Raw genomic sequence first — 123,424 nt, 5'->3', positions numbered from 1 at the left:
GACGTTATTAATTCGGTCATAGATAGCATGCAGAGGAAGTAGTACATGGGCTTGTGGAGGGCTGGTTTTAGGACAATGACTAGTAAAACCATACAGTTCCCAGCAATAATAACTCCATAGCAGGTGCAAACTAGTCCTGAGAACCACATGTGATAAACCTCCAGCCCCGGGACGCCTTGCAACACAAAGAAAGAAGGCCGAAAGTATGTCAAATTGCCCATCGTTCAGATAATTGCAGCAACTACTTTGGCCACCAGCTTCACTGAAGCACCTTTCAATCAAAGCGAAAAGAGAGATGGAAATGTTCTCAGAGCTGCAGGAAATTCCTCTCTCTCCGTCTCCTGTAACACTGTGCAGGTCTGACTCTCTGCTAATCTATGGGCCGTTCCTCCACCAAGCCCCTCCCCCCGGCAGGAAACAGGCGGGCAGCCCTGGTCTGCCAGTGGTTGGAGTGGGCTGTCAGGATTCAAGGTGCAATTTTGCAAAACAACTGAAAACAACTGAAAGTGAAGAGGATCTATGAAAGTCAGGACTGAGCTGTGGAGTACTTGATGCCCTCTGAGCTTGTTTTTTTGACATGGAAAAATGCCTAACCACTCAACCCACTAAACACAGCCAGCAGGATAACACTGCCATATGTACAGAATATCTAAGAACAGGTTCAGGGCATCGCCCTAGCATACAAACCAACTGAAATATTTTAAATAAACCAATATTTATGGACCCAACAGTCCATGAAGAAAAAAGAGAAGTCATCTACAACTTACGGTGTAAGGGCTGCAACAGCCACTAAGGAGAACAGACAGGCAAAAGTCTAGCGGAACACAAACATGAATACAAAACAACAGTCAGAAGACACAATAAAAACTCCTTAATCTCACAACACACGTAGAGACTCAACCACAGCTTCAGCTGAGTAACTGTAAGCATGCTAGACAAGCTAAATCAAGAGATGCTGGGGAATTCCTTGAAGGTTGGCATTCAGACAAATCAGTCATCAATGGACACATACAGATAAACCATATTTACATGCCATTCAAAAGAGATAATAAAAATACTAAGCAAAAGACAATTCTCTCTAGTAGCCAACACCCAGAGAAGTAGAAATAAACACCAGACAAACAAGCAGAAAACAATAATCAAGGAACTATGAAGGATGAATTATTGGCAACATTAGCAGAGCAAACTACTGTATATAAACAAGAAGCAAACTCCAACCTCATGAGCGCTGAGGATGTTACCTAGATGGATAATGAAATATTTGCACGTCAGCTCAGAGAACACCAAGCACTTCTCAGAGATTGAAAATGTTGGCTACGGATTTTGGGACCGAACCAGCCACCCAGCAAACAGCCATCCTAGTAAGCATGATGTGTGAATTGTTGCATCTGAAGGCCATTGAGCTTGGAAAACTCACCAAGCAGAAACAGCCTTGTCAATTACGGGTGTCCTACATCCTCCAGAGCACCCTTTGTGCAGCACAAGTGCAGCACCTTCTAGGAGAATGGAGTCTTTGTAGACTTGACCAGCCCGAGCCAGATCCTTGCCTGGAATCTAAGCTCAGCCCTTCTCTGCTCTTCTGGTTCTTTGGTTTTGAAGCCTGGCCCTCTTGGAGAAGCTCCAGGCTGCTTTGGGGGCTCCCAGAAGGCAGAGCAGACCACGAGCTGAAGAAGCTTCTTGGATGAGAAATGAAACATCTTCATGGAAAAACAAAGTCCAGCTGCCTCTGGAAAAAGCACCTGTGGGACAACCTGGATGAGGGACACTCTCCAGAGACTTTAGCAGACTATCTAAGTAGATCACCAGAGACAAGAGGGCAGTGTGTGTGTGTGTGTGTGTGTGTGTGTGTGTGTGTGTGTGTGTGAAGATCTTGCCCTGCAGCACTGCTGGCCCTGAAGACAATCTAGTGAGGGCCGGAGCCTCTGCAGATCTACCAAGCCCATCAGCAGGAAGAGGAAGTTGTGGGCATGTCCATGTGGATCCTCTCCTCAGGCACCAGGTTGAGCCAACATTTAAGTTTAAGTTTACTTTATTGCCATTGCACCTCGTAGAACAAAATTAAACGCCATCTTCAGTGTACATCAGATATAAGAAAACTGAAGGAGGATCGAACGTCGCGACAATATGGACAATACGGAGACCGCTGCCAATACTTTTGCCGCTGGGTGGTCCAATCAGACCCAAACCGTCCCGTAGAGATGGTGAACAAGAAGAATGCTTCTTGCTGATCTCAGGGACACTGCAAAGTCCCTGATCGATCCAAGAGAAGTTCTTCAAGCTGGCGACAAAAAGTCCAGCCCCAGGCTGATGAAGTTGGGATGGCTCCAGAATGGAAGGGAAGCGGAAAGAGAAAGTGTGTCCGTCTGGTGAGGAAACTTTACTGTTTTGGAAAAGACTGCCCCCCTCAAAAATTTTAAAGTTAAATTAAATCTGAAAGCAGAAGAAAATAAGCGGCAAAATTAACTTATATTGGATTGCTTTGGATAGTGTGTTTCTTTTTCTTTGTAATTTTACTTTGTGGATTGAAGTGCTCGGAACTTTTTTTAAAAAAGATAACGGATCAGTTTTTCTTCTTCTATTTCTTTATTTTTATTTTTAATCTATGGATTAAAGTCTTCTTTATTTCAACAAGGACTTTTATTACTTGCTATTAATTCTATTTAAGAACTCTTTCTTTTAAGTTTGAAATAACATTAGAGAGTGGGAAGCAATACTGCCACTTGGAGGCTGGAGACTTGAGAAACAATGCGCTTTCGCTTTTCCTTTTGATTTCACTGACCTTGTAATTCGAGGTCAGTGATCTATAAACTTGTTTATAGAAAGTGATAAGAAGCAAGGGCACGGATTGTTTTTACAGGTGCACTTTGAGAGTCTTACTGGCAGTGGGAGAGAAAAAGAAATAGAACCTTCTTTTTTGAAGATCATAAATGAACTTGTGTTTAAGCTAATTTAATATAAGAAGCCTTGAAAGCCAAAGTGGCAGGATCTCTACCAGCTTGCCAAAATGGCACAATATTCAAAAGAAACAATAACTTTGCAAAACATCTTGATCGGAATTCAAAATTGAAGGGGAAAATGATTATAAAGACAACTGATTACTTTACCAGTGGAGTGAACGTGGTTGAAAGTGGGAAAAGGCGAGTATGGAAAAGGGAATTAGATCGCCAGGAACTATACCCAGGATTTCAAGGCATGGAAGAAGAAAAAATGAAAAACGATGGATTTAAGGAGAGAGAACGTCTCAGAAGCAAGATTGACAACCAAAGATAAGACGATTAAAATAGAAGCTGGAGGGCATTGAGATTACTTAAGTGATGCTACAAGCAACAAGCTGCAGAGAGAAGTCCACAAAAATTTTATTAAGGAAATAAATAGATCAATTCCACAAATGACAAAAGAAATAAGACTGTATTATTACTGGAAGGATACAGGCTGATATATGAAAATTGATAATAAAAAATTAGTTAATTTTAGTAATTAGTGATTAGTAATTTAGTAATTTCTAGAGTGCTATGTTAAATAAATAATTGATAAGGATAATAAGGTACATACAAGTGTTGGTTTGATGAGAGGAAATTTGATATAATTAGCGAATGAATTTTTGTTAATAAATAATATCTATAACAATAACAATGAAATGACAAGGGATATAGTGAACAATATATATATATATATATATATATATATATGTATGTATGTATGTATGTATGTATGTATGTATGTACTGGTTTAATAAAAGGAATTGGGATATAAATTGTAAACAGCAATTTGGAAAGGAGTATTAGAAACCTTGTTATCAAACATTATTAATTTTTACTTAGAACATGCTATAAAGGAGTAATGTTATTAGATGATATTAGAAATAATGAAATGCTACAATGTGGTTGTGTTTTTTAATTTTGAACTATTTCATGCAAAAGGATGTTAAAACAACCACAGTCAAATGAGAATTGTGGGATGTTGATAGTAAGATATATAAAGATTTATGATTTAAAATATGTTATGTGATTTGAATTATAAGTAATGACTGTGGAAGAGATGCATGAAAGTTATTTGTAGGCAATTGACACACTTCTACAATATGATTAGTGATTAGTAATTTAGCAATCTTTAGAGTGATATGTTACATAAATAGTTGATAATGATAAAAAGGTACACTCATGTTGGTTTGAAGAGAGGAAACCTGATATAATTAGCAAATGAATTTCTATTAATAAATAACAAGATAATAACAATGAAATGACAAGGGATATACCTAACAATATATATATATATATATATATACTGGCTCAATCAAAGGAATTGGGATACACATAGTAAACAGCGACTTGGAAAAGAGGATTAGAAATTTTGTTATCATAATTAATTCTTACTCAGAACATGTTATAAAGGTGTAATTGTCAAGCCGGCCTCCCTCAGCATCCGAGAATGAAACCACTTAACTCCATTTTGCCGAATTAAGATTACTTTTACTGGTTATGAAAACGTAGCAGCTAAGCAAAGCAAGATCTGAGGCAAAAGCGCGCGGAATCATAGATATCAATATGTGTCCAACCCCCTTTCCCCCCTGGAAGCCCTCATCCCACTGTCCAATCTGCAAATCCCTCAGGTGTCATGTGAGTTCCATCTTCAAGGAGCATCATCAGGTTGGTGTGCAGGACAGTTGGCCTTGACCCACACCAAGCACCAGTCTCCAGCCTTGCGCAGTAGACGGTGAGAACAAAACTCCCTTGTTTACAATCTCTCCTGTCCTAACCTTCCCCTCCATCCCTGTTTCAATGGCAGCCGAAAGCAAACAGTGAAGCAGAGGCTGACAGTAATGTTATTGGATGATATTAGAAATAATTGATGAAATGTCATTATGTGGTTGTGTTTTTTAATTTTGGACTATTTCATGCAAAAGGATGTTAAAACAACCACAGTCAAATGAGAATTGTGGGATCTTGATAGTAAGATATATAAAGATTTTTGATTTAAAATATACAATGTGATATGAACTATAAGTAATGACTGTGGAAGAGATGCACGAAAGTTATTTGTAACCAATCGACACACTTCTACGATATGTAACGAAAGATGATTTGTGTGTGTGTGTTGTGTTTGCCTGTTTAATCAAAAAAAAAATCTTTAAAAAAAAAGATATAAGAAAACTGTAAAAGATAAAACACATTCTACACAACTGAATGGAAAACCCCTGATGGTGCATTAATATTGCACAATACAGTAGAATTCAACCTAGTTACTGCTCTGATTTGGTGTCAGTCCTGGAGATGTTACTACAAAAAAATAAAAGCCTTGGCAAATCCCGTTTCACTTCCTTTGGCTCCACTGAAGTTAAAAGTAAAGAAACTAGTGGAAGAGGAGATGTGGTCTTCTCTTGTGTTATGTTCTCAGGGAAACCCAAGATCCCCCTCAGTTTAGCCTCGTAACATTCAGGCCAAATGATAAATGGGCAGAAGAGGCTGGGAGGTGAGTCAAGGCTCCGGTTGTTGTGTTACAAACAATTGGAAGTTGCTAAAGTTGAGTTCCACGTGTGATGAAGGATAGTTTTTGGCCTTGGCAGTTCTGATCACACTCTACGTTCCACGTGGAGAACTTGCGACATTACTTCAAAGAACTAGAAACATCCATCCAAGAAAACCCCCAGGGGCCTCCCCCTCCCGCTGCCATCCAAGGAGCCGTGAGCTCTCTTCCTCGCGGGCAGGAGAGGCTGGGCGTCCAGAGGGTGGACTGAGCCATAGCCCTGGGCTCCCCATGCCCACAAGGGTCGCCCGCGAAGAGCCGGTCAGAGATGAGAATCAAATTACGCATAGTCCTTGTCCTACAACCATAAGCAGCCGTTACAGTAGCAGGTTGTGATGATCGCCTCACTTAACGAACCCTCATGCCTTCTCTCCCTAACGCAGTCATTAAATGAAGCATGGGATGCCTTGGGGTGGGAAGATCCAGAGCAGGCCCAGAATTAACCGGGAGTCGGAAGAAATTTCGGGATGGGGGAGATGGGATGACTGCAAGGGGTCCTTTGACCTGGGAGGGGGGAGTGCTGGGAGGGATGCTGGACAGAGGAGGAAGGGTGAAAGGCTTGGGGAGAAGCCTCTCTCTCTCTCTCTCTCTCTCTCTCTCTCTCTCTCTCCCTCCCTCCCTCCCTCCCTCCCTCTCTCTCTCCCTCTCTCCCTCTCCAGGGAACCAGCCCCCCTTCTCTTCCCCAATGCCTGGGCACTGGATCTTGAAGGGCTTTTAGCTGTTACTGCTAAATGTTGGGTCAGCTGTAATAAAGCCCCTCACTTGTACCTGTATACAGCTGAACCAGACTGTGCTGTTTCTCTGTGTCATATATGTGCGCATAGGCATAATTTTCTATTTTCTATCTATTTATTTCTTTATTTTGTCGTGTTTATGTACTGTGTATTGGAGGTGATGACCCTTTGAAAGCTTGGAGGTCTTCTCTAATCCATCCCTCTGCTGAAGCAGGAGACCCTCGACCATTTCAGACCAATGCTTGTCCGGTCTCTTCTTAAAAGCCCCCAGTGACGGAGCAGCACCCACAACTTCCGAAGACAACTTCCGTTCCACTGGTTGTGGGAAGCTGGCCAAAAGTTGCCTGGTGTGATGGGAAGAGATGCTTCTGCCTCTTGCTTGCCAGTCCTCTTGGGGTCTGGGTGAAATGCTCGCAGGGTCAACAGGGCTATTCTTACCTTGCTAATGATCTTGGGTTCTGCTTAGCAATGATAAAAAGTAAATGCAATTGCAAATACAATTTGAAAGTAAGAAAAGGGGACGTTGCCTCCATCATATTATGAAGTCTACCTAACTGTTACTCTTCAAACAAGGATCCCTTTTCTGGAGGACAGAGGGGTATCACAGAGGGATGGGAAGCTTTGAGCAAATTGGGAGATGATCCCAGAGCAACGCTGAAGGGCCAGTTTGCATGAAACACACAATTGAATCCCACTTGCTTCCTGCAAACTATACGTGGAGGTCAGGGATCTCCAAACTTGGCAACTTTCAGTCTTGTGGACTTAAATTCCCAGAATTCCTAGGCCAGCGTGGTCTTAAAGAAGCCAAGTTTGGTGACCCCTGGTGTACGTGAATACAAGAAGTGAGGGTGGCTTTTTTGTGCTGTAGTGCCAATGTGTATCAGGGTGGTGGTAGAGAGCTACCTTGCCTAGTGGCTGTTTCACTTTTGCACTCATGAAGATTTGTGCCGCGCGTGCCCTTCTGACACAAGCGAGTGACAGGTGAGGAAATTTGATTTTTCTGGGGGAGGGGAGCAGCAAACTTCACAAAACAAGAAATCAGAGTCTGACAGCCTAGATTTCCCTTAATGCGAAGGCCAAATTCTTTCCACCGTCCAGTTGTAAAATGCCAGTTTTTGCTGCAAAACTCAAAAAGGAGAAATACATTTTTTTTGCATTTAGCAGCCAGAATGCTCAACAGCAAAGCTTTATTTCCTGAAATACACATGCACAGGGCACTCTTTATAATCATAATGTAAGATTATGACTTCAATGTCTAGAAGAAGATTATATTCAGTTCAGAGAATTTGACTGCTACTTTAGTACACTGCAGTTCAAAACTGACATCCTCTCTGGTTCCACCACAAAACCGCGTTCGACTAAACCGCGCTCGACGAAACTGCGTAGCTGACGTCATCAACAGGGCGACAACAGCGCGGAGACAGAAGCCCGCTGTAAACGCTAAACCTAAAATTAACACCTAACCCTAACCCTAAACCTAAACCTAAACCTAAACCTAAACCTAACCCTAACCCTAACCCTAACCCTTAACCTAACTCTAAAGCTAACCCTAAACCTAACCCTTACCTTAAGTTGAATCGGCTTGCTTTCAAAGCGCTATTTAAAGCGCCCTTCTTTCTCCGCGCTCGCTCTTGTCGCCCTGTTGATGATGTCAGCGACGCGGTTTAATCGGGCGCGGCTTAGTCGAGCGCGGTTTTGTCGTGCCACGGTCCTCCCCAATAGGGGAATTACGATTTACGATTTATTAGGATTTGTATGCCGCCCACTCTCGAGAGACTCAGGGCGGCTTACAGATTAAAACGGGGAGGGGGGACATATAAAAATTAAAAAGAACAGACATTAAAATTGCACTACATTCATATAGCTTAGAATGGGGCTGGATAAATCGTTGGGGGGGGGGCATTTATGGAAGCGACAAAAGAATCATCTCTGCAGGTTCCAACCAAAGCGTGGAGCACATCTGGAGAATGAGACAGTGCTTGAGACGGTGCCAATCTACATTTCAATACCAAACAGAGGAGAGTTAATCGAGTGTGCGTGTCATTGCCCACTATGGTTGATTTCACACACTAACAAAATGGTGCCTAGGGTCATCCGATGCAGATTAGAGCCAGACATGAGAAAAGAGACGTGGTTTTTGGAAATGCTGAAGAACATGAAACACGACGGCAGAGGAAGGTAGGATAACTGAGGAAGGAAAAATTATCGAAAAGATATCAATATGCTACATTCAGAGTAACAGAATAACAGAGTTGGAAGGGACCTTGGAGATCGTCTAGTCCATCCCCCTGCTGAAACAGGAGAACCTATCCCATTTCAGACAAATGGCTGTCTAGTCTCTTCTAAAAGACCTCCGGTGATGGAGCACCCACAATTTCTGTAGGGAAGCTGTTCCCCTGGTGAATTGTTCTCACTGCCAGGAAATTTCTCCTTAGTTCTAAGTTGCTTCTCTCTTTGATTAGTTTCCACCCATTGCTTCTTCTCCTGCCCTCAAGTGCTCTGGAGAATAGGTTGGCCCCCTCTTCTCTGCGGCAGCCCCTCAAATATTGGAAGACTGCTATCATCTCTCCCCCAGCAGTATTCCAATATTTGAAGGGCTGCCACAAAGAAGAGGGAATTAAAAGGCCTCTGATTTTGTCAATCGTCTCAAGCTGGGGAATATATTTAAAAATGGGGCTCCTAGAATATCTCACTGTCCTTGTGCGAAACCTATTCAAAGGTCAGGAAGGTCACAGTGGTGGCACTAAAACCCTTGGAAGGCTGGTGAGCCAGCAAGGTCCTTCTAGTCCTTGCTTGGCCATCTAACCAGGAAAGGATTGGCCTGCAGGAGACACAGAAAGCGAGTGTGACATTCTGTGCAGAGAGGAAGTCCCCCATCTTCCCTTGGGCTACATCTTCCAGAGGTTCCTGAGCATTTGGCGGAGCCGTCCCGAGATCTCCTTGGTCTTCATGCTATAAATTATGGGATTCATAAATGGTGGAAAGAGGATGTAGATGTTGCCCATGAGGACGTAGACAAAGGGAGGCGCATTCTGTCCAAAGCGGTGTATGATAGACAGTCCGAGTGCAGGAACGCAGAAGACCAGGACAGCACAGAGGTGGGAGCCACAGGTGCTCAGGGCCTTGAGGGGGCTGCGGCCGCTGGACACCATGCCCAGGACTGCCTTCAGGATCAGGCTGTAGGACAGGAGGATGAAGAGGAGGTCTGAGCCCATGCTGAGGAAGATCAGGATCAGGACATACCAGTTGTTGAAAGTGGTGTCACTGCAAGCCCAGCGAATCAGATCCTGGTGCAGACAGTAGGAGTGGGACAGCGTAGCATCTGGGCAGTAGGGGAACGTTGCAAGGAAATAAAAGGCGGGCAGTAAGGGAAGGCTGCTCCTCAGGAAGAGGGCGAGTCCAATTTGCTTGACTCTGGGGGTGGTCAGCAGCTCGGAGTACCTCAGAGGGTACCTGATAGCCACGAAGCGGTCCACCGCCATGGCAAAGAGCACGGCTGACTCCATGAGGGAAAAGGAGTGGAGGAAGAAGGCTTGGGCAATGCAGGCCTGGCTGCCAATCTGCCTCAGGCGGAACCAGAGGACACCCAGCACGGTGGGCATGGTGATGACACAGAGGCCCAAGTCGGTGGCAGCCAGCAAGGCCAAGAACTGATACATGGGCTGATGCAAGCTTGGCTCTACCCAGATGACGTAGAGAATGGAGCAGTTGCCCAGCATGGCAACCACGTAGACACAGAAAATGGTGATGCCAATCCAGCCGTAAGCTGTCTCCAGACCAGGAAAGCCGCCCAGGGCAAACGCTGCCATGCTGACGTTGGAGAGGGTAGCTGATGCCATGGCGAGTCACAGCAAGGGCCTGCCGGTGCCCTAGTGCCCTTCCTTCTCTGTGCCCCAGGAGGTCCAAGCTTTGCCTTCCCTCACCTACCTGTCCTTGAGAGCTTCCAGCCTCACATTTGCATGCTCCGTGTTCAGCCTTCAGGGTGGGAGGAAAGCAGCCGCTCTGCAAAAGGCTGGGTGATCCCACAACCTTCTTGAGATGGTCCTTCACAGAGGAACTGAGGGAATTCTGAAGCTCCTGGGTACCATGCTGATGATCTCCCCCGATTCCTCCTTGGGCCAGGAGATCGACCCAGAAGCAGCGCCTCTCCCTGATTTCTAACTGGTGGTGGTGGTGGTGGGTTGTCTATTTCAGCGCATCAAGGCGAGTCTTCTTCAGGAGAGCCCTGTCTTCTTCTCCAGACCAGGCAACCAAGAGGCCCTGCAAGAGAGGCTGGAAGGGAGAATTCTTCTCCTCTGAATGAGAGTTATTCCTAGTGATGGCTGTAATAACCTGAGTTGCTGAAAGTCCTTATGAAGGGAGGCCTCTGGGATTCTTCAGCCAAGAGTAGAGGGGAATCCATGGAGACTGAGAGCTGAGACTTGGGGGTTACCACAAACGCCTCCCAGCCCTGGACCTCGGCTCAGGCGCCTCCTGCAGCCTCCCAGGTGAAGGGAGGGCCAGGAAAGAGTGCTGCAATCCCATCATGGGAGCACACAATGGATCACTGTATCAGCCAGAGGAATCTACTGCTGGCCCCACTAAGCTGTTGCTGGAGCACCTCCCTCCCTCCTTCCTTGGTCATATATACCCCAGGGGTGTCAGTTGCAACTTTGAACAATTGTGAAGTGGCCTTAAAGATGGGAGAAGCCCTGCCATTTTCTTGTGCGGCCCCTGCCCCGTCCTTGGGATGACCTTCCCCCAGAGGACCACCCTGTGCCCATCTCACGGGCTGTCCATTAACAATGAGAACTTAGTTGTTCTCCTTCCCTTGGCATAGGAAGGGTGGGGTGGGGCTGAGTCCCTGTGCTTTAATGTGTGTGTGTGCGTGAGAGATGACATGGAGGTGGTCTTCTGGTCATCTCTATTATTCTTTTATTTACGACGTGCTCTACGTCTTCTGATCTCAGGGATGCAGTCAACACTTTGGTCAATTTTAGAGTCTAGAAAGATGAATTCCTTTACTCTTTTTTTAAAAAAAATATTTTATTTTTGAATAAACACAAACAGACAAAACACAACAAACACCACAAATTATTACAAATTATAAAGAGTGTGAGTGAGCTTTCGTGCATCCCTTCCACAGTCTTCACCTACAATTCATATCAAGTTATATGTTTTAAATCAAATATATTTATATATATTACTATCATCATACCTCAATCTTCAAATGACTATAAAATTGTTTTTACGTCCCTTTATATAAAATATTCCAAAATTTAAAGCAAAACCACATGATGGCATTCCGTTATCCTCAATATCATCCAGCAACATTACATCTTTATGACACTTCTAAATAAAAATTAATTATGTTTAATAGCAAAGTTTCTAGACCTCCTTTCTTAATCACTGTTTACAATTTATATCCAATTTCCCTTTTATCATGTCAATACAAATATTACATTATTATCATTATCAATCATTTATTTAACAACATCCATCATTTTCATTTTTTATTTTTCTGTCTTAGTTTAACTAAATTTGACTTACTCTTTTTTTTAATATTATAAGCTTTTATACATAACAGAGTTTCTAAACTTCCTTTCATGATCACCATTTAGAATTTATACCAGATTTCCTCTTATCAAACCAATACATATGTGTACATTGTTATCACCAATTATTTATCTAACTATATCCATTATCACTTCATTTTTAACATAATGCTCTAATTTTAACTAAATTTGACTAATATTTTGTTATTAGTTTTCATATCTCAACCTGTGTCTTTCCAGTAATAGTGCAATCTTATGTCTTTTGCCATTTGTGGAATTAGTCTTCTGATTATTTCCTGAATCCAATTTGTGTGGACTTCTCTTCGCAACTTGTTGCTTTTTGCATAGCTTATAAAATCTTGAGACCCTCCGTCCGCTTCTTTAATCAGCTTATCTTTGGTTATCAGTAGTGCTTTTGTCAAAGTTTCTCTCCTTGGATCCATCAATTCTTCTCTTTTTCTTCTTCTAAACCTTGAAATCTGGAGTAAAGCACCTTTCCATCCATCTTCCCTTTCCTTGTTCCACTCTTTCCATCTCCAACCACACTCAGTTCACTGTCAGTATCCACAATTATCTTGCCTCTTTGTTCATTTTCCCCTTGGGCTTTTAGGACTGTAACCTCCACTTTTTCCATTTGCTGGATATCTTCAATTTTTCCATAAAATTTTACTGCATTATAATCTATATTTTCCAATCTCTTCTCAATTCTCCCTGTTGTTTCTAATAATTTTTGAATTTCAAACATAATCTGTTGTAATGTTCTGGTTTCTTTTTGTTGTGCCATACTTCCAACTAGTAAACACTGCCACTCTAGTTTCAAAATAAGATTCTGTTTTCACTTCACTCCAGCTGCCATAGAAACATACAGAGAGCACCTGCGTAAACAACCCATGCTCTTCTCCTTATCTCTTCTGTAAACAAGCTGAAGCCTTTGAAGTGCAAAGTCAAAATGATCAAAGAGAAAAAAGAGAAAGCAATATTCCCAGGACTCAGCCTCCAACCTCCAAGTGGCAGTGTAACTTCTTTTCCCTCTGATGTTACTACCCTCTTTATATTCCTTTTATATCTTCTTTATATTCCAGGCTTAAAAGAAACAAAATTCTTAAATGGAGCAAAAAAAATGAGAAAAAAACCCTCCAAACCAATTGTCAGGCCTGCATTTATATTCCTTTTAGAATTTTGGCCTGCCACACTTTCTCTTATTTCATTATGCTGTTTCTTTAAGTATAGTCAATGGGAGGGGGGATTAGAAGGAGTAGGATTTTGGAATGTATTGTTTTTCATTCTTTGCTAGAAGCCAAGGTCATCCTGTGTCTCTACACTTTCACACCTGACCGGAAGAAGCTGGGCATGGATGCCAGTGTGGAAGAAGGAGATTGGACCATGTGATGGACTGTGGTGTGGGGACAAGATAATGAGCTTTTAACTAGGTGGGATTCTGATGTAACTTCCAGAGTTGGAATCCCCACAGCTATGTGCCAACATGCCTGTTTTATTAAATTGGAACTTTAAGCATAGTTTTGCCTTCGACTCTGATTTAATTCTACATAGTATTTGGAACGCTGACACCAATATTATAAAAATAAAGAAAAAGATTTAATCCATAGGTAAAAAAAGAAATAGAAGAAGAAAAACCAATACTTTCACTTTAAAAAGTAGGGAATACTTGCAAAACTTCCATCCATAAAAAAAAGATAACACACTGTCCAATATAGCTTAATTTCTCCGCTTATTTTTCTTTTCTTTGCAAGCTTAATTTAGCTCTGATTTTTTTTGCGCAGTCTCTTTTATAACAATAAAATTTCCTCACCAGATGGACCCATTTTCTCTTTCCTCTTTCCTCCCGTTGCAGAACTTCAGCAGCTTTTGGCTGCGCTTCTGTCGCCGGCAAGAAGAGATTCTCTTGGATCAATCAGGGACTTTGCGATGTCCTTGAGATCAGCAAGACGTACTCTCCCCTGTCACCATCTCTTCGGGACAGTTTAGGTCCAAAAGGACCGTCCAGCGGCAAAACTATCAACTGTGATCTTGGAGCTCCAAGATCACACATTGTATCGTTGCGACGTCAGCTCCTGTCTCCGAATTCTTTTACTGTTTTCATTTTGATTGTTGGGCCTGATTTTTCTGTGTGTGTGTGTGGGGGGGAGGAAGCAGCAAACTTCACAACCCCCCCCAAAAAAAAAATCACAGCCAAACATTTTATTATTGATTCAAAGGAGGTGTGGTGAAGTAGTGGCTTGAACATACTAGAGGAGATCTTTGCTCCGGGGGTTCGAGTCCCAGCACCACGGGACGGGATGAGCCCCCAGTACTTGTCTCAGCTTCAGCCAACCTAGCAGTTTGAAAGTATGTTACAGCAAATAGATAAATAAGTACCACTTTGGTGGGAAAATAATAGTGCTTCATGCAGTACGGTGGGTCCAGCCAATGCTGAACCTTCCCCAAGTAGGTGGAGGGAAAAACCCCAGATGAGGCTGCCAAATGCCCTTAGCCGTTCTGAATCCTAGTTTGTCCCCTCTGGTGCCCAGTGGGTAGAGCAGAAGCAGGAACCGAACAGACTACCAGGCAGCCAAAAAACTACTCTCTAGTAACACATTAGTCTCTCCTGACTAATGTATCATTGCCGTATGCTAAATAAATAAATATTGGTTCGAATTGTCCTGGGTAAAATGAATCCAGAGTTGGGATGGAGAATAACAGGACAACGCAGTTTTCAATTAGGTGCTAACAAGAAGGTGTAGATGATACCAAACTTAAAATCGTCAACTGTTTCAGTAAAATGGGGGAGCACCCACCGCCAAAGAAGATTTGCATGCCCTCTTTTAGTCTATCGTCCCTTCCTTTAGAGTTACTCATTTTCATTGGAGACAGAGGAATTTAGGATGGGGAGCAATGATGAGGCCTCCGGGGAACACAAAGCACACACAGAATCTCTGTCAACCTACACAAGCTTTATTATTCACAATTTCTTCAGCATCACACGAGGACATGGGCATACAGAGACATATTCACTTGCCCTGCCACACGCAGGCCCAGGGATTGTCCAAGAATTGGGGAAGAGAAGAGCATCTTCTGTAGATGACAGTTATGCCCATGGATTGGGGTCTTCAACAGCTGGTCCTCTTCTCCTTTGCCCAAAACATCCCGTACATATTCCTTCTCACGTCAGCTTTTCAGCTGAAAATTGCCGTGTCTATTGTGACTCACTGAATGGCAGTTAACGGTTAACTTCCTTATCACTGGTTGTTGTTTGGTGATTCTTGTCTGATCTCGATGGACGTTTCCTCCGTGACCTTCTCCGAGGCACTTCTGACCTTTGGGAGTTAGGACCAGGCCTGGTCCAGAGGCTTCCTGGGTTTTGCTGTGTTGGATCTGTCCAGTTCCTTCTGAGAGAGCCTTTCACAACCTCCGCACAAGCAGGACTTGAGCACAAATGCCCGTATCCACTCTGCATCTTCCCTCAACTTCTATTCCTCTCTTTCTCCCAGCATCTTATTTCTGGCATAAGCAATCAAGGTGAAGGGAGAAAATTAAGTTCTAAATCTGGTGATTATACATTTTGGCAGCCTTGGCAGCCAAAGCAGTTGGGCTAACTATTACCTGCATGCTTTAGTCAACCTCTAGTTAAGAGCCATTAGTTCACCTTGTAGCTGAGGTGGTCTACAAACACTGGATCCCCAACCGAGCAGCTAAGAGGAGAAGAGGAGGAGGAGATTCCGGGAGCTGGTTCAGAGAGTTCTAGGTTTGACCATGGCCTTGTTTGGGAGGAGCACTGGAATCACCTGTTCCCGAATCTCCTTGGTCCTCACTCCGTAGACAATGGGATTCAACATGGGAGGAACAAGAAGGTAAAGGTTGGCCAGCAGGATGTGAACATGGGGAGCCACGTTGTGGCCAAAGCGGTGAGTAAGAAAGGAGAAGAGTGCTGGGATGTATAGGATTGTGATGACACAGAGGTGGGAGCCACACGTGCCAAAAGCTTTCAGCCTGGCCTCCTTGGAGGAAAGGCGCAGCACTGCACGGACAATGAAGAAGTAGGAGAGGCCAATGCCTAGAAGGTCCCCCCCAATGACCACCAAGGCCGCACTCAGCCCATAAACACTGTTGATCCTGGTGTCTCCACAGGCCAGCCTCACCACAGCCATGTGCTCACAGTAGGTGTGGTGGATGACGTTTGTCCGGCAGAAGGTCAGCCTCTTGATCAGGAAAGGACATGGCCACATCAGCAGGGTCGCCCTGACAACAGCTGCTACCTCCATCTTGGCAGCCAGGGAGCCGGTGAAGAAAGAATTGTACCTGAGAGGGAAGCAGATGGCCACGTAGCGATCCACGGCCATGGCCAGCAGCACCGCTGACTCCATCATACACAAAGCATGGATGAAGAACATCTGGGCCAAACACGTGTTAAACTGGATCTCCCCAGCCTGGAACCAGAAGATGGAAAGCATCTTGGGCAATGTAGAGGTCGTGGCTGCTAAGTCAATAGCGGACAGCATGCAGAGGAAGTAGTACATGGGCCTGTGGAGGGCTGCTTCTGATACTACGACTAGTAAAATGATAGAATTCCCAGCAATAATGATCACATAGCCCGTGCAAACCGTCAGAGAGAACCACGGGTGGTATTCCTCCAGCCCTGGGATGCCTTGCAACACAAAGGTGAAGGACCAGGAGTATGTCAGGTTGCCCATCATTCAGATCATGCAAGATGCACCAATCCCTTTGAGCACCAGCTTCACTGAAGATCATAGCACCTGTCAATCACAACAGAGGAAGACAAAAGATAGAGGCTAGACCGGAGACATTTTTATTGGGTATCCTTCCAGGGAAATATAAGAAAGAAGATACCTATTTAATGATACGTTTAACTACAGCGGGAGGAGAGGAGAGGAAGAGGAGGGAAGGAAGATAGAGGTAAGGAGAGGAAGATGGAAGGGAGAAGGGGAGAAGGTAGGAAGCGGAGGAGGAAGAGAGGAGTAGGGGAGAGGTAAGGGAAGAAGGAAGGGAAAGGAGGAAGGAAGGAAGTAGAGAAGGGAGGGAGGGAGAAAAGAAAGGGAAAAGGAAGGTGGTGTTACAACAGGTGGAAAGGATGGTAAAGAAAGCAATCCAAAAGGAATCTTGTAACCCTGTAAATAGAACAACAAATGCATAAGAATGACGAATGTAAAAAAGAATAACTATGTGAATGTGTACCTATAAATGTATATAAAGAGCAAAACATAGAAAACTTTTCTAGGGGAAAAAAATGGCAACAGAGGAAGAGGCAGAGGATGAAGTTGGTCATTGGGACCAGAGGTTTCGTCTTCCAAGCTTTCAGATGTTCAGACTTCTATTGGAGCCTTGGGGAACGTCCCTCTCTCCAGGGTGTGTGCACTGAGCTATGGGTGGAATTCACGGGGTGCCTGGCTGTTTGTGGCTTTCGGTTGAGAAAGTCGGCTGTTGGACGAGGAAACTCAGAGCTGCAGGAAGGCCAGAATCTTCGTAGCTCAGGACTGAAATGAGGGCGGCTCTCTGGGCTGGGTTCTTTTCTTGCAGACGTTTCATGATCAAACTAGGTAACATCATCCAGTGCTAGGAAGACGTGGGGTTTGCAGAGAGGTGGAGGAGGAGAAGGAGGAGAAGAGTGAGGTCCTTGATGCTCTCTGAACTCAGTTGTTTTCTCAAAGACCTTTCATGACCCACACGAACTCACATCATCAGTTGTAATCTACCACTGAACACAACCAACGTCTTCAAGAAAACAAGCCCATAGACCTCACTCTTCTCCTCCTTCTCCTCCTCCACCTCTCTGCAAACCCCACGCCTTCCTAGCACTGGATGATGTTACCTAGTTTGATCATGAAACGTCTGCAAGAAAACAGCCAAGCCCAGAGAGCACCAAGGACCTTCTCATTCTCAGTCTCCTAAGATACGATGCAAATCTTGTTCTAGGCTGAACTACGGGCTGGTCCCGTAAATAAATCCTCTCCAGCAGAAGCTTGGAAGAGCTTCAAAAGAAATGGGCAGCTCCGGTCTCACAGGGACAGCCATGTGCTTTGGGGGTGGGGGGATTAAAGGGGCAACTTCACAAGTGAAAAATAGAGTAAGGGGGTCGGAAGGGACCTTGGAGGTCTCCTAGTCCAACCCCTGCTCAAGCAGGAAGCCCTATGCCATTCCAGACAAATGGTTGTCCAAAATCCTCTTAAATATCCCCCTGCGGTGATGGAACAGCTTCAGATGTTGTAGCTGGCTTATTGTTCTCACTGTCAGGAAGTTTCTCCTCAATTCCTTCTTTCCTTGGTTAGTTTCCATCCGTTGCTTCTTGTCCGGCCTTCAGGGGCTTTGGAGAAGAGGTGGAGCCCTTCCTCTTCTTTGTGGCAGCCCCTCAACTATTGGAACGCATCTCCCCCAGTCCTTCTTTCCATTAAACCAGACACGCCCAATTCCTGCAACCACTCTCACATGCGTTAGCCTCCAGTCCCTTGAAGAAGCAGACAAATGTGGGCTACCAATTTAGGAAGTGAGCCAGGAAGCCAACTATGCTAGCAAAGAGGATGCTTGGACTTCTGCACCTCTTGGGCTTGAACACTCACCAGGCAGAGGCAGCTTTGTGGGGTCCTTTCGAGTGGGGTGCCAGGCATCCTCCGGGGCCCCTCTTGTGTAGCACAAGTGTTGCGCCTTCCATGAGAAATAGCTATTTATTGTCTTGAACAGAGCAAGCAAAACCCTTGCCTGGAACTCAAGCTCTGCCCTTCTCTGGTTCCTTGTTGCTTTTTTACGTCTTCCCCTCTGGGGGGAATTGAAGAGCCCTCCCTGCAGCCTTGCCGGCCCTGAAGTCGGCCCAGGGAGGGCAGGAGCCTCTGCAGACTGGCACGGAGGGAGCAGTTGGGCACACGGGTGGACTGGAAGCCATGTTGACCCAGACTTTGTCTGTTAGTCCCTGGAGGTGTCATTGCAAAACACTGAGAAAGTGGTCTTCCTTTGGCTCCAATGGATTTTAAAGGAAATGAAACGGTGGAAGAGAAAATATGACCTTGGTTGGGACAAGGGAAACATCCCCCTCCCCTCTGGGTTACCTTCTCAGGTTTTGGAAACCCAAGAGAATGGAATGGAATATGAAATAAGAATAGAGTAGAACAAAGAATAGGAATAGGAATAGAAGAGAAGAGAAGAGAAATAGAACAGAACAGAATAGAGAATAGAGAATAGAGAATAGAGAATAGAGAATAGAGAATAGAGAATAGAGAACAGAGAATAGAGAATAGAGAATAGAGAATAGAATAGAATAACAAATAGTACAGAAATTTTTTGAGAATCTGTACAGCAAGGAAAATATATTACAAGACAGTATCGAACAATACTTAAATACAAGGAATCTACATGAAATTGAAGAAGAGAGAAGAGAAATGCTAAACAAAAAAATCACAGTGATAGAATTAAAGGAAGCATTGAAGAGACAGAAAAATAATAAAAGACCAGGCCCAGACGGTATACCTGTAGAATTTTATAAAGCCATGCAAGAGCAGGCAGAAACAGTGATTTTAGATTTATTTAATGAAGCACTTATAGAAGCAAAGTTACCAAAATCATGGAGGGAATTGATACCCAAAGACGATTCGGACCACCAACAAATACAAAATTACAGACCAATTTCTTTACTAAACGCAGATTATAAAATCTTTACATCAATAATGGCAGAGTGAATTAAAAAATATTAAATGAAATTATCCACACAGGTCAAAATGGCTTCTTACCAAACATCAATTAAAAAACAATATGAGGATAATTATAAATACACTAGAATATTATGAGGAGAATCTGGGAAAACAAGTTGCACTGGTCTTTTTAGACACCCAAAAGGCCTTTGATAACTTGAATTGGCATTTCATAATCACACAGTTAAAAATGAGGAGATTTGGAGAACAAATTATAAAAATTATTAAAATGATAGAATCAATTTATTCGGCCCAGACAGCAAAAATAATAATAAATAGTGACACTACAGAAGAAGTTAAGATATGGAAAGGAGTGAGACAGGGTTGTCGATTATCACCTTTATACTATCACTGGAAGTTCTACTAACAGAAATTAAAAACAATCAAGAAATAAAGAGGTTAAAAATAAAAAAAGGAATATAAAACACAGCCATTTGCGGACAATATGGTATTCATATTAGAGGATCCATTAAAATCAGAAATTAAATTAATCCAAAAAATTGAGGCATGCGGTAAGGTAGCGGGACTTAAAATTAATAAGAACAAAACAAAGATCATTACGAAAAATTTTACTAAAAAATATGAGCAAGAATTAGAGGAAAATCGCTTCTCAATTACTTCTTTCTTATATTCAGCTTTTGATTTAGTTGCCTTTAAAAGGCCTCCTTTATTTACTTCCTTTATCATTGGTTCTTCACTTTTCTGGATGTCATCATTCAAGCTGTGTTTTTCTTCCTCCACAGTCTGTTTTACTTGTAGGAGTCCTCGACCACACTCTACTCTTGGTAGATATAATTGGTCAACATCACTTTTAGGGTGCAAAGCATGATTCATTGTCATAAGCTTCCTTGTTTTTCTGTCCACTGGACTCCATCTGGGTCCAGTCAATTATTCCTGCAGAGTATCGAATCACAGGTATAGCCCAGGTATTTATGGCTTTTATGATGTTTCCTCCATTCAATTTGGACTTTAATATCTTGCGAATTCGTCGAATGTACTTGGCTGAGGTTAATTCCTTGACTTTATTATGCATTAAGTCAGAGGCCTCTAAAACCCCCAAGTACTTGTAGCCTTCTTCTGGTTTTACTGCCTTTATCATTTCTTCATTCTCAAGTTCTATTCCATCATCTTCTATGACCTTGCCTGCTTTGGCTGCCATTGTTGCAACCAAAGCAGGCTTTTTATTTTTTTTTAATTTTATATTTTACTTTTTTATCATCATCATCATCATCATCATCATCATCATCATCATCATCATATACTTTATTCATTAAACATGAAACTCAAGCCAACTGAACATTCAAAAATGCATTACAAATACCAATGACTGGTGCTAATGATTGATACGGTGTGCTGCCAGCATCCTAGGTATCAACCAAGGACCTTCTTAAAATATAAGATGTGAGCACAGTTTTTTGCAGTTCCGCTGGTGTTATCGCAGGAAGCTGCAATTTGTGGATGTATCTTGTAAAATTCTTGGACATGGTGCCAAGTGCCCCAATGACAATGGGTATCACTGTTAATGCTTCATCCATAGCTGCGTAGTTTCGATGGACAGGTCGCAATATTTCATGATTTTTTTCTAGTTCTTTTTCTTCAACTCCGGCATCTCCAGGAACAGCGATATCAATAAAATTGTACACTTCGGCCCTGTACAACCGCGATATTTGGCGTGTTGAGCTCCAAATGACGATCCGTTTGTATTCAAAAGTCCCACAAGATCTTCACTTTCTCATTTTCGATAACTTTTTACACTTTATGTTCCCATGACTTTCTGGATACGGGTAAATTATATTTTTTTACATAATGACCAGTGGATTAATTTAGCAACTCAATCCTGTCTAGCTTTGTAATCAGTTTGTGCAGCTTTGCTGCATTCACATATTAAATGTGAAACAGTTTTGACTTTGTTATTGCAAAATTTGGGTATTCAGTGGATTTTTGTATCTTCGCTTTCATGGCCTTAGTTTGCAGTGCTTGTTCTTGAGCAGCCAGGATTAAACCTTCCGTTTCTTTCTTGATGGTTCCCATCTTAAGCCATGTCCACGTCAAGTTGTCATCCCATTTTCCTGTCCATGCAAAGCTTTGGTTTCCCATCTACTTCAAGTGGCCAAAGCGTCTGTTTTGGTTTCGTAGCTGAACCAGCTGTGGCCTCCAGTCTCTGCACTGTGAACCCTTCACGGAAAGCAAAGCAAGGAGCCATTTCAATCCTCAGGGCAGGACGTCTAACGGCGCCTTTGGCTCTCCTTCTCTGGGGGCCCTTCTGGGACCTTGTTTCTCCCCCATCCGTGACCACAGGGCTGTCCCCAGGGCTGCTTATGAAGTGATCACGCTCAGCCTCTGGAAGCCTTGATCATGCCTCTCTTGACCTGGAGTTGGGAAAGTCCTCTGTTACGTATGACTCCTCCAGATGGTCTTCCAGGGCCCATTAAAGACGCTTGGATTGAAACATGGAGCATCTGCGAGGCTTCATTGGTCACTCGGAGTCAGATGTGAGATGGGTGGAAAATAAAATCCATCCTCCTCATCCTCCTGCTTGATGTCTCAGCTTCTCCTTCTTTGCCAACCAACAGCGCAGACAGCAGCCTCCACCTTACAGATGTGAACATTTGCAGCTCAGGGTTGAACTGAGGGGGTCTGTCTCTCGCCCCCTCTTTCTCCCTCTCCTCTGAGGGGTCCTCGGTGCGCTCTGAGTGGGGTGGTTTTCTTGCAGGCGTTTCATGACCCAACTAGGGAACATAATCAGTGCCGATGAGAGTTTGGATAATAATATGTGTTCAGGGAAAACCTCCAAGTTCATAGAGCACCAAGGATCCCTGTTTTATGGTTTATTGGTTGGAACATCCCAGGTTAGTTTAATGGTTGCTTTTTTGATATACTATCTATCCCACCATCAAGGAACACTGTTGAGTTGTGTAATGTCAGCCTGCTCTGTGAGCCCAGGTTCTTCCTCTTTCCCAGGTGGAGCACAGGTCAAACTCAAGGCTTTGTGATTGGGGGGGTGGAATGTTTCCTTGGCTCTGCTTTTGACCTCTGTTTGACCGTGTCTCTTTGCCAGAAGGGCCTGGAAGCCCTCCTCCTGATCTCGGTCCCGGTGAGCATCTTCAGACGTGCTCTCTGCCAAAAGGCTTCCAGGGCTTTCCTTCCTTCCCCCTTTTTAACCTCTTCTTACCTGGCTCTGCAGAGGCGAAGCGGAGCCAATGTTTTAGCATAGAATCAAACTTAGTCAGCCAGCCGGGAACCAGCGCAGCCCGGTTAATGGTTAACGGTCCCCGGGGGCTCTGGGCGGACGCGGGCTGTCTTCCCAGGCGGGGAGGCGGCGGGCAATAATAGCGGCTCCCCTCCCGAAGTGGCCGGAACCTTCCCGAGGAGCTGCCCCAGCGCTAACGCGGCACGGAGGTGCGCGAAGCCACCGGTGAGCCGACACCGCCGGGGACCGCGCCCGCCTCACCTGTCCGCCGACCGGACGTCCCAGATCGGGCAGACAGCTGCCCCGGCAACGCCCGGACGGCGGCGGCCGTCCGGCGTCGGAGCCTCGACCTGGAGCGGGCCCGGGAGGGGGGAGTGGAAACCCCGCAGCGTCCGGCGGCGCCCTCTGAGTCTGACCGCCACGCTGCTGGAAGCCGATGAGACCCCCGGGCGGCCCATAGAGACCCCCGGGCGGCGGAGCTTGGCGCAGACGGGATGGCCCCGGATTCGGCTCTGGAGCCTGGCCGGAGGGTTGTGGGAGGCGCGCCCATGAAGTCAGCGCGATCCTTTCGCTGAGCAGAGATGCGCGCCGCCTGCGCGCTCAATGGGCTGCTTGTCCGCTGCCTCGGACGGGAACCTGGCCCAGGCTGAGGGGGCGGAGGGCGTGGAGGGAGGGAAAGGGGCGTGGAGAGGGGCTTTGGGCTGCAGTTGGAGGACCCCCGTTCCTCTAGCGGGGATCCAGAGTCGGCTGACATCCCGAGGGGGTCTCCAGCAGCAGGGAGGCGTTGCAGGCGGTGGGTGGGCAGCCTTGGCCCCTTGGCCCCCCCTTACAGCTGGGTCAGGGAGGGCGCTAAGGCTGCGTCCCCACAATCGGCAGCTGAACGAAGCCAAGGACGCCTTGCCAAGCGCGCGGGGGGGGGGGAGATGTAGCGGGTTTACTTTGGCAGCGCCTCCTAATTCTGGGAGGGGGGAGAGAGCGTGTGTCCCTGGACGCGTTTCCCGAATGGGTCTTGAACAGCCCGGGGCGACCCCCTAACGACCCGGTTAATCATTTCTGAATCCTGCGGAGTGAAATTCCTACCCGCCGAGCCTTCCTGCCTTCCAGCGGGTAGGATTGGCTTCCCTCGCTGGGCACAGTGGGCGATGCCCGCTGCTCCCTAACAGGTTGAGGTGGGCTCTGACGTAGCCACCTTGCAGGGTGCGGAGAGCGGGAGGGTCAGGCCGCACATTTCTAGAGAAACAGCGGCCGCAACAGCAGTTTCTGCCGTCTCCTCCTGACCACAGGGCGCGAGGAAGCCACAGGCGGAGCAGAGCGATTCAGCCGCCCAGCCGGACACCCAGTGGCTGCCCTGAAGGAGAAAGAGGGAAGGTGGCCGCCAGGCGCCTGGGAAAGGCAGCGCGAGCAGCCCCAGAGGGAGCCCAGGCTGGCAAGCGCCATCCTCCGGCGCGCACTGAAGGCAGGGAGCCAGCCAGGAAGGGGGGGGGGGGCAGGAGCTGTGCAAAGGTAGGAGACAGCAGTGCAATGGGGGGGGGGACTGAGGCTGGGTGGGCCTGGGGGGGGGAGGGAAAGGTGGGGGGCAGCCCAGGTCCTGGGCCAGGCGTCTCCTTGGCGATTCCACTGGGCCTCTAAGGGTTCAGCTGCGGGCCTGGGCCAAAGGAGGTGGCTGCGCCCACCAGTGGCGGTCCAGGACAGGGTCTGGATTGGACCCTTCCGGGAGGAGAGCTCTCTTCCACCACCCTGAGGGAGGGAATCGGAGAAGCAGCTGAAGGGAGAAGGCAGAGGGAAACAGAAGAGGTGGAGAACTTGGAGACGCTTCTGCTCCAGACCATGTGAGGAGGTCATCCACCCCCCCTTTCCTCCTCCTCCTCCTCCTCCTCCTCCTTCTTCTTCTTCTTCTTCTTCTTCTTCTTCTCCTCCTTGTTCTCCTTCTTCTCCTCCTCCTCCTCCTTCTTCTTTTCCTTGTTCTCCTCCTCCTCCTTCCTCCTCCTTCTTCTTCCTCCTCCCTCTTCTTCTTCTTCTTCTTCTTCTCCTCCTCCTCCTCCTCCTCTATCTTCCTCCTCCTCCTTCTTCCTTCTCCTCCTCCTCCCTCCTCCTCCTCCTGCTGTTCTTCTTCTTCTTCTTCTTCTTCTCACCAGTCCTGACTTGGGCTCCTCACGCTCAGAACCTCTTCAGATGCCAATAAAGGGGAAGGGGTGTAGCTCAGGGTTGAGGGGTCCTTGGTGCTGTCTAAGCTGGCTTGTTTTCCGATCTCAGCTGGGTCATCAGGGCTGGTCAGGAGGGCTGTTGTCTGTCCTTGGGGCCATGAAATGTCTGCAAGGAAGCCAGCCAGCGCAGGGAGCTCCCCCCCTCCCCGCTTCCCCGGATGGTTTGCCAGGAGGGCTGATGCTGGGGTTCTCGCTTTGTCTCCCCAGGACCCCAGTGGACAAGGCTGCCTCCCTCCTCCCATGGCCGCCCTCAACGCCAGCAGCTTTGACCCCATCACCTTTGTCCTGACGGGAATCCCAGGCATGGAGGCCTCCCACATCTGGATCTCGGTGCCCTTCTGCCTGATGTACGTGGGGGCCCTGGCGGGAAACGCCTTTCTCCTCTTTCTCATCGCCACGGAGCGCAGCCTTCACCAGCCTATGCACCTCTTCCTGGCCATGCTGGCCGTAGCTGACCTCATGCTCTCCACCTCCACTGTGCCGGAGATGCTGGCCATCTTCTGGTTCGGCTCCAGGAAGATCTCCTTTGACGCCTGCATCGCCCAGATGTTCTTCACCCACTTCAGCTTCATCGCGGAGTCCACCATCCTGCTGGCCATGGCCTTCGACCGTTACGTCGCCGTTTGCGATCCGTTGCGCTACATGACCATCCTCACGCCTTCCGCAATAGGGAAGGTGGCCATCGCCGCTGTGGTCAGGGGGCTGGCAATCATGTTCCCCCCCATCTTCCTCCTGAAGAGGCTGCCCTACTGTGGCCACAGCACGATGCCCCACACCTATTGCGAGCACATGGGCATCGCCCGCCTGGCTTGCGGGGACATCACCGTCAACATCTGGTACGGCTTCACAACCACCCTGCTGTCCTCCGGCGTTGACGTGGTGCTGATCGCCGCCTCTTACGCTCTGATCCTCCGGGCCGTCTTCCAGCTCTCCTGCAAGGAAGCCCGGCGGAAAGCTCTCCGCACCTGCGGCTCCCACATCTCCGTCATCCTCATGTTCTACATGCCAGCCTTCTTCTCCTTCCTCACCCATCGCTTCGGCCACAACATCCCTAGCTGGATCCATATCCTGCTGGCCGACCTCTACGTGATCGTGCCGCCCATGCTCAACCCCATTGTCTACGGAGTCCGAACGAAGCCAATCCGGGAGAGGGCCGTCCACGTTCTCTCGCAGGTGGGAAGGACCTGCCTCTAAGCCCCAAAGAAACTCGGTCGCGGCACTTGGGCTGGAGGCTGCTGCAGGGCGAGAGCCGCCTCCCTCTTAGGGGAAGGAGATGGGCTCCCGGCTGAGGGGAAGCAAGAATTCTTGGGTCTCTTGTCCCCCAGGGGGAATCTCCTCCTTCCTTGGTCTGTTAACGGAACTGCCCCCTCCCTGCCTGTCCCTCCCACGTGTGCCCTGCTTCTTGCCCGGGGTCAGGAGGAGGACTGTGGGCAGTGGCTGGGCTGGGCAGCAGAGCGGTCAGTCGGCCTTCTCTTGTGCCGCATGGGGGCTCTCTGGATCGCTCCGGCTGGCCTCCCAGAGAGAGACCCAGAGGGCTGGACAAGGGGGGCCCCCCGCTCACTCCGGGGCTCTTCTGGACGACTCGGCCACCACTGGTGCTTCCTGGGCTGCCAGGGGGTGAGGGGAGGGGGGGTCCCCGCCTATTCGTGGCCCCCTGGGGAGAAAGCAGCCCCCAAAGAAGATGGTTCCACCACAAAACCGCGGTAGACTAAAGCACGCTCAACGAAACCGCGTACCTGACGTCATCACAGCGTGACGAAAACAGCACGCTGTGAGCGGTAAAGTTAAAATTAACGCGTAAACCTAAACCTAACCCCCCCAAACCTAACCCTAAACCTAACCCTAAACCTAACCCTTACCTTTACGTGAATCGGCTTGCTTTAAAAGCACTTTTTAGAGCGCCCTTTTTTCCCTGTGGTCGTATTTGTCGCGCTGCTGATGACGTCAGGTACGCGCTTTAATCGGGCGCGCTTTAGTGGACCGCGGTTTTGTCGTGCCACAAAGAAGATTCCTTCCAACCCACAGAAGGATATTAAACTCCCCTACACCCCATCCCCTTCTCCTCTGCCCCCACTCAGCCTGGGAGTTGGAGAGGATGCTGGGCAAACAGGAGTGGCCCTGTGGGAGGGGTCCTTTCGCTCGGACCCTCGTCCCAGGCTCAGGGGTTACAAGGGAGGGGAAGGATTTTGCACGCTCTTCACATGAGCCGTGGGTGGAGTGGGAACTGGCCTGGAGAACCATGGTGGAGGGAGGGCTGGGCTGGGAGCCCCCGGAGGCCAAGGCTGCTCTGGCTGACCCAGGCCCAAAGCGGAGGGAGGGGAAGGAAGCCTCTTAGCACCCCGGATGTCCCCCTTCATCCCACGCTGGGCCCCAGATGGGCCAGGCTGCTCTGGGACTGCCAGCGGCTGCAGCACAGAGGCCCAGCAGGGATTCCCACCTGTTCCACGGGGTTAATGGGGAGGGGGGTACATATTGTTGGCCCCCTGGAAAAGTCTGAATCTCAGGCAGAGTCTTGGACAAAATAGCCCCATTCAGGAAGCCCATTTGGAAGATTGAAATGCCAGCTCTGGGCCCCCTTTTTCGGGACAGGCTGGGGAAGGGGCAGCGGGAGGGGGCTGAGAAAGCTGGACTCTCTCCTGGGGAGGGGCTGCCCAAGGTCACAGAGAAAAGCGGGTGAGGGACTTACTCCCCAGAGCCCCTGAGGCCCAGAGTGGGATTTCAGGAGGATTTCCCTGACATTGAGAGCAATCAATCACCGGAACGGCTTCCCTCCCGGGGCTGTGGGGGCTTCCACCTGGCAAAGCGTCACAAACGGGCTGGACAGCCATTGGACTGGGAGGGTGTAAGGCCCCTGATTGGCAACGTTTGGCCCAGATTGCCCAGCCGGGCACTGCCAGGCCTGCCACAAAGGCCTCTGGCTGGAGTGGAGCCCACCGCAGAGGCACGAAAGCGGGGAAGCCCCCGGGTGGCTGTTGGGTGAATTGAAACCCCCTTTGCCAGGGGGCTTCCAAGCAGCAGCAACCCCCCAGGGCCAGGAGAGGAGGAGAGCCGGGCTCAGCCGCCAGCAGAAAAGGACTTTTAGCCCAGGAGACGAGATCCTCCTGGCTCAGCCTGGCCAGAGGTCCTGCCCACCACAGATACGGGGGAGAACTCCAACACGTCCAGATCAATCCATCAGAATACATCTGGAAGGGACCCTGGAGGTCTTCTAGCCCAGCCCCCTGCTCCAATTGGAGACCCTATTCAATTTGAGAGCAATGGCTGTCCAGCCTCTTCTGAAAAGCCCCCAGTGTTGGAGCAGCCACCACCTCCGGAGGTCGGTAGTTCCACCGGTTAATTGGCCTCACTGTCAGGAAAGTTCAGATCCAGGTTGCTTCTCTCTTGATTAGTTTCCACCCATTGCTCCTCCTGCCCTCAGGGGCTTTGGAGAATCAATGGAAGCCCCTCAAGTACTGGAAGGCTGCCATCCTGTCCACCCTGGTCCTCCTTTTCCCCAGGGTGGCCAGGCCCAAATCCCGCAACCGTTCTTCCTACGCTTTGGTCCCCAGGCCTTTAATCCTCCTCCTTGCTGCTCTCTACACTTTCCCCCAAAGGCTCAACGTCTTCTGTGTGTCGTGGAGACCAAATTCCAGGCGAGGCCTTCCTGGGGCTTTACCAAGCTCAGAAGGCCCCATGCTGGAGACAGCTGCCGCCATCCGTTGCCATCCCAACTTCAGCAAGGGGCTCTTGCTTGAGGACATTGTTAATTTTGTGTGTGTGTGTGAACTGTGGGGCTCTTCAGTGATGGGAGGGGGGCGCTGGACTGCTGACGGTGGAAGGGAAACCTCCGTAGCCGTGGACAGCGTTGAGCTTGTGACCATTCCACTCAATGTCCTGCCCAGTCAGTGTGTCAGTTGTGGGAAGAAGCTGCAGGACGTGCAGCTGTTGTGTTGTCTTCTGGGGCCAGCAACTGTGCGCTGGGATGCTGCCACCCGTGGCTTGCGTAGGTTGGCCCCGGGAGAGGTCCCTGCCCACAGAACTCCCCCCTGGACAGCCTAGGCGGCCAGTCAGAGGTCCAGCCAGTGGCCTCCACAATGACATCACAGACAGCGGATTCCGCATCAGAAGGTTGGCGTGGTGCTTCTGTGGGCGGGTGGGAGGCGCAGCTAGAAGAGGAGACCCATAGCTTGCATGTGGGCAGAGTGAGGAAGCCGGGCAGGGGCTCTTTGGGCTGGGATGAGCAGCGCGCTCTGACCGGCCACAGCCGAGGGAGATCTCTTGTTCCTGCTTGCTACCTGCTTGGCCCTCATTCTTTTCCCAGAAGAGAGAAGGGAAACTTTGGGGCATTATGGTTGAAAGCCAGATAATCCCAGGAGTTGACTTCAGAGCCACCAAAGAGCCACAAGTTGTCCGGGTAATTGTGAAGACGCCCTGGCAGAAGGAAGAGTTCTTGGTCCACAAGGACATGCTGGTGAGGGAATTCAAGGAGCATGTGGCCAGGCACTTGTCCTCTTCTCCTTCCCAAATCGTGCTGGTCTACGTCGGAAGGATCCTGAAAGACCACAAGTCCCTCGCCCAGCACGGGATCCACCTGGACAGCAACGCTGCCGTCTATGTCGTCGTCCGATCCCAACAGGCCTGCCCACCCCAGCAGGGGCCCACCCTCCCAACTGACCTGGGCCCAGAGCCCAAGGCCCCCAGGGGCGGCACTTTCGCCAGTGATGGCTTGCGGGAGCTGACGGCCAGCCTGGGCCTGAACACGGCCAATTTCACGGAGTTCCAGAACCAGCTGATGTCCAACCCTGACCTGATGCTGCAGCTCCTGGAGAACCCCTTCATCCAGAGCAAACTCTCCAGCCCCGACCTGATGAAGAAGTTGGCCACCAAGAGCCCCCAGGTACGGCAGGTGATTCGGAGGGCCCCCGAGATCAGCCACGTCTTCAGCTCCCCAGAGGGCATGAGGTGGCTGTTGGAGCTGGCCAGGAACCCGGCTGCCGTGCGGGAGATCATCAAATCCCCACCCCAGGCTCAGCCTTGTCCTGGCAGCGTCCCCAGTGGGGACGGCAACACGGCCTTGCAGGAGGTGCTGATGAAAGTACAGGGCCTGGTGCAGAAGGCGCTCCCTAAGAGATCAGCGCCCACCGTCTGCTCAGGAGCCCCGGGAGGCCACCAGCCCTCCTTTGACCAGAGTGAGAAGTCTGGGTGGGCCAGGCAGCATCTGCCTTCCCCCAAAATGTGGCCCCTGAGGTCTAGTGGCCAGAATGCCGGCACGGCGGCTGGCAATGACCACAGCAGAGGGGAGAGTGGCAACTTGCGAGGGGAGACGGGCCAGCTGGCCTCGGCAGCGGTGAAGACCTTGTTCCACCAGATCATCAAGCACCTCGTGCAGAGCATGGCGAGCAGCCCCTCCAGAAACCCCACCGGTCAGGGCCTCGGCTCAGACGGGGTGGGCAAAGCTGCCCAGAGGTACGTGGCCGGATCCAGAAACTCCCGGGAGCAGATTCTGGCGCTCTTGCAGCAGATTCAGAACACAGATGTCCTCCTGGCAAGCTGGAGCCCCAAAGAGATCCGGGGGCTGATGGAGATTCAGCAGAGGCTGCAGGCCTTGGCGACCGACGAACCGGCGGCAGAGAAAGGTGGCCGATCAGAGCGCCCCGCCCGGAGATCGTATTCCATCACTTCTCTCTGCAACATTGTGCCCCCCTCCGGCCCAGGGGACGAGGAGGACTTCTCTGCTCCCGAGATCTGGCAGAGCCTGGCGGCGGATGACTTCTTCTGCAGCCCCCCACTCAGCGTCCGCCTGCGGGGCTGCTCGGCACAACCACCCCCTTCGAAGCAGCAGACGTACAAGCTGTGAAGTGCCGGGGCTGAGCCCTTGGCGGAGCGGACGGGGCCCTTCGGGGGATGCTAGAGCTTCATAAAAGAATGGATTTCATGGTTTCTGATTAAAAGCTTTAAATCTTTCACCCCGTCTCCTGTCGCCTGTGTTGCCCCTGGCCTCCAGCCCTTCAGGTGGGACTCGCTTCCTGGCACTTCCAGGGGTCAGAACCTCCAACGACATTCAGGGGGTTTGGCCCTTTTCTCTAAGAGGAGAAATCTGGGGCTGGGCTGGCAATCTTCCATGGGGGGTGCAACCACCTCACCCTCTTCCCTGCTCCCGTCTCTTGCAATGAGCCAGGATCCCCTGGGGGTCTTCCAAGAGGCACCTGGACTTCCCGGATTGTTTCCCTTCAAAATGTTTCACTTCTCATCCAAGAAGTTTCTTCGGTTCTGAAGACGCTTCTTGGTTGAGAAGCGAAACGTTTCAAGGAAAAGAAAAAATAAAAAGCCCCCAAGACATTCCAGTTGCCTTTTGGAAAAGGCCCCTCGGGAGAACCGTGACCTGCATGACCGAGAATCTCCATAGACCCCGCCGTGGTCTGCACTGGTGGCCACTGGTTGGATGATGTCCCCTGTCCAAAGGCCAAGTGCTGAGGAACAGCCTTGACATGGGGGCCACAGGGGATGTGGGGGATAATAGCTGCAGCCGACCCACAGGAGACCATTGTGACGGTAGACATCCCAGTCCTGCTGAGGGCTCCATGGCCATTTGGCCCAGGGGCTGCTTGGCTCGACTGGCTCCTAGTTGGGAGACCCCCGAGGAGGAGGAGGAGGAAGAGGAGGAGGAGGAGGAGGAGGAGGAGGAAGAGGGCAACAGCATCTTGCAGGCCCCAGGTGGTTCCAGCTGGTCCACCGTGTGGTCCCCACGCTCGAACACCGAGTTGCAGAAGGAAGAATCCATCAATCCATGTAAAACCCTACAGTGGCATGAATGGATGAATGGCAGTGCCAACCGAGGAGTGGGGGTGGTGGTTTCCTTTGCCGCTTCTGTCTCTCCTGTTTGACTGCGGAGGGATGAAACGGAAGGATTTGCCAAAGGCCCCGGGGACCCCTGGGTGGGCCACGTCCTCCTGCTCCTCACAGCTGAGTGAGTCTATCAGAGGGAGCCCTTTCCACGTTTGGAGATCAAAATGCCCGCCCCGTCCTGTTAGATCGCTGGACGCAGCAGTCTTGAGGTTGTGTAAAGCTGGTAGCTGAGCTCACATAATAACACACCAGGTTTAAGATTCAGCATGTTGTGAAGGAGTCATAACATGGCTGACTTATTTGGGCTTCGCAAAGTACTATGTGTATCAAAGGGCAGTTAAACATCATTTGTTTATTGAGCCATCCCTCCCTCCCTCCAATTTCTATAGCTGTCCCACTCAGCCAATGGCAGGCTATAGAACAATGTTTCTCAACCTTGGCAACTTGAAGATGTCCGGACTTCAACTCCCAGAATTCCCCAGCCAGCATTTGCTGGCTGGGGAATTCTGGGAGTTGAAGTCCGGACATCTTCAAGTTGCCAAGGTTGAGAAACATTGTTCTATAGAATGATATGGATTCAGATTAGTTGAAGAACTGCTCGGAAAGGGGATGGAAACTAAAGTGCCCGTATTGTGGCCTGGCAGAGTCTCCGGTGCCTGTGGAGCGCCAGGCGTGGATCTGGTTTCCTGCTTAGAAGAGGCTGGAAGAAGGCAGGGCTGCCCAAATAGCCAGGGCAACGGCGCTTAGACTTACAGGCCCCTTTACGGCTCTTTACAGCCCCCGCTAAGCCGTTTACAGAGTCCGCCTTTTGTTGTCATTTTACTGACCTCAGAAGGATGGGAGGCTGTGTCAACCTTGAGCCGGTCCGCATCGAACTCCTGTCTGTGGGCAGAGTCAGCCTGCAATGCTGCACTCCAAGCATCTTCCTAAGGTTCCTCCCCCCGGGAAGCCTATCGTCCAGCTTATTATGGGATGGCAGATCTGGGCAACCAGTTGTATTCTAGCTTCTGGAGAGATACAGGATACCCTCCTCAAACACAAGAATCCCCACCCACCCCCTTCGCTTCCGGCACCTTCCAACCCTGGGAAGCGGATTCCTGCAGAGCAGGAGGCGGTGAGGCGGCCCTGCCGGTGGGCAAGAGGCCTTGGCCTGCAAGGCAGCTCAGGGGCCCAGACCGGCTCCTGAGTGCTCCTTTGACCCGCTTGGCCCTGGGGTGACACCGGCTGATGTCACAGTGACGCCCCCACCTGGCTGGGATAATGGAGGGAGCAGCTCCTGGGCTCAGAAAGCAGGAAGGAAGGTAATAGGAGGGGGAGGCCTGGGAGGGGGCTCTGACACCCACCCATGCTGGGCTTTCAGGGTACCGGTTCGCTTCCCAACCGAGAAAGTCCGTCCATCTCGGAGACTTGACCCCAACCGATTCCCCTTGTTGAGGAAAGCAAGAGATCCCGGGCGTCTCCCCCCTAAGCAGGCCCCTCCTCCTCCTCTTCCTCCTCCATGCACCATGGAGGCCATGAACATGCACCAAGAAAGCGCCCCCCACGGCTGCCCCGGCCTGGCCTCCAACCCCAACTTCGTCTGCGTCACTGCCAAATCTCCCCAGGGCAGAGCCCAGTTTGCGCTGCCTCGGGAAACGACCATCCGGCAGTTCAAGGAGGGGCTTTCCAAGCACTTCCAGTGTGAGAGACGCCAGTTGGTGCTGGTCTTCTTCGGGAGGATCTTGAAGGACCAGTGTACCCTCCAGCAGTGCGGGATCAGTGATGGGATGACTGTCCACCTGGTCATCCGGTCCCCGAAGGGAGGCCCAGAAGACCCTACTCAATCGTCCTACATGCCCAGGACCCCAAGCTGCACCCTGGCACCAACCGGCACCAGCCTGACCCTGCCGGCTTTGAAGCCAACCTGCCAGGGTTCTTGGGGCCCCCCAGAGTGGCACCAGATGCCAACCTCCGAGATGGTTGTTCAGAAGGTACGGCAGCTGATCTTGGCCAACCCAGAGATCCAGCAGCTGGCTCAGCAGTTCCCTGCCATCTGCCACATCCTGAACAACATGGGCATCATGCGGGTGATCTTGGACAAGATGAGAGAAATTATGGACCTGGCCAAGAACTCTGACGTGGAGCAGGACCTGAAGAACCCGGAGCCACTCCTGCTGAGTGTTCAGAGCAACACTCCCGGTGGAGACAACCCCTTGAGGCAACTCAACAGTGAGGTCCAGGAGCCAGGGCTGAATGCGGGCCAGGGCCCCCTTGCCACCCCCAGCCCTTACGTCACCCTGGCCCGGAACCCTTCTGCAGAACACAAGGCCAGGGATGGCGAGGGAGGAGGCTCCCTGTGCTCCGACTCTTTCCCCATCTCCAACAGCTACGGGAGGTTTTGCACCAACAACTCGAGCAACGAGGAAGGCGGCCTCTTCAACAGCCTTCCCGGCCTCCTTGGGTCTTCCCTGCCCAGCCTTGGGCCCAACCCCGGGGCAGGAGCGGGTAACGTGGGGGGCGTCCAGGCCCTGATTGTCAACCTCTGCAACACTTACACCCAGCGTGCGATGCTCTCCCTCATGCAGAACGCCCTGCTGGCCAACGAAGGGACGCAGGGCCCCCACCAGGACCACGTCCAGCAGCAGCTGCAGAGCTTCTACCGGCAGATGCAGAGGCCAGAGATGGTGGCCGCCTTGTCCAGCCCCAAGGCCATCCAGGCCTGGGTGCAGATGGAGCAGGGCCTGCAGATGCTGAGGGAGGAAGCCCCGGTGCTCCTACCCTGGTTCCTGCTGCGCATGAAGGGCCTAGGGCTCACCTCTGCGCCGGGAGCCCTGGCCGCCGGCTCTCCCTCGGAAGAACTACCGGCTGTTGTGGAGTAGGGGCATCCCCCTCTCTCTTCTCCCGGGAAGGAAGGGGCTGCGCCAACTCCAAGCGCAGGTTGATAGCCACGGGTGCCCATTGGAGAGGCGCCATCCCCAGGCAGCCGGATGAAGCCGTTCCAGGGAGTCAGAGGGGAACCCGGAGGCCTCCCCTGCGCTGGGGGTGACATCCCTGTCACAGGTTCTTCCACATCTGCTCCACGCTATAAACCAAAAGTGAAAGACAAGCAGCCTCCCTGCGTGCTCATTCCCACCAGGACGGGGGCTCACACTCCAAGGCTACTCAGTGGCTCCGGTCTGCCTGACTCAGAGGGGAGAGGACCCTTCACAGCTGGGGGAGGGGGGCTTTGCCTTCCTTTCCCACGGTCAGTAGTAGTGGGGACGCTCAGGTTGGGTTTGGGGACTGAATTCTATACTTTATTCTGGAAGGCTCAGCCCAAGCATCAGCTGGGCCTCAGGAGTTGACAGGGGGTGGGCACCAGGCCTGGACTGGCAGAACCTTGCTGAGAGACCCTCCTCCTCCTCCTCCTCCTCCAGAGCAGTGGGGGTGGGGTCATTTTCTAGGAGGCCCCAAATGATTCCCTTCTGGAAGAAAAACTGCAAGAGCAAGGCAAGTTGATTGGCATTCCGTGGCATCCAAATGAGCAAATCAATCAGTCAATCTTGAAGGGGGCATGTTCTCCATGCCCTCTTGGAGAGTTTGGCAGGGACCAGCTGCTTTGTCCCTTTGGAGAAGCCCCAGGCCCTTCCTGCTCTTTCCTCCCCCCAGTCAGCTCCAGGAGGTGAAGCAGCTGGAAGGAGACTGGGAGGCCTGCAGAAGAGACCGAGGGGAGACATATGGGCAGGAGGGAGTGGGCGTGTCCTCTTTTGCCCCCAGGGTCAGGGTGGGAATGCCAAGGGAGGCAGTTCAGGCTGGGCATCACCAATAAAACTTATCATCAATAAAATAAATGTGTCATTAGAATATAATATTTGGAGCTCAGGGTTGAATTGCAGCGTCCTTGGCACTGTTTGGCCTTGGAGGCTTTCTTGCAGATGTTTCATGACCGAGCTAGGGAACATCATCAGTGCTAGATAGCAAAGTGCAAACAGAGAGAAACCCCCCGCTCCCTTCAAGCACTGCTGGTCTTCCCTAGTTGGGTCATGAAACCTCTGCAAGGAAACAGGCTCTGAGAGCACCAAGGAGCCCTCGTTCCAACCCTGCTAGATATATTCTCCTGGGATGGTTACGGGTGACTGGAGAGGCAGGCAAGGCCCTTCCCACAACCTGTCCATGAACCTGTGACATCAGGGGCTTGGGTGGTGCAAGACCAGAGTAGCCAAGTGCCCAAGAAGCCCCGGGGACTGGACTCCACCCTGCGTAGGTGGAGAGGGATGTTGGCCAAACTTCATGAGGACAAACACCCTGGAGATGTGGTCCACCAACTGTGTCCCAGGTCTCTGTGAGGTCAGCGGTGAGATCACAGTCCAGCCAGGTCCAGGGAGAAGAGATGCCCAAGGCAGCAACAGAGGGGAGGAAAGGAAAATGAAGGAATCGGCCAGGTTGTGAGCACGGAAGAGAAGGGCAACATCTCGCTGGTATGTATGCTCTGGCCTTGGCTGGTGCTGAGACACAAGGGGGCAGGAGACCACTGGCCCCTCCCCACCTCCTCACAAGCACCCCTGCCTCACTGGAAAGAGACGTCCCGCTTCCCCTCTCCTCTTTCTCCCTCAGCCTCTGCTCTCTTCACAAGGGCCTTCGCCACCGTCCAGAGCGCGGCCGCAGCCTCTAGCGGCCATGTCCGAGAGCAAAAGAGCCCCTGGGGCCACTGCGAACCACAGAAGCCGGGTCATCAGAGTCACCGTCAAGACCCTCAAGCGCAAGGAGCCATTTGAGGTGGCCGACAGCACCCGTGTCCAGGAGTTCAAGAAGCTGATTGCTGAGCGCTTCAAGACCCCTCCCGAGCAGCTGTCCCTCATCTTTGCTGGTGAGATCCTCAATGACCAGGACACGCTTGTGCAGCGCAAGATTGGCGATGGGTCCAAAGTCCATCTCTTCATCAAGTCCCAGAGGAAGCCCTCGGGCAGCCCCAGGGACAATCCAACCACACCCACTGCCTTCCCGCCACCGCCAGCCATGCGAGAGATCTCCTCGGAACACAGCCTGGACCTTTCGGACTGGAGCAGCCAGCCTGAAGACCTGATGGCCTCCTGCCATGAAATTGTGGCCCAGACCATGGAGAACCTTCTGCTCCAGATGGTCACCCTGAACCTGGATGCCACCGCCTTGAACAGCAACCCGCTCCTCCTGGGTTTCCTCATCGGGGTGACCGGCATGAACGTGTTGGACCTGAATGCCCAGGACGTCTCTGACTTTGTCAGCGAAGCCCAGGAGCAGGACGCCACCCGGCAGGAGCTCATCATCGAAGTGATGCAGCACCCCTTTGTGCAGAACCTTTTTGGGGACACCGAGCAGGTCAGGCAGATGATCATGTCCGTGCCACAGATGCAGCAGCTGGCCGAACAGAACCCTGAGATCAACCACATCCTTAACAACTCCGAATTCCTACGGGAAATGATCGATGTGGCCACCAGCCCGGCCGTCATGGACGAGATCATCAGGAACCACGATCGAGCCCTGAGCAACCTGGAGAGCACCCCGGGGGGCTACAGCGCCCTGCAACAGCTGTACAACGACATCGAGGTCCCGATGCTGAACGCGGTGCAGGCCCAGTTCCAGGGCAATTCGTTTCCTCTCTCAGACCCCAAACCTTCCCCTGGGGGGGCCAGCCCTCTCTCCCGGACGGAGAACAGGGAACCCCTACCGAACCCCTGGGCACCCCAACCGAACAGCAGCGGTGGTGACAATATATGCAATGGTGACATCAGCAACGCCGGTAACGGCACTGAACAAGGTTACATCCTTCTAGCGTTGGGCCCCGGAGTCCGTCCAGGGCCTAGCAAGACGGAAAGCATCCAAAACATGGTTCATCAGCTGACGGACAACCTGGAGTTCATGCAGAACATCTCCAACGCCCTCACGAAGCCCAACGGCCCCACGCAGGCCTTCCTCAGCCACTGCAACTCCCCCATGAGGAACGAGGGTCCTCCGCCTCAGGAGTGGGCCCAGCAGCTCCCGTCCAAAGTGGCCAAGTCAGCCTCCGCCCTGCTGCTGACCAACCCCCGAGCGGTCCAGGCTCTCCTCCAGCTGCAGATGAGCCTGCTGGTCCTCACCAGGGAAGTCCCCGATTTCCTGCAGGCTTTGACAGACCCCGATGTTGACCTGGAAAGCATGGAGGACTCTGAGGAGGGGGACAGCCTGTCCTCAGAAGCAGAGAGCTTCATCTCCATCGAAGAGAGCTTGGAGCTGGAGAGCAACGCGTCCAAAGCAGATGATGAAGAAAAGGAGGAGGAGGAGGAGGAGGAGGAGGAGGAGGAAGACATGGAACAGCAAGCGCCAGAGGCCCTGTACCAGATCCAGTTGGAGCAGCTCAGAGCGATGGGCTTCCCCAACCAGGAGCTGAACCTTCAGGCTCTCATGGACACAGACGGAGATATCAGTTTGGCAATTGAAAAGCTAACAAACTCTCGTGCATCCTAGCTACAGATTTACCTTTGCCTCTTGTAGGGTCACCTGACACACTAAAGTCAGCATGGTGGATATAAACGGTGCCTTTGGTGCTCCTTTCCTCCGGGCGGAACCCTGGGCAGGGAGCCTGGCTCTCCTGGCACAGCAGGGACAGGCGGAGCGTTCCTGGCAGATGGGCTGCTCCCTTCAGCCTCCCAAGGTGGATCCCTGGGCCGCCAGAGGCCACTGCCGCCTCCGTGGGCTTCTTGGGGGGGAATCTGCCTGCTGCAAAGCCGAGGGACGGCCTCCAGCCGCCCTGGTTCTCTCCCTTCCAAGAGCCGCCAGGGAGATGCAGCCCCTGGCTTTGCTCAGCAGCCTCTCCAGCCACAGAGACAAGCAACGCCAGAAATAATCAGGGTGCAGCAACAAATCTCTCTCTCCCCCTCCCTGTGTGCGTGTGTGCGTGTGTGTGTGTCTCCCCCCTCCCTCTCTCTGTCTCTCTCTCCCCCTCCCCCCTCTTTCTGGTAGCAACCTGATTGTCGTGGTTTATATTTTGCTTGTTTGCTTCTATTTGGCTTGAGGTTCTAGCAGGATTTTGTAGGCATTCAATGTCTCTGTGTTGATGAGCTGTGCAGGGCTTAGAGGTGGAGCTCTCACCTCACTATCAGGAGGCTGCGAGTTTGATCCTAAGTAGCAGTAGAGATTTCTGTCTCTGGACGCCGTGAGTCTGCTGTAAACTCCAGGTAGGTGTCAGGAAGGGCATCCGGCCAGTAAACACCTGAGCCCTGTTCAGTCACCCCATCTTCCCCCTGATGCCAGGGACGATAGGGCTGTTGAAAGAGAAAGACAGGCAGTCTGCCTTTGGGCTGCATAGGTGAGCATGAGCGGATGTGTTCTTGGTATTTTGTGAGGGCAAACAACATTTTGATATGTGGGTTCAGCTCTGACCTTGTATCCATTTCAAAGCCTTTGTCTTCAAGCATCACCAGTTGCCCATCTTGAGGGGGGAAGTGGAAAACTGTGGGTTCCAAAGAATGGACCCCCCCCCCCTTGAGGTCTCAGGGAATCTGCTTTTCTTTTCATCTTTTCAGTTAGCTTGCTAGGAAATGCTTGACTTCCACAGCAGTTGGGAGCCAGGGTGGCGCAGTGGTTAGAATGCAGTATTGCAGGCTGGCTCTGCCCATTGCCAGGAGTTTGATAAATACCCCTTTGTAGTGCTTTAAAGCCCTCCCTCTGAGCGGTTTGCAAGGACAGCCTCTTGCCAACAATCTGGGTCCTCATTTTACCAACCTCAGAAGGACGGAAGGCTGAGTCCACCTTGAGCCGGTGAGGATTGAACTTCTGGCAGTGGGCAGAGTCAGCCTGCAATGCTGCACTCCAGCCACCAGGGCTCAAAAGGATGAAACTGAAACGAGCAAAGAGAATTGGAAATAAAAGTGATGAACTCAGTTGGGGAGAAGCCGAAGTGTGGGAAAACAGGAAGGATTGTGATATCTCAAAGAGGGGAATTGAAACAAACGTTACAGGTGGAATCAAAAGAGAGGTTGGGAAACAGCAAGGCTGAAGGTTGCCTATTAGGCTGAATAGTCAGATACAATTAGGAACACGCATCTGAATATTAATGTATCAAAACCCAAAATTTCAATAAGGAAAATTGCATTTGATAAAGAAAATTGAGTAATCACAAGATATTTAAAGAGTGAAAAATTGAAAGAAGAATAATTTATGCCCGTGTTGGTAAAATGCTTAATAAAATAAGAAATGGATGGTACACATTTTGGCTGCACTGCTAACTGGCATCTTGCTCCTATGTACGAGATACATATCCGGATGTTTTTTAGCGTTTTTATTGTTTTAAAGTCGTGTGTGTGTGTGTGTGTGTGTGTGTGTGTGTGTGTGTGTTGTTCCTACTCCCTTCATCACTTGGAAGTGAGAGTTGAGCATGTTATGAGAACTATAAAAGTAGCAGTAAAGGAGAATATTTGTAGCTCAGGGTTAAACTGTGGTCCTCTCTGAGCTTGGTGGCTTCCTTGTACACATTTCATCATCATCATCAGTGCTAGAAGGCAGGAGGAGGAGGAGGAGGAGGAGGAGGAGGAGGGAGCATGGAGGACGACTGTGGGGTCCTTAGTGCTCTTTGAGTGGGTTGTTTCCTTGCAGATGTTTCATGACCCAACTAGGGGACATCATCAGTACTGACATCATCCTCACTAGCAGCGATAATGCTACCCAGTTTGGGTCATGAGACGTCTGCAAGGAAACGAGGCACCTGGGATGATCTCACATCAGCTGCACCAGAAGCCGCGAGAAGGCTGGCTTCCTCAGATATCCAACCATAACATCCATCCCAGAGGAGGCATCCAGCAGGTTCTGACCGGTTCTGGAGAACCAGGAGCGGACATTTAAAAAAAGATTTTTTTTAAATTTCTGGTTAAACAGGCAAACACAACACCCACCCACACACACAAACATCATTACATATTGTAGAAGTGTGTCGATTGGTTACAAATAACTTTCGTGCATCTCTACCACAGTCATTACTTATGGTTCATATCACATTGTATATTTTAAATCAAGAATCTTTATATATCTTACTATCAACATCCCACAATTCTCATTTGACTGTGGTTGTTTTAACATCCTTTTGCATGAAATAGTCCAAAATTAAAAAACAACAACCACATAATGACATTTCATCAATTATTTCTAATATCATCCAATAACATTACACCTTTATAACATGTTCTAAGTAAGAATTAATTATGATTGATAACAAAATTTCTAATCCTCTTTTCCAAGTCGCTGTTTACTATGTGTATCCCAATTCCTTTGATTGAGCCAGTACATATATATATATTGTTCACTATATCCCTGGTCATTTCATTGTTATTGGATAATGGAAATTTTGAGTAGTTCGGAGAACCGGTAAATGCCACCTCTGACTGGCCCCGCCCACATCTATCCTTGTCTCCCGAGTCCCAGCTGATCAGGAGGAAATGGGGATTTTGCAGTAGCCTTTCCTTGCCACGCCCACAAAGCCACGCCCACAAAGCCACGCCCACAGAACTGGTAGTAAGAAATTTTGAATCCCACCACTGATCCATCCCATTGAGACTCTTTATCAGGGTTCCAAATAGCATCCAAAAGTGAATCAGAGTCCAAGGCAAAGCATTCCTCAAAAGTTCCAATTTATGAAGGGAGCCATGTTGGCACATCTGGGAAAATCTGAATCTGAAAGCTTCCCGGTTTTCCCCACCCAGTTGAAAGTTCAAGATCTTCCCCCCACACCCACCAGTCCATCCCATGGTCCAATCTCCCACTACCACGCTGGCAGCTTCCACCCATCCAGTTCCGGTCAGGTACAGAGGTGCAGAGACAAAGGATAATGACCTTGGCTTTCTAGAAAGAATGTTGTTATGGCTACATAGCATCTAACTCCCTCACATTTTCCCACCATAGAAAAAGGCATAGTAGAAGAATAGAAAGTGTGGCAGGCCAGAGATCCAAGAGAAAGCTGCAAGCCTGATGCTCTATGATGCTATATTATGATTACTTCATTACGGCTTTATCTTAATTTGATACTTTATCTTCTAACTATCTAAATAAACAAATAATTCAGAATCTGAACCCTGAGCTGGGTCATGACCGAAGGCTCACAAGTTGGCAATTTCCACAACCCTCTTTTTCCTTTCAGAGCAACTGAATAACAGAGTCGGGGGGTCTTTTAATCCAGGCAGGAGCCCCTCTTTCTTTAGAAGGGGGACCGGAGTAGCTCCCCTCTCCAGTCCTCTAGTTAATCTCCCCAATTCTGCAAGACTCTACAGAGACAATTGAGGGAGGGCTTGACAGCTCTCCTACTACCAGTAGTACCATCAATATTCTAGGATGGGGTCTGGGACTTGAAGACATTACAATTAGCCAGGAGACCTTGGCTTGGAGACCACATCCTCACAGATCTGCACCCTCCGCTGCCTTGTTTGTTTCCAGGCTCCTGAAATCACTGTTTCCTCTGATTGTAAAGACGATGGATAAAAGGAAGTTGACTTCCTCTGCCTCTTCATTTTTGGGAGGTTGCAGGAGATGGACTCTTACTGGATTTTCCCAGCTGGAGTAAGCAATGATCCCACTGCCATCATCTTGGATGTTGGATGTTTATTCAATTTGTATGCCGCCCTATTCCCGAGAGACTCAGGGCGGCTTGTTCTGCCTGAAGAGACCCTCCTACATGCTGGCCACTTTTCCTCCCGAACTTCGTGGCCGTGAGCCTTTCCTTCCATTTCCAGCTGGTCTCCTTCCTTGGTCTGCTGGTAGCGGGGAGAAGTAGTTCCAGTCCACCCCTAAGTACAGAAGGCAACTTCATGGTCAGTCACTCCTTCTCCACCCCAATCAGAATAACAGAGTTGGAAGGACCTTGGGGGTCTTCTAGCCCAGCCCCCCCCCCCCTGCTCAAGCAGGAGGCCTAAATGGTTCTCCAAGCAGTGCCAGCATTGCAGCAAGTGGGCTGAGAAAAACCCTCATCACGGGTGGGGACCTAAATCGGGAGGCCCCAAATTTGTCAACTTCTGGACTTGCGGCCTTGCTGGCTGGGGAATTCTGGGAGCTGAAGTCCACCTGTCTTAGCATTGCCAAGGAACCCCTGGCTTAAACCTCTGGCAAAGGGGTCCTTTGCAACCAAGCAGAACACAATGGGAACAGCAGCAGCATCCTTTGTGGGCGCACAGGGGATCCCCGTGGGGGCCAAGCGAGGGGGCACTTCCTTTGTTCCCCTCCGGGACCCTCTTCTCCCTCACTTCCTCAAAGGAGCCTCAGGAGCCGCTGGGGCTGCTGCCCTTCAAGGCCCTGGGGGCAGAGGGGGCTTTGAAAGGCCCAGCTGGGAGACCCAGGAACCGCTGTCATTTCAGGACTGTGATGTCATGGCCGTGATGCCACAGTGGATTTGGGGGAGCAGGGTGAAGATCCCTGGGGGAAAGAAAAGAGCTGGAGACTGGAGTGGGAGTGAGGCCGGGGGAAGGCATGCCTGCTGAAGGGGCCCGGGGCTCTCGGAAGGCAGGGCAAAGCATCTGGGAGCCTCCCCGGGACCCCCTGACCTGGACTGCACTTTTGCTAGGAATGGACCGGTGGTGGCCCCCCAGCCATGAGCAACGACCCCAGTGCCGGCCCCGTGGAGATCACCAGTGAGCCCAAACTCATCAGGGTGACTTTGAAAAGCTCAGGGAAGACGCAGGACTGCCTGCTGGATGGGAAGAGCAACATTGCGGAGCTCAAGGAGGAGGCCCGACGCCGTTTCTTGGTCAGCAAAGAGCAGATGCTTGTGATATTTGAGGGGAAAATATTGAAAGACCAGGAAACTTTTCTTCAGCATGGCATCCAAAATGGGGACACGGTGCATGTGGTGGTGGAAAGGCCAGAACTCAGAGGCAACCATGCCCTGCAAACAGCCTCCCCCGCTCCAGGCTGCAGTGCTCCCCATGCGGCTGTCGGTGCCTCGGCGTCTTCTGGAGGGCTGAACTTTCAGCCGCTGCTGAGAAGCATCCGGAGGGACCTCCTGACCCTGCTGGACATTTTGAGTGAGCTGCCTCAGCACTTCCAGCATCATCCGGAGCTCATGTCCCAGGTGGTGCAGAACTCCACCGTCCAGAGTCTGCTCTCCAAGGAGGGAAACCCTCTAACGGTCGCCTTCGTCCTGGGAGTCTCTAGCCTGGTCAGCCTGAGAGTGATGCAGTCCAGAGACGAGAAAGAGAGGGAGCTCAGTGGCAGGGTGGTGGCCGAGGTCCTGGAGAAACCTTTCGTCCAGAACATCCTCACCAACACACAGGAGTTGGCCCAGTTCTTGTCAGAGAACCCGGAGATGAAAGCATTTGCTCAAGAGACGCCACAGTTTGGCAGGCTGTTGAGCCTCAGCGGCTTAACTAAGATGATGGTCACCTATAAGAAGCTTCCACGACTGGCGGGCACTGTCACGCCGGACATCAGCCTTGAAGCGGACATGCTGGATGATCTGCAGTCCTTCCGCCAGTTGTTTGTGGACATCCGCCAGGTCCTCTCCAGTCCAGAGGTTCAGGATGAACTGGAGGAAAGGATGCTGAGGCAGACGATAGAAAGCAGCCCTTCCTTAATCCAACTGGCTAAAGAAAATGTCAGCATCGGCCACCTGCTGAGCAACCCGAAGGTCGTGGGAGAAATAATCAGGTACATCCGAAAGCCAGAAGTCAAGCAGGAAATGGACAGACATTGTGATCGGATCCTGAGCAACATTGAAAGTTTCCCAGGAGGCTACAACATCTTGCAACGCATGTATAAGGAGATGGAGGAGCCCATCTGGAGTGCGATGGAACAACAGCACAAAAATCCCTTTGCCACCCAGGGTCCAGCTTCAAGTCAGGCCGTTCTCCCCCCCGGAATAGAGAACAGAACGCCTCTGCCGGACCCCTGGCTCCCTAGGCCGCTGCAGACCAGGCCTCAGGAGATGGGCAAGGTCCACCACCCGAGAGGTGCTGCGGAAGACGGAAACCTCTGTCCGGAGAAGGTGTCAAAGGGGAGCCAAGTGGATTTTAGTTCAGAAAGCAGCCAGACTGAGGGCTTACCTGAAGCGCCAAACGCCAGCCCGGAGAGTTCCACCTCTTTCTTGCAGGACGGACAACCCCCAGCCACGGAGGCTCCAGCCCCACAGGCCCCAATAGTTCAGGATCTGCAGGTGCTACCTGGCCAGCCTAATGCAAACCTAAAGGAAGGGCTGAGTTCTCAAGAGGAGACAGAAAACAACCTTGTAACATCCACGGAGACGCCACCACCTGGCTCCGGTCTGGCCTAGTTCCGCTCTCTTTCCCAGATTCCTACTCAGTTCAGGTGTCCTTGGCACAGGCAGAAGGCTTTCAGCCGGCCAAGTCGTTGCTTGTTTCTTTTCAAGACTGGGGACAATAAAGAGCATTCTTTGTGGACCAGCCAAATGCAGTGGACATAGTGTATATTTCGCATTCAGCAAGGCATTTGACAAAGTAGACCACAAGCCGGTAAGCTAGGAAAATGTGGGATAGACAGCATCACCACCAGATGGATTTGTAACTAGCTGACAAAACATACTCAATGAGTAGTCCTTGACAGTAGTAGGCCTACATGGAGGGAAGTAAGCAGTGGGGCACCCCAAGGCTCCGTCTTAGGCCTAATACTCTTCAATATCTTCATAAATGGTTTAGATAAGGGAAGAGAAGGGTAACTCATCAAATTTACAGGTGATACTAAGATGGCAGGATTATCCAACACCCCAGAAGACAAGTCCGGGATCCAAAAAGATCTTGACAAACTTGAGCAACGGTCCCTATCCAATGAAATGAAATTTAATGTGGAGAAAAGCAAGATTTTACATTTAGGCAGGGGAAAAAAAACCGAGGTACAATTACTGGTTAGGCAAAGCCCGTCTCAAACGCAGGAACTGTGAGAGGGACCTTGGAGTCCTGACGGACGATCCCTTCAACCTGAGCTAGCAGTTTGGGACACCAGTTAAAAAAAAAGAAAAGAAAGCTAATTCAATCCTTGGTTGTATAAACAGACACAGAAGCAAAATCGTGTGAAATCTTAGTACCACTTTATAAATCCTTAGTAAGACCATACCTGGAATATTCGGCACCCGGTTTTGGTCACCATCTATAAAAAAGATGTTGGAACTCTGGAAAAAGGGCCGAGAGGAGCAACCGATTAGGGGGCTGGAGTCTAAAACCGAGGAAGAATAAAGGCAGGAGTTGGGTTTATCTAATCTAGGGAAGAGAAGGACTCAGGGGGACGTGGTAGCAGTTCCCCAATATGTGAGGGGCTGCCGCAGAGGAGAGGGGGCCGGCCTATTTTCCAAAGCCCCTGAAGGCAAGACAAGAGGCAACAGATGGCAACTATTCAAGAAGAGATCCAACCTAGAATTAAGGAGGAATTCCCTGGCAGTGAAAACCATCAATGGAACGGCTTCTTCTTTTCAGAAGTTGTGGGTGGCATCGGAGGCCTTTAAGAAGAGACAATGATTTGTCTGAAACGGTCCAGGGTTTCCCGCTTGAGCTGAGGGCTGGACTAGAAGACCTCCAAGTTCCTTCCAACTCTGTTATTCTGTTTCCCCCCCCACATATTTCACAAAGAGATAACTGTAGGAGAAGGGCTGGCAGAACCTGGGGCAGAACCAGAAGAATCCCCACACAGCCACCCGCAAACACAGCCGCCCTTGAGTTCCGCTGACCCTTCTCTGACTCCAAAGAGGCCTCTGGCCTGAGTTGAGAAGATTCCTGCACCTGGGCGTTTTAGCAATAAAGCGGCTTCATTGGACCTTCCCGTGTGGCCCTGGTCTTTTATGCCAATCAGCAATACAGGATCATAGCTCTTTCTTTTGCAAAAGAACCCAGGAAGATTGTTACACGAGCTCCATCACGGCCTTCTTCCTCACTTGTCCAACTCTTTGTTGTCTTCCTATTTCCAATTCTCCTCCCTCTGCCCCGCCCTGCTCATAAGCCCCCAGTTCTTCCATTCGTGGCTTCCCTGCCTAATCCCGACCCTGCCTGTCCTGTGCCGAAGTGCCCGGATAATTTACATTCTGCGGAATGATCCCTTTTGCCTCTGAGTTCCAGCGTCCAGGAGGCCAAGTCAACCAAGAGCCGAGGTGGCGCAGTGGTTAGGGTGCAGCGCTGCAGGCCACTTCAGCTGACTGCTATCTGCAGTTCGGCGGTTCAAATCTCACCGGCTCAAAGGTTGACTCAGCCTTCCATCCTTCCGAGGTGGGTGAAATGAGGACCCAGACTGTGGGGGCAATATGCTGACTCTGTAAACCGCATAGAGAGGGCTGAAAGCCCTATGAAGCGGTATATAAGTCTAACTGCTATTTCAGCTGACTGCTATCTGCAGTTCGGCGGTTCAAATCTCACCGGCTCAAAGGTTGACTCAGCCTTCCATCCTTCCGAGGTGGGTAAAATGAGGACCCGGATTGTTGTTGGGGGCGATGTGCTGACTCTGTAAACCGCTTAGAGAGGGCTGGAAGCCCTATGAAGCGGTATATAAGTCTAACTGCTATTGCTATTGCTATTGCTAACTAATTGTCCCTTATGGACCACTGCAGGCCTCCCCTCAAACTCACCTTCTGTTCCGACGTCCATCCACAACACAGCAGCCAAGCAATGCTGGGTCCCCTCCCTGCCCCTCCTCCCTCTCAGGTGGCCTAGGGTGAGAAGACTTTGCCCAAAGCTTTGAGTATTTCTTTTGTTTTGATGCTGTAGATGATGGGGTTCAGTAGCGGAGGAACCAGGAGGTAGATGTGGGCCAGGAGGGAGCGCACCAGAGGGGACGTATGCCGGCCAAATCTATACACCATGGAGAGGCCGATCATTGGGGTGTAGTAAACCACCACTGCACAGATGTGGGAGACGCAAGTGTTGAGGGCCTTCAGGTGACCTTCTCTGGAGCTGATGCGCAGGACGGTCTTCAGGATCAGGGCATAGGACAGGACGATGAAAAGGGAATCCAGGCCAAAAGTGCAGAGCAGGACAAAGAGGCCATAGAGGCTGTTGAGGGTTGTGTCTGCGCACGGGAGACGGATCAGGTTGGGGTGCAGGCAATAGCAATATAGCAATAGCAGTTAGACTTATATACCGCTTCATAGGCCTTTCAGGCCTCTCTAAGCGGTTTACAGAGAGTCAGCATATTGCCCCCAACAATCTGGGTCCTCATTTTACCCACCTCGGAAGGATGGAAGGCTGAGTCAACCCTGAGCCGGTGAGATTTGAACCGCTGACCTGCTGATCTAGCAGTAGCCTGCAGTGCTGCATTTAACCACTGCGCCACCTTGGCAGTAGGGGTGAGCCAGCACATTCGCCCCACAGAAGGGTAGCCTCCTCATGAGAAGAGGCAGTGGGACAAGCAAGACGATGCTTTTCACCGCAATGCCCGAGCCTATCAGGGCGATCCGGCCGGCGGTCAGGAGGGTGGCATATTGCAGTGGGTTGTAGATGGCGATGAAGCGGTCAAGGGCCATGGCCCAGAGCACCCCCGAGTCCATGATGGAGAAGCAGTGGATGAAGAACATCTGGCTGAGGCAAGCGCCAAGGCCAATCTCCTGGAGGTCCAAGAGGAAGACGCCCAGCACGGTGGGGAGGGTGGAGAGGGAGACCCCCAGCTCGCTCACTGCCAGCATGCAGAGGAAGAGGTGCATGGGTTTGTGTAAGTTGTGGTCCTTCACAATCACAAGGAGGACAGCAGTGTTTCCCAAGATGGCCATGGCGTAGAGGAAGCAGAAAGGGAGGGAGACCCAGGGGCTGCTGGCCTCCAGTCCTCGGATGCCCCCCAGGACGAAGGTGGGAGAGGAGGAACTCCAGTTTCTGAGGGGAGCCATGAGCGTCTTTCTCCCCCCCTCCAGCACCTGCAGGTACATGAAAATTAACAATGAGCATGGAGTCTGTGTTTCTGGTGCTTTGGTCCTGCCTGAGAGGCAAAGCAAGGCAAGATGACCTGCTACGATTATCGGTGATGGACCATCGCTTGAGCATCAGATGCAGGGTCCAATCTGAGACAGTCACCGGAACCAAAAGTTCATTCTTCCAAGCTTTCAGGCTCATGCTGGAGTCCATCCTCTGGGAGCGTTGGTCTCTCCAGAATAGGTACAGTGGGCTGTTCTACGCATTATATTATATTTATACTCATTGGTAGCTTCCTATTGCAATGAATAAGGCCATGCATTCAATTTTGCAGTTGCTAAGATTGTTGGCTGAGCAGAGACAAAAACAGCAAGGGAAATGACTGAAGCTGGGAAACGGGCCCCTTGTCAGTCAACAGGAGTGCTAATGTACCACCAGCCTATCCGGTACTTAGGAGTCGAGGGTGCAATGGCACAAGGAAACAACAATCAACAATAGCCAGTCACCAAAGCTCTCATTAACAACTGAAAGCTACACACAACCAGGAACCAATGAACGAAACCCGTGGAACAGCCCAGAGCGCCTATTGTGGAGAGGCAGAAGCTCCCCCAGGATGGACTCCAGCATGAGCCCAAAAACTTGGAGGAAGAACTTTGGGCCCAGGGACCGGCTCAGATTGGAATCTGCGACACTCACCTGGGACACAGGGATGTGGTGGACTTCATTTTTGCACGCTGCAAACCTCCCCAAACGGCCTGTTTTTCGCAAAAACGGGCCCGTTTTTTAAAAAAAAGGCATGAATAGCTTTTGGGAGTATCAGATTGTCCTTGAGAGGAGGGGGTGGATATAAATTAAAAATTGTGACTTGGGAAAAAGACCTATAAATTTTATTAACAAATGTTCATTTAGCTCTTGTTATAAAGGTGTAAGGTTTTTTGGGGATGAGGGGGGGCTGACGAGAGGAGATGGGGCATAAATAGTAAATGATTTTTAGCCAATTATAATAACAACAAGGAAATGTTAATGGTCATTGTTTAACAATATATACATGCTATGGTATTGGCTAAAGTAACTTAGATATAAATGTTAGTGAGTTGGGTGGGAAAAGGGGGGGGCTTAAAATGTTATTATTGACTTTTACTTAAAAGATGGCATAAAGGTGTAATGTTATTGGAGGATTTTTTGAAATAGCTAATGAATTCCATTATGTGGTTGTGTCTTTAAGTCTGAATGATTTGAGGTAAAAGCATGTTCAAATAATTGTAATCAAATGAGAATTGTGATATATTGATAGTAAGATTTTTGACTTAAAGTGTATAATCTAATATGAACTATTACTAATGACTGTGGTAGAAATGCATGAAAGTTATCTGTAACCAATCGACACGCTTTCTACAAGATGTAATGAAGTATGATTCTTTTTAAAAAAAGAGGCTGAAAATCTGGGTGTGTTTTATACATCGAATACAGCATTTTTGCCTCCCGAAGCCCCGCCCCTTCACCAAAATGGCCCTGCATACCCTTATGGAGGCTTTCAGAGAGCTCCTGGGGGCTGGGGAGGGCAGAAATGAGCAAAAAAATGCCCCCCTGCCCCCCAGCTAGGCATGCAATTTTTTTTGACAAAAAACGGGGCACTCTGCAAGCCTCCCAAAAGCTATTCATGCCTTTTTTTTAAAAAAATGGGCCCGTTTTTGCGAAAAACAGGCCGTTTTGGGGAGGTTTGCAGCGTGCAAAAACTTTTTTTTCCTCTTGAAAAGCTCTTTAACTGATTGATGAGAATTACCTTGATCAAGTGCTGTGCCAGCAAAAACAAGGTGCTGCAGATTGTCAGTGATTTCCTTCTCCAGCACATGGATAAATTCACCTGGAAACATCTACCTACCTACCTACTGTCTCTCTCTCCCTCCCTATCTACTGTATTTCTCTCCCTCTCCCTCTATTTCTCTCTCTATCCCTCTAGCTACCAACCTACCTACTCTCTCCCTCTCCCTACCTATTACTCTCTCTCTCTTTCTATTTCTCTCTCTCTATCCCTCTACGTACCTATCTACTTACACACTCTCTCTCCCTACCTACCTACTGTATTTCTCTCTATCTCTATTTCTCTCTCTATCCCTTTATCTACCTATCTACCTACCTAACTGTTCTCTCCCTCCCTCCCTCCTTACTGTATTTCTCTCTCTTTTTCACCCTCTCTATCCCTCTATGTACCTACCTACTTTTTTTAAAAAAATTGCCTCTTCAAAACCTTGGTGCATCCTATACTCCGAAAAATAGGGTATTTTTTTAAAAAGCTCAGGATTTCTGCCACCAGCAGTCGGAAGACTTCATAAAAACTCCTTGATTGCAGGACACATGGGCAGACTTCACCATCGTTCCAACTGGAAGACAGCTGAAGCCTCCTAGTCCAAGCCAAGTCCGAAAGGGCCGGGGAATTCCTGGAGACCTGCCACTCAGACACACCAGCCATCAACAGGCACATGGAGATAAACACCATCTACGCACCATAAGTCAGAAGCTAAAAAGGAAAATTAAAAAAATCCACTATGTGAAAATCCCGAATTGGCTATCACCAACAGAAAGGTCGACACACCCAAATTTTACAGATTGGAATAAAATCCTAAGATACAGAGACTTAATTGACATACAGGGAAACTTAAAAACAATTGAAGAATTGACAGATCAGAATATGAAAGTTGATTGGCTAACTTATCTCCAAATTAAAACTAAATACAATAAAGCTACTAAAATATATGGCATTGAAACAGAACCACACGAATTGGATAAAATTATTCAAAGTCCGGACAGAAAGATGATAGGGAAAATATACAAATTCCTCCTGAAGTATCAAATGGAAGAGGAAATTGTGAAAGAACAAATGATAAAATGGGCGCAGAACTTTGGCTATAACATTGAATTAGACAAATGGGAAAAATTTTGGGGAATAAATTTAAGAATGACAATCAGTCTCATACAAGGAAAACCAGTACAAAATGCTTTATAGATGGCATCTGGCACCATCAAGGTTGGCTAAAATTTCAACAAACACCTCCCCAAAATGCTGGAAATGTGATTCGGTACATGGAACGTATTATCATTTATGGTGGACCTGTGTAGAGGCAAAGAAATTCTGGGAAAAGATCAAATATTGGCTGGAGGAAATAACAAGAGTTAAATTAGATTGGAAACCTGAAGTTTATCTACTAGGAATTATGTCGGTGAAATACAAAAAAGAAATACAATATCTAATACTACATATACTTACAGCAGCAAGGATCGCTTTTGCCCAGAAGTGGAAAAACAAACTAACCCCAAATGAAGATGAAATAATAAGGAAAATTATGGACAGTGCCGAATTGGATAAATTAACGAAAGAAATACAAGGAAAGGAAGAATCAGAATTCTACCAGATATGGGATAATTGGTATAGATGGATGGAGCAAAGAAATAAAAAGCAATGAAAGAATAGAACAACACTCAAAAATAATAGTGATGAGTAAAACAAGGGGGTCATGATTGATGAAATCGAATCATGACAATAGCTGGCATATATAGACTGGAGATTGATAGAGAAAAGAGGAAATGATATGAAACAAAAATGGGCTTGTGGAAATACCATTCCCAAGAAAACATAAACTGGGAGTTGAAAGAGACACCTGTAACAATAGAAAAAGAAAGGAAGGGAAGAAGGAAGGAAAGGAGGGGAGGAAGGAAGTAGAGAATGGAGGGACGAAGGAACGGAAAGGAGGGGAGGGTGGAAGAGAGAGAAAGAGAAGGAGAGATAGTAGGAGAGGAAGAAGAAATGTGGAGGAGAGGTAGGGGAAGAAGAAAGAGGTAAGGAGAGGTGGGTGGAAGAGAGAGATAGAGAAGGAGAGAGGGTAGGAAGGAGAAGAAAGAGGGTAGGGGTAGGGGAGAGGTAAGGGAAGGAAGAAGGGGAAGGAGAGGAGGAAGGAAGGAAGTAGAGAAGGAAGGGAGGGAGAAAATAAAAGAAAGAAAATAAGGTGGTGTCATAGCAGGTGCGAAGGATGGTAAACAAAGCATTCCAAACTATACTTTATAACCTCTTAAATGGAATAATAATAATATAAGAATGGCAAAGAAAAAGAATAACTATGTGAATGTATACCTAGAACTGTATGTAAGAGAACAAATGACAGTAAAAATATAAAGCACAATATAGGTAAATAATATTTGGTCATAAGTAGCTAAGTACAAATAAATAAAGAATTGTACATGGATAACGAATAAGGAGATTACGAACGCAAGATAGAAACGTATAGAAGGGAAAACACTAACTGCAAAGAAACCGATTCGGAACTGCGGTACGATATACGATGGAACTTATTGTCCCTATGTTGTTTTTAAGTCATGTGTTTGTTTCTGTTGATGGGCTTATGTGTTTAAAATAAAAATTAATACAAAAAAAAGGAAACAGAAAGGCCAAAGTGCCACTTAGCCAGCAATCACTACCCGGGTAAGCAGAGAGGAACACCAAGCAGCAAATCACATACCCCATTCATAGAGCTACCAGTTCAGTGAACAACAGCCTAATCAAGGGACCATCAAGGAGAAAACAACATTCCCACCAACACTGACAGCACAAGTCACTTGCATCTCTCTCTCTCTCTCTCTCTCTCTCTCTCTCTCTCTCTCTCTCTCTTACACACACACACACACACACACACACACACAGACGCTTCCCCACCAGGACGGAGTTTTGAGGCTGTTTCTTCAGTGACCAACTCGTCCCCATGCAAATTGCTCAGGAGAAGCCCTCCATCTCCTCCTCTGCCTTCTCTGAGAGGCATTGGAGGGTGGCCAGGCTGACCAAGCCCTGAATTCTGAGCTGGCCAAAGGAAAGGGAGGAAGAGCTCACTGAGCCATGTGGAGAGGAGGATTCCTGTGAGACGCGTCTTCCCTGCAACCTCACCCTCCTTCTTACCTCTCCCGTGTATCCTGCAGAGCTACTTCATCGCCAGAAGCCTCCCCTGCCCCAAACAGCCTTGCTCAGAGGCAGAGCAGCCTGCCTCCCTTTAGAGGAGACAAGAGGGGCTCCTCGGGGGAAGCCTCCCCCAGGCCAGGACCTGCCCCTGAGTTGCCCGGGGACAACAGCTGGGACTGCTCGGTGCATCCCGACCATTGGGAGCTGATGGCGCGAGATCTGCCAGCACAACTCACCTGGGACCCAGAATCTGGCCAGCCTCCGGTTGTTCTTACCTGGAAGGTTCTCCTGCGCTGGACGGAAGGCACGCTGGTGCGCTTATGCACGCCCCCTTAGAGACCTCTTGGGAATGGGGTGAGTCCACGGTAGGCAGTTTGAGGTTAAGGTTATGGGGGTTGGAGGGTGTAACAACAGAGTCAGGTCGAGCATTCCAGGCTTTGGCCACCCTGTGGCTGAAGTCGTGTTTTTTGCCACTGAGTTTGGAGCGGTTGACCTTGAGTTTGTATCTATTGTTTGCCCGAGTATTTTTGCGTTTGAATTGTGTTATTGTATTATTGATGAGAAAAGGAAGGTTTTACACTTAGGCAAGAAAAACCAAATGCACAAGATACAAAATAGGTGGCTCTAAATCAACAGCAGTAACTCTGAGAGGGATATTGGAGTCCTAGTGGACAATCACTTAAATAAGGGCTGTGCTGCAGCTACCAGAAAAAGCCCAGACAATCCTAGGCTGCATCAACAGAAAGAAAGTATGAAGCTCATGTGAAGGGTTGGTGCCATTTTATACCGTAAGGCCACACTTGAAATCCTGCATCCAGTTTTGGTCACCACAATAATACAAAAAAGATGTTGAGGGTCCATCAAGAGGTCAGAGAAGAGCAACAAAGATGATCAGGAGGCTGGAGGCTAAACTGGAAGGGACCTTGGAGGTCTTCTAGTCTGACCCCGCGCTCAAGCAGGAGACCCTCGATCATTTCAGATAGGTGGCTGTCCAGTCTTCAAAACCTCCAGTGATGAAGGACCCACAACGCCTGAAGGCAACTTCTGTTCCACGGGTTAATTGTCCTCACTGTTAGGAAGTTTCTCCTGAATTCCAGGTTGCTTCTCTCCTTGATGAGTTCCCATCCATGGTTTCTTGTCCGGCCTTCATGTGCTTTGGAGAATAGGGTGACCCCCCCCCCCTCTATGTGGCAGCCCTCCAAAAACGAATTAAAGAGAAACTTCCTAACAGTAAGAACAATTAACCAGTGGACGGTAGCCAGGTTTTGAGGGCTTTGGGAAAGGCTAAGAGGAGTGTGGCTTATAAACTGCTCAGTAAATTGCTTATTATTGATTTTCTGGAGTTTAAGAACCTTCCTCATGACAAGTTTTACTACACAGGAGCATCTCCTTCTACCCTGAGTGAAAGAAGCTCCAGGGCAGTTTCAGAAGAAAGAAAAATAGCAGTAGACTTATATACCGCTTCATAGGCCTATCAGGCCTCTCTAAGCGGTTTACAGAGAGTCAGCATATCGCCCCCAACAACAATCTGGGTCCTCATTTTACCCACCTCGGAAGGATGGAAGGCTGAGTCAACCCTGAGCCGGTGAGATTTGAACCGCTGACCTGCTGATCTAGCAGTAGCCTGCAGTGCTGCATTTAACCACTGCGCCACCTTGGCTCTTAAAAGAAAAGCTTTAAATTTTAGAAAAGAGGAAAAGGGAGGCTAGAATGCGAATTGTGGAAAGTTAAGGGCTGGATGGACTTGAAAGAAAATTTTCAGTGGTGTGTTTAAAAAATGTATTTAAAATACATGAAAATTTTAAATTCCGCACAGATGATGACCAATCTGGGCAAGATGGGAGGGTGCGAGACTGTGCGAGCCCCTTCTCCCCCCTCCCCAACCCAGCCTGTGGCACGAGGGGTGGCTGGCGATTTGCTGAGAGGCTCATCTAGGAAGAAGGCCTGCTCTGCCCTGCCTTCCCAGGGGAGCTCCCTCTTCTACACCTGAAACAGGTGACTCTCTGCTCTTTCCAGGCACGGGGGTGGGGAGGAAGGGGGCCCACCAGCACCGCCTGGAATGACACAACTTTGCCTCCTAGGAGCCAATCCCAATAGGCACCGACTCTGGTGCTCCCACAGGGGGCTGCCTGATTAATCCTTCGCCAGGGGGATTTCTGAAGGAAAGCTAGACGCCCGACAGCCGTCCCCGAGGCTGAGCGGCACGAGAGTCCAAGTGCAGCAGAGGCCGGGCATTGTGGAAGGGGTGACTTCACAGAAGGCTGGCAGCTAGAAGGGACCTTGGAGGTCTTCCAGTCCAGCCCCCTGTTCAAGCAGGAGAGCCTAGACCAGTCCTGGCAAGTGGCTGTCCAGCCTCTTCTTAGAAGCCTCCAGTGCTGGAGGACCCACAACTCCTGGAGGTTCCACTGATGGTCAGGAAATTCCTTCTCCGTTGTAGGTCGGGTCTCTCCTTGATAGGTTTCCATCTGCCGCTTCTTCAGCCTGACCGAGAAGGGCCCACGGAGCATCTCGTCTCTCCATCGGGGCAACTGTTCTGCTTCGGTCTTTATCTTGGTTGGTTTCCCTGGTTTAGAAGAGTCCCACTTCTGGCTGGCTCTTCTGCTGGGCCTCCTGCTCGCTCTGGCTCTCCTTGGGAACGGTGCCATTGTCTACAACGTGGGTGTTGAGCGAAGCCTCCACCAACCCATGTATCTTTTCCTCCCCGTGCTGGCAGCCGACGACATCCTGCTCTCCCTCGCAATGGTGCCCAAGATGGTGGCCAACACTGGGCTCAACTCCACCAGCATCGCTTTCGACGCCTGCCTGCTCCAGATGTTCTGCATCCACAGCTTATCGGGAATGGAGTTGTCCCTCTTGTTGGCCATGACTTTTGACCTCTACGTTGCCATCTGCCACCCACTGAGCCACGCTTACATCCTCGCTGGGCCCAGGATATCTAAGGGAGGCCTGGGGGCAGCAATCCGTGGGGCAGCCTTGATGGCCCCCTTCTCCGCTTTCCTTAAGAGGCTGCCCTTTTGCAGATCCTCTCTCATCCCTACTGCCTGCACGGGGATGTCATGAAGCTGCCCTGTGCCAGCACCAAAGTCAATATTATCTATGGGCTGGTGGTCATCCTTTTGGCCATTGGGCTGGATTCACTCCTCATCTCCCTTCCCTGCGCCTTCATCCTGAAGACGGCCCTCCCTCCGCCTATCCCAGGAGGCTCACCTGAAGGCCCCGGGCACCTGCTTCTCCCACCTCTCTGCTGTCTTCCTCTTCTTTGTCCCCTTCATTGGCCTGTCCATCTCCCACAGGTTTCAGGGGGCCCATGGCTCCAACAGCACTCTTGTCCTGACCAACCTCCACCTTCTGATGCCTCCGGTGCTCAACCCCCTTGTGGACAGAGGGAAGACCAAGGAGACCGGGCACAGAGTCACCCACTCCCTCCACAGGATGGGCCTGAGAAGGGCCGTCCAGGATTCAAGGCCACAGCCAACTCAAGGCGTTTCTGCCTGTGGTCTCCCTGGGAGCCACGGAGGTGATTTTGGGATTGTTAGGGATTTTCTGAATCAGGTCACAGACTCAAAGACTGTTCCCACAAAAAACTCATTAATTGGAGAAAATGGAGTTCCTAGTCCTTATTTCTAAATTAATGCTAATTCTGTACTTGCTTCTGAGCCGAGGTGGCGCAGTGGTTAAATGCAGCACTGCAGGCTACTTCAGCTGACTGTTATCTGCAGTTCAGCGGTTCAAATCTCACCGGCTCAAGGTTGACTCAGCCTTCCATCCTTCCGAGGTGGGTGAAATGAGGACCCAGACTGGGGGGGGGGCGATGTGCTGACTCTGTAAACCGCTTAGAGAGGGCTGAAAGCCCTATGAAGCGGTATATAAGACTAACTGCTATTGCTATTGCTATTTTCTTCCTATTTCTTCTACAGTCCTCCTGTTACTAGTAAGTTTACACCTATTTCAGTCTTATTGATCTGGCACTAAAACTCTCTCGTGTTTGTGGGAGCTTCTACTGGGCAAAACGGGGCTTCAGAGGGCATAAATTCTGGAGGCAGCCCACCCCAAACGGGCTAACTTAAAGAATGCATCTACATTCCAGGACTCACGATTTCGGTGGGACTGAAATTTGGCAAATTCTATAAAATATTTTATGGCATAAAGATGATTGTAATATATTTTATGGCCTGATGCAAAACATTTTCTGGTCTTTGGCTGTGTAAGGCAGTTCAACAGGAGCTACTTTCAAGGCAGCTGCTGCATCTCTGGATATCTACCTGAATTTTAAGGAAATTTTCCTGTGCTCTGCCACCTTGGAAAGCATTAAGGAGCCTGAGGAAGAGAGGCTCTCTAGGAGACGCTGGCAGAACCAGCCGTGGGATCTCCAGTTCCATCTCCAAATGTCTCTCTCCATCTTCTGGGTCAATCTCTCTTTCTCTCTCTCTCTCAAGCTCTCTCTCTCTAGCTCTCTCGCTCCCTAGCTCTTGGGACTTCCAGGCCATGTGAAGCACCCAGCAGCCTTCTGGCCACCATTCACTCTGTGTGTGTGTGTGTGTGTGTGTGTGTGTTTTGTCCCTGACTTAATAGAAAGCCTGGAAGAATGTTTTGCCTCCCTGCTCTGTGCAGGATAACAAACTTGTTGTGTTGTAATGATCGGCACCAGCACAGAATTGGAGGGTCCTTGTCTGTGGCCCCCATGGTCAACCGGGAAGTCCCAACCCCACCCATCTACTTTGAGGGTGTCTGGGGCCCATTTCAGGAATGGCGACCTGCTTATTTACCTGCTGGACATGGGCAGGGCAGGGCGGCTAAGAAGCCTGATCTCCCCCCTCCCAGCCCCCCCCCCCCCCGCAGCTCTTGTGCCAGCCTCTTCAGAGCTTGTCCTGAAGGGGGTCACCCAGGCACGCAGGAGCTGCATCTGGTGAATATTGGGAGGTGAAAGGGGGGGGCAATGAAAACTTAGCAGGTTGTGTCAATGTATTGTGCGCTTCTCCCCCCCCCCTTGCAAAAGTTAATTCAGGGACCGAGTGAGGTTTGTGTGTGAAAGATGATTGGCTTCTGAATAAGCCTTCCCCCAACACCCCCACCCCAGTTTCCTATTTCCTTACCAACCAATCCTGAGAGGGAAGAGGGTGGGGGCGCTAGAGACAGCCCCCCCACCCCCAGCAAAGGGAGGATGGCTCCCTCCGAGCAGGCTGACAAACGGCCCGACTTCACCCCAACCAAACCCTATTTTCCGCCCCCTCTGGCCCTCTGCTGTGCTTCGTCGGGGTGAGGAGTGGGGTGACCCAGCAGGACTCCCACCCACCCCACCCCCTCCATTCTCCCTTCCAGGACCAGAAAAAACCCCACTCGGCTTGTTCTGAAGAGGACTTTTATTGCATCATCGGTGGGCTAGGAGGGGCTCCGGATGTGGCGAGGGGGGCAGGCGGCTGCTATTGCCCAGCCAGAGGTCTAGTGGTACCGGTGGGACAAGGCGTGGGCCACCACACCGGTCAGCTTCTGGAAGGCAGCGTGGCAGCAGGGGGTGAACTCTTTTCCATGGTGGCCGGCCAGGACGATAATGAGGATGTTGCCCAGAAGCTGGAAGAGAAGGGAGGGATACTAAAGGCTGCTGCAAGAGGAGCCTTTGCTGGTGTCTCTGTCGCCCCCCCCCCTGCCCTGACATTCCCCCCCACCCCCAAAAGGCCAGGAAGCGGGGTCAATTGTCCACCTGTCCCGGGCCAGCCCTGTGTCTGGACACCTGTCCCTCCCCTTTGGCTCCTTCCTGCTGAAACACAGGACTCCGTTGCTATCCTTTCAGCACCAGCCACCTCCGGAGCTCTCAGGTAGGACGGGGGGGGGGGCGGAAAAGGCCCCCCTGCCCAGCCCCGGAGGGAGGGAGGGAGGGAGGGAGGGGTACCGCCTCACCTTGAAGTTCTCGGGGTCCACGTGCAGCTTATCGCAGTGCAGCTCGCTCAGCTTGGCGAAGGTCTCCTTGACGTTGTCCAGGTGCTTGATGGCCTCCGCGAAGGCGACAAGCACCTTCTTCCCGTGGGCCTTGACCTGGGGGTTGCCGCAGATGGCGCTGGCGCCGGAGAGGTTCCCGAAGTGGGCGAAGAACCGCTGGGTCCAGGGGTACACCACCAGCAGCCTGCCGGGAGAGAGGGAGGAGGAGGAGGAGGAGATGGGCACGGGGGTCCCCGCGGGGCCTGCCCTCCGCCCCCCACACCCGGCGCGGCCCGGCGCTCTTACTTGGCCAGGGTGGCGCCGCCGATTTCGGCCACGTCCACCTTGCTCCAGAGGGAGGTGATCAGCTGCTTCTCTTCGGCGGTCCAGTGAACCATGCTGGCGGCTGGAGGAGGGAGAGGCTCGAGAGGCTGTTCGCGAGAAGGACGGAGGGAGCTGAGCCCGGACCGCGGGGAGGACTTTTATCCCCTGCGCCCGGCGGCCCCGCCCACCCGGATCGGCCTCGCCCGCACCCGGCGCCTCTCTGCCCGCAGCCGCTTATCTCCCCCCGCTCCCTCCCTCTCTCTGCTGGGGAGGGTGCGCAGCGGGCGCTCTTCCCCGCCGCGCTCCAGCTCCCCGGGCGCAGGGGCGCTGCGGGCGCTCCCACACCCTGGAGCTCGGCCAGGCTCAGAGCCGTCGCGGGGCAGCTAAGACCAAAGAGGAAGGAGCCTTCCTGCCCCTCGCCTCACGCCCAGGGCAGCTCTCCGGTCGCTCCGCGGGCGCAGTTCGGCGGCTGGGCTCGTGTCCGGGGCGCCCTTGGAGACTGCTGCGCCTCTCCCGGGCCGGCTCTGTCGGCGGGGCCGTCAACTCCGAGCGCGGGTCTAAGGCCCCTCGCAGGCAGGCAGGCAGGCAGGCAGGCAGGCAGGCCGCCCCGAGGCTCCATGGGCTGAGGAGCGAGCTGCCCCTCTGCCCGACGGCCCCCAGCTCCGCTTCTGGGAGACCGTCCGGGGAGGCTGCTGGCCTGGGGGGGGGGGGGGATACGGCGGGGGACTTTTCCTGGCAATGGAGCCCTCCCCGGCCGGGAAGAGCCCCGCCGCCAGCCCGGCAGAGAGAGGCGGGCGCTTTGCGGACGGGGACCCGGAGGCTGGCGGGGCGGCGCTCTTCCCTCAACTGGGGCAGGGGGCTACAATGGGCGAGTCTTGGCAAGGGGAGTCCAGGCCGTGAGTTGAAGTCGGCAGCCCTCGAGGTTGCCAAGTCTGAGAAGCGCTGATGTAGAGCCCGCCCCACATTTAGAGGCACAAGCTTCATTTCTGCCCCATCATAAGGGGGCAGAGCGGGGGCTGGACGGGGACCGGGGGGGGGGGATTCTTAGCTGCCCCCACCAAACTCTTTTCCAGAGCGGATTCTTCAACGTTTGCCAGGGGAGGGAGAGTCCTGCCTCTGGCTTCCGCAGCGAGGGGGGGGGGGGCGACAGGCAGCCGTGAGCAGGCACCCCCCTCAGCGACCGAGAAACCCCTCCCCAATTCTCCCTTTGAGGAATGGGAGGGGGCGCAGCTGGGGAAGGCTTTGCTGAGATGGGCCGCAGTTTCCCTCTGAAGGATGCCCAGGAAATCCTCACAAGAGTTTCCCCCTGTTGGGCCGCTGGACACGATCCTTTTCCACACCTTTGCAGCATCCCCACAGGGTCACGCTTGGCAACTGACTCGTCTTTATGACGGTCGCAGTGTGTCCCATGGTCATGCAATGCGTTTTGTGACACGCAGATTCCATGGGTAAGCCAGATTCACTTAACAACCATGCGAACTACAGGGATTCACTTAACAACTCTGGCAAGTCGTAAAATGGGGCAAAACTGACCGTGGCCTTGCTTAGTGACATAAATCTTGGGCTGAATTGTGGCTGCAGGTGGACGGGCAGCTGTCACTGTTTGTGAGGGATATTAGGGTGCGTGGATTCTTCTGAAGCCCCCCCCCAGACAGGGGAGCCCCCATTCCAGAGCCATGGGGTTAAGAGAGCAGCAGAGCCCTTACGGCTCCCCCGTCAGCTGAGCTCAGCCTGCTCCACAGGGTCGTTGTTCCTGTGGCCAGCATGTGTGTTATGCACCCGGTGGGACCCTTGGAGGAAGAGGAGAGCGGGAGCAGGTGGGGGCGGCCCAGGGAGTGGGGGAGGCCGTCAGCTCACAGCCGTGGGTTAGATTGAACCCTCCAGAAACGGCCCTATTATGGGGCTCCCAGTGGGGGCTCCGAGCAGCCTCCCCTGATCTGCCTCAGACGAGGGATTCCTGTCTCTAGGCAGGGAGGCATTTGGGGCAGGGGCAGGAGGACCCTCTGGGAGATTGATTCCACCAGGGATCTCACCAGCCAGCCCCAGGCCCCAATTCTACCTCTGCTCCCCACCCCTGAATCTGGGCTCAATCTGCCTTGGGCCCCCTCCCTGCCCTGCTGGCCATCAGCCCCTCCTCGGCTTCCGAGGTGGGGCAGGGCTATCTCTCTTGCCAGCCTTGGGCCGTGGGTGTGCCGTGGGTGGGGGTGGTCCGAGCACGGCTGTGTTTGGCCTGGCCTATCTCTTGGGCCCAGCTGAAGCAGCCGGCCAGGCCTGGGGATAGCTCCCCCCACCCTCACTGGGGAAGGTGATAACAGGAGCCCTGCTGGAGGAGAAGGCCTCTGAAGGCAGGCTGGGGGAACCAGAATCAGAATAGAAGCTGGAAGGGACCTTGGAGGTCTTCTAGTCCAACCGCCCCTGCTCAAGCAGGAGACCCTACTCCATTTCTGACAAATGACAGTCCAGTCTCTTCTTGAAGGCCTCCAGGGATGAAGCTCCCACAACTTCCGAAGGCAACTTCTCTTCCCTGGGTTGATTGTTCTCACTGTCAGGAAATTCCTCCTTATTTCCAGGCTGAATCTCTCCTTGGTCAGTTTCCATCCATTGTCCTCGTCTGCCCTTCAGGTGCTTTGGGTAATAGCTTGATCCCCCTCCTCTCTGGGGCAGCCCCTCAAACATTGGAAGATGCTGTCTGGGTCTCCCCTGGTCCTTCTCTTCACTAGAGTAGCCAGGCCCAGTTCCTGCAACCGTTCTTCATATTACAGAATACAGATTAAGAGAGTTGGAAGGGACCTTGGAGGTCATCTAGTCCAACCCCCCACCCAAGCAGGAGACCTTACACCATTTCTGACCGATGCCAGTCCAGTCTCTTCTTGAAGGCCTCCAGTGATGGAACTCCCACAACTTCTGAAGGCAACTTCTGTCCCATGGGTTGATTGTTCTCCCTCTGGGGAAATTCCTCCTTATTTCCAGGCTGAATCTCTCCTTGGTCAGTTTCCATCCATTCTTCCTTCTCTGGCCTTTGGGGGCTTTGGAAAGTCGATTGTTGTGATTGGGATGCTGATATGCCAACTATTAAAGACATGGTGCGAGGTTCAATTTACTTTATTTGTATGCCGCCCTTTTCCCTGGGGGGACTCAGGGCAGCTCACAATTCAAGGGGAGGGAAGGACAAAACAAGTTATACACATGAAGACAATACATCGTTAAAAAGCACAACAGTCATACTATTTGGGTGGGGTTGAAGTCTTTAGCCCCAGGCCTGTCGGGACAGCCAGGCTTTAAGGGCGATGCGGAAGGCCTGGAGGGTGGTGAGGGTTCGAATCTCCACGGGGAGTTCGTTCCAGAGGGTCGGAGCAGCCACAGAGAAGGCTCTCCTCCGGGTAGTTGCCAGTCGACACTGGCCGGCGGATGGAATTCGGAGGAGGCCTAATCTATGGGATCTAATTGGTCTAGTGGAGGTAATTGGCCCCCGTGTGCATTATTCCCTGGTTTCCCGGGAGATCTGCACGAGGCCATGCCAGAGGCAGAAGCAGATGCCTGAAGAGCTGAGTTGGGCATCCAGGTAGGGGGCCACAGCTGTACCCACGGAGAGGTTTCGTATCTAATTACGTGGATTGCGTGCATATGTTTATTGGTCTTCTGTCATGTGCTTGCCACACACTAAATAAACAATAAGTAATCATGGCCCCAGGAGAACCCGGAACCCTTGCAAAAGGATGGGCTCCCTCTGGGGGTTGCCTGGGCTCTGCAGGGCCCCAAGGATGGGCTAGGTCAGTGTTTTTCAACCTTTTTTGTGCAAAGGCACACTTTTTTCATGAAAAAAATCCCGAGGCACACCACCATTAGAAAATGTTAAAAAAAATTAACTCTGTGCCTATATTGACTATATAGCGGGTGTTTTTCCCACGGCACACCTTACACTATGTCACGGCACACTAGTGTGCCACGGCACAGTGGTTGAAAAACACTGGGTTAGGTGGAGGTAGGTAGGGCTTCCTGGGAAGCTGAGAAGCAGGACCAGCCTGGTCCTCCAGCAACAGGCTGGGATTACACGGGGAGCAAACTCCATCGCGGTAAGAAGGCCTGGGAGCCGGGGTTTCTCCTGCCCCCTTTGGAAAACGAAGCCCCCTGGAGCTTTGGGGCGATGGCACGACAGAGGCCGGCTTCTTCTGGGAGCCTTGCCCAACCCCCAGCCCGGACTCTCCAAGGTGTCTCCTGCCCTAAGCAGCCTTGCACTCCCTCAGCTTCCCAGCCACCGCCAGAGTCAGTCGCCCCTTCCTTCTCGGAAGCCCCGAAGCCTTGAGGCTGGGGGCCCTCGGGGTGGTCACGGTGTGTGTGTCCTGCAAAGGAGGAAGCCCCCACGATGAAGGACCGGGGAGTCCTATAAAAGGCGAAGAACTAACGTTTTCTCCTGGAAATGCCTCCCTCCGGACTCCTCGCCTGCAGGCCCAGCTCCAGATGGACGAGGTGGCCCTTTTCCCACCAGGGAAGCCGTCTCCTCCCCCGAATCCCTCTGGGAGGAGACCTCCACAGAAGGTCAGCCGCAGCCTCCTCCTAGCCACGGCTGCCTTGAATGGCCTCTCCACCTGGAGGGGGGGGGGGAGTTTGCTGCTCTGTCCAGTCCTCCTGTGGACCAGCCCTCCCAGTCCCAGGACCCCATGAGGGGGCTCAAAAACAGCAAGCAGGCTTCTTGGAGGGGGCTCCTCCTGATGAACCCCATGAAGCCCACCCGGAGGGACCTCCTGAAATGGTCTGGGGGAAAGGAAGACCTCGGATATAAGGCAGCTGAGCCCACAGCAGGAATTTGGGCTGGGCAAGGCAACTGAGAAGGGACCCTCCCTAGTTTCTGCCCTGGAAAGGGTTTGGGGGGAGTCTGGTCTACCTCACAGGGCCGGCACTCCACCCTTTCCCTCCTCTGGAATCCTTTCTCTCCCTTGGGGTCTCTTGCAAGCACCCTCTCCTCACTCGGGACCTTCTGCAAAGGCCGGACCAACCCTCAGCACCCCAGTTTTCAACCAGAGACCCTTCCCTAGGAGCTAGGAGGGGGCAGAAGGCAGGGAGGCCCTTGGAGGAAGGGGGCCCCAATTTCTCCATCCTTTGGGGGGCAAGCAGCCGCCAGCAGCCGTCCTTCTTGCTCCCCAACGGATGGGCAGGAGGCATGACTGGCTACCCGACCTTCCCTGGGCAGAGGGCAGGCAGGGGGCTGTGCTTGTGAGCCTGGCGGATGGGCCCTTTGGGGAAGCCAAGGATTCACCCCATCGGGGCTTCTCTGCTGGCAGAGGGAAAGGCTGGTCCAACCCAGAGGGGCAGGGAGGGGGGGATGACTCAGCAGATGTGCCCCGGTGCCTCTTCTGCTGACTCAGAGCTGACTCAGGCCTGCTGCCTCCGATAGGCAGAAGAACCCCTGGCTGGCGATAAGGGGGCAGGCTGGAGGCTAGGCAGAGAAGCTGCCAAGGACAGACCCTGTTGCCAGGGGCCCAGTCAAGCACCCCTTTCCCTTGGGGCAGGGAGGGAGCGGAAGGGAGGGGAGGGAAGGCTGGCTACCCGTACAAAAGAATCCATGGAGCTCAGGGCTGAACTGGGGGGTCCTTGGGGCCCTCTGAGCTGCGCTGTTTTCTTGCAGACGTTTCATGACATGGAAATTTGCAGAGAGAAAGAGGAGGAGGAGGAGGAAGGAAAGAGGAGGGAATGAGAAAGAAAGGAGAGGAGGAGGAGGAAAAGGACTGGGGTCCTTGGGGCTCTCTGAGCTGGGTGGTTTCCCCGAAGACGTTTCGTGACCCAACTAGGGAACGTCATCAGTGCTAGAAAGGAGCTGGGTTTGCGGGGGGGGGGAGTGTGGGGTCCTTGGGGCTCTCTGAGCTGGGTGGTTTCCCCGAAGACGTTTCGTGACCCAACTAGGGAGCAGCATCACTGGCTGTGTTGTATTTATGTTGATGTGAAATATCTCAGTTTGGCTTCATGGTTTACAATCTTGGGTGGATTCCTGTGTTTGAGCTTAACCTGCTGATGTGTTGGTTGAGCCTAGGAAATGCAGAGGCCCTGCTGCCCCCTTCTGGGGGCCTCTGGCAGTGCAAGAAAGGATGGTGAGTTAGGGTTAGGGGAGGGAGGGGGTCTTTGTCCCATCTTTGGTTGTATTATCCTGAAAATGAAAATCCTGCATTCTGCCCTTCTTTGGCGCTTCAAAAATGTCATTACAGGGGGCTCAAGAATGATGGTGGGGTTGCTTAAGAAATCCTACCATTTCCCCCAAAATAAGCCCCCCCCCCGATAATGAGCCCAACCGGGCTTTTGAGTGCATGTGCTGAAATAAGCCCCTCCCCTGAAAATAAACCTTCCCCGAAAAGATTGCAACACAGCAGCCACCATGAGGTGACCACGCTTGCCGCCTCCTGCACGTCAAAGATAGCAAGACCTCCCCAAAAATAAGGCCAAGCGCTTATTTCGGGGGCCAAAAGAAAATAAGACCCTGTCTTAATTTGGGGGGAAACACAGTATAGCCGAATCTGAGACACTGCATGTTTTCTGAATCCTGTCCATCAGCTGAAGCACATTCATGCCTCACATTTCATGTAAAATTGTGAATGTGGAATTAACCCTAGAGATCATTTAGCCCAACCCTTCTTAGTGCAGAATCCACCGCATTAGGGCTCCTAAAAGCTGAGAAATTCCCCACACAGAAACTCACAGCCAATCACAAGAGAGAGATTTAAATGAACTGACAGTGTTTTATGTTTCTTAGGAAAAAAGGACTTTCTAATTTTAAAAAACAAACAAACACTTGTTAAAGAAATTTATAAATTTCTGATGGAAACCTATCAAGGAAAACACCAATCTAGAATTAAGGAGAACAATGAACCTGGGGAACCCCTTGCCTCCAGAAGTTGTGAATGCCCCACCCCTGGAGGCTTTTAAGAAGAGATTGAACAGCCCCTTGTCTGGAATTGTATGTGGTCTCCTGCTTGAGCAAGGGGTTGGACTAGAAGCCCTCCAAGGCCCCTTCCGACTCTGCCATTCTGTGCTAAGTGGTTTGGTTAATGAGGGGGAAAGTTTGGGACGCCTCTCACTAGAACATGTCTGACCGAAGACCACGCAGGACCTGCTGGGAAACCCCCAACTCACCACATTGTGTGGCTGCCGGGAAGTTTATTTTTATATCCCACCTTTAGTATTTTTATAACTAACTCAAGGCAGCGAATACACCCAAAACTCCCCTCTCCCTCCTATTTCCCCATAAAAACAACCCTGTGAGGTGGGAGGGCCTGAGAGAGAGGGATTTTATTTATTTATTATTTTATTTTATTTTATTTAGTAGATTTATAGGCCGCCCAATCCCGGAGGACCAACGTGGCTCCAGCCCAAATCTCCTTCCCTGTTTTCTGGGCCCATAGAGAACAAGCCCCGCCCTCCCGTGTGTGTGTGTGTGTGTGTGTGTGTGTGTGTGTGTGTGTGTGTGTGAGAGAGAGAGAGAGAGAGAGAGAGAGAGAGAGCATGTAAAGGCCTTTGAAGGCTGCTGTCCCTCCCCCCCCACTCTGCGAAGGGACCGGATCCTTTCAGCAACTGCTCATAGTTGTTTTCCAGGCTCTGCCCCACCTTCGGAACTCTCCCCCAGGGGCCACTCACTGCCCTGGATGATGGGGGGGGAGGAATTCCTCCGCGTTTATAGCCCCCCCCCCAACCCTCCCTCCCAGAACCACAGGATCGTTGGACGGTGGAGTGGAAATGACCACAAAGGTCATCTAGTCCAGCCTTCTGCAAAGGCCAACGCAACGCAAAAGCCTCCAGAGGTACCGGCCCATCGGGGTCCAGATCCTCCCTTGGACCGGCTTTTCCTTATACGTCTAAGCAACGGACCCCTAGCTGGCCTGTCCAGGGAGAGGAGCCCCCTGCCCACCCCGCAGCTGGGGGAAAGCGTCCCTTCCCGGCTGCTCCCGAGCTGAGCGGTGGCGCCGAGAGCCTCCCTCCCCAGCGGCTCCACTGAGCCGGCGGGGTCGGGAAGGGCCCCCTTCCCAACTGAGAAGCTCAGGCAGCGGGCAGGGAGAGGCGCGGCCGCTGCGCCGATGCCGGGAAGGAGCCACGGAGGCTCTTCTCTGCTCCAGCCCTCCCCGACAGCCCGTGTGCGGCAGGGGCTCGGCAGCTTCTGTTACTTGGAAAGAGACGGGGGGCTTTTCCTGACTCAGGTGGAAGACGCCCCCCTCCCTCCCTCCCACCGGCTTTTCCTTCTCTGGGGCCCTCCTCGCCCCGCCCCAGCAAGAGGGAGACCTCGGCCGCTTCCCTCCCCGTCTGCCGCCGCCCTCCCACCGGCCCAAAGCCACGGACGGAGTCGGTTCAGTCTGCAAACGTTTATTGTCTGAGCAGGTCGGGGGGCTGGAGCGGCCCCCTGGGAGGGCACGAAGGGCGGCCGCAGCCACTGCGGAGGAGGCCTAGTGGTACCGGTGGGCCAAGGCGTGGGCCACTACTGCCACCAGCTTCTGGTAGGAGGCCTGGACGTGCGGGGTGAATTCCTTCCCGAAGTGGGACGCCAGCACTATGATCAGGACGTCGCCCAGCAGCTGCGAGAGGAAGAGACGCCCGTGTTAGACCGGCGGTGGCGGTGAGGGGGGTGGGGAGGCTCAGGGCCCGGCCACACGAAGCCCCCCCCCCCAGCAAAAGAACGTGGTCGGGGGGAAATTGCGGAGGAGTCGCCGCTGCCCGCTGGGTCTCCGAGGTCTCCTCCTGCTCTGAAGAGCTCCTTTCCTCGGCCGCCACCTCCGTCTTTGCACCCGGCCACGAATCCCAAGAGCCCTCTGGAAAGGCGGGGGAGGGGTCTTGGGGTGGGGGGGGCCGAGAAGGAAAGGCCTGGAATCTGGACGCTCAGCAGGAGGAGGAGGAGGAGGGAGGCGTGGGGGCCCCTGGTGCTCTCTGAGCTGGGTGGTTCCCTTGCAGACGTTTCGTGACCCAACTGGGGAACCTCATCCGGGCTGGGAGGGAGGGAGGGGATCCCCGGGGAAGCCCTGCCGGGAGGGGCCGCCCCACCTTGAAGTTGACGGGGTCCACGTGCAGCTTGTCGCAGTGCAGCTCGCTCAGCTTGGCGAAGCTGTCCTTGACGCCCTCGGGGTTCTTGACGGCGTCCGCGAAGGCGGTGAAGACCTTCTTGCCGTGCGCCTTGACCTGCGCATTGCTCAGGATGGCGCCCGCGTTGCTCAGGTTGCCGAAGCTGGTGAAGAAGCGCTGGGTCCAGGGGTAGACGATCAGCAGCCTGCAGCGGGCGAGCGACGGTCAGCGCCCGGCAAGCAGCGCCCTCTCGCCCCCGCCCGCCCCTCGCCCCTCGCCCGCTCCCCTCCGCGGGGCTCACCTGGCCAGGGACTCTGCGCCGATGGCGGCCACGTCCACCTTGCTCCAGATGGCGCTGATGGCGCTCTTCTCCTCGGCGGTCCAGTGCACCATGACGGGCGGCTGTGAGTGCTGCTGTCGGGGCTGAAGGAAGGGAAACGGCCAAGGCTGCGGAACCGGCGCCGTGGCCGCCTTTTATACCCTGCCTGCCGGGAAAGGAGTCCGGGGGGGGGCACTGGATCTGGGCCGCCCAGGGAGGGGGGGGAGCCTGCCGGGTGTGGCTCTGCCGGGCCAGCCGGAGGCCAAGATAGCTGCCGGGCCCCCCTCTTTTGGCTCCTGGAGGTGGGGCCAGGGCTTCCTTGGGGCTGGCTGAGCGGGGCTAGCCCGACCACCGGGGGCGTTGGGAGTCGCCAGCAGGCCCGGGAACTTTCCAGAAAACTCACCTGCGATCTGGCTGTTGTTCGGCTGCTGGGAGAGCCCCCCCCCCCCTCATTGGGTGGGATTCCCGTGAGGAGGCCACTGCTGAGCCCCTTCCCCCAGCAGAGAGGGTCCCTGTCCTTCCTCCTGGGCTTCGCTGTCCCAGAGAGAGCCAGGGTGGGATGGGCTGCAGGGTCGGGGTCCATGGGGGGGGGGAGGTCCTGTCCAGGGTGCCCCTTAGGTGCCCTTCTCCACCCAGCCTTCCGCCTGAAAGGGGGTTATGGGGGGTGAAATAGACTTTGAGGGCCAAATAGAAAAAACATCCTTGGAGGAAAGGACTTTGCACCAGTAAGGAAGTGGAGGGAAGGGGGACTCTCTCTCTCGCCTGCCCCAGAGAGGCTCTTCGCCTCCAGGGGCCTCCTGGCCACCTCAGCCTTTGGCTCCACTGGCTGCAGATGTGCTCCAGCTACCCAGCCTGTTTCTGGGCATCCCCGGATGGGCAGCTGGTCTCCTCTGGTCAAGGAGGAAAAGCCAGGAGACCCACTTCTATGGGGGGCATGTAGGGAGGCATGGCAGAATGGGACCTCGGAGACCTTCTGGGGCCCAGAGCTTTCCTGACAAATGGCTGTCCAGTCTCTTCTTGAGAACCTCCCGTGATGGAGCACCTGGAACTTCTGGAGGTTCCATGGCTCGATTGTTCCCTCAGGAAATTCCTCCTTGGTTCTAGGTTTCCTCTCCTTTAACAATAGGCCCATCCCTTCTTCCTTGCACCTTGGACAACGTCTAGGATCGTCTACGCAGCCACCTCCACAAAGCACTGGACCTGGGGAGGTGGGGGTGGGGTGGGGGCTTGACTTTTGCTGCTCAGTGCTGGGGATTCTCTTAGAGAGGAAGAGCAAGGGTGCCTGATGAGGGGGAGGGGCCGGAGGGCACAAAGACCCTCTTGCCGTGCCCTGTGGGGCACAATATTTCGCAAATGCTATGGGAGGGGATGTTCCAAGGTATCTCCATAATTTTGAAAGGTTTTCTTTAACGAACTGAAGTCCTTGGAATGCAGATCCTTCCACTATCATACAAATATTCTTGTGTCGAGATGTTGGGACAGCCGTATCTTCACAAATAAGATGGAGGCAGAGGCTCCATTTGTTTCAAGATCACATGAGTGTTATGGCTGTTTTATGCCAGTGTTTCTCAACCTTGGCAACTTGAAGATGTCTGGACTTCAAGTCCCAGAATTCCCCAGCCAGCGAATGCTGGCTGGGGAATTCTGGGACTTGAAGTCCAGACATCTTCAAGTTGCCAAGGTTGAGAAACACTGCTTTATGCTGCAACGGTGAAGCCAAACTTAGAATCCTCCATCCAACCTTTGGTGGCCACATTACAAAAGAGGTGTTGAGCTCTGTAAAAATTGCAGAGAAGATTCCTCTGGGGGTGATAAAAGGCCCTGAGGCTAAATTTCAAGATGAGTGGCGGAGGGAAGGAAGGACCAGGGTGATATGAGAGGGGTCTTCCAGTATTTGAGGGGCTGCCACAAAGAGGAGGAGGGTCAGCCTGTGCTCCAAAGCCCCTGAAGGGCAGGAAGAGAAACAACAGCTGGAAACCAACCAAGGAGAGAATCAGCTGGGAACTAAGGAGGGATTTCCTGACAGTGAGAACAATAAATAAATGGAACGTCCAAGAAGAGATTGGACAATCATTTGTCTGGAATGGTACAGGATCTCCTGCTTGAGCAGGGGGCTGGACTAGAAGACCTCCAAGGTCCCTTCTGTCGGAAGAGAGGAAAGGTTACGTAAAGACATGCGCAGCAAAATGCCATGATCTCAGTAGCTGGTTACCTCTTAACCTATGAGCTCACCTAATTAGCAGAACCAGCTGTAGGAAGAGAGGGAAGGTTATGTACAGGCATGCGCAGCAACCTGCCATGATCTCAGTGACCGATGACCTCAACTGTTTATGAGAACCAGACAGTTCCAGGAACCACCTGGATATGTGAAGATCCTACCCTGGCTGGGATTGACAAGGAGAACGTACCAATAAGATGCTGTTGCTACCTATGCTCTTGCTTTGCTTGTTAAAACTACTGAATAAAAGCCAAATAAACTCTGCGCAAGGCAGGCAGACGCACATTTCTATTTTTATCCTTAAATTCATTTTGTTTGTGGGGAATTTTGCCCATTGTTGAAAGAAAGACTCAATTCTGAAAGTATCTGACTGGGAGAACATGCAGGAATGACAAGATAGGATATATATTCACAACAGAAGTTTAACCAAATTTAATGTGGAAGAAAGGATGGCACATTCTACCATATTTGGTGGTCCTGTACTGAGGCCACGAAATACTGGAGAAGGATTAAAAAATGGCTAAAAGAGGTTACCAGGGCAAACATGGAATGGAGACCCGAGAACCTTCTACTAAGCATTAAACCAGAAAACATGAGCAGTTCAATATGGCATTTGAGCCTGCATATAATTGTGGCCGCAAGAATAACCTATGCACAATTTTGGAAATCCACTACCATACTGTCGGAAGATGCCATAATTAAAAAGATCTACGAATGTGCAGAAATGGACAGAATGACGGGTTGGCTGAGGGACAAAGGAGAAACGGAACATTACCTGAGCTGGAACCTGTGGTATATGTGGGCGACAAGGAGAACAGCAGGGACTTAAAACGGGGAAAGTTAAAAGTGAACATGGGTATCGTAATAGATCCCTGAACTTTGTAATGAGAAGATGTGGCTTAGAGACCTAACAATGAGGAAGGAGAGAAAAAAGTTGGGCTGTGAATGACTGTCACCGGGGGGAGGGGGGGGTTGTATGTTTAAAATTGTATTTGTATTTGTACGTTTTACTCTTAAAAAAATGTATAACTAATGAATGCCGATACAAAAGGCTGTATATTTACTCTATATTGTTATGTATGTTTTGTCTTTTCTTATGTTGTGTTTTTCTTTCTGTTTTTAAAGGTAATAATGTTTAATAAAAACTATTAAAAAAAAAAAGAAGTTTAACCAAATTTAAGCAAGCACAAAAAGGAAGCAAGTCAGAAAGGGCATCGTTTAGTAGAGGTACTCCTCGAGTTACGACCATAACTGAGCCCCAAATTTATGTTAAGTGAAATAAATTGAGAGGCAACTAAGGAGCCACTGATTCGAGTTCACCGTCTCCTGAATTGTGCTTGTTCGAGCATGTCAAAAGGGTGATATCCCACTCGCTGGTCATTACATCCATGTAATTATTCTCATTGTTTCTTTGTTCTCTTTTATTGTTCTAATATTCCGCTTCTCTTCTGCTTACACACATTTCCATTTTTCTTCCTTTATGCCGGTCCTTGACTTACGACCACAACTGAACCCAGAATTTCTCTTTCTATGCGAAACATAGCAAAGTCAGCAACACGGTGGTTAAGTGGATCTGGCTTCCCACATTGACTTTGCTTGTCAGAAGGATGCACATTTCACACCTACGACCGTCGCAGTATCCCTATGGTCACATAGTCAACATTTGGATGCTTGGCAACCGGTTCATACTTACGACGGTCTCAGTGTCCACATGATCACTTTTTGCAACCACCTGGCCAGCAAACTCAATGTGGACTATTGGCTAACTTAACTACTGCACTGATTCACTGTGACAAGAAGTCATTCAAAGGAGCAAAAGTCACTTCAGAATCAGAACAGAGCTGGAAGGGACCTTGGAGGTCTTCTAGTCCAGCCCTCTGCTCAAGCAGGAGATTCTACACCATTTCAGACAAGTCCAGTCTCTCCTTGAAAACCTCCAGTGATGAAAAACCTACAACTTCTGGTGGCAAGCTGTTCCACTAGTTAATTGTCCTCCCTATTAGGAAGTTTCTCCTTAATTTGAGGTTGCTTCTCTCTTTAGTTAGTTTCCATCCATTGTTTCTTGTCCTCTGATGCTTTGGAGACTATTTTGACACCCCCCCTCTTTGTGGCAGCCCCTCAAATACTGGAAGGCTGCCCCCCCCATCCTTCTTTTCTCTAGACAAATGTTTCACTTAGCACTATAAGTTTAGGGCTCAACTGTGGTTGTAACTTGAGGACTCCCTCTGTCCTGAGATGGGAATGTAGGCTTACAATGTAGGAGGGACGAGGAGGCCAGAGGCTGCCAGGCTCTGATAAGGGAATCGGCAGGTCCCTGGCATCGCCCACTTCAGTGCCAGGCCCAGGTCTGCAATCGCCTGACAAGCTCTGGGGAAGGCACGGCCCAGCTGGGGGGTGTGGGGAGCAAGGAGCCCTTCCCCAGAGAGAGCCTTGCTGCCCCCAGAGGGGCCGGGATGGGAAGCCAAGGGCGGAGGGCCAACGGAGGGGGGTGCCCAGGCATGGGGGGAGGGAGGGGGGAAATCAGCGGAAAGTGGGGCAGCCCCTCCTTCTCTGTGTGGAGCCAGCAAGCCAGGTTGCCCCCCCCCCCCGTGGGAGCTCTGCGGGGCTGCCTGGGTGACAAGGAAGGCGGGAATGTCCCAGGAGAGCCGATCGGCAGCTCTCCCGGCGGAGCCGCTGGCGTTCAGGGGCCCCGGGCGGGACTAGGGGACCTCCAGGGTCCCTTCCGGCCCTGCGCCCCTATTCGTTCTGCAGCTCTGGGGGTTCCCCGGCGCTCCGCTCCTCCTGGCGGCCAGAGACCCTCCGGGAGGACCCCGGCCCCTCCCCAGCCCCGCACCCGGGGAAGAGCCGGGCCAGCCCCGCTTGGCCGCGGAGCGATCTCGGCGTGGCCCCCTTTCCTCGCCGGGGACGCCCCCCCTCCAAGCGCCGCTGCTTCGGACGCCCCTTTCGACCCCCGCCGCCCCCCCGCTGCGAGCCCCCAAGTGCCCCGGTGCCCCCCCCTCCTCCTCAGAGGGGGGCGGGGATCCACGTGCCAGGCGGGGCGGGGCAAGGGCGGGGCTTTCCCTCGCCGGGGCGGAGCCTTGGCAGCAGCAGGAGGAGGAGACTCTCGGCCGCGCCCCTCTCCCGCGCGGGGCAGGCCGGGAAAGGCGGAGCGCGCCTCCTCCTGATTGGCCGGGCGGGGCGCGCGCCAAGTTTGAACCGCCGCCACCTTCCCTCCCTCCGTCTCCGCTGCCTCCATGGCGCCCGGCAAGAAGCGGCCGACGACCCGGGGCGCCCCGAAGGCCTCTGCGCGGGACAAGCGGGTGGACGCCTTCCTGAAGGACTTCGACCGCGAGGGTGAGGCGGGGGGGGGGGAAGCAGAGGGGAGGGGGCTGGAGAGGGGGGGGGGCTGCGGCGGTTTGACCGGAGCGCCTCTTGCAGTGCGGTCGCGGCTGGCGCAGGTGCGGGCGGCGGGCAAGAGCCTGAAGAAGGACGCGGAGAACCTGAGCAACATGGAGGTGCTGCGGCTGCCGCTGGCGCTGCGCGAGATGAACTGGCTCGCCTTCCTGGGTAGGTCTCCACTCCCCCCCCCCCGCATGACACCCCTCCCCCGCCCGGCCTTCCGCCCCCCCTCCGCTAACCCCCCCCTTCTCCCTGCCCCCTGCAGCCCTGGGAGGCAGCGACCGCGCCCTGGAGAAGGTGGCCTCGGTCAGTGAGTAGCCCGGGGTCAGAGGGGGAGGGGAGGGCTGGGCTGGGGGGGGGCGCCTACCACCCCCTCCCCTTCTGAGCTCTGCCCGGCCTCCTTGTCTCCCCTGCAGAGCGAGGCGGAGATCGCGGAGATCACCCAGCTGGCCTCCACGGCCATCCAGACGCCCTTCCGGATCGCCAAGAAAGGTGAGAGGGAGACGGGGGAGGAGACCCCGCCTGATGCTCTCACGGTGCCCCCGCTGTGGAATCGAGTGAGGGACCCTGGAGCCCCGAAGCCAGGCTCACTTGAGGGGAGGGAGGTCCCTGCAGACAAAAGGATGCTCTGGCGTTTATACACTCCAGGAAGGGGGGAGAAGTTGGTGCAGCCCTGCATCCTCCTCCTCGTTCCTGACCTTCCCCCGTTGGTGGTCCGGCAATGCTTGCTGATTTTAGGCCTCTCTTATCAAGCGGGATCCATTCTATGACTGCCTTGCTCCATTCTGACACATACACGTATATACGTACATAGGCATGTCTTCCGATACAGTCATGCATTTGCATGGGTAACAGATGATATAAGCATCTACATTCATAACTGACAAGCTCCCGCTTCCTTCCCCACCCTCTCAGAAAGACTTACAGGTAGTCCTCGGCCTACGACCACAACCGAGTCCAATGTATCTGTTGCTGAGGCAGCCGTCAAGGGAGCCTGGTCCCACTTTTCTCCGCACAGCTGTTAAGGGAACCACTGCAGTTGTTAAATTGGCAGCAAAACAGGCCTCCTCGGTTTTACTGGCCGGAAGGTTGCAAAAATGGCCACAGGGCCCCAGGACACTGCGACCGTCGTAAATATGAACCGGTGGCCAAGCGTACAAATTTTGATTATGTGGAGACTGTAATGGTCATAAGTGTGAAAAGTGGCTACAAGTCCCTGTTTTCAGTGCCATCAAACTTCAAATGGTCACTAAATGAATGGCCGTAAGTCGAGGACTGCTGGCGTGGCCTTAGCAAAGGGAAACCGTCACAGCCAGAGCAGCTGCGGTGATTCTTGCTGGGAACGGAGCATCTCAAGGTTCCCTCCCTGCATCTCTTCCTCCACAGCCAAGCAGACCATCGAGACCATCGATGAGGAGACGGGGGCGTCTCTGCTGCCCGCAGGCAAGAAGTCCAGGCAGGAGGACCAGGCGGCCGTGGATCCGGAGGGGGGGGCCCAGAAGCCGGGGAAGGTGAGCCTCTCTGCGCCCGCTCATTCATCCTTGGCCAAAGGGCCCTGCTGTGGCTCCCCTCTGGGCCTGAGGGCTGTTTCTGCCTCAACAAAGCAGGCAGCTGCGGGCCCTGAAAGATTCTGCCCGAGAATGGATCTTTCTCCACCAAAGTCCCCCCCTGCGCTTCTAAGGACAAACAGTGGGAGGAGGTTAACAGGCATTAAAATCGTAAGATGGACGGTTGCGGGATTTGTGTATGGCCACTCTAGAGAAAAGAAGGACCGGGGTGGGGGGGTCATGATAGCAGTCTTTTAGGATTTGAGGGGGTCCACCTATTCTCCAAAGCCCCTGGAGGCAGGAAAAGAAACAGGAGACCAATCAGGGAGAGAGCAAAAACTGGAATTAAGAAGAAAGTTCCTAACAGTAAGGAAAGTTAGCCAGTGGGACAGCTTGCCACTAGAAGTTGTGGGTGCTCCAACGCTGGAAGCTTTTAAGAAGAGACTGGACAACCATTTGTCTGAAATGGTATGCGGTCTTCTGCTTGAGCCAGGGGGTTGGGCTAGATGTCCTCCAAGGTCCCTTCCAGCTCTGTTCTGAATGGGGTGGATGGATGAGTGAGCTACGGCCTCGAAAGAGGGTTGGGGCTGGCGAGCGCTTGGGGAATCCCTGGTCCCAATCCCCGCCTGTCTTCCAGGTGCAGACCTCCACCAAAAGGCCCCCAAACGCCAAGAGGACCCGCCCCCCTTCATCCCGAGCCAAGAATTTCCGGAAAAGGTAACGGGGGGGAAGCCGCCAGCAAGGACTCCCTGGGCCAAGCCTGAGCTCCAGATACTCCCTCCTATCGGGGATTGGAATGGGCTTGAGCCCTGGGAGTGGAGCCGAAGGAGGCCCCAGGAGTTGTCCTTCAGGGAGGCCACCTCCTTAAAAGGGGCCAGGGAGGAGGAGGAGGAGAAGGGGCTTCCCGGGAAGCTCGGTGGGTCTCAGGAGGCCGCAGAGGCTCAATGTGCCGCAGCCGCCTAGAAAGCCAGCGCACTCCCTGGGCTGCCCGAGTGGGAGGAAGGGGGCGAAGGGAAGGCTGGCGCTGCTCTAGGTCAGGCTGCCCACAGAGCAGAACTGGGGAGCGTGCAGAGCAGAAGAAGGAAGGTGGGGAGGGGCTTGGAGGAGAAGCCCCCCGCAAAGGAATGTTTGGCTTAGAGAAGAGGAGGCGAAGGGGGGACGGGGGAGAAGGTTGATTCTCTCAGGCCTCGGAGGGGAAGACGAGAGCCAGCAGGGAGAAGCTGTACAAGCGGGACCTCTTGAAGGCTGCTGGGCTTCCCAGAATGCCCCAGCCAGGCAGGCGTCCTCTGCAGGCCTCCCGGTGGCCCCGCTTGGACACCCCCTACAGTCCAGCTTTCCACAGAAGGTCCACGCCGGAGTTAGAGAGGAATTTCCCGGCTGTGGAGCTTTTAAGGGAGGGAAAGGCGGTTGTGGCTCCTCCGTTTGGGTTTCTCTGGGACGGGCAGAGCCGAATCGGGATAGGAGACCCCCGAGGAGCCTCCCAAGACGAAGGTCCTGCGATTTCTTCCAGGGGGCAGGATGACGCTTGTCACTTAAGTCATAGACGCCCCTGTTAAACGAGACGGGCGGTCAAGTGGGGTGGGGGGCTTTGTCTTCCCGGCCTGCCTCTTGAGGGTCCATCATTAGAATGGTGGGCTGAGCAAGGGGGTGGACTTGATGCCCTCAAGGTCCTCCCAAGCCAAGGGTTCCCACAGTGTTGACCCTCTGGCGGCTGCTGTCTTTTAGCAGGCTCAGCAAAGTGAACCTCGTCACGCCGGCCAGCCGAGGGAACCCCACAAAAGCCGCCACTCCTCTCTTCACACCTGCCGGCAAGTTTGACTCCAGGTGAGCCCCTCCACCAGGCAGGTCCCCAGGGCCACCTCCAGGGAGGGGGAGGGAGAGGGAGGGAGGGAGGGCTGGCTCCTGATCTCGCCTGCCTCTTCTGCCCCCAGCGTTTTCAGGACGCCCGGCCTGCGGGCCCCTGCCGCCCACGAGCGGACCTTCAGCATCTCGGTCAACGGCAGCCCCCTGGCAGACAGGAACGAGGTCTTCCTCACGGTGCCCCTGGGCGGAGGAGAGGTGAGGGCCTTCGGGCAACCGGGGGGGGGGCGTGGAAGCCACCTTTGCCCAGAGGGGCAGCCCTCTCCTCTCCCTGGGGCGGAAGGGCCGGGGGCTCCTCAGCACAGGCATGGCAGCTGCACCTGGGCTGGGGCTCCTGCGGGAATTGGGGGAAACGGGTGGGGTCAGGGGGGGCTTCTTGCGCCTATCCGGAAAAGCTGCTCCAGAGTGGGGTCTTTCTGTTCTCTGCCCAGAACGTCCAGATCAGGGCCAGCGAGCTCTCGGAGAGGGACCTGGCGGGGCTGAGCGCACAAGCCCTGGGCAGCATGAAGAAGCTCTCGGTAGGCCTGGCTGTTTTTCTCCCGCTTTCCAGGGTCCTTGGTTGGCCAGCCCTCCTGGATGCCTGGGGTCTCCCGGGAGGGAAGGTGGGAGGGAGGGGTGGCCTCTTGATTCCCAGGGACCCCTTTATGGCCACCCCTCTTGCAGAAGCCGCTCTGGGGGTCCACAGGGGCCAAAACACCAACACAGCCATAAAATAACCAGTGGGATAAAACATGGCAGCCGCCAGCGCAACCCCTTGAGGGCCGACTCCATTTCAGAGAAGCTGGAAAGGGGTCGGATGTGGTGCAGAGGCAGGAAAGGCCCTGGGGCACCTGTGGGCTGGCAGATGGGGGGGGCAGCTTTGCTGGGCGGAGGAAGAGTGGGGAGGGGAGGGGCCCCGGCTGGGATGGCCAGGGCTGCATTTCCATTCCCCGCCCCGTGTGGCTTTCCGTCTGGAGCAGGAGGGGCCCTTCTCCATCCCGGCTCCTCCAAGCTGTGGCCGGGGAAGGCCGTCTGGGGGGTGAGGGGCATTTTCTGCAAGAGGACCCTCTGACCCCCCTCCCCAACGGCTCCTCTCCTTCCAGAGCCAACTTGTGCAGCTCTGCAGCCGAATGGGCAGCCACAAGTAGAGGGGCTTCCAACCAGTCGCTTCGTCCTGTCCTGGGGAAGGAAGATTTCGCTCACGGACGACGTCCTCCAGAGGCTGCAGAGGGCGGGAATCGGACCTCTGGGGGTCTCCGCCGACTTTGGCTTCCTGCAGACACCCCCCCTCCCTTGGTCTTGCTCCCTTTGGGGAGGCCTCTGCTTGAAAGGGCTTAGACTCTGTCTGGGGTGGTGGTTCTTTCGGTTCTCCTGTCCCTTCTCCCCCCGCTTCCTTCTCCCCTTGTGGCCGGCGGGGGCTGATCTCCCTTGTCCAGGGTCGTCCTGGCCGGCTGGACTGAGCCTTTCCTGGGACGAGGCCCAGCCTCGGCCTGCGTCTGCCTGATCCACCCAGCAGGGGCGAGCCAGCACCTGTCCTGGGGGGGAGGAGGCTGAGTGGCCCTGCCCTGCCACAGGGTGCCTCCCGGGGCGCTTCCTGCTTCTCCCGGCTGCCCCTGTGTGCGGGGGGAAAAGGTGGCAGGCGTCAGAGCAGCCCTGGGTGTGGGGGACAGAACCCCCCACTCCCCCCAATGAATGCTGGCTGCTTTCTGTCTCCATGGTCCTTCCTTCCTTTCCAAGCCCTTGTGTGGCTTTCTATTTATCTTCTTCCGTGGGGTGCAAGGACTCCACTGCCTTAATATTTTTGCATTTTACAATAAAGTTTGTTGTCGTCTTGAAGGTCTGTGTGGCTTCTTGGGGTCATTCTGAGCATTCAAAGGGGGGGGCTCCCACACCTCCCCTGGTTCCCCCCCCCCCTTGCACCCGATTGTCCCCTTTCTTTCCCAAAATGGAGGTTTGGTTGGTTCCAAAGGACGTGTAGAGGCTCCATGCAGGGAGCCTGGGTGCTGCCTGGGGAAGAGGAGGCCGGACTAGGGACAGGGTCTTGGGGCAGAAGTCAGCTGCCCCACTGCAGGGTTAGGGGATGTGGGGCTTCCTGATCAGAGCAAGGAGGAGTTCCACCTCCCTTCTGCTTTGCTCGGCTGCTTTCTGGCGCCTGGTGCTGAACAGAAGACATGGAGGCCCCAGAGCAGCTTCCCTGAAGCTCTTCCAAGACGGCAGCTAGAATCTCTTCGGAGGCCGAAAGAGCCGAGCAGGCAAGGGGATGCGATGGTTTCCTCACAAATGAATGCGAGGAGTCGCACAAAAGAACATCAAGGTGAGTTACGTCATCCGTGGCTTGAAGGCGGTTTTGCTGCTGTTGCTCTTTGGGAAAATCCCCAGGAGACGGGCAGGGAGTTCTAGTCCCGCCTTAGGTGTGAAAGCCTGCTGGGTGACGGCCGATCCCCAAGGGACGGGGAGTTCTAGTCCTACTTAGGCATGGAAGCTGGCTGGGCGACTTTGGCCAACTCTCCTCCCAACCACTTCACAGGATTGTGGGGAAAGTAGGAAGAAGTATTAAATGTTTACTGCCTTGCGTTGTTTACAAAAAATAATAAAAGTGGGCTATAAATTAACATTTTAAAAAATGAATGTTCCAAAGGACACGCGTGACATGAGCACAAAAACATCGAGGCTTCTGCAATTGCATTGGACACGAGAGCAGCCGCGTCCTCAACCTTCGCCCTGTGAGAGTCCCTGCGTGCCCGTCATATGCGTGGTGCGCCATCATTGCCCAGAGTTGCTTTTAGCGAGATGGGAGACAATATACACAATTTAATTATAGATGGGTAAAACAGTTATCCAGATTCATGGTGGTGCACAACAACCTTTGATCCTGGATTCCACTCCTTGGGCTCAGCCAAAGAGGACAATTGGCCTTCTGGGTCTGAGGCCACCTGCGTTCAAGCCAAGCGGGCAGATTCCCTGGGGATCTCTTGAGGTTTTTCTCCTTCTGGTCCAGCCCAAGACTTGCCTGTCCGATCCACAAGGGGTTTAGAAGACGTCTGGTGGCTACAGAGCATTTTCTCCCCAAGGCCACCCAGGAGAAACTCACCAAGTCCTCTCCCCAGCAGAGTTAGTCAGTCCTCAATGCACTCTTGAGGATGGAGGGACAGCCAGTAAGAGAGGGGGGGTACTTCCCCCACAGGAAGGAGCTGCCCCCTTGGAACCCTTCCTATGGGGCCATGCAAGCCTCCTCTAACTGGGCACTGGGGAGTCTTCTTGGGGGGAAAACCCACCAGTGGCTGTGAAGTTGAAAACGGCTACCTGGGAACTGAGGTGGGCTCAGTTTCTCCATCGCTTGGGGCTGAGGGAGCTCGTCCTGTTGCCAATTTCTGCCTGAAGATGGGAAAAGTGGGTCCTTGGAGTCCCCATGAAAGCCGGATAAATCACCTTCTTCCTTGCGTGGTTGAGTCCTTTCTCTTCCCCCAAAGAAGCTCCTCAACGCCATTCAAGAGCTGCCTCCACCTCTCTCGGCAGGTGAGTCCCTTCTAGCCAGCCCATGGCCCACTTTGTGACTTTGGTCACCAGCCTGAGGACTGATTCTGCAAACCAGGCAGGGGTATCCAACCTTGGCAACTTTTAAGACTTCCAACCGGCCAGAAATCCCCAGCCAGGAAAGCCTTTGCCAAGTTTGAAGAGCTGCTGTAAACTGAATACTGGTTTTCTTTGTGACTGTCAAATGCACCAAGGAGATGATAATGTCATGGACAAGTTTGTTTATTGGACGTGGCAATAAAAATGTTTTGCAAGGATTGGGGCAACCAGCCATGGTTGGGAATTGGGACACGCCTTTTCTCCGAGATATCGTTTCCTACATGGAATCTAGATAAGAGAATCTTACCGAGTGAAATAATCTGTAGCCGTGTCTGATGCGGGAAAATATCTGCGTTTTTATGGCCTCACCAAGTCTAGTCATGGAAATAATCTCAATTATTTATTAAAGTAATCATTGTGAAAATAAATTACATGCTATTATACTCTACTTAACAGCATAATATAGTCAAAAGACTCTACTGTATTGATAGTGGCACAAAAGTTGCTTTTCAGCAAAAAATTGGAAGGGCTGTTAAGCATTATGGCAAGAGGTTGACGGTGTTTCCCTCCTGAACTCAGAATAACCGAATCACAGGCTTGGAAGGGACCTTGGAGGTCTTCTAGTCCACACCCCCACCCCCACACCCCGCTCAAGCAGGAGGCTCAATACCATTCCAGAGATACGATTGTCCAGGCTCTTCTTGAAAGCCTCCAGTGATGGAGGAGTAGCCACGACTTCTGGAGGCAACTTCTGCTCCACGGGTGAATTGTCCTCCCTGTCAGGAAGCTTCTCCTGAATTCCAGGTGGCTTCTCTCCTTGATTAGTTTCCCTCCATTGCTTCTCCTTCCTTCAGGGGCTTTGGGGGATCTGGTGGCTCCCTTTTCTCTGGGCCAGTCCTAGGTGGGGTTTCCTGAAATCAGCTAGCAGGCAATTTCTCTTCTTTGGTTACATTCGCAAAGAAGAGTTTCCAGGAATTCAAGAAAGAATCCAATGAGCTGTATTGGGTTTCTTTCTGGTCCAAATTCTTAGAATAAAGTAGAGCTGGAAGGGTCCTTGGAGGTCTTCTAGTCCACCCCCTGCTCAGTCAGGAGACCCTACAATTTGGGGCAAGTGGCTGTTGTTCCACGGGCGAATTGTCTTCTCAGTCAGGAAGTTTCTCCTTAATTCCAGTTGCTTCTTGATTAGATTCCATCCGTTGTTTCTTGTCCTCTTCATTCATCTTTCCTCATTAGCTTCTTTGAAGTCCTTCTCGGAATACGGGCTCTTCACTCATCACAGCGTCGTATCTTAGAAATGCTGGCAATGTCGTTTCTACTAACTAAGCGGCTGAGTTAAAGCCACGGCCCCTGCAGGTGGGACCAGGCTTCCCAATGGTAACGTCTCCCCCTTCTTTCTCCCCCACCAGACCCTGGACTTGGGTGCGATGAGTCAACATGCTTCAGGACCCCCAACAGCCCATCAACCAGAGCAGCCTCCCTCCTGCTTCCTTCATCCTGGTGGGCATCCCTGGCCTGGAGGAATACCACAGCTGGATGGCGGTGGCCTTCTGCCTGATGTACCTCTTTGCGCTTCTGGGGAACCTCTCCCTGTTGCTCCTCATCCGGATGGAGCACAGCCTCCACCAGCCCATGTACCTCTTCCTGGCCATGCTGGCGGTGGCCGACGTGACCTTGTCATCCTCTACCGTGCCCAAGACCTTGAGCGTCCTCTGGTCCTACTCCAAGGAAATCTCCTTTGACGGCTGCCTTGCCCAGATGTTCTTCACCCACATCAGCTTCATTGCAGAGTCCACCATCCTGCTGGCCATGGCTTTCGACCGCTACGTTGCCATCTGCCGGCCGCTGCAATACACCTCCATCCTGTCTCCCTCCGTGGTGGCCAAGACCGGCTTGGTGGCTCTGGCCAGGAGCTTCTGCGTGATGTTCCCCACCATCTTCCTCCTCAAGAGGCTGCCGTACTGCGGGAAAAGGCTGATGCCCCACTCCTACTGCGAGCACATGGGCATCGCCCGCATGGCCTGTGCCAATATTGCCGTCAACATTTGGTATGGCTTCGTGACGACCCTCCTGTCCCCTGGCCTGGACATCTTCCTCATCGCTGCTTCCTACCTGCTGATCCTCAGGGCCGTCTTCAGGTTTCCTTCCAAAGACACCCGCCTGAAGGCCCTGGGGACCTGCGGCTCCCACCTCTGCGTCATCCTGATGTTCTACACCCCGGCCTTCTTCTCCTTCTTTGCCCACCGCTTCGGCCATGGCATCCCCCAGTCTGTCCTCATCCTCGTGGCCAACCTCTACCAGCTGCTGCCTCCAATGCTGAACCCCGTGGTCTACGCCGTAAAGACCCAGCTGATCTGGAAGAGGCTCCGCAGGGCCTTTGGCAAGTGAGGCAGGGGGTCCCCGCTGCGCCCATCAACGATGAGTTGGGAGCAGAAGAGCAAACTCCACCAGCTCCTCCTCCTCAAGGGTTGATAAACAGGGTGCAACTTGTCTGTTTTCCCCTTTCTCAACCCTGTGGAGCCCCCTTGGGCCTGGTGGTGCCCTAAGGACGTGCTCAGTCTGCTTCAGGGTTAATACACCACTGGTTATCAGCCAATATCAGCTCTTCCAGGTGACCCGACAGGAGACGCAACTAGATGAGCTAATTCTGCTTTATGGCATGGGGACACTAACTGACCCTTGCAAGGTGTGTCAAACCTTCAGAAAGGGACAGATTTCCCATCTCCATTTTAACCATCCGATCAATTAAGGGAGGCCCTTCCTAAGTTTCTTCCTCCAGTTACGCTAGTGGGGGCTCCCTCCCGTCTTGTATCCCATCAGCCTCTCTTCTCCATCCCATTACATCCACTCTCACCAGTTGCACTTAGCGTAGACGCTGCTGGAGCTGCCTTCCGAGGGGATGAAGCGCTTCCAAGGTCCAAGGAGCAGATGCAGCCATCCGGAAGAGCTCTGCAAAGCCACCAGGTCCCACGTTTTCCTAAAAGCATCCTGCCTTTCTCAGAATACCTGGGGCTGATTTCCTGGCTTTGGTCCGGGCTGTGCTTGTGGCTGCCGACTGGGAGGGCTCTCGCTGGAGGCAGGCGAGATGAGCAATAAACCCTCCCGATGGCCATTCCTGCCTCTTTTCCACACAACTTCTCAACTAACAACCGCAAGAAGTTTAATGAAGAGAAAGAGAAAGCTTGAGATGATGGAAATCTTCCCATATTGGAGGAGCTGTCAGAAAGAAGAGCGGGGAGGGGTGTCAATCTATTGTGTTTGAATGTTTGAATGTTTATTTTATTTATATGCCGCCCTTTTCCCCCGAAGGGGACTCAGGGCGGCTCACAACTCAAACCAGGGAAGGGGGATACAAACAAAAAATTAACAACAACACAAAACAATACATAATTTAAAACACACAATAGTCATACCATTCGAGGTGGGGGCAACGGTTCTTTAGCCCCAGGCCTGTCGGAACAGCCAGGTTTTAAGGGCTTTGCGGAAGGCCTGGAGGGTGGTGAGGGTGCGAATCTCCACGGGGAGTTCGTTCCAGAGGGTCGGAGCAGCCACAGAGAAGGCCCTCCTCCGGGTAGTCGCCAGTCGACACTGGCCGGCGGATGGAATTCGGAGGAGGCCTAATCTGTGGGATCTAATTGGTCTGGTGGAGGTAATTGGCAGCAGGCGGTCTCTCAAGTACCCAGGTCCAATACCATGAAGGGCTTTATAAGTGACAACTAGCGCCTTGAAGCGTATCCGGAGACCAATGGGCAGCCAGTGCAGCTCACAGAGGATAGGTGTAACGTGGGTGAACCGAGGTGCACCCACAATCACTCGCGCGGCTGCATTCTGTCCTCAGGTGCTTATTGTCCAAAGCACCTGAGGACAGGTCAAAAAATAGCATATGGACACTTGTCAAAGAGAGATTCAGCCTAAAACTATGGAGAAATTCCCTATCAGTGAGAAGGATTGACCAGTGGAACAGCTTGCCTCCAGAGGTTGTGGGTGCTCCTACACTGGAGCTTTTCAAGAAGAGGATGGGCAGCCATTTGTCAAGAACGGTATAAGGTCTCCTGCTTCAGCAGGGGGTTGGACTCGAAGGCCTCCAAGGCCTTCTAACTCTGTTATTAACGTCAGCGTCATTCATTGCCTTCCATAAACTTCAGTCTTACAAATTTTAATTTGGCCTCTGCAAAACCCTGGATTTTGCAAAGTCCTGGTGTCGGGCCTGCAATTATATTCCTTTTAGAATTTTGGCCTGCCACACTTTCTCTTATTTCATTATGCTGTTTCTTTAGTATAGTTGATGGGAGGGAGGAATAGACAGGAGTGGGATCGTGGAATGTATTGTTTTCATTCTTTACTAGAAGCCAAGATCATCCTTTGTCTCCGCACCAGTACACCTGACCGGAAGTAGCTGGGTGTGGATGCCAGCGTGGAAGAAGAAGAAGATTGGACCATGTGATGGATTGTGGGTGTGGGGACAAGATCATGAACTTTTAACTGGGTGGAATTCTGATGTCATTTCCAGTATTGGGATTCCATAGCATAATGCCAAGATGTCTGCTTTATTAAATTGGAATATTAAGGATCGTTTTGCCTTTGACTCTGATTTAATTCTACATATACTTGGAACGCTGACACCTGGTGTCTGAGCGGCTTCAGCCCTTCCCTGTGGACGATGGCTTTCCCTCTTATTATTTCTTGCTATGTTATCATGGTGCGTTTTGTGCTATTGGTACACCACCTCCGTATGATTCTGGTGGTTTATAGGTATAAAGAATAAAGAATAGTACTAAACGGAAACTGTTCTTCTTTAGTCCCATAAAAGATGCCTCATGACAGCTACTCTGCATGACCCCTTGTAACTGAATCTCGGAGTAGGTACCAACAGAGGGCAAATCTGATGTGCCCTCCACCCACCCATTCCATAGCAAGCCCTTCCCCATCCCAGATCCTTGGCCTCGCCTGGCTGCAGGCGCTGAGCTTGGCATTGGGCTCCTGCAGTGGGAGAAATCGGACCAAGAAAGGTGGTTGGGCACTTCAACCGAAGAAGCTGCGTCTCCTGTCCGGCACCAGAACTTCTGATTCGGTGGATCAGGGAGATTTTTAGCTTGGGGGAAAAAGTGAGTAAAACAGGAAGGACTTCCGGAGAGACAGCAGGGCAGAAGAGAGGCTGCATGTGGCTGAACTCCATCTGACCATTTAAAACCTTCGCTCATAAATATTTCTTTATGATCGAATTTTAACTGAAGCCCAGAGCCAAAATATCCGCTGGGATTTGACGGTGACAAGCTAACTTTACTGCAGAAGGGGCCAAATGTCAACTCAATTCTATTAACCATTTTGTATCCCACTCTTATTATTTTTACAAATGATTTTAGATTATAACGTATCCGACACACTTTCCTCCTCCTGATTTCCCCACAACAACAACAATCCTGTGAGGTGGGTTGAGCTGAGAGTGACTGGGCCAAGTCATGGCTAAGGCGGGACTTGAACTCGCAGCCTTCTGCTTTCTAGCCTGGTGCCTTAACCTCTAGGCTGAACTGGGCCTTAGGTCAGGATTTATAACTTGGACCACGGCAGGAAGGAGAGAGCAGGGCCTGAAAGTGAAGGGGGTTTTCGGGGACCCAGACCTGAGTCAGAGGCAGGCAAGGCTCACTTGGAGAGTCCACCGATGTTTGTTTATTCATTTATTTATTATCACATTTATTGGCTGCCCATCTTACCAAAGGGAGGCCCTTAAACCTCCTTGTGTTTTCGTGCCTCATCCCCCTCCCCAAAGCAGCCGAGGACCTGGGCAGGCCCTCCGGACAGTTCAGAGAATAATGCTCTCTTTTAAGGTGCACAAGCCATGCGCTAAACAATAAGATAACAATGCCAAGCACATAAACGACCTTTTTATTTGCGTTTTAGAATCCTTCCTCAACATTGAAGGAGCTGGAGATCCAATTCATCTCAAGGGGGCTACTGGGAGGACCAGTACGGACCCTCTGAAAACTATTCTTATCACAGAAGAAGGAACAGGGACCAACCTTTCCCCGCTCTCCTGAACTGCCAGGCCAGGGTTGAATGGAAAAACCTATTTGGATTTCCAGTGTTTGAAACCCTGCCTAGAACTGCCCCAGAGAAAGGGGAGTCAACAGATCCTCCAAAGCCCCCGAGGGCAGGAGAAGATGCCACGGATGGAAACTGATCAAGGAGAGAAGCCACTGGCATCTAAGGAAACAATTAACCAGTGGAACAGAAGTTGCCTCCAGAGGTTGTGGGTTCTCCGTCACTGGAGGCATTGAAGAAGAGACTGGGATGGAGTAAGGTCTCCTGCCTTGAGCAGGGGGTTGGGCTAGAGGACCTCCAAGTTCCCTTCCAACTCTGTTACTCAATTAGCCTCCTATTCCAGGGTGGAGCCCAGCACTGCCACAGTGGGCCGGACAGGTGGTGGAGGAGATGCAGCGGCCAAAGGAGCTGCCATCTCACAAACCTTAAGAACCATCCACCAGCTGAGAAGGTCCTGATAACTGGCCACGGAGGGCGAGGGCCCAGGGTTGCCTAGCAACAGGCAGAGCGCTCTGAGTGACAGGGCAGGATCTCCCAGGAGACGCAGAGAAGCAAAAGTTTGAGATAAGCCGGGAGAAGGGAAGGTTTGCTGAAAGGGGAGAAACAGGACAATGAAGTACAATCCAGAAGCGCAACGTGATTTAGGGCATCAGACATCGTACTGCAGCCAAGACTGTCAGTCTGTCTATCAACCCTCTGGCTGCCTGTTGGGTTCGTGAGCAGGGCTGCCCCCCCCCCAGATTTATGTTGCCTGTGAGGGTCCCAAATCAGCTTAGAAGCAGACTGCAACATGGGTCGAAGATCCCCCTCCCCAAAATCCCTACCCCAATGGAGCTGCCTGCCATGTAAGAAGCAGCACCCAAAACTCTTCCAGGTACAGAAGGAAGGGAATCTTCTCCCCGTCGCCGTGAGATCGATCCGCCTGATTGGGAGAGTTTCTCCAGATTTGATTGCTTGCTTGTTTTCTTTTTTTTTATTTGTAAAATTTATTATCCACCCATCTCACTCTGGATTTGTTTACTTGTCTCCTTGTTTGTTAAGATTATTAGCGTCCCATCTTCCCACACGGTAACTTTGAGCCATTACAATGTGCTGGGAAATGGCGTGAATATTGAGGTGAGAACAAGGAAAGACTTCAATTCCCTCTGAAGGGCCCAACAAGGGACCAGAACCAAGCATAGAAACTTTTATTTATGTACTTGTTTATTTACTTTGATATGCCAGTCAAGCCTCCCCTGACCCTTATAAAGGGAAGCAACGGTCTTCCCCATGGGAAAAAAGAACCGAATGGACTTTCTCTTTGTCTTTTCTTGCCTTTTCTTAGGGAAACCTTTCCAGGTTGGGTTTATGGCAGAACCTGCTGCGGGACAAGAGATACACTGATATCGAAGCAATCGTGGAACAGAATCATTAAAGCAGGACAAAATGAAACGTGAATGGCAAAAATTAAGGCAATGTTTTAATTCTTTTAAATAAATTGAATGGCTGGATTGTTCTGCTGCGACGTGTCCTGTGGCCGGTTGTCCCATTAGGCCCAGATTCTGCTTAAGAGGGAGCTTCAACTTCGTCCCTCTGAACCTCAGAAGGAGTTGAAGGGGATTCGGCCTCATGGAATTGAATTGGGGAGGGGGGACAACCTCAGAGCTTCATCCACCATCTGAAAGGAAAACAAACCTTTCCTCCTCCTGGGGCCTTTCCTGAAGCCACCTGTCCTCTCTTGGGTGGATCTTCCGTGGCTGCAATACAAATGCTGGACTCGGGTTTCTTATGGGGTCCCAATGCGCGTCTGCAGGGGGAGGAGAAGAACGGCACACTAGAAATGGCCACAAGTCGTGATGACCTCTTTGCGGTTCTCACCCTTCTCTCTCCCTCCGAAAGCTCTTCAGGATCCGAATGCGGATTTGCTTGGTCTTCACGCTGTAGACAATGGGGTTGGTCACAGGGGGCACCAACAAAAAAGCGTTGGCGATGAGGATGTAGGCGACGGGGGACGCCTTCCTCCCGAACCGATGGATCATGCTGAGCCCAAGCATGGGGACGTAGAAGCTGCAGACCGCACAGAGGTGGGAGACGCAGGTGCTGAGGGCCCGGAAGGCTTCCGCCTTGGAGGCGACTCCCAGGACGGTCCTGAGGATCAAGAAGTAGGAGAGGACCAGCAGGACTGAATCCACCCCTGTAGAGGAGAGCATAACGATCAGGCCGTAGAGGCTGCTGTGCCTCCTGTCTGAATGAACTAACTTCAGGAGATCCGGGTGCAAACACATGGAGTAGGAGAGCACGTTTATCCTTCCAAATTCCTGGAGGCTCATAAGGATGGGACCTGGCAGGACGAGGCAGATGGACCGGATGGCACCCCCCACCCCAATGTTGATCACCGTCCCATTGGTCAAAACGCTGGTGTATCTCAGAGGGTTCCGGATGGCCACCAAGCGGTCAAAGGCCATGGCCAAGAGAATGCCAGATTCCATAATGGATCAAGCGTAGATGAAGGTCATCTGGGCCAGGCAGGCTTCAAAGGGGATCTCACGGTGGTTGAACCACAGGACGCTCAGCATGGTGGGCAAAGTGGCCAGGGATAAACCCAGGTCCGAGAGGGCCAGCATGGAAAGGAAATAGTACATGGGGGAGTGGAGAGCTTGGTCCGTCCTGATGACGGAGAGGATGAGGCAGTTCCCTGTGAGGGCCACGAAATACATGCAGGAGATGGGGAGGGAAATCCAGAAATGGTGTTTTTCCAGGCCCGGAAAGCCAGTCAGGAGGAAAACTGGGGGGCTGAAGTCTGAGTGGTTCCTGGGGGACATTTCTGCATTGTCCTGGAAATGAAGAAGACAAGGAGTAATTCAGAAAGCTCATCACATCTTAAAGTGCACAGCCAGCCAGTTTTAACTTCCAGAGCTGCTGGTCCTGTAGAAATTGGAGTCCTGCTTCCAGGAGTGCTGAATTTGCCATTAATTGCACCCACTTGGGGAGGGGGATTTCTGGGTACAGTTGCAATGTGCTTGCAGGTCATCAACAGGTTGGAGAATTTGGCATTTAGTCTTCTCTGCTTCTCTCCTTGTCTGCCCTCATTACGGTGTGTAGACACAAGGGGGGGGGGAGAGGGAGAGACAGAGAGAGAAATATAAATTGCAGATGTTTGCTTGCAACCTCCTTCCCAAAGGCCCCCCCCCCTCACCCTCCCAATCTTTGCTGCTCTTTCTCTTACATCTGCTGGTTAAACCGTTGCTTCCTACCCCCCTGGAGACCTTCAGCTCAAGCCCAGATTCACCGGTTCAGCTCCTCTTCTCTAAATCAGAGAAGTAGCAGCAGAAAACTCATTCGGCCCCTGGAAGAATCTGGGCCCTCCGCCTCTGCTGCGTCCCCAGTGGAGGGAGGCCTCTGGCTGCTGACCTCCTCCTCAGGCTGACCCTAATTCTGCTGCTGCTTTATTTTATTTTTTTTAACTCCATGGGTGGAGCTGATGATGGTGGCAGCTGCTGCTGGTAGTTCTCCCAGTCCAGGAGAAGAAGGAAATCCGATCCGCCATGCCATGGCAGCCTTCCCGGCTCTCCTCAATACTTACGGCTGACTTTCCTTCTCTCCTTCCCCAGGGGAGGCTGGCTCAGCTGCTGCTCATTGGGGCTCCTGGCTTCCCCTGTAACACCCACCCCCTTCCTTCCCCCACGTCTCCGTCCCACCTCTGTGCAGCCACTCCAGTCACCTCCCTTGGTTCACCAGTGCTTTGAACGGGCCTTGAGTCAGAAAGGGGCCACGGGGCTCCTTCGGTGGTCTCGAGAAGGGTGGGAAATGGGCAGGGCCAAGGAGGTGGAGGGGTGCCTCCTCCTCCTCCTCCTCCTCTTTGCCCCACGGGCGCTTTCTCACCAGCCTGACCAGTGAACCAACACAGGCCTCTGACTAGCCAAGGGGTGCATGCGCAGTAGAGCCATGGATCTTGCCTTCTGGTCTGGTTCCCCACCCACAGATTCCTTCCGGGGACCTTTGCATCAGTAGGTTGCGTCCAGGGAGCCTGGTGGTTTCAAGGGCATGAGAGGTGGCCGTGCTGCTTTCCGCTGCCTTGGGGAGGCCACGCTTGGAGCCCTGCATCCAATTCCAGTCCCTGCGATGGAAAAAGGATGCTGAGACCCAAGAAAAAGAGGGCAGGGGAAGAGCCAGAAAGAGCCCCATTCCATGCGCAGATTGGCATCGGAGGTGCTCCCTCCTCCCGGTTGATACGGCACCCCTTGGAGTAGACCTCATTCCTTATTTAGAATTCGTAACTTAAATTACAGGTAGTCCTTGACTTAGGACCAGAATTGAGCCCCAAATTTCTCTCGCCAAGCGAGACAGTTGTTAAGTGAGTTTTGGCCCATTTTATAACCTTTCTTGCCACCTTTTGTTAAGTGAATCCCTGCGGTTGTGGAGTCGAACTGGCTTCCCCAGTGACTTTGCTTGTCCAAAGGTCAGAAAAAGTGACCACCTGATCCCGCGAGGCCACCCCCATCCTAAATGTGACTCAACTGCCAAGGGTCCAAATGCTGATCATGTGGTCGTGGGGACGATGCAAGGTTGTAACTGTGAAAAACAGCCGTAAGTAACCTTGAGCCTTCACTGAATGAACTGTTGTAAGTCGAGGACTAGGTATAGGAGCCAATCTTGCCACTGCAGGAACGTTCTCTGAATCTGCTCACCTGCCCTGGTCCAGAATAACAGGGGGTTGGAAGGGAGCTTGGGGGCCTCCCACCCCCCTCAGGAGGAAGGGCTCCTGGCTCTCTGCCAGGGTTCCCCCATCCCTTCCGATGAGCCCTCCAGGCTCTTTTCTTTTGCCGCTTCAGGGGGGCAGTGGGCCTGCTAACTCCTGGGAGGACCTCTGGCTCTTCCGTGATGGGGAAGCAGCCAGGAAGGAGGTTGGCCAGAGAAGCTCCCAGGGGGGGCCAAGGGGCCCACAGCGGTTGAGCCGCTGCCAGGGAGAGAGCCAGGGCCAAGCAGCCTCCTCTTCCTCCCTTTGGCCGTGCCAGCAGGGCGGCCCGAGAGGCTTCCTTGGGATGCTGGACAACCCCCCCTTCCTCCCCAGCAGAGCCCCCGGGAGAGCTCCGTGCCAGAAGGGCCATCCGCCCTGGAGAGATTTATCTTCAGCTTTCTGAAGCCACCTAGAGGGAGGAAGCAAAGGAGGGAGGCCATCAATCCCAGAGAGAGACTTTGGTGCCAGTGGGGAGTGCCAGAGTCTCTCCGAAGATCATCGGTGCCTTTGGCCAAATGCTCCGGGTGATCCCGAAAGAGCTGCCAGCCTCAGGTTCCCCTGGCAAGGGCAGCGCGATGGGCGGCTGGTGGGTTGCCTTGAGAGACCTGTGAGCTGGACTTGGAGACTTGTGGCCAACACTCCTCGGCAGAAAACAGAGAAAACTCTGAAGTTGGCCATCACGCCATCTCCCTCGCCCGCCCAGAAGCCCTTCTCCTTCCCAAAGACATCCAGGCCGACTCCACGGATGGATGGGTGAAAGGAGCACCCCGAAAGACAAGCCCTCTGCCACACCCTTCTGGGCAGAGCCCTGGGAGACGCAGGGGATCCCACGTTGCTAGAGAGACACAGATTATACCAGGTAAGGAAGGGTCAAGTGAATTCAGGGGCCCTGGGTCTGGGGTCCGGGGGGGCTTATACCCCCCCCAAAGTGTTGGAGAACTGGCAGGGCCATTGACTGAAGTTTTTGAGAAATCCCCCAGTCCCAGGCAAAGAAAATCAAAATGAACAATGCAATTAACAAAGCCAGCATGATTTGTTTTAAAACGGTCATGCCAGACTATTTTTACTGCTTTTTTTTTTGACAGTATGATTAAATTAGTGGACCAGGGGAAGGGGATGGACTTCATAAGGCCTGTGGCCACGTAGACCACGGCCTCCTTTTTTTTTTGTTCCAGTCTTTTTTGATTGAAAATGTTGAAAAAAAAACTTTTACAAATATTTACTTCCCTCCCCCCCCAATTCCCCCCCTAACCTTCCCCCCCCCCCCCGACTTCCCAGAACCAATACAGGGTATAAATCTTTAACAAAAACATTATAAAATAAACTTTAAGAAAAGTTAATATCATCTTTCACTTGAGCTTTAACTCCTCTTTGCTAGGCTAACTCTAAACACAGATTATGCCATTCCTTGTTTCTTCAGTCATAAACTATCTGGAATTTCTTAGCCCCGTATTTATTTTGAGTATAGTCAATCCATCTTCTCCACTCCAGTTTATATCTCTCGTTTGAGTGGTCCTTGAGATATGCTGATATTTTAGCCGTCTCTGCTAGGTTTGTTACTTTCAGTGTCCATTCTTCTTGAAGAACCGGAACAAGGTTGTCTCGTTGACAGATGGAATCGCAGTTGGCTGAACAATCCTACTCAGAATAACAAAAGAGCCTAATAACTAAGTTGGAAGGGAGCTTGGAGGTCTTCTAGTCCAACCCCTTGCTCAAGCAGGAAGCCCTGGATCATTTCAGGCAAAGGGCTCTCTCTTCTTTAAAGCCTCCAGTGATAAAGACCCCACAACCCCTGGAGGCAACTCCTGTTTCCCTGGTCAATAGTCCTCACCATTAGGACATTCCTCCTTAGTCCCAGGTTGCTCCTCTCCTCGATTAGTTTCCATCTGTTGCGTCTTGTCCTGCCTCCGGGTGCTTTGGAGAGCAGGTCGACCCCCTTCTTCTTCTTCAGGGCAGCCTCTTAAATACTGGAAGACATGCCACCTCCAGTCCTTCTTTTCATTAGACTAGCCATCCCCAGTTCCTGCAACCATCCTGTGTACGTTTCAGCCTCCAGTCCCCTCATCCTCTTTCTTCCTCTTCTTTGTACTTTTTCCAGAGTCGCCAAACCTTTTTTGTATTGTGGTAATCAGAACTGGATGCAGGATTCCAACTGTGGTCTTGCCAGTGCAGAATAAAAATCAATACTAACATTTCAAGTGATTCTGATTCTGTCCCTCTCTTAATGCAGCCTAGGGTTGTGTTGGTCTTTTTAGCAGCTGCCACGCACAGCTGGCTCCTATTTGAGTGATTGTCCAGTAGGACTCCCACTGGATCCCTCCAGGTGCTACTGTTGAGCCAGGGACCACCTGTTCTGTGCCTTTTTTTCTTGCCCAGATGTTCCTAAATATTCCAAAGGAAACTGGTGTTTTCCTTTCACCCAATGCTGGGCCGTGTTTAATCTTTGGTCTACTCAGATTAGATCAATGCCCAGATCCTTTCCATGAGGACCACTGCAGGGGTGGGTTGCTGCCTGCGTTACTGCTGGTGAGGTGCATATGTGTGTGTGCAGTTGCCTGTAAATAGGTCTGTGCATTTGCAGAACATTAAAAATGTAAAAAAAAGCCATGGAGACCAGGGGGCTGTTCGGAGGCGTGGGCAGCCCTGCCGTTCCTACCGATTCGGCGACCCAGTCGCAATTTCCACTTTCAGTTCACCCAAACTGGTACGAACCGGTAGCAACCCATCTCTGGACTGTTGCTACGTGTCAACCCTGAAGCTGATACTAAGCCAGGCACCATCATTCCTGTAGCTCTGCGTCTGGTTTTATCTGCCAAAGTTCAGCTTTGCATTTCTGGTCGCTGAACAGCATTAAGACTGAACAGAATGTTCAAGTCCATCAAAATCTCTGCGAAGGTTGAACCTGTATCTTGGGGTGCCAGCAATCTCCCCCAAAAACTTTCTGTCATCTGCTAATTTTGTACACATCTCTCCTACTCCCTCATCTGGGAAAATGCCGAAAGGGAGGGGCTCGAAAACTCAGGTCCCCTCTGCAGAGCCCCCTCCCTGTGGACAGGAAGGACCTTCCATCGACTCTGGGAGTCCAGCCAACTGGGATTATTGCATCTTGGAGGTGAGAACTGGTTGCTCCTCATGCTGGAAAGCCTTACAAAAAGGGGAGGGAGGGAGGCAGAGGTTAGAGCTTCACAAGCCAGGGGCAGTTTATCCCCCCACAGATGGGACGGGAAGGTTGTCAGAGAGCAGGAGAACACGTGGTCAGCCCCAGAAGCCATGTTTTCCTTGGCGCTTCAGAGCTGCCACAATGGCTACCCTGGGGAAAGAGGAGGGGGGATTGCGTGGGGTTGGTGGAGATAGGTAGCCATAACAACACTCTTTTCTCTGGGAGTCAAGGACATCCGTTCTGCACCCAGATGGGAGTGACTGGGGATTGTCTTCAGTTGGGACCATGAATTGATTGGACCGTGTGATGGTTCTTGTGGGTGCAGGGGGTGGTTCTTTGACTTTCTTTTGGGTGGGGAAAACCTGGAATTTTCAGATTCGGGTTTTCTCAGATGTGCCAACAAGGATTCTTTAATAAAATGGAACTCTGAGGAATTGCTAGCCTCAGAGTCTTCTTTCATGTGTGTGGGGGTCTTACTTGGAACCCTGGCACAAGCCTCAGGTGGCGACTGCCAGACCCGCTAGCTTCCTGGCTGGGCATTTGACTTTGAGAGCTCCTTCAAGTTCTTCCTTTGGACCTACGAGACTCCAAGGAGTCTGATCTCCACGGAATCAGGGAAGATTCCCTTCTGTGGGTCCTCTGCATCTGTGAGTTCTCCTGTCAGGCTTGTCCCGACTTGGGCACTTAGGAAAGAAAGACCCTCGACTCCGTGGTTGAAGTGAAAGGTTCACTTGGGCTGAGTTCAAGCAGTCACAGCATAAGCAAAGCTGGATCTGAATGTTCCTGTGCAACACTCCATCGTTGAAGTGAAAGGTTCCCTTGGGCTAAGTTCAAGCAGTCGCAGTATTAGACCCGAGGTGGTGCAGTGGTTAAATGTAGCACTGCAGGCTGACTGCAGTTCAGCAGTTCAGCTGTTCAAATCTCACCGGCTCAGGGTTGACTCAGCCTCCTTCCATCCTTCCGAAGTGGGTGAAATGAAGACCCGGATTGTTGTTGAGGACGATATGCTGACTCTGTAAACCGCTTAGAGAGGGCTGGAAGCCCTATGAAGCGGTATATAAGTCTAACTGCTATTGCTATAAGCAAAGCTGGATCTGAATGTTCCTGTGCAAAACCCGTGTTTTTCCCACTTCCCTGGGCTCCACCTCCCCCCTTGACTAGTCCATTAGTGTCCAATAGTATTCATTTGAGGTGGGGACGGCTTTGAGGTTTGGTAGAATTTCGCGTTCTGGTCTCCCAGTCCGTCCTTGATCGGCTGGTTCGTTCCAGATTGACAGCTCTGGTTCCTGTCCTCCTGTCATTCCCTCCCTCCCTTCCCCTGCAAATTCTCTCTTTTTCCATCCTCCTCCCCTGAATTTTGTGGCAGGAAGCCAGCAAAGTGAGTTATGCTGAAGATGGCAGAGCTGGCACTTCACTTGTTTCAGGAACAGCAGGGAAGAATGGGAAGAGCATTTGAGGAAGCCACGTGGCTCTTGGTCCAGGCGAAGGATTGTTAGGATACAATAGTGGGCAGATGGGTGAGGGAGGGAGATTTCAGCCAGGGTGGGTTAGATTTAGATTTATTAACATTTGTATGCCGCCCACTCCCTTGGGACTCTGGGCGGCTTACAGGCAAGACAAAACATATATTAAAATAAGGATACAAGTATTAAAAATTTCAACAACATGCATACAGTTGAAGTGGGGCTGGATGCTAATCAACAGCCCCAGGAGGCCTGCCGGAACAGCCAGGTCTTCGTGGCTTTACAGAAGGCCGGAAGAGTCGCCCAAGTGGCCCCTCGGGCAGCCCAGAACTCTGTGGCCATCAGAGGTCTCTTGAGCCGAGGTGGCGCAGTGGTTAGAGTGCAGCACTGCAGGCCACTTCAGCTGACTGTTATCTGCAGTTCAGTGGTTCTAATCTCACCGGCTCAAGGTTGACTCAGCCTTCCATCCTTCCGAGGTGGGTGAAATGAGGACCCGGATTGTTGTTGGGGGAGATATGCTGACTCTGTAAACCACTTAGAGAGGGCTGAAAGCCCTATGAAGCGGTATATAAGTCTAACTGCTATTGCTATTGCCATTTCCATGTCTTCAGCCCAGAGTCCTCCTGGAGCACGCGGGTGGGATGTTTGCCATGATGAACCTGGTTAACAGAACAGGAGACCTGGGCCAGTTCTCCTTCATAATGGTGGGCATTCCTGGCCTGGAAGCTTTTCACTTCTGGATCGGCATCCCGCTCTGCCTTGTCTACGTGGTGACTTTGGTGGGGAACATCATCGTGGTCATGATCATCAAGATGGAGCCTGACCTCCACAAGCCCATGTTCCTCTTCCTCTGCATGCTGGCCGTGAATGACCTTCTCCTCAGCAGCACCATTCTGCCCAAGATGCTGGGCATCATGTGGATGGGCTCCAGGGAGATCGGCTTCGGTTCCTGCCTGCTCCAGATGTACTTGGTCCACACTTTCTCCATGGTGGACTCTGCCCTCTTGCTGGCCATGGCCTTCGATCGCTATGTGGCCATCTGCCGCCCGCTGCACTATGCGACCATCCTCAGCACCACGGCGGTTGTCAAGATGGGATTGGCAGCTGCTGCCCGGGGAGTGATATTGGTCATCCCCGGCCCTATACTTCTCAAGAGGTTGCCCTCCTGTTTCCTCAAGGTCATCCCACATGCCTACTGCGAACACATGGCCGTGGTCAAGCTGGTCACGTGTGCCAATACATTCATCAACCGGACCTACGGTCTTTCCGTGGCACTCTTGGTGGTGGGGCTGGACCTGGGGCTCATCGCCACATCCTACGCTATGATCCTGTGGGCTGTCTTCCAGCTGTCATCGCGAGATGCCCGGGCCAAAGCCCTGGGCACCTGTGCTGCTCACACCTGCATCATCTTGGTATTTTATGTGCCCAGCCTCTTCACCTTCCTCACCCACCGGATCGGCAAGCACGTCCCTGCTTACATCCACATCATCCTGGCCAGCCTGTACATCCTGCTTCCCCCCATGCTGAACCCGCTGGTGTACGGGATGAAGACGCAGCAGATCCGCCAGCGGGTGCTCGGCCTTTTCCACCCGGGAAGAAAGGCAAATTGGTAGCACCTGGTGGCAGACGCGGGTCATCCATAGGCCCCCAGGCAGCTGTAGGCCCCGTACAGAGGTGAAATTCAGCAGGCTCTGGCAGGAGAACCCGTAGCGGAAGTTTTGGGTAGTTCGGAGAACCAGGAAATGCCACCTCCGGCTGGCCTCAGAGTGGGGGGGGGGGGAATGGGGATTTTTCAGCATCCTTCCCCTGCCACGCCCGCCACGCCACGCCACGCCCACAGAACCCGTAGTAAAAAATGTTCAATCCCACCACTGCCCTGTAGCAGCTCCACATCAGATCCAGTGGGTTACGTGGACCAGTTTCAGTCTGGCTTTAAACCAGGGAAGAGACAGCGTTCACCACACTTGCTGATGACCTCCGGCAGAGCCAGGACTGGGTGATGCCCCATCCTTGTCTTCCTTCATCTCTCAGCTGCTTTCAGCCCTTCTGGACCGCATGAGGGGGGGGCCTAAGCGCACCAAAGTGCCTACCGTCCCTCTCCTAATATTCCCTTGTATTTGTATCCATTTCATGTGTTCATAATCATGTTTATACCATCTGTTATCTAATTCATGCCTAAATAGATAGATAGATAGATAGATAGATAGATAGATAGATAGATAGATAGATAGATAGATAGATAAATGTGGGAAGTTATCATCCAGCCCTCTCCCAGAAAAATGAAGTATCCTAGGAAATATTGAAAAGGCAGAATATTTCTCTGGAGGTGAAAAGAAAGAAACACGCTTTAAAAGACAGAATAGTTGTCTGTAGCTTTCTGCCCATTCACACTTTGTCAATAGGCCATCGAGAAGGCCAGGCTAGCCCACTTTACATAATAAAGACTTCCCCACTGCAGCTGTGGAGGGAAAGGATATTATTCAACTCTCCACATGGCATCTGAGAACTCATACCTGTATTCAAAACAGCCTAGAGAGTAGCCCCCTGCATGGCACCATGGGAGTCTGACAACCAATCAGAATACATTTCTTACACAGGAACAGGAAACAGAGAGGTGGGATTGAACAGGTTATAGAAAGCCTAGCAAGCCCCTCCCTCAGCCCTTCTCTTCTTCTCCACCAACATTGAAGCATGTGATCCACCTTTTCTGTTCAGGGCTCAAGCCATGTGGCCCCGTCCAACAATAAACCATCTTTCCAAGCAGCCTCCATGTCTCCAGTGTCTTCTTCTCCACCTGGACCTGAACCAGGGGTGGGTTTCTCGCCCTGTTCCAACCGGTTCGGTTGGAACGGGGCCGGCGGCATCCTCATGCATGCGCGCGGTGCACGCATGCGTACTAGCATCTGCGCGACGCTCCAGCTGCTCCTGGAGGATCGCGCAGGCGCTGTATGCGTCTTGCGCATGCGTGGAAGCGCAGAACTCGTCAAAACCGGGTAAGGACTGCGGGCGGGCGGGCGCGCCCTTTGCCGTTCCCGGAAGTTACTTACTTCCAGGTTCGCCGACCAACCGGTTCGCAGGGACTGCCGCGAACCGGTTGAAACCCACCCCTGACCTGAACCCAGAAGGACATTTCTTTCAACAGAAAGAAAGGAAGGAAGGAAGGAAGGAAGGAAGGAAGGAAGGAAGGAAGGAAGGAAGGAAGGAAGGAAGAGAAAGGGATGGTGGAGCCCCACTGGTTCACCTCCTTCCTCAGCAGCCAGCTCCAGTCAGTGTTGAGGGGAGGGAGAGGGGCCCTACACACCCAGACCCCCACTTGTAGGGCTGCCTTAGGACTCTCTGCTTAGGTAAAGAAAGACCCTGGGAAATAGTGACCCAATGGATCAACGGTTGTCCAGGGGCCTTGCAGAGCCCTTTGTGGCACGGTGGGGTTTGGAGGTGGGGCAGGAGGAGGAAGAGGACTCTGGCCTTGGTTCTCTCTTGGTGGTTTTCTTGCAGACGTTTCATGAACCAACCAGGCAACATCATCAGTGCTAGGAGGGCGGGGGCTTTTAGCACTGATGCTGTCCCCTAGTTGGGTCATGGAACGCCTGCAAGGAAACCACCCAGCTCAGAGCGCACCAAGGACACCCCCCCCCCCCAATTTCAACCCTGAGTTACAAGTATCCTCCCCTACTGGCAGATGGAAGACGGCTGTCATGCTGCTGGGGGGGAAACCACCCTGGGACACCCCCAAGGCAGCCTTCTGCTCAGCCCCAGGAAGCAGAGCCTCTTCAGTGGGGAAATGTGCTTAGGGAGGGTTTAGCAGCATCGCAGGCACAGCAGAACACCCTGGCACGGCCTGCGCATAGCACCATGGAGATAAGAAAGTGCTTGGTGCATGTTTATCTAAAATGCCATTTGCCTGCTTATCTTCATGCTGGACACCTGTAAGCCATGGCCTGCTGGTAATTTGCTCCTTTCTTCCCGTGGGGGAGACAGGGCCGGTCTCTTGCGGTGGGCGGGGTCTTCCATTGTGAACAGGTCCCCCAGGCCCTTCTGACGAGGAGACCAAGCAGAGGTTGAATGCTGGGCTCCTGGCCGTGACCCCATCCTCAGCCTGGTCATCTCCTACATCAGCGTCTCAAAGGTGCCAAGGATGAGAAACGTCTGTGGAGATGCTCTATCATCCAGGTCGTGATTGTGCCAAGGGGGCTTTTCCAAAAGGCAACTGGACTTTCTTGGTTTTTTGTTTTTTCCTTTGAAAATGTTTTGCTCCTCCTGCATGAAGCATCTTCAGTTCTCGGTTCGGTTCAGTTCTTCAGAACTGCGCAAGCACATGGCTATTTTAGAAGACATTATATAAGGGAGGCCTTGTTATTAAACTGGAAAAAGGTTAAAAGATTACACTACTTTACTTTAGAAGAGCCGACGTGGCGCAGTGGTTAAATGCAGCACTGCAGGCCACTTCAGCTGACTGTTATCTGCAGTTCAGCGGTTCTAATCTCACCGGCTCAAGGTTGACTCAGCCTTCCATCCTTCCGAGGTGGGTGAAATGAGGACCCGGATTGTTGTTGGGGGCAAGAGAGGCTGACTCTGTAAACCGCTTAGAGAGGGCTGAAAGCTCTATGAAGCGGTATATAAGCCTAACTGCTATTGCTATTGCTACTTAAAAATTCCAGTCTGGATATCAACGATTGAAGCATTTTCATATCCAATAATATATAAAAAGGAATAAACAGTTAGATATGTTGAATTATTGAATGCAGAGGGTAAACTCAAATCTATCCAAGAGTTGAAACAAGAAGGGATAGAAATGAATTGGTATTCATATGTACAGATACAATCTAGATATAATGAAGATAGAAAATCCAAAGGTTTTTACAATAAAATGACTGAGTTAGACAAAATTTTAACAGGTACTGATGAAAAAGTAATTAAAAAACTATATGGATATTTATTGGAGTTTAAATTGCAAGAAGAACAAGTTAAAGAAACCATGATAGTTGGGGGAAAATTTTTTAGGTATAGGATTGACTTAGAGAATTGGCAGAAATTGTGGTCTCAAAATTATATAATGACAATGTCTACTGCATATAGAGAAAACTTGTATAAGATGTTTTACAGGTGGCATCTACCCCCAACCAGAATTGCAAGAATGTCCAAGAATAAATCAGAAAAGTGTTGGAAATGTCATCAGATACCGGGCTCATATTACCACATGTGGTGGACTTGCATTGAAGCTAAAAGATACTGGACTAAAATCCACATGTGGTTAGAGAAAATGACACACAAACAAATAGACTTTAAACCAGAGGTCTTTTTATTGGGAATCATACCAGAAATCTATAACAAAGACTTAAAATATCTGATTGTAAATGTGTTAAGAGCAGCCAGAATTGTATTTGCAAAAAACTGGAAAAATGAAACAATACCAAAACAGGAAGAAGTTATTCGGAAAATAATGGACTGTGCTGAAATGAGTAAACTGACACTTGAAATTAGAGAACAAGAGGACGAGCAATTTTATAAGATATGGGATTTATCGATTCTTAATTCTATCTTTTGGATCCCTTTGTAGTGTCCCTTCTTTGTCTTTTTCCTGCTGCAACATCGTCTGGATTGATCCTTGCCATCCAGATGGTGAAGAAGAGGAAGTTGGCATTGAAGAGCTGGAAGTCGTTATCTTTTTACTCATTTCCACCAAGTTAATGAGTCTTATTGACTGGGAAGTGCAAAATCTTTGGGTTCTTCTATCCCTTAATCCATTTGTGTGGAGGGTATTTGTAATAAAAAAAATGATCCTAAAATAAAAACAAAACCAAAAAAAATGGAAAAACTTCTGAAAAACAGAAATAGGAGAAAAAAAGGGGGGTCTTCAGGCTCTTATGAGCCCTAATCCAATTGGTTCCAGATGTTTGCAAAAAGAAAAAATGAAAAAAAGGGGTGGGGGGAAGGCAAAAGATTTTAGCAGATCAGTCACAATAGAAATAGGAAGAGTAAGAGTGGGAAAAGGGCAGTTATGATCTTCAGGGTCTTCTTTAACTTAATCTAATTAAGTATCATATGAAAACAGAATGAAAAATCCAAAAGGAAAAAGGGAGGAAAAAAAGAGAAAAGTAAACGAGGGGGGGGGGAAGTTATATCTATCAAAAAGGAAAAAGGAAAGGAGAAGAAATACGGTTGCTTTAAGAAAAATAAAAGCATTGAGCTAAGAGAGAGAAGGGGGGGGCAAAAAGAGGCTAGGCTTCTGCTGCCAAAAGCCTCTAATCGGCTAAAAGGGGGAAGCAGTGAAGTTGGAAAAAGAAAAAAATAAAGGTAAATAGAAAAAAGAAATCACAGCCACTACTGAGGTTCTCATGCTAAGTTCCAAACAGAGTTGTCAGTTCTCTTTTTCCAAGGTCACAACAAACTTATAGCTTTAAAGTGCCAAGCTCCCTTTCAGTCCAGCCTCCATTCACTGATAATATCCCAGGAAAGCACCTGAAGAAAGAATCTTCACCTGCTTTCCCCATTATCAGCTGGTTCAGGGACTTTTTCTCAAAGCACACCTGCAGAGAAAAGAAAACAGCCTCTAGGGGGCAGTGTTACTTCTTTTGTAGCACTGGACCAGTGTTTCTCAACCTTGTCCACTTGAAGATGTCTGGACTTCAACTCCCAGCATTCCCCAGCCAGCATTCGCTGGCTGGGGAATTCTGGGAGTTGAAGTCCAGACATCTTCAAGTGGACAAGGTTGAGAAACACTGCACTAGACGCTCCCTTTCCCCGATTCAAAGGAAGACTAAAAAAACCCACAAAGAAAAGGAAAACAATAAAACATTAGAAAGAGAAAAGTAGAAAGAGGTCTTGGTCAATAAGAAAATGTTTATGCCAGCATTTAAAAGGGGGAAAAAGAAGAGGGGGGAAAAACCCAATCCAGTTTAAAAAATAACGGGTAAAAGTCAACAAAAATTCCCACTTTAAAAAGGAAGAAAAGAAAAACAATCCGTTTGAATTTCTGGCCAAATCCCGCCACTTATCCACTTTCTGTCTTCAACTTTAACTTTCTTTTTAGTCTTTTAGGGTGCTCTCTCAGATGTTAATGGAAAAAAAAATCTCACCCAAACGACACGCTTCTCTTCTGTTTCTCTTCCATCCGGGAGCTGTCCTACACTCCTTGCTTCTTATTCTGCCTTCAGGGATTTGGAGAATAGTTTGACTCCCTCTTCTCTGTGGCAGCCCCTTAAATATCAGAATACTGCTATCATGTCGCCGCTAGTCCTTCTTTTCATTAAATTAGACATATCCAATTCCAGCAACTGTTTTCCATATGTTTTAGTCTCCAGTCCCCTAATCCTCTTTTTTGCTCTTCTCTGCACTCTTTCCAGAGTCTCTTTTTTACAGTGCGGTGACCAAAACTGGACGCAGTTTTCTAACTGAAAAGACTTGAATATGGACAGAGGAGAATTGCGGTATCACTTTAATGAGGAAAGAACGAGGATACGGCTGTTTGCAACTGCTGTAAAGAAGATTAGAAATCACTGATTTCTACCCGTATTATGTCTATATAGGTCTGGGTGGGTAAGGGCAGAGGGAGGCAGCCTGGGAACTCTGGATTGGCTGGAGTTTAAAGAATCAGGAGGGAAAGCAGTCTTCCACATCATTAAAAGCACAACATTCATACAATTCGGGTGGGTTACGGTCTTTAACCCCAGGCCTGACGGGATAGCCAGATTTTAAGGACTGTGCAGAAGGTCTGGAGGGTGGTGAGGGTACGAATCTCCACGGGGAGATCGTTCCAGAGGGTCGGAGCTGCCACCGAGAAGGCTCTCCTCCGCGTGGTTGCCAGTTGGCATTGACCGGCAGATGGAACTCGGAGGAGGCCTAATCTATGGGATCTAATTGGTCGAGTGGAGGTAATTGGCAGTAGGCGGTCTCTCAAGTACCCATTGCCTCCTTAGTTCCAGGTTGGGTCTCCCTCGGATGACTTTCCGCCTGTTACTCCTGCCCTCGGGTGGTTTGGGGAATAGCTTGATGCCATCCTGTCTGCCGCAGCTCCTCCAATATGAGAAGACTGCTATCAAATCAGCCTCCTGCCTCCTTCGCCCTGACTCTCCTGTCCTGCGGGGAAGACCCAAGGCCTTAGGGGGACAGGAGTGCCAAGGGGCGATCCTCTGTGCAATGCAGCAGCCCTGAGATCCCCAAGGGGAACTCCGGGGGGTTCCAGGCCATAAAAGCTGCTCCTTGTGCAGACGGCAGGGAGCAGCCTTCCTGGTCTCTCCGGATGCAGCTGCGGGCAGAAGACCTTCCCCTCTGGCCGGCCAGCTTCCCACTTCCATGGCCGAGCCCAGCTGGCTCTTTCCAGGTGAATGGGCAGGGCGAGGGCTGGAGAGGCCAGGAGGGGTCCTGGCAAGGGCAGGGTCGGCTCCTGCCTGATAGGAGGGCAGGTTTATTTGCTTATTTTTAATCTTATATGCTGCTCTCTCACCAGAGGCGACTCTCGTTGGCTAACATTCTATTCAAATGCAACATTAAGCAACAAAACAATAAATAGGGATCTTGATTTTAAATTTTAAATTCAATTAAAATTGCTGCTGATCACTTGGATTGATCTTCAGCTCCCAAAGCTAACAAAAGATATATAGAAATGGATAAAATGACACTAGAACTAAAAGAAAGAGAAGAATCGGACTTCTATAAAGTATGGAATAAAATGTACAAGTGGCTAGAAAACAGAAGCCAAGACAGAAAATAGAGAATACAAATATATGGAGATCTAAATAATGAACACTATTATAAGTGTTAATATTATGTCTGTTACATTATAGGACAAGGTTATAGTGAGAGGAAGGGAAGGCAGAAGGGAGAATTATAAACGCTAAGAAGGAAGGACGATATAGAAAGCTGTAAAATTACTGTATATTGTTTATGGATGTTCTGTGTTTTGTTTTGTCTTATTCTATATTTTTTGCTGTGTCTTTCCTATTGTTTTTAAAGATCAAAACATTTAATAAAAATATTTTAAAAAATAAATAAATAAACAAAAGGGGTTTATCGGGGAAGGGTGTGAAGATATATAAGTGATAAAAACTGAACAAGATCCGCACTGTGAGAGCCACTTTGGTGCTATGGTTAGACTAGAATAACAGCGCTGGAAGGGACCTTGGAGGTCTTCTAGTCCCACCCCCTGCTTAGCAGGAAACCCTACACCACTTCAGACAAATGGTTAGCCAACATCTTCTGAAAAGCTTCCAGTGTTGGAGCATTCACAATTTATGGAGGCAAGTTGTTCCACTGATGAATTGTTCTATGGAACAACTTGCCTCCAGAAGCTGTGAATGCTCCAATGTGGGACCTTTTAAAGATGTTGGATAACCATTTGCCTGAAGTGCTGTAGGGTTTCCTGCCTAGGCAGGGGCTTAAAGGTGCCATTCCTGAAAGCAGGAGATGATGACTCCCCCTCCCCTTGGCACATCTGTATCTCAAGGGCCAGGCTGAGGCAGCTCCTGAGTAATGGAAACGCCATCCTTAGATTCTTCTGCTTCATGTCCATCTGGCACTCGGTCCAAAAGTAAACAGGGAATGTGTAAAGTAAACTGGAAGGGGGAGAAAGATGGACCCAGATTCCTTGTGCATCGGGGATGTGGCTGCACATGAGAATGGTGTGGGCAGGAAACGATGCTGAGAAATTCTCAACATTGCAAAGAAGGGTAGGGGGCTGGAGGCTGAAACCAATGATGATGAGCAGACACCGGGCATGGCTAGATTAATGAAAAGAATGACCAAAGGGAGCATGATGTTCCTCTTCCAGCATTTGAGGGGCTGCCACAAAGAAGAGGGGATCAAATTATTCCCCTGAAAGCAGGACAAGAGAGCAACAGATGAAAATTAATCAAGGAGAGAAGCTACCTGCAACTAAGGAGAAATTTCCTGAGAACAATTAATTGGTGGGAGGTCAGAGGTTGTGGGGACACTGGAGGTTTTTAAGAAGAGATTGGACACCCTTTTGCCTGAAATGGGATAGGGTCCCCTGCTTGAGGAGTGGGCTGGACTAGAAGACCTCCAAGGTCCCTCCCGACTCTCCTTTTTTTTGTTATTCTGTTATTTGGATTCAGTGAAAAATCTGCAAATTAGATTGAGGACAGAGCCTTTCAGGGATTCTCTGGTGACACAGTTGTGAGAGTGCAGCATTGCAGGCTGACTCTGCCCTCAGCCAGGAGTTCGATCTTGACTGGCTCAGGGTTAACTCAGCCTTCTGTCCTTCTGAGGTAGGTGAAATGAGGACCCAGACTGTTGGGGGCAAGAGGCTGATTCTGTAAACAGCTCAGAGGGGGCTGGAAAGCCCTGTATGGAGGACTAAACGCTGTGGCTATTCTGAGAGCCTTTTTTCCCACCCTCCCAAAATGTGTCTCTCCACTCGTCTTTGGGGAGACGCAGGCGCTCCCCTCCTGGGCCTCCAGAGGTGCCTTTCTGCCTTTCCCTGACGGTTATTTCCTGTGGCTTCCAGGGTCCTTTTCACACCAGGCCGATGGCTCCTGCTTTCCACAGCTGCTGCTCATCCCCATCGGGGATGCCTGAGGTCCAGGGCTGGGACCTGCCGGCCTCTCTTCCTTACCAGCAGACGCCGGGTGCTTTTCTCTGGGATGGCGCCTGCCTCTAATGCCTCCCACTTCTATTCTCCCACCTGCACATTGCTTGGTGTGCCAGGACTGGAAGCTCTTCACCCCTGGCTCTCCATTCCCCTGAGCGTTGGCTATGCGGTCGCTCTTCTGGGGAACTTCACCATCCTCTCCGTGGTGAAGACGGAGGCCAGCCTCCACCAGCCCATGTTCTACCTCCTCTGCCTGCTCTCCTTCATCGACCTGGGCCTCTCCACCTCCACCCTGCCCAAGATGCTGGCCATCTTCTGGTTTGGCCTGGGGGGGATCTCGTTTGACGCCTGCCTGGTCCAGATGTTCTTCATCCACACCTTCACGGGCATGGAGTCCGTGGTGCTCCTGGCCATGGCCTTCGACCGGTTCGTGGCCATCTGTGACCCGCTGAGGTACACCGTCATCCTGACCAAGGAGCGGGTGGCCTGGATGTGTGCCGGGGTGGTGTTGCGCCCAACCCTCCTGGTGATCCCCATCGCGCTGTTGACTCTGCGCCTGCCCTTCTGCAAGGCCCACCTCATCATCGCCCACACCTACTGTGAGCACATGGGCATCGCCAAGCTGGCCTGCACAGACATCCGTGTGAACAGCATCTACGGCTTGTTCACCATCGCCTTCCTCATGCTGGACTTAGTCCTGATCTTTGGGTCCTACGTGCTGATCCTGAAGGCCGTTTTCCACCTGCCTTCCAGGGAGGCCCGGCTCAAATCCCTGGGCACCTGCAGCTCCCACGTGGCCGTGATCTTCGTCTTCTACACGCCAGCCTTCTTCTCCTTCCTCACCCACCGCTTTGGACACGACATCCCCCTCTTTGGCCACATCCTCATCGCCAACCTCTACGTCATCCTGCCCCCCATGCTCAACCCGGTCATCTACGGCGTGAGGACCAGGGAGATCCGGAAGAGGATCCTGCGCTTGTTCAGCTCAGGCAGGGGACTCTGGACCCAGACTGGGTGCACTCGCAAAACGTCTATAGCAACATGAAGAGACATTAAAACCATATCCATATGTATATGTATATGTACATGTACATGTACATCTACATCTACATCTACCTATATCTATATCATCTATATCTATATCTATATCTATATCTATATCTATATCTATATCTATATCTATATCTATATCTATATCTATATCTATATCTATATCTATATCTATATCTATATCTATATCTATATCATCTATATCTATTCGTAGATTTTCACGGGTGTAGGTGTGCTGGTCTTGTTGTATTTGGGTCTTTTCCCATGTAAGATTGAGATTGTCTTGGCAACGTTTTGGCGAGGTCTCACTCGCCATCTTCGGGCTGGTGTTTTTGGCTTAAAGCGTGATCGGAGCTGCCATCTTTCTATAAATCTTGGTGTGTGTGTGTGTGTGGAGTGCTGGCTTTGTTTCAGTAAGTGGATTGATTGGCTGTGTGGTTGTATCATGATTGGTAGATTGGTGCTGATTGGTGCTGGCTGTGTGTCTGTTGTTGCTTCCTGTTGTAACGGCCTGGGTGGTGGGTGGGGCTCGTTTGTTGACTAGGGCTGGTTTCCAGATGTCTGGTAGGCGGGAGGTATCGTCATGTTTATTCATGTTGTGGGGGTGTTTCTCTATTTCAATAGAGAAACACATAATTATTCTCCTGTTGAAGTGTTCAGTTTTGGAGATTAATTTGGTTCCTTCAAAATTAATTTCATGTCCTATAGCTTTAAGGTGCTGGAAAAGAGAGCACACATCACGGAACACAAGTACGCAGTTAGAAAAAAAGAAAAAACTGCCTCCCTCGGGGTTCATAGCCATCAACGTAGCCTTCTGGAAATCAAAAGATGCTCAAACGCCACTTCTTAATCATTTTAGATTTCACTTTTTTCCCCTTTTAAAAATTGAGAACCTTTAGAAGCGGACATCTGGAAGAAGAAGATGAATGCGTTTTTCTTCCATCCTTTAGGAAAGAAAGTTTAATTATGACTTTATTGTGTTGCAGAAAAATGGGAGGGAGTGGGATACAAAGCCAAAGTGGGATCACGGTGCTGTTTTTAGAAAGTTTGAAGCTGCTTAAGGGTCCAAGGGAGCCGTTTATTAAAACCTTAAAATTAAAGTATAAGAATCCATCCCCGGGAATCTTGTTATGTTTACACCTGGAAGAGGAATATATCCCTTAAGAAGCCTTTGAAGGGTGACCATCACTAGAGGGGGAAAACTAACTTAATGGATCCGTTATGACTTTTGAACCCTGAAAACAATCTTAAAGGTCTGCTGTAATAGAAGAGGAAGAAATTCCATTAAAAGAGCCCGGTGCCTTTGGGAGTCTACTGAGCACGGGGGAAAGAAGTCATGACATCCTCCACTTATATAAGGGACGCTTCAACCGGTTCAGGGGGTTTAGGAGAACCAAGGGCTGCAGGCCAAGCAGCCATTCAAAGGACGCCCCCCCCTTTAACACACACACTCGAAATTCGGGGGGGAGAAACCGATCCAACCCATTCAAGGCTGTGGGCTGGGTTTGCCTCCTTGACTTCAGACGGTCCTTGACTTACAACCATTCATTTAATGATGGCATTCACACTTCCAACGATGACGGCATCCCCAAGGTCAGGTGATCCAGGTTCAGCCGCTTGGCAACTGGTTCATATTTAGGAGGGTCACAGTGTCTTTTACGACCCTCAGGCTAGCGAGGTCAACGGGGAAGCCAGATTTGCTTCAAAACGACATGATTAATTGAACAACCGCAGAGACTTGATAACTGTGGCAAGGAAAGGTATAAAGTGGGGCAAAATACAGCCTTAGCGACAGAGGCTTTGAGCTCAACGGTGGCCGTAAGTCGAGGACCATCTATCCTTTGACCCCTTCCCCACCAGGGCTCCGGGGGAAGGGAGCCCTCCGAAAGATGGCCCGGGGGCTTTCAGCGTATGCCCCCCCCCACTCGAGGAGGCTACCTTACTGTTGGCAAAGAGACACAAACCGAAGGGAATAAAACACCTGGGAAGTGGCAGCCATCTCCCCCCCCCCAGCCCTCCAGATGCAGAGATCTCGGCCGAGGGATCCAGCCCAGCCGTTTGGGAGAGCCTCTGGGGAGGGTGGGGTGATTCTTCCAGGAGGGTGACTGGTGGGTGGGCTGCCTGGGGCTCTGAATGCTTCGGATGCTTGTAGGGGGCTCTGGGCAGATTACTTGACCCCACTAAGCTCGGTCAGCCTTCACCTTGGCCAGGCGAGATCGGCTGCTCTCCCACAGGCCCCCTTCTTTGGCTCCTGCCTGAAGGCCGCTGTCCCCGGATAGAAGCCTCTCCAGATGATCAGGGACCGTTTGGGGCAAAGGAGGCCAGGCCTAATTAGCCTCCGGCCCCTTGAGACCCTGGGCAGGAAGGCACTCCTGGGCTCTTTCAGGAGGGGGCATAAATGCCACCCACTCTCGAAGGAAGACGCTCAGCCTCCTAGTCACCTCTTGCTCTCCTCCCACAGACCCCTCCCCGGGAATTCTGCCTGGGCTCCCTGACCACCCAAGGCTTTCCTGGCCAGGAGTTCTCACAGCTGGCAGGGGGAGACTGTGCAGCTGTTGGAGGCAGAGATTGCCTGGACGGTAGGAGGGAGCCACTCCCATCAAACCCCCTCCCCCCCCGTGAAAGGATGTGGGCCCCCAACAACAGCACCCATTTCTACTCTCCTGCATTTGTCCTGCTGGGGGTCCCGGGGCTGGAGGAGGTGCATGGGTGGCTCTCCATCCCTTTCTGCGCTGGGTTCCTGGTTGCTCTTCTGGGGAACTTCACCATCCTCTCTGTGGTGAAGACGGAGGCCAGCCTCCACCAGCCCATGTTCTACTTCCTCTGCCTGCTCTCCTTCGTCGACCTGGGCCTCTCCATCTCCACCCTGCCCAAGATGCTGGCCATCTTCTGGTTTGGCCTGGGGGGGATCCCGTTTGACGCCTGCCTGGCCCAGATGTTCTTCATCCACACCTTCACGGGCATGGAGTCGATGGTGCTGCTGGCCATGGCCTTCGACCGGTACGTGGCCATCTGTGACCCGCTGAGGTACTCCACCATCCTCACCCAAGACACCGTGGTCTGGATATGCCTGGGCATCACTCTGAAGCCGGCCTGCCTGATATTCCCCATGACGGTGATGTCAAAACGCCTGCCTTTCTGCAGCGCCCACCTCGACATGCCCCACACCTACTGCGAGCACATGGGCATCGCCAAGCTGGCCTGCACGGACATCCGCGCCAATGTTTTCTATGGCCTTTGGGTAGCCTCCTTCCTTGTGCTGGAGTTGATCCTCATCGCCGCTTCCTACGCGAAGATCCTGCAGGCCGTTTTCCGGCTCTCCTCCAGGGAGGCCCGGCTGAAATCCTTGAGCACCTGCAGCTCCCACATTGCTGTGATTTTTGTCTTCTACACGCCGGCTTTATTCTCCTTCCTCACCCACCGCTTCGGACACAACATCCCCCTCTTTGCCCACATCCTCATCGCCAACCTCTACGTCATCCTGCCCCCCATGCTCAACCCGGTCATCTACGGCGTGAGGACCAAGGAGATCTGGACACGGGTGCTCCAAATCCTTTCCCAAGGGCGCCTCGTTGGGAGGCCCTCCATGAAATGACTTCCGCATCGTCTAGTGGGAGGGAGGTGAGGCAGAAGCTTCCCGGGGTCCCCTCCAGAGCAAGGGACACCTACCCTCACCTGCTGCGTCACGGACATTAACGGAGGGAAGGGATGTAAGACTTTGGCCCTGGTTGCTTAAGGAAGCTGCCCAAAGAGTCCACAAGGGCAAAATGGGACCTTGTTGGGTAGCAGAACTCAAGCCGATTCAAAACGGAAAATATTTGCAGTAAATATGTAGCAAAAGTAACGGTGGGGGACGATGCCTGTGAAGGGGGAGCTGGTGTGATGCGCTACAGCGAAGCAGCCGTTTCCAAGGAAGCCAATGCCAAAGGGGGTCACACGAGAGCCCAGGGCTCGATGGGAGACAGGGGAGGGGAGTCAGGGTAGCCACCACCTAGAATCTCCTGAGTATCTCCAGTGACTTGAGACTAGCAAGGCTTTGCCTGTAGTCTGGCAAGATTCCATCCATTGGGCAGAAGCAAAGAAAGAATCGAATTCTGGCTGGATTGGCTGAGCCCCACAGGCCCTGCCTGCCCTAAGGGGAAGCCTCCACTTTTACAGCTGGGAACAAGGGAGGCCCCGTTGAAAGGTGAGAGTGGAGTTCGCCCAAAGCAAAAGCAGGTCCTCATGCAAGTTCCAGGTACAGACTTTGCAATGGGGGCTGCCAGGAGCCCCCTCCCATTCTTGACTTCTCCCTGTTGCTAAGGGTCCCCTTCAACAGTTGTGCGGGAACTGTATCGCAGGCCTTCTCCTCCAGTTAGTGAGCCCCAAGATCTTTTGCAAAGAGGGACTCTGGCCAGGAATCTGACCAAGGTCTGCTTGTGTTGGTTTTGTGGCCATGTCTGATTGCTCTCTCTTGCTCCACCTGGCGGTATCTGTCTCATCAAACACTTGGCTTCTCAAGAGGACTGGAGTGCTGGTGTGGAAGATCCTTGCTGCTCTCTGAGCTGGGCGGCTTTCTTGCAGATCTTTCCTGACCCAATTAGGCAACATCATCAGGGCCAGAAGGGAGGGGGGGTCGCCCTCTTTCAGGTACTAGGGACTTGCCCTGTCAGTGTTGCTGGGATCTTCCTAGGGGCTCCTTCAACAGGGCGATGTTTACGGTTGGATTATTCGTCTGAATTGGTAGTTCCTTGATTTGAATGTTGTTTACTTTTGGATGGTTGGTGTAATGTTAGTTTTGGTGTTACCTTCTGCTCATCTGGGTGTTGATGGCTGATGAGATTTTGGGGTCTTTTTGTTTCCTTTTGGGCTCTTTCCATTGTTGCTTTCTAACAGTCTGAAGATGCTGTTATCTCTATGTGCCTGATTTGATCTGCCAGATTTCTTGGGAGCGCCAGGATTCTCTAGCATTTAGCCAAAACTACCAAGTCAGACAAACTAGCTAACGGCAAACAACATCCTAAACCAGGAAGCCCCAAGAACCCTCCCACCAACACTAACAGGGGAAGCAAAACCTCCTAGCACTGATGATGTTGCCTAGTTGGGTCAAGAAACATCTGAAAGAAAACCACCAAACTCAAAGAGCATCAAGGACCCCCACAGTCCTCCCCCTCCTCCTTCCACACGGAGCTCCAAATATTCCCTTTTACCAGCAGTGCTGTAGTAGATATACAGAGGTGCAGGGGAGGGAGGGAGGGAGGGAGGGGGGGGGGAGAGAGCGAGAGAGACAGACAGACAGACAATATGATAGACCCAAATCAATCTTCTTCAGGATGAAGGGCTTATGGACTCTTGTCCCAGTTCAACACAGGGTCTGTGCCCTTTACCCAAACTGAACACACCATTGCAAAAGCAGCTTTGTTCTGCAGACTGAAGGATTCAGATTCTCAAAGTCTACCTGATCCCCACCCACCCCATAATAATGTCCACGGGTGGATTTTATGCAGAATTAACCAGAAGGTATAGCATCTTTAATGTCACAGGATCACAAATCCTCCCTTATTAATTTCTTTACCCTGTTAGCATAAGTGAAGAGCGAATATGTATATTTATTTATGTAATAAGTGGTTAGAGTGCAGCCTTGCAGGCAAACTCTGCCGACTGCTAGCAGTTTGATCCTAACCGGTGCAGCTGGACTCAGCCTTCCGTCCTTCGGAGGTCGGTCGAACTAAGACCCAGATTGTTTGGGCCAAAAGGCAAATAAAGCTTCAACACTGTAAACCTCTCGGAGAGTGATATAAAGCACTATGAGGTGGTATATAAATCTAAGTGCTATTGCTATTACGGGTAGTCCTTGACTTACAACCACAACTGAGCCCAACGTTTCTGTTCTTAAGTGAGACATTTGTTAAGTGAGTTTTTCCCCATTTTATGACCTTTCTTTCCACAGTTGTTAAGTGAACTATACTGCAGTTATTAAGTTAACAAGACGGTTATTAAGTGAATCAATGGCTTCCCCATTGACTCTGCTTGTCAGAAGGTCACAAAAGGCATGATTCTGACACACGGCACCCGTCATAAGTATGAATCAGCTGCCAAGCATCTGAATATTTGATCATGTGACCATGGGATGCTACAACGGTCATAAGTCCCTTTTTTCAGTGCCACTGTAACTTTGAATTGTCACTACAAGAACTGTTGTAAATCAAGGACTATCCATACTAAGTTTATTCAAACAAAACTGAGCATTATTTTTACTAAAGAACAAAAACTTTTTTCCCATTTTAAATACGGAAATCCCAACCAGAGGTGGGTTGGCTACCAGTTCACACTGGTTCAGGGGAATCGGCACTGGCAATCTGGCCTTGGTTTCAGAACTGGCAGCCACCCAGGCTGGCCACGCCCCAGAACTGGTTCCCCGGTGTTTTTTAGTAATTTTTTCATGTTCTGCGCATGTGCAGAACAAATTCCGTCAACTGTGTGCGCACGCATAGCGAACTGGCAGCAACGCCGGCAGCAACCCACCCCTGACCCCAACTTTCAGTGTTGAAAACGGGGCCCACATCCTTTTTAAAAAAGAGGGGAGAAAAGTAGAGAAAATGAAGGTCTGCAGACAGAGCAGCAGATGGCGCTGTTTCACCACCAATGGAGACCTCCTGTTAACCGAGGCCAGGGGGTGAATCTCTTAAGACACACAGAGACTAATCAGAAACCCTTGGTGGGAAACAAACACAGGACAGAAGCCAAAAACCTGGACCGAATCCTTGGCCCGGGTTTTTTTCCTTCTCCTACCCAAAGCTGCCCGAAAGGAGGATCGCTTTGCTTCCCTCCCCTGCCCCATCCAGCCTCTTGGGGAGTCCCCAGAAGCTCCTCCTGTGCCAGCCTCAGGGGGCACCGAAAGGCCCAGAGTTGGCAGGGGAAGCCCCCGGATGCCTGGACAGCTCCAACATGTTGCCCTCCCCCATGGGAAGAACTTATAGATGTTTCTGACTGAGAGAAAGATTGGATAGGAAATCATGTTAACTAACCCATGTTCCCCCAAAAAGTTACTGATTAACAGCCTCTGAAATCCTTTAAACTTACAGCAAACATAAGAATTAAACGCTTATGATAAATTGAGAGCCCCCACAAGCAAACAGGCAAAGCTCAGTTAGCACAAGGTAAACATAATTATAACGCTCACAGTTCAGAGATCCAATCCACATCCCCTGATTTAATCCGTTTCTTCTGCAGATCAACATGCACACCCACCCCTCAAGGGTCACCCAGGAAGCAGCCTGCACACATACCCCTCGAGCCCCACACCAAGGACAGATGGACGGACGGACACACACACACACACACACAGACCATCAAACAGTCCTTTTGCCCATCACTTCCTCCACGGGAAACCTCTTTGCTTTGGGGAATGAATAATGCTCCTTTCCTCACAGCAGCCTGGATTTCTTTTTTATTTGTTCCTGAACAGCCCGGGATAACCCCCCCCCCCCCCAACACAGCACTGGGTGTCCTTCTTCAGTCTCCCAGAGGATCAATCCCAGCCCCAGCAGGATCAAAGGAAGGCCGCTGGCTGGAATTCCATGGCCGGCAAATGATCCCGAGGGACCGCTCTGATCCGGGACCTCTGGATGGGATTCCTGGCTTGGTTTTAGCTCCCTCTTCTGGCCAGCCCAAATTTTGCAGCAACATGACGAGGGGGCTCGTCCTCCTTGGCAGGAAACCCCAAGATCCTGGGCCAAGTCCCCCCCCACACCAACCTCGGTCACTGCTACGTTCATCAGTTCTGAAGAAGCTCCTTGAATGAGAAGTGAAACATTTCCAAGGAAACAACTAAGAAAGTCCCGTTGCCTTTCGAAAGGCCCCTTTGGGACAAGCAGGAGCTGGAGGATTGAGAAGCTCCATGGACAGAAGGTCCTGCCCACCCTTGGCAGTGGGGCTGATCCTGACCCACACAGAGAGCCAGCACAAATGGGGCTCCTTATTCTGGAAACTCAGATACTTTTGCCAATGAAGCCTTGTGATCTCATGATATCTACAAGTGAAAGTTTTATTTACAAAAGCCTCGGATGCAACTAATATGAGAAGTCTTCACGCTTCTTCTGAGTTCAATTTCTCTCTCTCACGTCTCTTTCCTTCACTTTCTGCTTTATTCCAGCTTCTTCTCTCCCTCCTTCTCTCAACCACTCACCCCGAACCCCTGGGTGTTTTCCCCCAAACGGCGACTAGACTTTTCAACATCCCCCTGTCCAGCACCTGAATGTCTCTTGGCCCAAAACCGTCCATCCTCCTGGCCTCTCCAGCTCCTCACAGGCCACTATGGGCCCCCTCTCCACCCTCCCCCGCCCCACATCCAAGGTGCGGTCTCTGGGCTTGAGAGGCTGGTTGGGCCTCCACTCCACCCCACGTTAACTGGGTGGTCACCTTATTCTTTTCTTCTTCCAGATCTTAGAAGAGTCATTTTATGGGTTCCTTCTAGAATTTCCCTTCACTGCCAAGGCCTTCCTGCTCTCATGCGGAGTCACCGGCCATAAAGAAGAGCTGCAGGCAATGGCGGCTGGCTGAATAAGGACTCAGCCAACTTACAGTGAGGGCATCGCCCACCGTCCTTTTCCCAAAGCTTCAGATGAAGTTGCGTTTTGTGTGGATCTAAGGAAATTTTTTAAAAATCCCTAATTATTATTTTTGAAAAGATTTTTTAATTTTTTAAACAGACAAAGACAAACATAAACATATACAACCTTCTGCCGTTTCATATAGCGTGTAGTTTGGTTACAAAATTTTGTGCGTCCTTCCCATGGTCACCACTTATAATTATATATCAAATCACAAATTGTTCAATAGATAAACATAAGTACCTTATTGTTATATATCAATTATTATTCCTTAATTTTAAATAGAATATTCTAAATATTGAATTCATGCATACATCATTCCATTTCATCATTTTAATCTGTTTAACAATGCTAAACCCTTATAGTATTGCATATATCATTCTATTATTCTTAAAATAAAAAAAATCTTCAATATTTTCCATTACCATGATTTTTTATCTAACCATTGATAAAACCAATGACGTGCGGTGAGGTTTATGGCTGGTGAGGCACTGATGTCATCACAATCTTTTTATTAAAATGCCTTTGTAATACGGGGGGGTTTTAATAAAAGGATCCACACTGTTTTGTCCCATCCTTTCACGTTTCAAAGGGGTGGCAGGCAAGAGCGTATCACCGAGGACCATATGCGGTGACCACCAGTGGCCAACAACAACAACAAAAAGAGATTGGGGGGGAGCAAGGAGCCGAGGAGTTCCTTGTTGTGTTTTCCACAAGGGACGACAATCCCTTCAAGAGGGGGAGGAGAGAGAGAGAGAGATGATGATGATGATGATGATGATGATGATGACGACGACGACGACGACTGTTAGGAAAGCTCCCCGTTGAGAGAGTGAGTGCATTCAGAGAAGCGTTGTGAGAGTGTTGTTGGATAACACACAAACCAGCATACAGAGACAGTTTAAATAGGCTTTTACTTTCGTGGAAATAGCGGTATCAGAGTCCATCAAACAGTCCAAGTCATACACGGATAAGACAGTCAGTCATCAACGTCTTTCAGTTAAGGGATAATCCAAATAACATAGTCCAGGATCATATAATCAGTTCAGTACTCAAAGTTTGCTAGCAGTTGCAAAACTTACAATAGCTCATGGCACTTCCATATCAGCCCAGCATCTAACAAACAGAGAGAGCTACCAGTCATTCTGGCTCCCTCTTATGGCTGATTAAGGAAAAACAGCAACCAATCATATTTTACAGTATGATTTAAAGACACAGGTACAACAGTAAATAAATCCCAAACCTTATAAAATTGTTCATCTTCTTGTTCTCTAATTTCAAATGTCAATTTACTCATTTCCGAACATTCCATTATTTTTTGGATAATTTCCTCCTGTGTTGGTGTTTTCTCATTTTTCCATTTTTTTGCAAATACAATTCTAGTAGCTGTTAAAACATTTACAATCAAATATTTCAAATCTTTGTTGTATATTTCTGGTATAATTCCCAATAGAAAAAGTTTCTGGTTTAAAATCTATGTGTTTTTGTATCATTTTCTCCAACCACACATGGATCTTCGTCCAATATCTCTTAGCTTCTACACAAGTCCACCACATATGGTAATATGAACCCGGTAACTGATGACATTTCCAACACTTTTCTGATTTGTTCTTGAACATTCTTGCTATTCTCGTTGGGGGTAGATGCCACCTGTAAAACATCTTATACAAATTTTCTTTATATGCTGTTGACATTGTCATTTTGTAGTTTTGAGATCACAGTTTCTGGCACTTCTCTAATTCAATCCCATGCCCAAAATTTTCCCCAGGCTATCACAGATCCTTTAACTTGTTCAATTATCAATTATAATCCAAAATGACCAGGGGTTAGTCAAAGGTAGAAAAAAAAATCAATTATAATCCAAAGTGACCGGCTGGTCCAAAATAGAAGGAAAAAATAATCAATTGTAATCCAAAGTGCTGATGGAATGGTCAAAGGTAAAAAGAAAAAGAGTCAATTTTAGTCCAAAGTGGCCATGGAGTGGTCAGAGATAAAAAGGGAAAAGAAAAATCAGTTATAATCCAAAGTGACCCTAGAATGGTCCAAGGTAGAAAAAAGATAAAAAGAGTCTGCTATCAAAAATGTAAGAAGAAAAAAGAACCCCAAAAATAGAATAAAAATCTTCAATCTTTTCTACCCCGTAACCCAATTGAAAAAGCCAAACATTGAAAACAACCAGATAAGGGACCCAACTTCACAACCAAAAGAAGCTAACTCTTCCAGCAGTAGAAAAAGAGAGAAAGAAAAGTCGTTTCGAGGCTTCTTGCAAGACAAAAGTTCTCTGAGCAAAGAGAAATAATTTCAAAAGCTTTAATAGAATGAAAGCCTTCAAAGATTGCTGCAGGCTTCCTCTTGCAGTTATTATCTATCCTCTCCAGGCAGAATTTCAGGGAACCGGGGATTTCAGAGTGAGCACCTGTATAAGTATCTCCTCTCCTATCAGTCCTGACTGAGCTAGTAACCTTGGAGAGGAACCTTTCTCAAAACATTCATTCACAGGAAAAATAGCGACAACATTTCAAAGCCTCTAGGTGGCAGTGTTGCTTATCCAAAACTTTCCCTCTCTGTCTTACATTCTCTGCCTTGTTAGAAAAAAATGAAAAGCCGAATGTGGAAAAAGAAATAGTGTGATGCACTTAAAACAGCTAAATATTAAAAGAGTTCTTAATCAATAAAATTTAGTTATCAAACAGTCCAATAGATAAAAGACAAAAAAAAACAGAAAAGAAAAACCATCCCATTTAACACAGCGCTAGCTAGAAAGTCCGGTCAAGCTTCCGACGATAAAAAGGAAACAAAAGTGGGGGGAAAATCCCCTTTGACTGTAGATTTATATTCGCCGCTTACTTTCTCCCCTTCCTCCTCCCCGTCTCTTCGGGATGGTTTAGGTCCAGTTGGACCGTCCTGTGGCTGGAATTTCGGCAGCGTTTTCAGAACCCCAAGAATGTCCGTCGTATCACAGCGACGTCAGCTCCCTGTCCTCTGTCCAAAAAATATCCCTAATTTTTGTTGTGATCTTTATGCTTGCTTGTGCTTCACTCCTAAGAGGCAACAACTGAGAATTGCGCACCAAAATCCCCAAGTTCTCCTCTCCCATCCCTTGATTGTCTCTCATTGCTCCCCTCGGTGTAACCGGTCAGATTCAGGCAGGAGTTTTCCCTAACGCTCAGTCCAAGCCTGGTTTCGTACGCTGTGAAGTTTCCGCTGTTCGCCCATGAAGCCAATGTTGAGAAAAGACAGGAGATGAATTTTCTCAGGATGGAGCGACCCAGATGGGAACCTGAGAGCCCCTTTTCTTGAGACAGGACAAAGGCAGGAGGAGCAAATAACATGTGATACAAAACAACCTGTAAAAGTACAATTTCTAATCTACTGCTTCAGGAAAGTTCTCTCTATATATGGTCAAATCCTGGACGTCAATGGTAGAGCACATCTCGGAATGTTATGTTATTCACTATCAGGTTGTTATGGCTTTCTCGGAGCCAGTTGTCTCCTGTGTGATTCAGCGTGGCTCTGCAGGCCTTAATATGAACTAGGCCATGGAGGACACACACCTACACAAGGAGCCATATTACAACAGTACGCTGCCCCCTCCTTCTTGAGGCAGCATCCCCAGGTTCAGCACCTTCATTTCCCCAAGTATTCAGCCCTTCATGCCCCCCTGCCCACCCTTCATGGCAGGGCCCATGCCAAGGGCAGCAGAGCTAGGAGGAGACCCGGCAGAAGTTGAAAAGAGGAGATGGTGCTGGGCGGTCCATCCACGGACACGGAAGGGGCTTCGCCCAGAGCACCAGAGGTCCGTGTGGCTGTCACTGGGGGCCTCGCTGCATGAGGCCATTCACGGTTCTCTTTCTCTCCTCAAAGCCACGCAGGCTCAGTCATCTATTTATCCATGGCGTTTATTTCCCTCCCGTCTCTTATCCAGCTATTCTGGGCAGCTGACAGCATAAAAACATTTCAAAAAAACATTAAAGCTGTCCCTGAGCCCAGCGGACGGAATCATGGGCAAGTGAGAGCATTAGGACCAGAGGGCAAAGGAAGGAGCCGGACACCCAGGAGGGGTGGGGGAGGGGGGTCAGGTTTTAATCGGTCAGCCATCTCTAGGGAAACCTCCCCCAGGGAGGCCCCCGAGGCACCTGGCACAGCCAGCTCTCATGCAACAGAGGAGGGTGGGGGCCATATCAGAGAAGCCTCGTCCCCTAGATCCTGCCGGCTGAAATCCTTTGGCTGGCAGCATCGGCAATCTACCGACAAGGGGGGGGGGCACTCCATGGGGCTCAGCAGCAGCTTCCGCCAGCAGCCGCGTCTTCTGGCTCCCTTGGCTGAAGGTCGGAGCGGTGTGGGTTTCTTTCCCAATGTCTCTCTCCGCTTACGTGGCCAACCTTGAGCTCTTCCCAGGTTCCCTTGCCCTGTGGAGCAACTGTGTCCCTTCTGATAACCTCTCCCACCGTCTTATCTGCCCTCTGATAACCAGGGACTCAATGACAGTGGGCTCCGCGTGATCCAAGACCTCCTGTTGGCACGGTCCTGCCCAAAGAAGCCGAGGATGGAGCTGAGCGTGTTCCTGGGAGATTTCTCCAGGCATTTAACGAGCCTTCGGTGCAGAATCCAGAATCTCTCCCGCCACCCAGGAGAGAACACAGCTCTGCAGATTTGTGGAAGTAGAGATGTTGTGTTGCTGGAGCCCTCTAGGACACAGCCGCCCCTGCGTTTAGCTGGCCTGGCTGATCCTGGAGTCAATTTCTGGGTCCCAAGAAGTCTCAGGGGAGACCCAGATCCTTCTTGCCAGCACTACTTTTTTAAAAAAACAAATACTATTTTAAAAAAGTAGTGCTAGCACGAAGGATCTGGTGCCTTGATAGACCATAGACTGGGCTGCATCAACGTGGAATGAAGCTCACTGGGAATGATAGCTCCACTCAATGCAGCACTGGCTCAGGCCGCACCTGGACTCCCATGTCCAATTCTGCTGTTCAGTCCGCAGTACAGGAAGCCGTGGCAAAGATGGTGGAGGGCTTGGAGACTCAGTCCAGGAGGAAGGGTTAAAAGAACTGGGGTCGATGAACCGAAAGCAGGGAGGTCCAACCTTGTGGACCTCAAGTTCCAGAATTCCCCAGCCAGCAATGCGGAAGGGAAGAAGATCTACTCTATAAGGGTAGTTCTTGGGGTGGGAAGCATCATGGTTGAACGCTTGATGAAGAATAATCCAGATTTGCAGTAAGGAGGGACGTCCTGTGGGAGCTACCAAGCAGTGGGACCTCCTGGAGTTACGAGGCTCCATCACTGCAGCGTTTCGAAGCCAGTTTTGACAGGTGCTTCAGGGAAACCGCCTGCATTGCATTCACCCTCCTGAGTTAGAAGGTCAACTCTCCCCTCGTCCCGAGGGGGGGCTCCCAAGTGGGGAGCTGCCTCTGGGTTGCAGCATGCTGGGTGCCTGTACCTGGCCCCCTCCTGCTTCCTCCTCCTTCACAGTCGCTTCCTTGGCTCCAGGGCTGGGCCGTCCTCCCCCTTTGCCCCAGTTCCCACATGGGCCAGGCAGGCTGGGTGTGGGTGGGTGCTACAGCTGGCAGAACTTGGCCCTCTGTGCCAGGTGCGCAGGAGGACTCTTTTCTGGGTTTGCCGCATCTTCCTGCTGCCCACGGTTGCCAGTCAGGCCGAAGGAGGAACCGGGATGCCCAGCGAAGCCCGAGGGGCCCTTGGAAGAAAGAGCCCCCCAGCCTCTTAGTAGCAGCACTGCTAGAGAAAGCAGAAGGACGCTGTGGCAGGCAGCCCATCGAACACAGCAATGGAGGGGGGGGGGAAATGGCGCATCCCCCCCTTCCCAAAAATAAAAGACCAAATGAAGAGAAACTCCTCAGTGCAGAGACGTTGCAGGACCCCTGCGATAACAGAATAGCAGAGTTGGAAGGGGCCTTGGAGGTCTTCTAGTCCAACCCTCTGCTCAAGCAGGAGACCCTCTACCATTCCGGACAAATGGCGGTCCAGCCTTTCCTTTTCTTTTGAAAAGATTTTTTAATTTTTTAAACAGACAAAGACAAACATAAACATATACAACCTTCTGCCATTTCATATAGCGTGTTGTTTGGTTACAAAATTTTGTGCGTTCTTCCCATGTTCACCACTTATAATTATATATCAAATCACAAATTGTTCAATAGATAAACATAAGTACCTTATTGTTATATATCAATTATTATTCCTTAATTTTAAATAGAATATTCTAAATATTGAATTCATGCATACAACATCATTCCATTACATCATTTTAATCTGTTTAACAATGCTAAAACTTTATA

The 123,424-nt window shown here is 51.3% G+C and overlaps 15 protein-coding genes and 1 pseudogene across 17 annotated transcripts; 10 read left to right on the top strand and 6 right to left on the bottom strand.

Annotated features, from left to right (window-relative positions):
* Positions 1-9,145: 9,145 nt before the first annotated feature.
* LOC116510198 (olfactory receptor 51B2-like) lies at positions 9,146-10,096 on the bottom strand. Its single transcript, XM_032219670.1, has one exon. The coding sequence runs from the start codon at positions 10,094-10,096 to the stop codon at positions 9,146-9,148; it is 951 nt and encodes a 316-aa protein (XP_032075561.1).
* Positions 10,097-15,505: 5,409 nt separating this feature from the next.
* LOC116510059 (putative olfactory receptor 52P1) lies at positions 15,506-25,373 on the bottom strand. 2 transcript variants are annotated; one of them, XM_032219428.1, is made up of 3 exons: positions 25,353-25,373; positions 18,560-18,576; positions 15,506-16,450 (listed from the first exon to the last, which is right to left on the bottom strand). In XM_032219428.1, exons 1-3 carry the CDS (start codon positions 25,371-25,373, stop codon positions 15,520-15,522), a joined length of 969 nt encoding a protein of 322 aa, XP_032075319.1. In that variant the 3' UTR covers positions 15,506-15,519. The 2 variants fall into 2 exon arrangements, with proteins under 2 accessions (XP_032075319.1, XP_032075318.1); XM_032219427.1 differs by lacking the exon at positions 18,560-18,576 and having other exon boundaries at positions 15,506-16,457; positions 25,343-25,373.
* LOC116510057 (olfactory receptor 52B2-like) lies at positions 25,084-26,539 on the top strand. The gene has a single exon (XM_032219425.1). It carries the CDS (start codon positions 25,117-25,119, stop codon positions 26,068-26,070), a length of 954 nt encoding a protein of 317 aa, XP_032075316.1. The 5' UTR covers positions 25,084-25,116; the 3' UTR covers positions 26,071-26,539.
* Positions 26,540-29,159: 2,620 nt separating this feature from the next.
* On the top strand, positions 29,160-30,760 carry LOC116510053 (ubiquilin-1-like). The gene has a single exon (XM_032219419.1). The coding sequence runs from the start codon at positions 29,204-29,206 to the stop codon at positions 30,710-30,712; it is 1,509 nt and encodes a 502-aa protein (XP_032075310.1). The 5' UTR covers positions 29,160-29,203; the 3' UTR covers positions 30,713-30,760.
* A 2,446-nt stretch (positions 30,761-33,206) lies between these two features.
* Positions 33,207-34,559, top strand: LOC116510197 (ubiquilin-1-like). The gene has a single exon (XM_032219669.1). It carries the CDS (start codon positions 33,207-33,209, stop codon positions 34,557-34,559), a length of 1,353 nt encoding a protein of 450 aa, XP_032075560.1.
* Positions 34,560-36,336: 1,777 nt separating this feature from the next.
* On the top strand, positions 36,337-38,139 carry LOC116510052 (ubiquilin-2-like). Its single transcript, XM_032219418.1, has one exon. The coding sequence runs from the start codon at positions 36,337-36,339 to the stop codon at positions 38,137-38,139; it is 1,803 nt and encodes a 600-aa protein (XP_032075309.1).
* A 5,101-nt stretch (positions 38,140-43,240) lies between these two features.
* Positions 43,241-44,917, top strand: LOC116510196 (ubiquilin-3-like). The gene has a single exon (XM_032219668.1). The coding sequence runs from the start codon at positions 43,241-43,243 to the stop codon at positions 44,915-44,917; it is 1,677 nt and encodes a 558-aa protein (XP_032075559.1).
* A 2,373-nt stretch (positions 44,918-47,290) lies between these two features.
* LOC116510195 (olfactory receptor 51G1-like) lies at positions 47,291-48,460 on the bottom strand. Its single transcript, XM_032219667.1, has 2 exons — positions 47,925-48,460; positions 47,291-47,690 (listed from the first exon to the last, which is right to left on the bottom strand). Exons 1-2 carry the CDS (start codon positions 48,458-48,460, stop codon positions 47,291-47,293), a joined length of 936 nt encoding a protein of 311 aa, XP_032075558.1.
* Positions 48,461-48,516: 56 nt separating this feature from the next.
* LOC116510194 (olfactory receptor 51E1-like) lies at positions 48,517-57,051 on the top strand. The gene is given in 4 exon segments (XM_032219666.1): positions 48,517-48,591; positions 55,882-56,443; positions 56,446-56,606; positions 56,608-57,051. Coding segments are annotated over 4 exon segments (1,242 nt in total).
* Positions 57,052-58,766: 1,715 nt separating this feature from the next.
* LOC116510063 (hemoglobin subunit beta-2) lies at positions 58,767-59,890 on the bottom strand. The gene is made up of 3 exons (XM_032219433.1): positions 59,644-59,890; positions 59,320-59,542; positions 58,767-58,992 (listed from the first exon to the last, which is right to left on the bottom strand). Exons 1-3 carry the CDS (start codon positions 59,733-59,735, stop codon positions 58,864-58,866), a joined length of 444 nt encoding a protein of 147 aa, XP_032075324.1. The 5' UTR covers positions 59,736-59,890; the 3' UTR covers positions 58,767-58,863.
* An 8,095-nt stretch (positions 59,891-67,985) lies between these two features.
* LOC116510062 (hemoglobin subunit beta-1) lies at positions 67,986-69,161 on the bottom strand. Its single transcript, XM_032219431.1, has 3 exons — positions 68,993-69,161; positions 68,674-68,896; positions 67,986-68,210 (listed from the first exon to the last, which is right to left on the bottom strand). Exons 1-3 carry the CDS (start codon positions 69,082-69,084, stop codon positions 68,082-68,084), a joined length of 444 nt encoding a protein of 147 aa, XP_032075322.1. The 5' UTR covers positions 69,085-69,161; the 3' UTR covers positions 67,986-68,081.
* Positions 69,162-73,805: 4,644 nt separating this feature from the next.
* Positions 73,806-79,231, top strand: CDCA8 (cell division cycle associated 8). 2 transcript variants are annotated; one of them, XM_032219430.1, is made up of 10 exons: positions 73,806-74,561; positions 74,646-74,774; positions 74,872-74,912; positions 75,023-75,098; positions 75,993-76,117; positions 76,791-76,870; positions 77,882-77,977; positions 78,085-78,211; positions 78,445-78,531; positions 79,096-79,231. In XM_032219430.1, the coding sequence occupies exons 1-10, from the start codon at positions 74,462-74,464 to the stop codon at positions 79,138-79,140; spliced, it is 906 nt and encodes a 301-aa protein (XP_032075321.1). In that variant the 5' UTR covers positions 73,806-74,461; the 3' UTR covers positions 79,141-79,231. The 2 variants fall into 2 exon arrangements, with proteins under 2 accessions (XP_032075321.1, XP_032075320.1); XM_032219429.1 differs by having other exon boundaries at positions 73,809-74,561; positions 77,879-77,977.
* Positions 79,232-82,981: 3,750 nt separating this feature from the next.
* Positions 82,982-83,992, top strand: LOC116510058 (olfactory receptor 52B2-like). The gene has a single exon (XM_032219426.1). The coding sequence runs from the start codon at positions 83,000-83,002 to the stop codon at positions 83,948-83,950; it is 951 nt and encodes a 316-aa protein (XP_032075317.1). The 5' UTR covers positions 82,982-82,999; the 3' UTR covers positions 83,951-83,992.
* A 5,462-nt stretch (positions 83,993-89,454) lies between these two features.
* LOC116510193 lies at positions 89,455-90,402 on the bottom strand (annotated as a pseudogene).
* A 7,192-nt stretch (positions 90,403-97,594) lies between these two features.
* LOC116510191 (olfactory receptor 52E4-like) lies at positions 97,595-108,532 on the top strand. The gene is made up of 2 exons (XM_032219663.1): positions 97,595-97,729; positions 107,675-108,532. The coding sequence occupies exons 1-2, from the start codon at positions 97,595-97,597 to the stop codon at positions 108,530-108,532; spliced, it is 993 nt and encodes a 330-aa protein (XP_032075554.1).
* Positions 108,533-111,163: 2,631 nt separating this feature from the next.
* LOC116510190 (olfactory receptor 52E4-like) lies at positions 111,164-117,166 on the top strand. The gene is made up of 2 exons (XM_032219661.1): positions 111,164-112,088; positions 117,126-117,166. The coding sequence occupies exons 1-2, from the start codon at positions 111,164-111,166 to the stop codon at positions 117,164-117,166; spliced, it is 966 nt and encodes a 321-aa protein (XP_032075552.1).
* The last annotated feature ends 6,258 nt before the right edge of the window (positions 117,167-123,424 follow it).

This window comes from Thamnophis elegans, chromosome 6 (genome assembly GCF_009769535.1).
Source record: "Thamnophis elegans isolate rThaEle1 chromosome 6, rThaEle1.pri, whole genome shotgun sequence".
Taxonomy (NCBI): domain Eukaryota; kingdom Metazoa; phylum Chordata; class Lepidosauria; order Squamata; family Colubridae; genus Thamnophis; species Thamnophis elegans.
This window is presented reverse-complemented; position numbering and strand designations above follow the sequence as displayed.

Excerpts from the sequence above, each read along its gene's own strand:
- LOC116510198 (XM_032219670.1), bottom strand. The coding sequence starts at position 10,096 with ATGGCATCAGCTACCCTCTCCAACGTCAGCATGGCAGCGTTTGCCCTG.
- LOC116510057 (XM_032219425.1), top strand. The coding sequence starts at position 25,117 with ATGGCCGCCCTCAACGCCAGCAGCTTTGACCCCATCACCTTTGTCCTG.
- LOC116510059 (XM_032219427.1), bottom strand. The coding sequence starts at position 25,373 with ATGGCCAGCATCTCCGGCACAGTGGAGGTGG. Across the intron at positions 16,458-25,342 it reads CTCCGGCACAGTGGAGGTGG|GGTCCTTCACCTTTGTGTTG; the intron begins AGAGCATGAGGT and ends TGACATACTCCT.
- LOC116510053 (XM_032219419.1), top strand. The coding sequence starts at position 29,204 with ATGGTTGAAAGCCAGATAATCCCAGGAGTTGACTTCAGAGCCACCAAA.
- LOC116510197 (XM_032219669.1), top strand. The coding sequence starts at position 33,207 with ATGGAGGCCATGAACATGCACCAAGAAAGCGCCCCCCACGGCTGCCCC.
- LOC116510052 (XM_032219418.1), top strand. The coding sequence starts at position 36,337 with ATGTCCGAGAGCAAAAGAGCCCCTGGGGCCACTGCGAACCACAGAAGC.
- LOC116510196 (XM_032219668.1), top strand. The coding sequence starts at position 43,241 with ATGAGCAACGACCCCAGTGCCGGCCCCGTGGAGATCACCAGTGAGCCC.
- LOC116510195 (XM_032219667.1), bottom strand. The coding sequence starts at position 48,460 with ATGGCTCCCCTCAGAAACTGGAGTTCCTCCTCTCCCACCTTCGTCCTG. Across the intron at positions 47,691-47,924 it reads GCGAATGTGCTGGCTCACCC|CTATTGCCTGCACCCCAACC; the intron begins CTACTGCCAAGG and ends ATTGCTATATTG.
- LOC116510063 (XM_032219433.1), bottom strand. The coding sequence starts at position 59,735 with ATGGTTCACTGGACCGCCGAAGAGAAGCAGCTGATCACCTCCCTCTGG. Across the intron at positions 59,543-59,643 it reads GGCGGCGCCACCCTGGCCAA|GCTGCTGGTGGTGTACCCCT; the intron begins GTAAGAGCGCCG and ends CTCTCCCGGCAG. Across the intron at positions 58,993-59,319 it reads TGGACCCCGAGAACTTCAAG|CTTCTGGGCAACATCCTCAT; the intron begins GTGAGGCGGTAC and ends CTTCTCTTCCAG.
- LOC116510062 (XM_032219431.1), bottom strand. The coding sequence starts at position 69,084 with ATGGTGCACTGGACCGCCGAGGAGAAGAGCGCCATCAGCGCCATCTGG. Across the intron at positions 68,897-68,992 it reads GGCGCAGAGTCCCTGGCCAG|GCTGCTGATCGTCTACCCCT; the intron begins GTGAGCCCCGCG and ends CGCCCGCTGCAG. Across the intron at positions 68,211-68,673 it reads TGGACCCCGTCAACTTCAAG|CTGCTGGGCGACGTCCTGAT; the intron begins GTGGGGCGGCCC and ends TTCCTCTCGCAG.
- CDCA8 (XM_032219429.1), top strand. The coding sequence starts at position 74,462 with ATGGCGCCCGGCAAGAAGCGGCCGACGACCCGGGGCGCCCCGAAGGCC. Across the intron at positions 75,099-75,992 it reads CTTCCGGATCGCCAAGAAAG|CCAAGCAGACCATCGAGACC; the intron begins GTGAGAGGGAGA and ends CTTCCTCCACAG. Across the intron at positions 76,118-76,790 it reads GGGCCCAGAAGCCGGGGAAG|GTGCAGACCTCCACCAAAAG; the intron begins GTGAGCCTCTCT and ends CCTGTCTTCCAG.
- LOC116510058 (XM_032219426.1), top strand. The coding sequence starts at position 83,000 with ATGCTTCAGGACCCCCAACAGCCCATCAACCAGAGCAGCCTCCCTCCT.
- LOC116510191 (XM_032219663.1), top strand. The coding sequence starts at position 97,595 with ATGAACCTGGTTAACAGAACAGGAGACCTGGGCCAGTTCTCCTTCATA. Across the intron at positions 97,730-107,674 it reads TGGTGACTTTGGTGGGGAAC|TTCACCATCCTCTCCGTGGT; the intron begins ATCATCGTGGTC and ends CTTCTGGGGAAC.
- LOC116510190 (XM_032219661.1), top strand. The coding sequence starts at position 111,164 with ATGTGGGCCCCCAACAACAGCACCCATTTCTACTCTCCTGCATTTGTC. Across the intron at positions 112,089-117,125 it reads CTGGACACGGGTGCTCCAAA|TCCCAAAGCTTCAGATGAAG; the intron begins TCCTTTCCCAAG and ends CCACCGTCCTTT.